General features: G+C 37.7%; 7 protein-coding genes across 7 annotated transcripts; 6 read left to right on the forward strand and 1 right to left on the reverse strand.

Annotated features, from left to right (window-relative positions):
- Nucleotides 1–8,172: 8,172 nt before the first annotated feature.
- On the forward strand, nucleotides 8,173–10,668 carry slc25a5 (solute carrier family 25 member 5). The gene is made up of 4 exons (XM_053506493.1): nucleotides 8,173–8,388; nucleotides 9,458–9,944; nucleotides 10,022–10,162; nucleotides 10,248–10,668. Exons 1-4 carry the CDS (start codon nucleotides 8,278–8,280, stop codon nucleotides 10,403–10,405), a joined length of 897 nt encoding a protein of 298 aa, XP_053362468.1. The 5' UTR covers nucleotides 8,173–8,277; the 3' UTR covers nucleotides 10,406–10,668.
- A 2,557-nt stretch (nucleotides 10,669–13,225) lies between these two features.
- Nucleotides 13,226–28,555, forward strand: si:rp71-46j2.7 (uncharacterized). The gene is made up of 16 exons (XM_053506491.1): nucleotides 13,226–13,494; nucleotides 15,041–15,158; nucleotides 15,370–15,583; nucleotides 17,215–17,357; nucleotides 19,416–19,569; nucleotides 19,663–19,718; nucleotides 19,927–20,099; nucleotides 20,215–20,325; nucleotides 21,354–21,479; nucleotides 21,567–21,665; nucleotides 21,744–21,899; nucleotides 23,510–24,116; nucleotides 26,651–26,714; nucleotides 27,072–27,244; nucleotides 27,418–27,503; nucleotides 27,596–28,555. Exons 1-16 carry the CDS (start codon nucleotides 13,294–13,296, stop codon nucleotides 27,683–27,685), a joined length of 2,571 nt encoding a protein of 856 aa, XP_053362466.1. The 5' UTR covers nucleotides 13,226–13,293; the 3' UTR covers nucleotides 27,686–28,555.
- A 172-nt stretch (nucleotides 28,556–28,727) lies between these two features.
- Nucleotides 28,728–37,411, forward strand: ube2a (ubiquitin-conjugating enzyme E2A (RAD6 homolog)). Its single transcript, XM_053506494.1, has 6 exons — nucleotides 28,728–28,912; nucleotides 29,164–29,244; nucleotides 29,542–29,567; nucleotides 35,412–35,501; nucleotides 35,656–35,744; nucleotides 36,230–37,411. The coding sequence occupies exons 1-6, from the start codon at nucleotides 28,869–28,871 to the stop codon at nucleotides 36,356–36,358; spliced, it is 459 nt and encodes a 152-aa protein (XP_053362469.1). The 5' UTR covers nucleotides 28,728–28,868; the 3' UTR covers nucleotides 36,359–37,411.
- Nucleotides 37,412–37,474: 63 nt separating this feature from the next.
- nkrf (NFKB repressing factor) lies at nucleotides 37,475–46,577 on the reverse strand. Its single transcript, XM_053506492.1, has 3 exons — nucleotides 46,483–46,577; nucleotides 45,199–45,323; nucleotides 37,475–40,314 (listed from the first exon to the last, which is right to left on the reverse strand). The coding sequence occupies exons 2-3, from the start codon at nucleotides 45,305–45,307 to the stop codon at nucleotides 38,105–38,107; spliced, it is 2,319 nt and encodes a 772-aa protein (XP_053362467.1). The 5' UTR covers nucleotides 45,308–45,323; nucleotides 46,483–46,577; the 3' UTR covers nucleotides 37,475–38,104.
- A 16,974-nt stretch (nucleotides 46,578–63,551) lies between these two features.
- On the forward strand, nucleotides 63,552–88,869 carry inppl1b (inositol polyphosphate phosphatase-like 1b). Its single transcript, XM_053506099.1, has 28 exons — nucleotides 63,552–63,680; nucleotides 63,875–64,925; nucleotides 66,004–66,067; nucleotides 68,729–68,867; nucleotides 71,508–71,658; nucleotides 71,882–72,025; nucleotides 72,857–72,944; nucleotides 73,612–73,701; nucleotides 73,817–73,939; nucleotides 74,624–74,738; nucleotides 74,910–75,010; nucleotides 75,580–75,682; nucleotides 76,502–76,698; nucleotides 76,891–77,008; nucleotides 77,384–77,480; nucleotides 77,946–78,084; nucleotides 78,318–78,417; nucleotides 78,892–78,980; nucleotides 80,048–80,129; nucleotides 81,900–81,986; nucleotides 82,430–82,537; nucleotides 82,693–82,781; nucleotides 83,019–83,106; nucleotides 83,214–83,369; nucleotides 83,655–83,736; nucleotides 83,882–84,680; nucleotides 86,208–86,323; nucleotides 88,038–88,869. Exons 2-28 carry the CDS (start codon nucleotides 64,789–64,791, stop codon nucleotides 88,129–88,131), a joined length of 3,696 nt encoding a protein of 1,231 aa, XP_053362074.1. The 5' UTR covers nucleotides 63,552–63,680; nucleotides 63,875–64,788; the 3' UTR covers nucleotides 88,132–88,869.
- Nucleotides 88,870–94,728: 5,859 nt separating this feature from the next.
- On the forward strand, nucleotides 94,729–99,063 carry p2ry4 (pyrimidinergic receptor P2Y4). Its single transcript, XM_053505138.1, has 2 exons — nucleotides 94,729–94,969; nucleotides 96,004–99,063. Exon 2 carries the CDS (start codon nucleotides 96,012–96,014, stop codon nucleotides 97,116–97,118), a length of 1,107 nt encoding a protein of 368 aa, XP_053361113.1. The 5' UTR covers nucleotides 94,729–94,969; nucleotides 96,004–96,011; the 3' UTR covers nucleotides 97,119–99,063.
- A 21,084-nt stretch (nucleotides 99,064–120,147) lies between these two features.
- Nucleotides 120,148–122,237, forward strand: sox3 (SRY-box transcription factor 3). The gene has a single exon (XM_053506577.1). It carries the CDS (start codon nucleotides 120,395–120,397, stop codon nucleotides 121,304–121,306), a length of 912 nt encoding a protein of 303 aa, XP_053362552.1. The 5' UTR covers nucleotides 120,148–120,394; the 3' UTR covers nucleotides 121,307–122,237.
- The last annotated feature ends 15,309 nt before the right edge of the window (nucleotides 122,238–137,546 follow it).

Genomic DNA, 137,546 nt, shown 5'->3' on the forward strand with positions numbered 1-137,546 from the left:
CTTTTTTTGTCAATATTTTCACTTTAAATTTTTTTTAATAATTAATATTTAATAATTATGCATTTTACTTCAATACCGTTCAGGTCATAAGACCTACTGACTCAAAATCTATTCCAAAATGTGTGTCCACCTGTCCTGCAAAGGGCACAACCTTTTTTTTTTGTCCATATTTTCACTTTAAATTTTTATTAATAATTAATATTTAATAATTATGCATTTTACTTCAATACCTTCCAGGTCATGTGACCTATTGACTCAAAATCCATTCTAAAATGTGTGTCCACCTGTCCTGCAGAGGGCACAACCTTTTTTTGTCAATATTATCACTTTAAATTTTTTTTCAATAATTAATATTTAATAATTATGCATTTTACTTCAATACCGTTCAGGTCATAAGACCTACTGACTCAAAATCTATTCCAAAATGTGTGTCCACCTGTCCTGCAAAGGGCACAACCTTTTTTTTTTGTCCATATTTTCACTTTAAATTTTTATTAATAATTAATATTTAATAATTATGCATTTTACTTCAATACCTTCCAGGTCATGTGACCTATTGACTCAAAATCCATTCTAAAATGTGTGTCCACCTGTCCTGCAGAGGGCACAACCTTTTTTTGTCAATATTATCACTTTAAATTTTTTTTAATAATTAATATTTAATAATTATGCATTTTACTTCAATACCGTTCAGGTCATAAGACCTACTGACTCAAAATCTATTCCAAAATGTGTGTCCACCTGTCCTGCAAAGGGCACAACCTTTTTTTTTGTCCATATTTTCACTTTAAATTTTTATTAATAATTAATATTTAATAATTATGCATTTTACTTCAATACCTTCCAGGTCTTTTTGCAGTAGCAGTAGCAGTGATTAACCTTTTCATAGTGATGTGCCCACTCTTTAGGCTATAGCAAATGACATGTAGTCAAGCAGTACTTGCACAACTTCTTCAGTAGCAACCAGGGCTGGTTCATCTGTACGGTATAATGGAACTTGCAGGCATACAAAACTGAAGTACTGATCAGATGGTCGGTAGATCAAGCCACACCTCCACCAAGTTGCCATTGTTGAGCCCTTGAGCTAGGCCCTTAACCCTATCTGCTCCAGGGGTGCCATATCATAGCTGACCCTGCTCTCTGGTATGTGAAATTTTTTTTTGTGCGCAGTAATGTACAGTATGTGACTAATAAAGGCTTAACTTAAGTTAGGGTGTCTCAATGTAATACCCATGTACAGATTATTAGGGCCCAAGCACTATGACATCAGCCCTATTACAGTACATTACAGTGTGTAAAGGGCCATCTTGTTCTTCTAAAGATTGTTATTAGGAACCAAGCATATGAACATCAGCCCTACAGTTTGTCGTCTTAGTGTGTGAAGGGCCCCTTTTTTTTCTTATAGGAATTTTTTTTTATTAGGGCCCAAGCACTATATGTCGTCTGTATGTCGTCATAGTGTGTGAAGGAGTCTTATGTTCTTCTGTTGTCGTTGTTGGTCTTTTGGCTGCTCCCGGCAAGGGGTCGCCACAGCGGAATACCCTGTCCGCACTACAACTTGGCACAGGTTTTACTAGGATTATTATTTTTTAAGAGTCCGAGCACTATGATATCAGCCCTATTACATTATAGTGTATGAAGTTGTTTTTCTAAGGATTTTTTCCAGCCTCCAGGTCTCTTGCTTTTCTAGCACGCCCTGAAAGTCATTAGTAACAGGTTAGAAACTGCTGCCATTAGGATGCAACTCCCAGGGCCCTTACACAAGATTTTGCTGCATAGCTTATGCACACTTGCATGTATACATGGAAAACCCCAAAACTTGATTCCAAAAATGTTGCGACACTGTACAAACTATTAATAAAAACAGAATGCAATGAAGTGGAAGTTTTAAATTTAAATATTTATTCCATAATAGAATATAGATAACATTTCAAATGTTGAAAGTGAGACATTTTTAAATGTCATGCCAAATATTGGCTCATTTTGGATTTTATGAGAGCTACATATTCCAAAAGTTGTGACAGGTAGCAATAAGATGCCGGAAAAGTAAAATGTACATATAAGATTCAGCTGGAGGACCAATTTGCAACTTATTAGGTCAATTGGAAACATGATTGGGTATAAAAAGAACCTCTTAGAGTGGCCGTGTCTCTCAGAAGACAAGATGGGGGGGGGGTCACCAATTCCCTCAATGCTGCAGCGACTTTCTGTGTGACATTATATTAAGTGACATCACATTTAGTGACATTATTGTGTGATGCTTTTCTTCAGCATCCAGAGCTTTTTGAAGGTCTTGACATAAAATTCCCCCCATTCTAAAATCATGTCATTATGTTATTGGTATGTCTCCTTTAAATGCATGTGTCCACTGTGTCCAATGTATTTTTGCACAAGATGATTGGACCTGCTCATTATTGCTTGCAACTGTATTTCAACCTTAGTTATTAATAAATATAAGAATAAGTGACTTAGTGCAACCAGAGGAGGGGGGGGGGGTGCAACCCAGTGTCTTCTTGTGCCAGTCCCAAGTCTGGAATGTAGAGGGTGGTGAACTTTGCAAAGAGGATGGAAATAGCAGTAGTAAATACCGGAAAATAGGGTGACATACAGTATAAGAGTGGAGGCAGAAGCACTCAGGTCAACTACATCTTGTGTCGACGTTGTAATCTGAAAGAGATCATTGACTGCAAAGTGTTGGTAGGGGAGAGTGTAGTCAGACAACACAGAATGGTGGTGTGTAAAATAACCCTGGTGGTGAGGAAGGTAAAGAGGACAAAGGCAGAGCAGAGGACAAAGTGGTGGAAGCTGAGAAAGGAAGAATGTTGTGTAGTCTTCAGGGAGGAGTTGAGACAGGCTATGGGTGGTCAGGAGGTGCTTTTAGTTGACTGGACAACTACAGCCAATATTAGGGAGACAGGTAGGAGGGTACTTGGTGTATCATCAAGTAAGGGAAAAGTGGACAAGGAGACTTGGTGGTGGAATGAGGAAGTCCAGGAGTGTATACAGGGAAAGAGGCTAGCTAAGAAAAAGTGGGACACTGAGAGGACTGAAGAGAGTAGACAGGAGTACAGAGAGATGCAGTGTTGGGTGAAGGTAGAGGTGGCAAAGGCCAAACAAAGAGCATATAAGTACTTGTATGCTAGATTGGATAGTAAGGAGGGTGAGGTGGATCTGTACAGGTTGGCGAGGCAGAGAGATAGAGATGGAAAGGATGTGCAGCAGGTTAGAGTGATTAAAGATAAAGATGGAAATGTACTGACAGATGCCAGGAGGGTGATGGGAAGATGGAAGGATTACTTTGAGGAGTTGAGGAATGAGGAAAACGAAAGAGAACAAAGAGTAGAAGAGGTGACTGTTGTGGAACAGGAAGTAGCAAATATTAGTAAAAGTGAGGTAAGAAGGGCATTGAAGAGGATGAAGAGTGGAAAGGCTGTTGGTCCAGATGACATACCTGTGGAGGTATGGAAGTGCTTAGGAGAGGTGGCAGTAGAGTTTCTGACAAGTTTGTTTAACAAGATCTTGGAGAGTGAGAGGATTTCAGAGGAATGGAGGAGAAGTGTATTGGTGCTGATTTTTAAGAACAAGGGAGATGTGCAAAGCTGTGGCAATTATAGAGGTATAAAGCTAATGAGCCAGACAATGAAGCTGTGGGAAAGAGTAGTGGAAGCTAGGTTAAGGGCAGAGGTGAGCATTTGTGAGCAGCAATATGGTTTTTTGCCTAGAAAGAGTGCATCAGATGCGGTTTTTGTTTTGAGGATGCTGGTGGAGAAGTACAGAGAAGGTAATGAAGAGTTGCATTGTGTCTTTGTAGATTTAGAGAAAGCGTACGACAGGGTGCCGAGAGAGGAGCTGTGGTGTTGTATGAGGAAGTCTGGAGTGGCAGAGAAGTATGAGCAAGACATTTACATTACATTTACATTTAGGCATTTGGCAGACGCTCTTATCCAGAGCGACTTACATTTTTATCTCATTACACATCTGAGCAGTTGAGGGTTAAGGGCCTTGCTCAAGGGCCCAACAGTGGCAACTTGGTGGTTGTGGGGTTTGAACCTGGGATCTTCCGAACCGTAGTCCAATGCCTTAACCACTGAGGTACGGAATACATGTGTGTGAATGAGAGGAATCCAAGAGAAACGGTGAGGCTACAGGGAGCAGAGCTGAAGATGTTGAGGTTCTCTTTGGGAGTGACAAGGATGGATAGGATCAAGAATGAGTTCATCAGAGGGACAAACCATGTTAGATGTTTTGGAGATAAAGTCAGAGAGGGCAGATTGAGGTGGTTTGGACATGTTCAGAGGAGAGATTGTAAATATATCTGTAGAAGGATGCTGAGGTTGGACCTGCCAGGCAGGAGGTCTAGAGAAAGTGTTACGGATGCAGTTAGAGAGGACATGAAGTTAGTTGGTGTAAGAGAAGAGGATGCAGAGGATAGGGTTAGATGGAGGCAGATGATTCGCTGTGGCGACCCCCGAAAGATAAAGAAGAAGTATAAGTGACTTAAATGTAAGTGATAATATTTATAATTTAATGTGTCCACTTGTCCTCTGCAGCTCAGGTGGACACACATTTTAGAATGGATTTTGAGTCAATAGGTCACATGACCTGGAAGGTATTGAAGTAAAATGCAGAATTATTAAATATTAATTATTAATAAAAATGTAAAGTGATAATATTGACAAAAAAAGTTTGTGCCCTCTGTAGGACAGGTGGACACACATTTTAGAATGGATTTTGAGTCAATAGGTCACATGACCTGGAAGGTATTGAAGTAAAATGCAGAATTATTAAATATTAATTATTAATAAAAATTTAAAGTGATAATATTGACAAAAAAAGTTTGTGCCCTCTGCAGGACAGGTGGACACCTCTTATAGAATAGATTTTGAGTCAATAGGTCTTATGACCTGAACGGTATTGAAGTAAAATGCATAATTATTAAATATTAATTATAAAAAAAAAATTAAAGTGATAATATTGACAAAAAAAGGTTGTGCCCTCTGCAGGACAGGTGGACACACATTTTAGAATGGATTTTGAGTCAATAGGTCACATGACCTGGAAGGTATTGAAGTAAAATGCAGAATTATTGAATATTAATTATTAATAAAAATGAAAAGTGATCATATTACCAAAAAAAAAGGTTGTGCCCTTTGCAGGACAGGTGGACACACATTTTAGAATGGATTCTGAGTCAATAGGTCACATGACCTGGAAGGTATTGAAGTAAAATGCAGAATTATTAAATATCAATTATTAATAAAATTTTAAGGTGTTAATATTGACAAAAAAAGTTTGTGCCCTCTGCAGGACAGGTGGACACCTCTTATAGAATAGATTTTGAGTCAATAGGTCTTATGACCTGAACGGTATTGAAGTAAAATGCATAATTATTAAATATTAATTATTAAAAAATTTTAAAGTGATAATATTGACAAAAAAAGGTTGTGCCCTTTGCAGGACAGGTGGACACACATTTTAGAATGGATTTTGAGTCAATAGGTCACATGACCTGGAAAGTATTGAAGTAAAATGCATAATTATTAAATATTAATTATTAAAAAAAAATTTAAAGTGATAATATTGACAAAAAAAGGTTGTGCCCTCTGCAGGACAGGTGGACACCTCTTATATAATAGATTTTGAGGCAATAGGTCTTATGACCTGAACGGTATTGAAGTAAAATGCATAATTATTAAATATTAATTATTAATAAAAATGCAAAGTGATAATATTGACAAAAAATGGTTGTGCCCTTTGCAGGACAGGTGGACACACATTTTGGAATAGATTTTGAGTCAATAGGTCTTATGACCTGAACGGTATTGAAGTAAAATGCAGAATTATTAAATATTAATTATTAATAAAAATGCAAAGTGATAATATTGACAAAAAAAGGTTGTGCCCTTTGCAGGACAGGTGGACACACATTTTGGAATAGATTTTGAGTCAATAGGTCTTATGACCTGAACGGTATTGAAGTAAAATGCATAATTATTAAATATTAATTATTAATAAAAATTTAAAGTGAAAATATTGACAAAAAAAGGTTGTGCCCTTTGCAGGACAGGTGGACACACCTTTTAGAATAGATTTTAAGGCAATAGGTCTTATGACCTGAACGGTATTGAAGTAAAATGCATAATTATTAAATATTAATTATTTAAAAATTTTAAAGTGATAATATTGACAAAAAAAGGTTGTGCCCTTTGCAGGACAGGTGGACACACATTTTAGAATGGATTTTGAGTCAATAGGTCACATGACCTGGAAGGTATTGAAGTAAAATGCATAATTATTAAATATTGATTATTAAAAAAAAATTTAAAGTGATAATATTGACAAAAAAAGGTTGTGCCCTCTGCAGGACAGGTGGACACCTCTTATATAATAGATTTTGAGGCAATAGGTCTTATGACCTGAACGGTATTGAAGTAAAATGCATAATTATTAAATATTAATTATTAATAAAAATGCAAAGTGATAATATTGACAAAAAAAGGTTGTGCCCTTTGCAGGACAGGTGGACACACATTTTGGAATAGATTTTGAGTCAATAGGTCTTATGACCTGAACGGTATTGAAGTAAAATGCAGAATTATTAAATATTAATTATTAATAAAAATTTAAAGTGAAAATATTGACAAAAAAAGGTTGTGCCCTTTGCAGGACAGGTGGACACACATTTTAGAATGGATTTTGAGTCAATAGGTCACATGACCTGGAAGGTATTGAAGTAAAATGCATAATTATTAAATATTAATTATTAAAAAAAAATTTAAAGTGATAATATTGACAAAAAAAGGTTGTGCCCTTTGCAGGACAGGTGGACACACCTTATATAATAGATTTTGAGTCAATAGGTCTTATGACCTGAACGGTATTGAAGTAAAATGCAGAATTATTAAATATTAATTATTAATAAAAATTTAAAGTGAAAATATTGACAAAAAAAGGTTGTGCCCTTTGCAGGACAGGTGGACACACCTTTTAGAATAGATTTTAAGGCAATAGGTCTTATGACCTGAACGGTATTGAAGTAAAATGCATAATTATTAAATATTAATTATTAATAAAAATTTAAAGTGAAAATATTGACAAAAAAAAGGTTGTGCCCTTTGCAGGACAGGTGGACACACATTTTGGAATAGATTTTAAGTCAATAGGTCTTATGACCTGAACAGTATTGAAGTAAAATGCATAATTATTAAATATTAATTATTAAAAAAAAATTAAAGTGATAATATTGACAAAAAAAGGTTGTGCCCTCTGCAGGACAGGTGGACACACATTTTGGAATAAATTTTGAGTCAATAGGTCACATGACCTGGAAGGTATTAAAGTAAAATGCATAATTATTAAATATTAATTATTACTCAATATGAAAAGTGATAATATTGACAAAAAAAGTTTGTGCCCTCTGCAGGACAGGTGGACACACATTTGAGAATAGATTTTGAGTCAATAGGTCACATGACTTGAAAGATATTGAAGTAAAATGCAGAATTATTAAATACTAATTATTAATAAAAATAAAAAGTCATAATATTGCCAAAAAAAAGGTTGTGCCCTCTCCAGAACAAGTGGACACACATTTTAGAATGGATTTTGAGGCAATAGATCATTTATTTATTTTAAATATGTGTATAATATTAATAATATCCGTATTTCAGTCGGACAGTAATTTGCAGACGGTCCCTAACGAGCGCAGTAGGCGAGCTGCTTTCGCCGGCCTCTGTTAGCGAATCCCCGCTACAAATCAGCGAATCTCCGCCACAATTTGGAAATCTGGATGCCGGAGCTCGAATATCCAACGTCCAACGTCAAACCAACTTCACCGCGGTACCAGCATGACTTAGAATCTTTACAGACATTGTATGAACAAGCTAGAGAAATCTGATAAGTGCTAAAGTCTTTTCTTTTATGTGTGTTGATTATAATTTGTTCATGCTATTTTACTTTTAAAAAATGTATGTTCATAGGAAAGTTTAGAATTCGAAAGTAAATAACTATATTTCCATGTTTAAACCACGAACGTTTCATCCTCGTGATTTCCGACTCCACCCGTCCGTACAGACCTTAAACTCCGCCTTGGTTCGAAGTAACCAATCAGAACGCCGTATTCCTGTTCTCGTTTTGTCTCGCGAACACAGCAGTTTAAAGCGTGTTCGCAACTTTGTAGTCGGCCATTTCGACCCAGCCGGCATTCTGTACCAGTCCTGCGCCTGAGCGGGAATTTATCTCTTTGAAACGACACGACCACATTAACATCGCCCAACAATGAGTGAAACCGCCGTTTCTTTCGCTAAGGACTTCTTGGCTGGTGGTATCGCCGCCGCCGTTTCCAAAACAGCTGTTGCTCCGATTGAAAGAGTGAAACTACTGCTTCAGGTAAGAGAATTAATACGTATGTGAGTGATTTAAGTGGGATAAATATTTTAGTAGTTTTAGGAAGTAGCTAGTGACTGGCTAGTAAGCTGTATAGTTTGATTAATTTGTACGAAATATGTTCAGAGTTAATACTAAAACGTAACAGATTTATTAAGTACATAGGGCCGTACTTTTGCCTTTGTATTTAAATTCTATATTCTGTAAATGTAGGTAGCTAGTGAGCGCAGGATGGCTAGTTAAGTGATGCGCGAGTATTTTTGGCTGACGGCACATAAGACGTGTAAATACAAGAATTAAAACCCTTGATTCAGTTTGTGTAGCTTACGGCATTATTGTCGCTCCTTTGAGGGGAGAAACGATGACGTGGATCGCGAGCGAACTGTGGAGTTTAGCTCGTGCGCTCCGTGAACAATTACCCCTGAAGCGCCAGGCCCGAGTCTGTGATGGGAGAGCTAGCGGCAGAGCTAACCGGGCTAACAGTGCTGGGTGGCTAGCGAGGACTAGCCTGAGGTTATTAGTCACCTGGAAGCCCAGATCTCCGTGTCTTCTTGTGCAGCTTGTCCAGCTGTCCGCCATTACACTCTGGGCTTTAATACAACTGAACCAGTTTATTAGAAATGTACTGATTGATAGATTTATCCTAATTAACATTATATAAAAAATAAACGGTTTTTTTGCAGTACAAAAAATGATTTGTAGGATTACTTATTTGAATATTATATATATTTTTAAATCTCGCCTGTTTTCTTATCGCCATTTGTTTTCTCCTGGGCCAAGGTCGTAGCAAGGGGAGACCCGCTCGTGCTACTAAGAAATTAATGGCTTTCCTTTCAGTTCCAGTTATTCTTAAACTACAAGTTCCTGTTTGGAAACAACAGCAGTAATAGTTGGACAGTTTTATTGTCGATCAGTTCTTTTATCCAGGACAGCAAGATGTATTCTTTAGCACGCGAGCTAGAGCACTGACCTTGTGCCCTTTTATAGCCTTTAATATGCTCACTGACACTCTGACCTCATTACTAGATTACTAGTTTGTCTAATTCATGTTGTACCTTGTGTCCCTCTGCAGGTTCAACATGCCAGCAAACAAATCACAGCTGATAAGCACTACAAGGGTATTGTGGACTGTGTTGTCCGTATTCCCAAAGAGCAGGGCTTCCTGTCGTTCTGGAGAGGCAACTTGGCCAACGTCATCAGATATTTCCCCACACAGGCCCTCAACTTTGCTTTCAAGGACAAGTACAAGAAGGTCTTCCTGGACGGTGTAGACAAGCGCACCCAGTTCTGGAGGTACTTTGCCGGTAACTTGGCGTCTGGTGGTGCTGCTGGTGCCACCTCTCTTTGCTTTGTGTACCCTCTCGACTTCGCAAGAACTCGTCTGGCAGCAGATGTTGGCAAAGCCGGGCAGGAGAGAGAGTTCACAGGTTTGGGCAACTGCTTAATGAAAATCTTCAAGTCTGACGGCCTCAAAGGTCTGTACCAGGGCTTCAACGTATCTGTGCAGGGTATCATCATCTACAGAGCAGCTTACTTCGGGATCTACGACACAGCTAAGGGTGAGTCTAGTGGTGATTTTGGGATTATGTTTAAAGTATTGTTTTTGCTTTAATTGATTTAATAACTTCCTCTGTAGGCATGTTGCCGGATCCCAAGAACACCCATATTGTTGTGAGCTGGATGATTGCTCAGACTGTAACAGCTGTTGCTGGCCTTGCATCCTATCCTTTCGACACTGTGCGTCGTCGTATGATGATGCAGTCTGGACGCAAAGGAGGTAGGCATATAACAGGTTATGTTAATTTTTTTTCAGTTTGTTTGCTTCCTTTTTGTGAAGAATAATGTAAATCTTTTGTTTTCAGCTGACATCATGTACAGCGGTACAATTGACTGCTGGAGGAAGATTGCCCGTGACGAGGGCAGCAAGGCTTTCTTCAAGGGAGCTTGGTCCAACGTTCTCCGAGGCATGGGTGGTGCCTTTGTGCTTGTCCTGTACGACGAGTTGAAGAAAGTCATTTAAATGTTTGACCGTTTGTGTTGAGGTGACTAAATGTAAAATAACTTGTACAAGGACTCAAATTCCGCATTATTTATAGGGACCTACTAGTACATCAGTACTAGTTGTACTGTGGGAACAGTAATGTGCTTTTATTTTAGAGCTGTTTTGTTTTTCCCTCACCAATGCCATTCCTGGAACAAGCCATGCCGGGTACTGTAACCTGTCTTCATCCAGTCTGTTTTGAGGCATTTCAATAAAGACCAACTTGACTGAACCTGATCTTACATTTCTGTTGAGCTGTCTGTTTGTTTTTCAGTTATTTTTGCAAGGTTGGTTTAACTGCTTTTAAGTGGAAATTAGTAGTATCTTCACTGTTAGCTTACTGGCTTATGGTTTAGTAGTTTAGTGTTTCAATGGCCTGCTTAATTTGATTCCTCAGTGTACAGTAGTGATGCATCGTTCATGAACGATTTGTTCTTTTTGAACGAGTCTTTAGCTCCCATAGACGTTATGCAGTGCAATCGATTCAAAAGAACGAATGACTGTTCTGTTTATCATATGTCCTTAGCGGCATTGTAATATTTTTATTACTGAAACTAGAGCCAAAATTTGTAGATGTGTTGAAGGTCTGTTTATTGAAAATGTAACATTTAAAAAAAAAAAAATTTATTCGAAGAAGAAAATGAACTAATTGACAAAAAAAAACGTTATTTTTGATCAAGATTCAAAGAACCAGGTCACTAAAATGATTCAAACTTCCCCTCACTAGTGTCACCTGTAGGCAGGCATGTTGTAATACTCAAATTTTAAATTGCTAGGCCGTTTTCCTGTCATTTGTGGGTCTCTGCCAAGAACAGCTGTGACAGACCTAATATCTAGCTGCCTCTTACATTATTAATAGGGCATATCCGGCTTATGACTATTTTTAATCATGATTTATTGTTCCTTATCATGAGTAATCACTTATACTTTATACACACTGCATCATATGGCTGCATGTGCCTTCCAGTATGCTTTGCGTGCCCTGTTTCTTTGGTTTAACAGCACATTCTGAATGTGAGACACAAGTGATTATTATTCGGTTTAGTGGAAGGTTCCAAGGTTTAACTTGATACGTGCTGATATGTTACCTATATAGAGCTGATATGGAATACTCCCTGCATTCCTTGAAATGTAATGCTACATGGACAAAGGACATGTCTACTGATCAAAGGTTGTTTATTTCAAAGCCGGGTGCAAGTATTTTAATCATAAGCTATATTTTTTTTAAACATTTTTATAAATACTGTCTCAGTTGCCAGGGTTGGTTTAAGGTTTTTGCTACAGCTAAAAGATGTTTGGATTTGAAGTTAAGCCAATTTCAGTACAGTTATTTAGTTTTGTTTCTATTCTATGCGTTTTAACCTTAAAACATTGCACCTTTTGTTGGCAGACCATTTAATAGATCCCTTACCTGGCTTCTACTGAAGCTCTTAAATGTTTTGGGGGTTCTCCCACCAGTGTCCTCTGCAGGATATGCATGCCGAGTTAGGTTGCCCAATAAGAATGGTTGCACTTTTTTGTAGTTTGGAGCGAATTTTCATCTGAACTGAAATAATTTTTCTGCTATCATTGAATTATATATTTAATAAAGATTAGTGAGTCTGCTTTAGAAGCAGCCATCGAAGCTAAAGCTGGGCCATCGGTCTCTATGCTTTACTAATAAGCTTGTATGTTTTGGCTCAGGAGCAGGTCCTTTTCTTCTCTACATTTTGACTTACACTTTTGGTAGATATATTTGCTTATCTTTGTATTGATTCTTATTGCTTAGTTGTTTCCATCTTATAGTATAGCCTCTGTGTTTCTGCGCATGAAGTCTTCTTTCAGTGGTGGACTGTTTTACCTTCCCTGCTATCTGATGTCATTAACTGTTGATTTTGGAGTTTTCTACACACATTTTCACAATAATCAACAGCTGTTGTAACAGGGTACAGCTTGACAATAAAAAACACCTGTCAGTCACGTTTAAGTATTTTGATCACTTAAATTGCATGGTTACTTAGATGTATGTATGAGGAAATCACTCATTCGCTATACTACTTATGTACAGGCATGGGGCCTATCCCAGGGGATTTTAGATGGCACTAGGATGGGTACATCCTGGACAGGGTGCCAATCCATTGCAGGGCGCACACATATACACACACATACTATGGGAACACCAATTAGCCTTATCTTAGGACTGTGGGAGGAAACGAGAGTATTCAGGGGAAACCCACCAAGCATGAAGAGAACATGCACACAGAGGCGGGAATCGAACCAGGACCCAGCGAGATGCAAGACGACAGCGCTAATCACTTAGCCACCATGTCACCACTAGGAATTCACTCACTCACTAATCATCTATAGTGCTTTATCCTGTATTAAGGGTTGCGGAAACCTGAAGCCTATCCCAGGGGACTTACAGTAGGGCACAAGGTGGGGTATACCATGGACAGGGTGCCAATCCATCACAGGGCACACATACATAAACACATTTACACACTCATTCACACAACAAAAAATGGCTTTGACCTTCTAATGCTTGTATAAATTTAATTAAAAATGGTCATTAAAGTCTGCTTCAGTATAGCATGAGGTGGTGGAAGGAAGCAATTTGCTAATTTCTGTATACACCTTTCCCCTAATGATGTCTACTTAAGCCAATGGGTTAACAAATGAGTTTCATTGAGAATGTTTGCTTCAGTGTGAGTTTTGATTGCCATCGTGTGGCCATTATCAGAACTGCACTCTCCGCTCAGACCGGCTCGGCTCCTCTTGTGTTTCTGCGGCGCGCTGCGGCGTTTCACTGATCCGGAAGTGTCTTCATGGACAGACTGAATTGGAGCAACCGTGATACTTTAAAGTGAAAGAAAAAAAAAAAGAAAGAAATGTATTTTCGGAGTTGTGTGTTTGCTGTGGTTTTAGGCTTGGTTTTGTATTTTTCAGAGTTTGAGTTTTTTCAGACATATCATCTGGGGTGTTTCTGTGCGCTGGGTTTCTTTTTATTCCGTCCGAGAGAAGAGAGCAGCGAAGTTTGTGAATGTAGCACACAGACCGACTGTACGGACGCGGATGAAACGCTGTCTCGGGTATTTATTATTTCTATTTTATAGTATATTTTTTCATCATGTATATGTATGTTCTTCACATAGCCTATAGATAAGGCTTTATGTTTAAAACAGGTGTGTGTGTGTGTGTGTATACTGTATTAAACGCATCACACGCAAACTCTGTGAGAGTGGACTGCTGATCTGAGAATGAGATGAGGTAAGAAAAAGCAGTCTGACATGAAGATGGGTATTACTGTTAACGAAAGTCCAGTGGTGTTAAAACCACAGGAAGCCAAGTGTAGAGATAAAGAGATGTAAAGCGACTCTCCTACAGCGCGCGCGCGGGCTGGGTTTGAATGATGAACAGTTTGTGAAGCTGAAAAATCTTTAGAAAGAATGTCAGAGATTAGTAGAATTTACAGTAGCAACCTCAAAATTAGTTGTGGCACAACCAGTTGCCATTAGAAAGCAGATTTGAATTGAATGAAAATGACTCCAGATATGTGCAGTGGACGTGTCACGTGGTTTCTGTACAATTGCACCTGGAATTCCCAAGAGTTGTTGGACAACATGCCAAAACAAGTGAAGCTAATAAAACAATTAAACAAGTATTCTGTAAATGTTTTAGTCATAGTTTGGTTATAAAATGATAGGACAACCTATTACAGTTCCTTTCTAGTTATTTAAAAGTCCTAATTTTATAAATGTGTTATATTTGGAATATTTATATTTAAGCTATATTTTAGGGTTCCACATATAAATTGAAGATGCTAAAGTGACTCTTTTAAAATGTAAAATTATTTGTTATTATTTATATAAAAACCTGCCCTTAATTTAAATTTGTGGATACACAAACTATTTTTGGGTTTACCTCCAGATTGACCAAAATAGAGACAGCTTTAGGGTTGTAAACCTCTACATCTCGGCAATTTGCAAGCATTATCTTGTTGTTACTGAAAAGAACCTATCACAGTTTCACAGATATTATTACATTATGCATTAGAGTTGACATTAATAAAAACTTAATAATCGTACCAGTTGTAATTTTGTAATTTTGTAAGGTCTAGCCTTAATGTAAGGCAGGACTGTTCAACACAGTGCAATACGACCAGTGTCCAGCACAGTTTTTTTTTCTTTCTCAAACACAGTTGATTTAACTAATCTGTTATTTTCCAGGTTATTATGTGGGTGTGTTAAGAGGCAAACTGTGGTGACCTCTAGAACTAGATTTGAACAGCCCTGATCTAAGGTTTTAAGTAGTGCCAGTAGCTAGTTGTTGTGTCTCGGCTTATTTGATATCAATTACTTTTTAATCTTCTACTTATGCCATCATTTTCCTTGCACTAGTATATTGCTTATATTTTGTGCCCACCCAAGCAGTTATGTTCTCTGTGTCTATAGATAAAAAAACAGCACACAATGTGGACACACTCATTTTAGGAATTAGTTTAGGATAGAAATCTTATAGCACAGACCTCCTAAGAATCTTATCTTCTCTGTGAATATGATTAAATATGTCCTAATATACTGATTAAAACACTGTCTAATTGTCAGTCCACATCTGTTATAAATAATCTTTTTACAGCAAGAAAGTGAGAATAAGCAGGGAGTTGGCAGTGATGAGCTCGATGCAGCAGTCCAGGCCGTACAAATAGTATCTCACCAGCCACAGTACCCACATATTCAGAGGTCACTTCAGCACAGTAAGTTTTAACTTTCATTTTCTCTTCAGAAAAATATACAAAGCAGTTCTCTAATTCTCTAATGAGTCATAGACACAGTCGCTAATCAATACTTTGATCGTTGTATGACTCTTTGGCCAATAATAGAAAACACAGTTACAGTATAACATGCAGTGCAGTTACAGGTATTCAGTAAGGTAAGTTTTAAAAATCAGTACTGTGTGTCTTGCAGTGTTTAGCTGTGCCTACACTAACCTGGTCATGCCATGGAGCACTGTTCCAGAACTCCGGGAGAGTCAGCCACTATTTATAGCATTACTCACTGAATTCAACCTTGTGATAGATGAGATCATTTGCAAGGCTAAGGACCTGGAACTCTCAGTTACTGGTCTTGGCTGCATTCAGATCTTCACCCAGCATCTTCAGAACACCAAGCAGGCAGAAGGGTAAGCATGCAGTTCAATCACAATTGATGTGGTATGCATTAGCCTCTAACTTTAGCCTCTAACTTTTTTATTAGATTGGCAGTTTCTTTACTTTTGTTGTTTTTTCCGCTTAAATCAGTTGTGTTGATGACTTACTTGTGTTGGTGTCTTAAAAGTGTGCAGACTGTTATTGCCTCACTTTCTTCTCTAATTTGTAAAACTAATGTAGATAATTTAAATCGGATTGCTACTTGAAAATGTCCCTGTATATGTAGTAGGGCTGGGCAATGGAATTCTGGAATAAACAATCTATTTCAAATAGTGCAAGCTATTAGTCTTCTTTCAAAAAAGATTTTTTACCGGTTATAAAAAACATACTTTGCGCTATTTGCTACACAGTACTTTTCAATTGCATTTTTCTTTTCTACATTTTGTCACATTACAACCTTAAACATAAATGTATTTAATTGGGATTTTATGTAACAAATCAACACAAAGTGGCCCATAATTTTTTTAAAAAGTTTTTTTATTATAAATATGGCATACATTTATAGTTAGCCCCCTTTACTCTGATATCCCTAGAAGAAATGGTTTTCTTCTTGACACTCTTCCATAAAGGCCAGATTTATGGGGTGCATGACTAATGGTTGTCCTGTGTGGTGACCCTGTTTACTAATTAGGCTGACTTCTGAAGACAAATGATTTCACTGGACTTTTAGTTAGGGGAATCAGACTAAAGGGAGCTAAATATAAAAGCATGCCACACCTTTCAGATTTATATTTGTAAAAAAATATATATAAAAAACATATGTTTTTTTCCCTACTTTACAATTATGTGCCACTTTGTGTTGGTTTTTCACATAAAATCCCAATAAACTAAATTTAATTTAACTTTATCAACAAAGTCGATGGGTGCCGAGTTTTTGGCACCCATCGACTTTGTTAACATTTGTTAACATAACATAATTATGTTGTTAACATAACATAATGACTGAGAAAACCAAAAACAAAGAAAAGCCAATGCAGCACATCTTGCGGAAAAAGTCAATTCTACCCATAAGAGAAACGCACAAGAACACCTAGAGCACTACAGCCTGCCATGAACACAGGGTTTAGCATTTACCCTAAGGCCTCCGACCTGGTTTCTAATTCTCCACATTCCAATCTGATCAAGCACCCAAGGGATGAACCAGACAAACAGGTCAGATCCACAGATGCCCCACCCCACCACCCCACAGCACCCTAAGGATATATTGCCAAAGTCCTATTGCCACACCCCAGCATGCCCCTCAGATTAGATTATTAAAAAAACACCCAGTCCCAATTTGTAGGAGTACTATGGTATTATATACAGTATATATATATATATATATATATATATATATATATATATACTGTGTATGTAAAGGGATATCCGGGTGCTAACCACCGCTGCACAACTCACTGCAGAATTAAATGTGCACCTCAACTCTCCTGTTTCCACCAAAACTGTTAATCAGGAGCACCACAGGGCCAATGGACAGGGCCGGGCCTTTGGTCACTCGTGCCAATGGCAAGTGTCGGTTACAATGGTGCCAGCAGTGAAAATCTTGGTCTGTGGAAAATATGAAACATATTTTTCTCTGATGAGTCCACTACATTTCCTTGTGCAGGTCACCAGCATTCAGTTCTAAGGCTGAGGAATTTGATTTTATTAGGGACATCTGTAAGGCTCTCATATACAATCTTTTCCCTAAACACCTTTGGGATGCAAATGTCTACAACTATGTTCTTCAAGAAATTCTGGCTATGAAAGGTTAGTGCTATTTCCTTTACTTGTCCACTCTGCATTCCAACACTGTGTTGTTCAGGAGCTGATAGAGCATTACAAAATAAATATTTTATTTATCATAAAGTGATTATGTGTGAAATAAACATACTTGCCAACATGTTTTCACTTACATTGCTTGTGGCTTTCTCAAAAACATTTTCGAAAATGGTCACCAACAAATAAGAAATAACCTGTAATAATAAGGACAAAGTCTAACTTTTACTGCAGCTCATTTCAGGGATTTTTTTCTGGTATACATAGTGCATATATTTTGGCCCAGTACTCTAGCATAATAATGGGATACAATGCATAGTAATTTAAACAATAACATTAAATATAAGTCTTTGTTAGGTTTAAAAAATTTACAGATATTTAACCATTTTGGATTTGGTGTAAAAAAAAAAACTCTTTAGGTACAAGTAATGTTTCAGTGAACAGTCAGCATTTTAGCATGAGTTATTGTAGAAATTATTAATATACAGATGCATCTCAATAAATTAAAATATAATTGAAAATGTGACATATTTACTTTAACTCGTAAATTATATGGATTGATTACAAACAGACAGTACGATATAAAAATAAAAATAAAAAATAAAAACTTGAAATATATCAGTCTGTGTGTAATGCATCTATATGAGTCTAATTTTTTAAATTGAATTACTGAAATAAATAAACTTTTTAATTATATTCTAATTTATGGAGATGCACATATATAGTATATATTGTGAAGACACAAACAACTGCATTGTCTATACATCTTTGTATGATCCTCATATGAGGACTATTGGATAAAATGCTTTTGCCAAACCTCTTTCTGTTTGAAGACATTGTCCCAGAGTCACATGTTATAAAATAACACAAGTCATAGTAAAGTCATTACTTATCTATTCATAGTTATAGTGTATATATATATATATATATATATATATATATATATATATATTACTTTCTATACAGATCTTCTCCAGATCTGTCAGGTTTCGGGGCTGTCACGTAGTTTCTCCCTTCAAAGATTTTCTATTGGATTCAAGTCTGGAGACTGGCTAGGCCACTCCAGAACCTTAATATGCTTCTTAAGGAGCCACTTCTTGGTTTTCCTGGCTGTGTGCTTTGGGTCATTGTCACCCCCAGAGCATGATGCTTCCAGCCCCATGCTTCACTGTAGGTATGGTATTATTGGGATGATACTCATCATTCTTCTTCCTTCAAACACAGCGAATGGAATTAAGACCTAAAAGTTCTACTTTGGTCTCATCTGACCACAGGACTTTCTCCCATGACTCCTCTGGATCATCCAGATTGTCCCTGGAAAACTTCAGATGGGCCTGGACAATGTGCTGACTTAAGCAGGGGAACCTTCTGTGCGATGCAAGATTTTAAACCATGACATCTTAGTGTATTACTGATAGTAACCTTGGAAACGATGGTCCCAGCTCTCTTCACGGCATTGACCAGCTTATTCCGTGTAGTTCTTCACCATTCGTGGGCTGATTTTTCACCATTCTAAGCATCATTGATACCCCACGAGGAGAGATCTTCCGTGGGGCCCCAGTCTGAGGAACATTGACAGTCATCATTAGCCTCTTTCATTTTCTTACAATTCCTCCAACAGTTGTTCTTTTTCACCAAGCTGCTTGGCAATTGCCCCGTAACCCTTTCCAGCTTTGTGAAGGTCTACAATTTTGTCTCTTGTGTCTTTTAACAGCACTTTGGTTTTGCCCATGTTGCTACTTATGCTGATTGTGGGGTGCACAGGTGTCTTTATGACAGCTAACAACCTCAAACAGGTGCTACTAATTTAGAATCATGAGCAGAGTAAAGCTGGACTATTTAAAGGCAAAATAACAGGTCTTTGAGGGTCAGAAATATGGCTAATAAGCAAGTTATCAAATACTTATTTGACACAGAAATTCATAAATAAATTGTTAAAAAAAATCATACAATGTGATTTCCGGATTTTTCTTTTTAGATTGTATGTAAAATTGTAGACCTATATTGTATTTGTGTATATATGCCCACATGTTTTTTTCCCCTTTATAGCACTAGACTTGGTCACATTTCTGTCTGATCCAGACAACTTAAATCAGCTAATTATTTCTCAGCTGAACCAAATGCCTTCAGAAAACCTTACAGAGGAAGTGCCTGACCAAGATAAAGATGTTCCTTCCTCAAAACAGAGTGAGGACATTGATGTGTAAGTTTCATGACCACATCTTGGTACATGCAGAGTAACTTTTGTTTCTGTGTTTATGTCCATTTAATAGTAACAGCTGATTTCTATGTTTAGGCTGCAAGACGAGCCAGAGGAACCCCCGTCTGAAGACGGCAAAGCTAAAACGAAAGGTGCTATAATCATTTTAAGTTACCTTAGGGTCCAAAGACACTTTAGAGTGTCCTGAAATGCCAGAATATAATGTTTGTTAATTTGCCTACACAACAAGTAAACCTGATAATGAAGCAGGTAGTTAATTTCAATATCCCTGGGACAATAAATGCACTGACACTGATTTTGGAAATTGCTGTTCACACTCTTCTATTTGTCATCATGCAGGCAAAAAACTGAAAGAGAAGTTTTCTAGGGTTTTTGGAATTATGAAACCAAAAAAAGGCAAATTAAAAAGAAAGGAGAAAGCAGTAAAAGAGGAGGCAGTGCCATTCCGCAGGCCTGCAGCATCAGAGACTGATGATGCAAGCAGTAACAGTGAGGGCTCCACTTGTGATAGTGTGAGGAAAAGCATAACATTTATCAATAATAATAATAATAATAATAATAATAATAATAATAAAAATAAATTAAGGCTGGTTATAAATCATTGCTTTTAATTGTTTTTGTTCTTAGGTTGACACTGAAGTGGAAAGTCTTTCAGGTTTCCCCCAGGAGGAGATAATGGAATATAAACTTTCCTTTGAAGTGTGGAAGTTTGGAAATTGGGAAGTTTCGGTCACTAATGTAAGTCACATTTTATATGTGCCATCTACCACATATATCAGTAGAAGTGGAGCAGTGTAGATATTGTCTGTCTAGTGACTCATTATTAGCACATGGTGCTGGTCATGTGTAGTACACACAGTGTATATTTACTAGTTACAACTCGAATTCCGAAAAAGTTGGGATGTTTTTCAAATTTTTAAAAATTTAAAACTATGGTGTATCATCTCCTCATTCTTTTCAAAACAATTTGAAGACATCTGGGCATTGAGTTTCTGGGGTTCTGGTGTTGGAATTTGGTCCCATTTCTACCTAATGTTGGTTTTCTTTCTGCTGGAGTGTACACAGTCATCTTTGACATATTTTTTGTTTAATGATGCGCCAAATATTTTCCATAGATGCAGACAGGCCAATTCAGCACCTGGACTTTTCTACTACAAAGCCATGCTGTTGTAATAGCTGCAGTATGTGGTTTTGCATTGTCCTGCTAAAATACACAAGGCCTTCCTTGAAATAGACATCATCTGACACTTTTATATACCTTTTAGCATTTATAGTACCCTCGAAAGCTACTTATACCATATGCACTTATACACACACACAGCATCAGAGATGCTGCGATTTGAACTGACGCTAATAAGACGCTGAAAGGTCTCCAAGGTCCATGCTTTTTAACAGTCAAATTTGAAATGAGCATATTTAAACATTAGTTATGTTTTTTTGTAAATAAAATATTGACTTATTTGATTTGTAACTCTTTTAGCTTCCATTATATTTAAATTTTAAATTCAAATTTTATTTGTCACATACACAGTCATACACAGTACGATATGCAGTGAAATGCTTACCAAAGAGGTAAGCGTGCCAAAAACCGTACCAACTTCTCTCGAATTCGGGTTGTACTCTAGTGTGCAAAGAAAAACACAATACATTTTACAGCTTAATCCACCACCTTAATAAATATCAAAAATCCCCAGCAGAATATGGCTTTTTACTTGGTTAACAGTACTTGGTGGCTTCATGCAAAATAACCACAAAAGTCCTTATAGGTACAAATGGAAGAAAATGAGTTGTGTTTCACTGTTCATTTGGAAGAGAAGAACAACCTTGAGAACTTTCATTGGGATGTGAAAAGGAACCAGTCACACATTATCCAGTTTTATGATCAATTTAAGGTAAGAAAAACATGTTGGTTGTAAAACAACCATGCTATCGCACATTTACCAGTTGGACACATCTCAAAGGATTTAATATCTTTTCAGGAAAAAGGAGAACTGCCCTCCTTATTGGCACTAGTAGAGACACCCAAATCAGAGTGGAATAAGGAGGAAGCAAGAGAAATTTTGGAACATGCCTTAAAAGTAAGCTTTACATTTGGTGGTAGTTTTAGAAGGAAAACATTATGTATTATATAACAATTATTACATCTACTACTTTAGAAACTGTTGACCAATGAAGAACTTGGCAACTCTGAGCTTGTGTTTAAGTTCCTTGGTCCACTTGACTGGATACAACATGAAGAAGGGCATGATGGATGGTTGTGGGATCTGTTGGGTGGAATTGCATCGTTCCTCACTCCCAGTGTTGATGATGAGGTAAATACAGTATGTGAAGCAAATACCAAGACTACAGGCTGTAGCTATGATTTACATTATCTTCATCTGGTGAAATAATATTGTATGGACCCGTGCACCACCAAAACCAGCTGGTAACTAGAACTGCATATACAGTATCTTTGTATTTTTTGACTGTGCACTTAGAGCTTAAAAAACAAATCTACACTACTTATACTGTGAAATGTGAGTTGAATTTAGAGCTGCAAAAAGTGATAAAAGTTTATGTTTTAGTATAACAATACCAATGATGTGAAACTCAATAACAATTTTATTATGGTTCTTTAGGAAATTAATAATTGTGTTTTTAATAAAGAACTAAAACATTAGATTCTCAATGTATACACTCCATGATTTAACTGCACATTGTTGTTTTGTTCTAAATAGGTGATATCATTACTAAGGCTCTAAAAACAAATATTCTATTCAATTAAATTTTATATTTAACTTTAAACAACGGTCATTATCACAAAGCAGCTTTATAGAATCAAAAGAAAATTATGGAAATGTGTATGAAATGCAGCAAAATCTTCAACCAGAATCGGAGCACCAGGGTAGGTTAGAGGGCAGAGGGGGTCTGGATCACTGGCAGCTCAGGAGCGGAATGTATAGCTCAACAGAGATAGACAGGAAGACGTAGAGAGTAAGGAGAGGAGAAGAAGAGATAACAGTTAGGTATGGTCTCAGTCACGTGTATAAGGTGAATGTATATTTAGTGCAAACAGGGACTCCAGGAGAGCAAGAAGGAAACACAGACATGAGGGTTCTCTGGGATGTAAACCAACCAGTCACTCCATTGTAAACAAACCTGAGTGATAAATGAGAGTGGAGAAGTCAGCATCCAAACATACCAGTTCATCATAATACTCTACATGCATGCGTCCCCCAGATCTGCTCCTTTACCTACGGCAAATCTGTTCACAAAAATGCTTGGCCTAATAAATAGTTTTAAAAAGAAGTAGGCGTGGCGGATTGTACAACACTCGCAGCTCACTCGGATACTCCGACGTGAGACCATTTAATGCTTTATAGGTTAAAAGTAATATTTTTAAATCAATGCATAATTTTACTGCGAGCCAACGCAGTGTGGATAAGAATGTGCTCATATCTTCTGATTGTAGTGAGGACCCTCCTTATTGTCTGGATCTAGTTGAAAATCCAGACAATAAGGCGTTACAATAGTCCAAACTAGATGTGATAAAAGCAACTAATTGTTCTGCATCGTTTAGTGACACTATAATCCTTATCTTGGCAATATTTCTGAGATGAAAGAATGCTATCCTGGTAATATTATCTACATGAACTTCAAATGAAATATTGGAATCTATTTTCATACCAATTTCTGTTGTTCTTGATGAAACAGAAAGGCCATCTAGAGTTACTGTGTGATCAAAAAGCTTACTTCTAGCCGCATGTAGTCCTAGTACCAGTAAAAATACGCAGTATTTATTTAAGAGTGTCAACCATATCAAGTTAAGTATAAGGCTTTCCCAAATAACTGGATTTGTCCTGTTTAAAATCATTCTAAAATGTCTTTGCAGATTATCAGTAGCCAAAAAATAAACCAAAGTTTTATGTTTTTTCTTACTTAGCTTAGTAACCACAAAGGGGATGAGAAACAACATGAAGCCATGTATAAATGCAGTGCATCAGAGGCCACACCTCAACATGGACTGGATGCTACCCTGCCAAGGAGTAAACAAACCTTAGAGAGACAAGCCAAAGAAACAGAAGATGACTTGTCGGTAACAGACATTGGTCACTTAAACTCACCTGAGCAGACTTCCACCTCTTCGAGTGAAAAAGACAACGTTGTTCAGTTTTTTGATCACCCAGAAATGTATTCTTTTGGAATTCAAAGTGTTTCTGAAAATATAGCAAAATATGCAACTCAGAAAAGATATATTAAATTTGAAAAAAATCATAGACATCCTGCTTCAGCCATGAGTTCATCTGAAAATGATGAGAATAGTGCACTCCAATGCACAACTGCCAGCAATTATAATGGAGATATAAGCAAGGAAGAAAATCTTCCTTGTAAGGATTCATCGGAACCAGACAAATCTAAAAAGGAGGACGAAGTATCTCATCCTAAAGATGAAACATTGAGCCAGCCATCAGGAAATAAAAAAGACTCCAACTCTTGGGAGCAACCTGAGGCCAATAAAGTGATATTTGAATTACTGAAGGAAATATCTGGTAGGTTTAATATGAATGTCTTTTAACCATTTAGCAATAACACCTTGTCTGTGAGTACTTCCAGACTAACACAAATTTAGAGAATGGTTCAATAAATTTGTGTCATTATAATTTGCCATTTTGTCTATTACAACAAAGTAGAAACTCATTTTTAATAGTGTACCTGAATTTATGTAAGTGCAGATATAGTTCTTAGCACTGGAATAATATGCCAGTGTGAATTGCACTGGTATGAAGGAATTAGGGACACAATTTTATTTTCTCTTCCTGGCCAGTTTATTAGATATTAGTTACCCATCTTGTTGTACAAAAATTACACACCTTTGATCGTTTCACAAAGTTTTTTAAGCCTAAAAGTTGCTCCTAGTGATGAACTTCTAAAAAAAATTCTTAGAATTATGACTTTTTTTTTTTTTTTAAGATTTCCCCTTAAATTTAGGACTAAATCTCAGTAAAAATAAAAATTATTCACAAAACATCTTAGCCCTAAAAAAGCTCCTAAGGTTAAAATTGTTAAGAGTAGACAGAACGACTTAAGAGGTTCTATAGCAGAGGACATAATGGTGGCAAGAAGACATAAACGTAAATCTAAAAGTACACACTGATCTTCTGTCCAATTTGGTTTTCTTATTCTTTTGCCTTCTTTCATCTCTCTTGGATCTTTGGCTACATACCATCCAAAAGTGCAACTTAAATAGACTGTCCTATAATCATGTAAATTGGTAGATGCTAAGCCATTTTGCTCCCATCAATCTGAAATAGATCACAAGTGTTGTTGTTTTTGTACTTTCCTAAAAACAGAGTTGCTCTGAGAAGTTTCCTTAATCACTTTTAGTCTAAGACTTCAAGCTCAAGACTTCGAGCTCTCTGAGAGAATTCTAAGAAGCTTTGTAAATCCTGGTCATTATTTAAGTCCATATGCCAATCCCTTTTGCTTTTTATAGAAAAAACCTTTTAATTCTGGAACTTTTCCCTCACCCATAAAGCATTTTTATAAAAAAAAAAAAAAAGGTATTAGAAAGTTTTTAGATTACGCTGTAATTTAAGACCTACTAGCCTTTTTTAGTTATTAAGGTTTGTATTAAGCCCAAGGGACCAACAGGGTTAATAACTATATATAAGAAATACATAACAAATATATAAAGCTGAAAGACCAACAACGTGTGTGGTGTGCTCAGATAGCACAATGCTAAAGGGACAACGTTGGGCCAACTGCAGTATTTACTAAGTTAGATATATAGTTCTTTCAATGGTATTTATGTACTAGATTGGTAACCAACCCTCATTTGAGCTCCTGATTTAATTGCATCATTGAGAGAGCCTATTGCACTGGCTAAAGCAATATAATTTATTATTTAAATTCCAACCTTACCATTATATACTGAACCAACCCCCATGGGCCAACTTTGAGCCAATGGACAAAATTACGTGGACAACCACTGATTGGCCCAACGTATGCACTGCCATTGGCCCGACGTTGGAGCACTAACAGACTAAAAGTGATTTAGAAATCTTCTCAGAGCAACTCTGAGTAAGGAAAGCACAAAAACCTTTATCTTAGTGAGGAGGTGTGGTTGACCTCGTTGCTAGGATGATGCAGCAATTCAAGGACTGTGATTGGTTGATAAAAATGAACTCTTCGCCAAAGTAGAATATATAATAATAGAATAGACAGTGAAATTATAGTGTTTGTATATAAAGAAATTGTATAATCGTGAATGCAGGTTACTTTATGCAAAGTTTTTGTTATAAGCTAAATATCTTAAAGTTAATTAAAACAGCTAAATGTTGAAAAAGTGTCTACTTTTGAAGCAACCAATTTCCATACAGTAGTCACTATATTTAAGTTCTTACATTTAATTACCATACTGATTTTATTACTTGTATTTCCGAATGGCTCACCTTTTCCAAATGGCTCATCTCTTACCAATTTACATGATTGCAGGACACAGTTACGAGTTGCACTTTTGGATAGTATGTAGCCAACAATCCAAGAGAGATGGATGGGAGTAAATGAACAAGAAAAACAAATTGGACAGAAGAGCAGTATTTAATTTTAGCTTTACGTTCAGTTTTTGGAGAATATTTATGCTTTCTGACATTTTGTCTTCTGTTATAGAAACTCACAAGCCTTTTAAAAGTCCTCCTCTCTACTCTTAACAGTTTTTAGCTTAGGAGCTGTTTTTAGGTCTAAAAAGTTTTGTGAATCATTTTTATCTTAGGGGAAATTCTAAGAAAATGTCATAATTCTAAAGATTTTCTTAGAATTTGATCACTGGGAGCAACTTTTAGGCTTAAGAAGCTTTGTGAATACTGGCCTAGATCACATCTAGTGACAAATTAATGCAGAAAACCATGGAAAGGTTGTTATACTTTTTCTTGCCACTTATATACACACATGTATTTGGTCTCTCGGCTGCTCCACATCCGATTCACAAACTTGGCACATGTTTTATGCTGGATGCCCTTTCTGATGCAACCCTTCCATTTTATCTGGGCACTGAACCAAATTATTGTTTTTTTATTTACTACAGGAAATTCATATACCTTTAAATTCCTCAAGGCGGTTGTAACACCATTCACCCAAATGATAAATAAGTAAGTTCTAAGATATTGAGGTATTTACAGTATATATAAGAGCTTTGATTAAAGTGTTGTAGTTGTGCATTTCTTTTGTGAGTTTTACAATCATGAATTAAATGACACTGTGCCATACATAAATATAGAATTGACAAAAGTGTGTGTTTCAGGTATAAGTAAAAACCAACATATAACCGCATATACTGTACGAACATAGACAAACAAATGATAACCTTGCAGTTACTCAATTGCAGTTACTCAATTGCAGTTACTCAATTGCAGTTACTCAATTACTTCTCAGTTATGCACTTTAAGCACTTTAAGAGTGTTTTTTTGTACCCACATCTTGAACACTTATTAACTTTGGCTTCTCAGGAAAGTAAATACATTTTTGAAAAAGAAGAACCCTTCAGAAGCTCAGATTGCCACCCACATTGATAGCCTTTGTAAAAGCATATGGCCTGACACGCCTGCACCACAGCTTCTACCTCAAAGCAGTGACAAGAATGAGACCAAGCAGAAAGCAATGAAAATCATGACATCCAAGTGTATGTATTGTAAAATCCTATGTATGTACGTGTATGTATTGTAAAATCTCTGCAATATCTAAGTGTATGTATTGTAATATCTCTGCCAAATGCTGTAATTTAAATGTAATATTTTATGCTATAATCTAGACATTTTCTGCTTGAAATTTGATTGCTATCTCATATTTTAATAGTTGCAGGCTTTGCAATCAACAAAAGTAATCTGGAGACCATTTTCAAGAGATTCCAAGATGCAGAAGAAAACAAGAAGCTGGTTTATGTGAGTGATGCTATGCATGCAAAACTACTGTACATCCTCAGTATTTAATTAATTTTTACAGCTCTTTAATTTCTCTAATTTGTGTTTTTTAGATGTTGCTGATGTATCTCTTAAGACAGTTTTTGCCTGGAGAAACTACCTTTAAAGTGATGTCCAAACTGAATGTGAAGCCTAAGATTTGATGTCAATGGACAGTTTTAATAGTACAATTAGATACCATGTTCTATTTTATATCAAATATAAAAATTCAGGGACATTGACTTGCAACTTTTGGTTACTTGTTGAAGAAGGCACTTTTTTGTTTATAAAAAGACATTGCACATTGTTTATTCACCATTCATCTTTAGTAACTGCTTTATCAAGTTCAGTTTGGTGGATCCAGAGTCTATGCCTGGCACATTGGGTGCAAGACAGGAATACTGTTGAGATCCCAGTCCATTTCAGGACACCATGCACGCACATTAAAAGCAAAATATAATTCAAAAAAGAAATTAAGAACATGAAAGTCTACCCAGACAGTAACAACCAGGACTTGACAGGTGACCCAGTATTTGTGAGGAAGCAATGCTTATTCAAGTAGTTTACTGTACAGTCTTTAAATGTTTTTATTTTTAATATCTGTGTAAATGAGCTGCTGCTGAACTTCCCATTTCCACATTGGATCTAACATCTGGGCCTGGCACTGGTTTTGCTACAGTCATTTTATGGAAGTTTTTGCCAGAAAGTTTGAATGGAGAAGCACCATAAATGAAGGCAGAAAATGAAGAATGTGCTAATATTTATGTACCTGACTTTAATATATTTGCATTGTAATTAAAGCATTTTTATTGTTTCAATCAATATATTTCCAATCATATACAGTATGTTGCATTCTGAAATCTACCTTGTCTTGATTTGTCTAAGGATCAGTTTTATTAATACAAATGGAAAATGTAGCTTATGTTCTAGTAGATGGAGAACATAGTAATCACATCGAGTGTAAACGTTACTAAAGCGACTAAGTTCATTCGAATACATAGTATTGTTATATTAACCAACAGACCAACAAATACAATTAGGGATTTTTCCAACCCAGTATAACGGGAAGATTTGTTTAAGCATAATGCAGCATGTTTATCTTGTTCCATTGCTGTGCTTTTTCTTTCTAGCCCGTCTCCCCCTGCACCGCTGGTTTAATGGTACAGCCCGGTCTTAAGCGGCTAGCTTACACAAGTTCAGACAACAGGCAGGGAGGCGCCGCAGGTTAGCAGGCAGCTAAGCGAGTCGGAGCCGCCTGAACGCCGCAAAACTCAACCGTTTATCCGAATTCAACACAACACACGGCGATACCATATGATTAAGTTTTTATTTTTTTAATTAGATAAAATGTCTACCCCAGCACGACGGCGTTTAATGAGGGACTTTAAGCGGTAAGCGTTGTAAGAAAAACAGGGCCTCGGTTGAGGTTAATGTTGTCGCTAGCTTTAGCTCGCTAGCAGTATATTAATCATGGCGGCTTTTTAACGGAATTAAAGATCAAAGTTATTCTGATAATAAACTGTATTGGCACGTCAAAGTTTTCTTCCTGGAAATCCGCTTAAAATGAATCTAATCGCTTGGTTTAGTGTCCTTGGTTTATTTCTTTATTTTTTGTTACAATTTTTGTGAACTTGTTTTTTAGACTGCAGGAGGATCCTCCAGCAGGAGTTAGCGGAGCCCCATCAGAAAATAACATCATGGTCTGGAACGCTGTCATTTTTGGGTAAGCATTAGTGATCAGACTGTAATTAACACGACATTCCGTCAGATGTTCACCTGGCAGATGGTAAATGTTCTTTAAGATATTCTTCTATCCACGTAGAAAGGTTGCCGGCAGGGGAGCTCAGTGGTTCACAGTAGTGAACTGTAATCATCTCATATGTCGTGTCAGTGATGTACTGTATATGATCAGACTTTACCCAGCAATTCTAATCACCGAAGGCTGTTAAATTAAGATTGTTTGTACATGATGGCCGTATATGGGAAACTAACAAATTGTTATAATTCATTTGTCTTTCAGGCCAGAGGGGACGCCTTTTGAAGATGGTAAGTCCTTTCTTTATTCAGTTCGGTTCTGTTTATGTAGTACTTTTAGCACTGGTCATTCTCGTAGAGTGCCTTTACAGAATCAGCTATTAAATTATGGAAGTTAGTTTTAAAAGTGTGAGGAATTGGGTAAAAATCATAATTATCATCTTGCTCCTGGTTAGCAAGTTTAAAGCGATGGAAAACAGTCAAGGAAAAACTCCCTGAGATGACTATAGGAAGAAACCTTAAGAGGAACCAGACTCGACAGGGAGCCCATCCTTTTTTAGGTGATATCAGATAGCAGGGATTAATCTGCAATCATACTGAGTGTTAGGAGGTTTGTTAGGAGTGTTTAAATTAAAATGTTTGTGGGAATTACACTCCTGAACTATGTGTGCAGTCACAAGGCATCAGAGAAATGTTATCATATTCTTAGGGCTGTGCGATTAATCGAAAAGTAATCGAAATCGACAATTAGAACCTATAATCGCAAAAAAAATATTCCCAGGTCGATTATTTCGATTACTTTCCCTTTAAAAACATTAACGCGTGTGGAGTCACGTGACCCCGCTTTGTTACGTTATTTTGCCAACATGGAGAGCTTAAACACAGACAACTGAGCAACAAGAGCAGCTTGTACCAAAAAAAAATGCAGTCTCCGTTATTTGGATACATTTTGGCTTCAGTAAGGATGACACTGAACAAAATGAAGTCAGATGTAGATACTGTAGAAAAACAGTTTCGACACCCAAAGGTAACACTACCAGTTTGTTTCAACACTTTAAGCACAATCACGTGTTATGAGGGCAAAAAAATAAAAAATAAATAATCGTTCATTAATCGTAATCGAGTTAAAATGTTCAATTAATCGAGATTTTGATTTTAGGCCAAATCGCCCAGCCCTACATATTCTAATTATTTATAATATAATTATAATAATTTATAATTGGAATATTATTCATTCCTCGTTTTCCCCTTGTTCTATTACAAAATACAGGATATTTGGAACTGCTATACAACTGGTCACTATAGACTTTTACCAGGGCATGTAAATTATCATTCAAAAATGCTTATGCACTTCAAGCCTGTGCGATTAAATTATATGATAACCACTCTTCTATTAAATAAAATTTTTTAATATATAGCACTTTTAACAATTATCATTGTCACCAAGCAGCTTTACACAATCTGTGTTGCCTAGAAAAGGAAAAGTCTCTAGTTTTAGTGAAATAATGTAACAAAATAAGCACTTATAAAATTGAACTAAGAGCACCATGAGGGCCCATCTTTGAAATTACACAACTAATGATAAGAATAGGTTAGGTGTTCATTAAAAGCAGGATCTTCAGTGCTCAAGGTCAGTGACTAGACCTGTTTAAAGCCATTATTACTTGGTAACAGCTGCTGTTAAACTGTTTACCTTTGGAGGAAAACAATCTGTAAAAACATTATTTACTGTAATGTAGTGGGTTATTAGTAAATGTTTACATTTTAACACACTAACATTATAAAAAAGAGAAGTTAGGATTACTTTATCTTTGCAGAATTTTTGCAGCCATTGTCTGTTATTTGTTACAAACTATATATTCAAGGTGGGGTGAAGTATGCAGCATTTTTTAACAAAATAGGCACTGGTAATCTTATGAATGTTTTAGTAGTTTAAGGTGATATGATGATTGTGAGTGATTGACTTACTTCTATCTTACTTCTGATGTTGATTCTGGGGCAGATAGTAGACTTCAGGGCTGTAGAGTCGAGGACACAGTGGATATCAGTATCCAAGGTCAGGTTAGGATAATTGTGATAGTACAAGCCATGGTCTTTGCACACCAGAGGAGATTTTAAATAGCAGATTTTTGAAAAGCTGTATTTATGTAAATACTTAAGAAGTGGGGTGTTTGAGCTAAAATGTGTGGCTCACATACATCGCCATGTGAAAATACTAACATCAGAAAGCACTGCTGTAAATTCATGAAGCACACAATTATACACTCTTTGTCCCTTGGTGCTAAATACTTTGTCTAAGAAATTGATGGGTTTTATTCATAAAAATTCCTCATAAAACAAGGAAGTGCAAATTCTATAAATCAGTTCTGTCTGACAACAACATATTTTTCTTGGTGTGTAAATTCAAGCACATCTTCGTAGCAATGTAATGAAAGATGTCATTATTTGACCTTGCAATCAGACTACAATAATTAGAGATGTATACTAAAGTAATATCGCACAAAAGTGCGCGTTGGTCCATGGCTATTATGTGGTCGAGTGTTAAAGGCATCATGGCCATGTTGACAATCTGCACAGATTTGTTGTTTATTTAACTAGCTAGTTACTCCACTTCTGGACCAACAGTTTGGCCTTGTTCACACGGGCGTTAAGTTTTTGGATAAACGAACGTGCTCTGAACGTCCTAGACGTTTATGTTGCATTTTGTGGTGGTGCTTGATTGACTTCTACACCTGCGTTCGTTTTTGTCTGTCTAACGTAGTTTGTGTGTTAACCTGTGGGAGCAGTGTCAGGAACTGGATATGAAAGCCCGCCGCTACTGGGTTCACTCTCTGACTGCACAACGTCGGATTAAAGGAAGTTTTTTTTGTGGTATATGAAAAAATGTGAAAATTTCCGCAAAAGTTTTTCAACAATACATTTTTTTTATTTTGCCCTTTTCCGCATTTCCCTATGTATGGCATGTAGGATCATGGGATGTATCTGGTCCTCCGAAGCGGAAAATGAACATGCAGAAAACGCACTAGAAGCGGTTTCCTTGCGTTTGTTGGGTTTTGAACGCCAAGAAAAAGCTGCATGCTTCGTTTTTTTAATGCCGTATAAACGCGCAGCCGGACAAACGCACTTCACCAATGCCTCTTATTGACTTCTATGTGTAGAAAACACTCGCCGCTTGATCCACGCTCACCGGTCGCTACGAACACGAAAAAAAACCCGCTCGATTTTAACGCCCGTGTAAACAAGACTTTAGTGTAATTAACAGGGGTGAAAGGTACTTTAAATTCTTTCAGGTACTTTGTAGCTAAATGGTGAGGAGAATAAATCATAGCAGCAGTAGAAAGCCCTGTGTAACTCATGATAAGCGGTTAGATTGTAATTGTAGCCTTGTTTTTTTTTTTTAGATTGTAGCCTTGTTTTATAAGCTAGTTAGCATAAATTTGTGTAAATAAAATGACGTGGATGGCTTAGAGACATTTCGGAACGACCTAGAATTAGTCATAAGTGAGACAAAGCATTGTTTTAGATGACATAACCTTATCAGTTGTGATTTCTTACTGAAAGTGCTTCTGTGACTGGTTTGAATAGATTTTGGCAGGAAACTTCTCTCTCCTCAGTACTGCAGACCATATCGACTTTGCCAATATTGTGATTGTAAATAATGATTGTAGAACACCTGGCACACCAAGTGATGCATATAGTTAAACATCCCAGTGCTGTTACTGCCTATTATCAGATATCAGAATTTGATTAGCATAATTAGAACTATCTGTTGTAAAGTTAATAATAATGAATTATTCTGGATTCTAAACTGGGTGTTTTTGGATGTGTTATGTAGTTTTGTAGCAGTCAGTGTTTCTGTTCACTCTTGGGATATGTAGTTTTAACATGGTCTTTGGTCTTGGTGTGCATTTCTTTACTTGTATTTAGACTCTGGCTGTCACATTAATTTACATGGTGTATAGAATACATTTAGAATAAATTATAAACACAACTAATTTTCCCGCTTTAGAATAATCATGCACTAAATGCACTCTGCTTCTTAAAATGTTCTCCCTCATCCCAGCACAAATACTACAAAGCCATTTCTTACACAGAAGTACTTTGGTTGGGAAACGAATTTCAATTCGAATAAATTTTTTTGTAGAGTTGAGGGGGGATTGAATTCAGTTATGAATTACGATTCTTTTGTGTGGCGATTCGCATATTTCCACACAGACTCCAAAACCTATTAAAATTATTATAATTTTTTTACATTTATAATAGAGATGAACTAGTCGATTGGCCAGTGACCAGAATTATCTGGTGTTCAGCTTGAATGGCCATGACCAGCAATCGGTCGATCAGATTCAGCTACAACTAGTGCTGTATGCAGAAGCTTCCAAGTGACACAGCGAAAACGCATTTTAATCACACGCCTTAATCTGCCTTTTTCTCCAAACTTTGTAAGCAAATTAGTCTCAGACCCACTCACTACACACACTTGTACCTCTTAAAACCCGCAGGCACAAATTAGGCGAAAATCTTGCAAATTAGAAGCCTCACTTGCCTGTGTGTTCACAGCCACTCGATCCCTGCGCTCGTTGTGCAAGTTCAGTTTTGAGACGGAGATATTTGAGGCATCACCATTTCTTTATTATTGTGGATGCCATAATAATTCTTAATTATGGTGGATGCCATAGATAAGTGCTGCTCAGGTAACTATTAAACTTTAGTAGTTAATTTGTACTATTTAAATGCTGCCTATTTTTTAAGTTTTTAAGATGGTAGAAAACTAATATTATAAGGAATGGGCTATATTAAATTAATAATACTAGACCACTAAACCAATAAGATCAAATAACACCAAGTTCAAAACAGATATAGAACACGTGCAATTGTTATAACAGACTTACTTCGTCACTTTTCAAGAGCTTTCTTTCTAAGAAGTCGAGTTGCTTATTAATGTGACTGGGGTGTGTTGTCTCTAAGTGTCTTCCTAATTTGTTGGGTCACGTGCTGTCTGCTGCCAGCGGTTTAAGACACAAAACACCATCCCTGCAGCATGCCTAATGCACGTTCACGCAGATGAGCAAGGACCCTGGGCATCTTTCTTTGGGTGTTTTTCACAGTGGGTAGAGAAGTCTCTTTAGTGTCCTGTGTTTTTAGAACTGTGACCTTAAATGCCTACTCTCTGTAAGCTGTTGCATGTTAATTAATTGATTATGGGTAATTGAACATGCATGGAAAATATTGTTTAAACCCTTTACAATGAAGATCTGTAAAGTTATTTGGATTTTTACATTATTGTTGAAATACGCAGTCCTGAAAAAGGGACGTTTCTTTTTTTGCTGAGTATATATTGTTTCTCTGCAAGTAACATGCCGACGTTAAATCGTTATTGTTGCACTATGGTTCCACTTTTTCTCTGATGTTATTTCAATTTACTTGTATTAATGATTAATTTTTTTGCGTGTGATTTAGTTTCGAGTGTCCGATCTTTATTGTCAATAAAGAAAATTTATTAAGCGGCCTATTATTTTCCACTAATTCTTTCTTGTTCATTGCGCCCCACCTGTCATGTCTGTATTCCCCGCTAGTGGGGCGCGCCCCCACACTTTGAGAACCACAGACCAAGATTAACAGCTCACCTAGCCGACTCTTCTGAAGGCCAGCAGCCATTTTGTCATTTTCCACCAAGTCTTGTAAATTCAGTAAATGATGGGAAATTCTCTGTTAATGCAATCATTGGAGTTTGCATAAGTACCCTCAGGGGAAGTTTAAAAAGTTCAATATGAAGTTAGCCTCGACAGGAAATGGCAAACTTCCATGAGGCTGTATATAGGACTACAAGATATTGCGTTTTGGTGCATTTGAGAACGTTTATAGACAGAATTTACAAATTCAGGCACCTTTTCTCAGCTTAGTATTTTTCCATACTCAGCTTTTTCCTCTTGTGGATTTTGAATGACTGGTAGGCTGTAAGTGTTTTCCTATGGCTGCTAAACCTACACCATTTGGGGGTGTTTCATGTAAATTGGATGTACAGGAGAGTAATTTATAGCGTATGTCATACATACATTAAAGATTAGAGAATGGGAGATTGTGCCAATGCAGCTGAAGCAGATAAATTTATTTTACTCTCTTTTTCTTTTGCAGGAACTTTCAAACTTACAATAGAATTCACAGAAGAGTATCCAAACAAACCACCCACAGTCAGATTTGTTTCCAAAATGTTTCATCCCAATGGTAAGTTTCATTATGTACAATAATTAAATGTAAGTGACTTTTTTTTTTTTTTTACATGCTTTCTTATACCTTTGCTGCTCAATGGAATGAGTGCACACAAACTAGAGATGTATCTTATGTGCATACAGAAATACAAACATTTTTCTCTGTTCAGTTTATGCAGATGGTAGTATATGTTTGGATATTCTTCAGAACCGCTGGAGTCCAACATATGACGTGTCTTCAATTTTAACATCTATACAGGTATTTATAGACGCAATCATCTTTAACACAAAAGGCCCGAGTTATACTTGCTGTGAATACGCATGTGCAGACACAGTAACGCAAGTGGCCCTGCTTACATACCTGCCTGTGTTCCTGGTGTACAGCATTTAAAGTAAAAAAAAAAAAAAAAAGAATGGTATCCAGGAGTTGGCATGTCGAAATCAAACTGAGACACAATTTAGAAGAACCTGAACATGTGTGTATTTGGTGCTAGTAATATGTAATTTGAGAGATACCAGTCATTCGTTTAGCCTGTTGGGGACATTGTGTCATGTTGCGCAATACTGTCCCTGCTATTTATATTGGTCTTGCCCCACATGCACATTTTTTTACACTTGAACCCTTGAACACAAAACACACGGCAGCAATAGAAAGCAAGTATAAATCCAGCCTAGTGTGACACATTCAAATAATGAAGGTTGCTTTGTATTTAACATTTACATGTACATTTTCTCTCCCTGTAGTCGCTATTGGACGAGCCAAACCCAAACAGTCCTGCCAACAGTCAGGCAGCTCAGCTGTACCAGGAGAACAAACGAGAGTATGAGAAGCGTGTGTCTGCCATTGTGGAACAGAGCTGGCGGGATTGTTGACCCCAAACAGTACACGGTGTATGGACAATAGTTTCTCAGCTATTGAGAGGAAAACCCATCACGTAAAAAAATTTAAGTATATACACATTGTTTTGAATACTCATCTTACCCTGTAGAGATGTCTGCTCTGTAGCTGTTGCAAGGTTAGAGTGCTGTTGTGTCATGGCCTTTCCCTCTTCACACTGAATCCGGATCGTGGACATGGATGTTTATTAATTTAACCGAATGTACCTTGCCATCTCAAGGTCACAAGCTTTTCTTTGATTTTTGTGTGAAAGCCTTGATCTCTGATGCTGTTTAAGTTTGGTTTGATCCTGTACTGTGAGCTGATTGCATTAGATTACTAACTGGATGTAAATGGATGCTCAGGTTGGGTTCCAGTGAATCCAGGTCTTTTCAAGAGCTCTGCTTGCATCGTTTGGTTTCTTTCTGGATTTGTTACAAAGTATGTGTTCTTTAGTCCAGTTTTAACATCAACATGGTGTTTGAGGAAGAAGGATAGTATACAGAATTTTCTGTGTCAATATCTTTATTTTTAAATTTACAGACATCACATAAGCTGAACTGTTTATATTTGAGGCTGATGTGCTATGATCTTTTATTTAATTAAAAAGGGAATTGCTTACTACCTTTTAATTTTAAATAAGTTCTTGTATAAAGCAAGTGTTACTTATTTTTTTAAAAGGCTGACAAGACATTTGTTTGTCCTAATCTAGGAAGTCTTTATCCCCACCGTAGAATCTGAAATAGTGGTGATGTATTGCCAGACTAGTGACTTGGACTTGTTATATTCCTACTGCATGATTATTTGGTGATTTTATTTTTTTTCCTTGAGTTCTAATTTAAGTGCAGTCTTTTTCCCCTATACACCCTGGATCACTTATTTCACTGTCTGGGCATGATGCTGTTTGCTTTTATGCAATATTCATTTGAATTTTTTAGGGTCATCATTGTTCAAATGCACATCAAGTTTGAGTTGGATTTGTACTTGTACTCAATGTAAGAAACTGTACATTTTCTCACTTCTTGTAAATAAACAGTAAATTAATCTCACTGCCTTTCTTAACCTGAAGAATTATAAATAGCAAGAGTGACTTAAAAAAGAAACCAGTGAGGTATTGACCAGATTAAATCCTTTAATATACAACAAGCAGACACAACAGATCTCACAAAAAACTCGTGAGAAAAGCACAACTGCTGTTCAGGCATTGGTCGAGGAAAGGTAGGTGGCTTGGATAACTGGCTTTTGATGGTACCTTAGGTGTTTACAATACCGCTAACAATAGTTACCCGACTGTAATGTACAAATCTGAAACAGTAATTCAGGAGTTCTTAGTTTGTTAAAATGTTTGAGGGTCGGGTACATGAACAGGATGTGCTGTCGATCATGACTTTCATGAAAATGGAATGTTTGATAGCACATGCTGTCATAAAACTCACTACCAACATTTATGTCCATAAAAATGACAGGATACAAGATATGACTAATCTTAGTAAGTAGCTTGTGTACAATATAGTGCCCTGCTCAAATTAACTGTAATCTTCAAACTATGGCAGAACATTTGGGGGGAGGGGACTCTGCCATAAATAAAGATGTTTATTACCAGGAAGGCAGAAGCAACTGATGTTAGTGGACACTTTTTTTTTTGTTTGAAAAATACATTTTAAACTGTTTTTGAAACCAATAAACATAAGTTCATCTTTTCTCCTCAATAATGGTTACATGTAGGGTTCATTGAGGTCTAGTCATTCAGATGCCTGAGGTTTTACCAGCTCATATCGTCCAACCTGACCCTCCTGCAGCAGCTGACCAATCAGTTGATCCTTCTGCACTCTCCTGCTTACCACAAGGAAGCGGTGTCGTCCCTGGCCATAAGATTTGCTCCGCAGACCATATTTTTGGGAGACCTGGTGAATCTGCTTCCGTTCCTCATTATTGAGCTCAGTGGAGAAGCGCAGGTCATCCTGGCGCTCTGAACAAGCATAATTGCGTATGATTTCTTCAATATCGCGCTTCGTCAGATGACCGTGTTTATCCATGTCCATACCAAGTCCTTCCCTACTGAACTGTTCTTTAACCATGATTGGTTCAGCTATGCCTTCTCCCTCTCGACCCAACCCACCACCTGTCCAGCCCATCTTGCGGAGCAACTGGTTACCAATATTGTCCTCGTTTATTTCCTGCCCTGTGGCCTCCTCCCCAGCACGAGCCAGAATTTGATTTCTGGAAATGGCATCTACATTGCCTTCTTTCCTAAGGTTTGACTTTACCACTGCTTGTGTACGTTTCAGTGTGGCAATGGCCTCCTTGGCTGCAATGTGTTTAACAGTCTTTTTGGGACCAAGGCCTTCAGCCACAAACTGACCCTCAATATAAACCTCACACCTCCAGCGATGGTCTGGAAGCACAGTAAATTTGTAGTCGGCAGCCACCTTATTGAACTGTGCTGTATCATTAATGATGCAAATGGCATTGTCAGAGTTTTCTAGAATGACCAGTTCACTGAGATGTTTCTTTCGTCCACCATACTGGCCAACCCCGCCAACTGGTTGATCAGCATTGTAGTGTCCTTGAGAGACCTGCTGCTGTTGGTATTGTTCCTGTTGTTCCTGCTGTTGGCGAACTGCCTGGTTCATTCGTAGCTTTTTTACAGCCTCCTCAGCTGCAGTGTGTTTCGAGTTCTTCTTTGTCCCTCTAGCTTGAGCCAAAAGTTCACCTTGCAAGTATACGCTACACACCCATGCACTGCTATTAGGTATTGGATCAAAGGCATAGTCAATTTTCATGCGGTTGTAAGCAGCAGAATTGTTGAGGATGCAAATGGCATCATGGGCATTTTCCATTATGACAAACTCTGTCCAGTGTTTGCTTTTATCAGGCACATACTGACCCTTGGTACTAGGTGGTGGGCTGTCCTCTGGGTTACGTAGAGGAGGAACTAAGGCTGGGACGGGTGTGTTGAGCTGGCAGACTACCAAGTCATTGACATAATTGCGCTTATATAGGCGTTGCACAACACGGACCTCCACTGGTTTCATGAAAAGTTTTACCGCCTGCTCTGATGCACGGTCCCTGGCACCGTTCTTGCTGCCAGAGTATCCTGTCGCAAGGTACACACCTGAACATCTCAGCTCGCATGCATAGCCCTCACCTGGCACTTTTTTATTCTTGGGAAGGTCAGACAGAGGAATATCTTTTAAATTAACATAAATGTACTCTGGGTTAGTTTTACAGGCTTGAATGCTGCGGCTGAGAATGAAATTGTAGTTTGGACCATCAGGTCCACCCACGAATGCAGGGTCACGAAGTGTTACTGCTACAGCAGATACAACTCTGGTAATTAATCTCTGCTTCTCATCCAGGGCAGCTGGAGGAACTGGAGTTGGCATAGATGGTGTAGGGAGCAGGCCAGGACTGGCTCTGCTTGGGCTATCATAGGCTCGACTCAAACCTTTGCTAGATGATGGTCTGTCCTTATGCCCAAAGCCCAAGCCATGCCTTCCCGAATCCCAGCGTCCAGGCCTTCCCCCTGCATAGTTATCAAACCGGCTTGACTGAGGGGGTGAGTTTGCCTGTCTTGCACTATGTGCCTCATATCTTGCGGTGTATTCCTGCTGCATTTTTCCCATAAAGTTTGAGGAGGGCCCCCTGCCCCCATAACCAAAACCGCTCTTGTTGCCGAAGGACATGTCCTTTCCTCTACGATCAGACCAAGAGTCATAAGCATATGATGATGAAGGAGGACCATAACCATGGCTACTGCTGTGTGGATGGTCTGGCTCCCTCTGCCTTGTGCTATTCACCTCCCCGCTTCTACGCTGTTTCTCGTTTTCTTTTTCATCAGCAAGCCCTAATCCACTGGTGTTGCTGCTGCTGCCACTGACAAAGTGTACTGGCTCGAAACGTGGTCTCGGGCCAAATTTGGACACAGGCATCTTCCTCATTGGTTCCTCACCTGAAATGAACAACAGAGATGGTTTCAGTTCTTATAGGTAAATATAAACTTGCTGTATCATATTAAACCAGTAATGAAGAGGACTCAAAGCTTCACTGGCCATGGGCAATGTGTCATCAGGCCTCAGACAATATGACTACAGAACATGTGCAAATAAACATTATTAAGCAAAGTACTATTCATATTTTAAAACTCTTTAAAATAGCATCCATTAAATTTAAGTTTATACTTACATGAAACGTTTACATTTTTAATTCTGCTATTTGACCAAACTCAAGCCACCTTAGTAAATCTGTACGAATTGATTTTATTTTAACAAATACATCTCACAAATTTATGCATGTGGCCATTTCCCATAACGATATAATCATGAGTTGTTATCAAAAATATATATATTTCTTGCAGTTTTTTTTAACTGTAAATGGAAAAACATACTTGTGCTTCTCCCAAACTGTTTCACAAATTTTGAAACTTCCCAGCTACTCTGAGATTATTATAACAGCAAATTGCAGACTAGCACAATGTGTGTAATGGTCAGGTGTCTACAAACCTTTAAAAATAGTTTATAAATTATTTAAACATTTATGAAGAAAATAAAACCTGGAAAACATGTAAAGTAAGCATTATTTAGGTTTAAGAAATTGGTGCATTATAGAGATAGGTACTGAAATTAGGGCTGAGCGATATGGCTGAAAATTGTATCATGATATCAGTGTTTTATATCGGTCGATATCGATAATTATTGATATTTTTATGACCAATTTAAAATAAGGACCAGGAAAAAAATATATTACATTTAAACATTTTTATTTTAAACTTAACCTTCTTCTGATCATAGTCCCCTCAGTTATTAAGACAGAAATGTTAATAACCATGGAAAACTCAAATAATTAAAATGTAAACATAAGTCTAAAGTCACAATGAACACTTAACAATTATCTCTTAACATTTACAAGTGTAATACAATAAGTGCATTTTCTGCTTTTGAAGAGGAATCCAGCAGACCAGCATGAGACAACGACATGGGGCAACCAAACGTGATACTGTTACATGATTGACGTTAGTGTATCACTCCCTACGTTGCTAGGTTACCAGAGAGCGAGTGCCTTTGTTAATGCAACTGTCACGGGCAACCGGAAGCGGACCAGAAGACTAGCAGTTAGCCCTTGTAGCGTGGACGGTAAATGCAAACGTGAAAATAGCGCGAACAGGCAGGATAACCACGCGAGTCATTGTAAGAACTCTCACGCCAAGAGCAAGAGTTTACACAATTATACCCGCTGTTGCGGGAGAAAGGTTGATTTTACGGCAACTGTACCACAGAAACTATAGCAGCGTACAGTAACAGCACTGGTCAATAACTCATTTAAAAAGACAAACAAAACAAGTCATCCTGCCAGTGTGTTGACTAAAACAGGCTTCAGACATAACACTGCATTGTCTACATGTCATGTAGAACCAAAGTCAGGAGAATTTGGGAATGACATCACAAAAATGTAAGACTCACAAAAACAAACATAATAATAATGTCAAAGGAACATCCTAAAACAATCATAAAAAATAGCTGTAAATCATGTCTTATCAATCTGTGCTATTTATTTTATAATTTTTTTGCTCAGTCATTTGTGTATAGGTAGTTCAGATGAAATAAAATTCAATTTAGTTTAACTTGTTGCCTAGGTTGTGCTGAAAAAAAAAAAAAAAGGATATGTCTTAGGATAACTTTGTATTGCACAATCCTGACCCATAGTAAAGCAAAAAAAAAAAAAGAAAGGCTAAAATGCTCTAAACAGTGCCATCTTTACACACAAAACAGTGTTCTTAATATTTTTACTGTCTTAATCTTTACATATGGGTGGATGGAGGGGAAGGTTTGTATGTTGGATCTCTGAAATGCGAAATTAATAGAAATATCAAATAAAAATAGTGTGTTAAAAGGTCATATGTATTTAATTGGTTGTTGTATGTAGTAGACCACTTTTGTGCTGTCAGGTAATCCACCCCAGCCACTGGCTACCACCACAAGTATATTTCAGACCTGTGGGACACCATGGACCAACATGCATTACAATGAGAAAGTTCAAGGAGCTCAGTGCAGATGTGAGAAAGAGAATGGTTTATGTACCAAGCCACTGCTTAGAAATAGATGCCTTTGCACTTGGTTAAAGTTGCAGCTTATCACATGGACAAAGAAAAGGCTTTCTGGAGGTAAGCTTTAAACAGAGGTATGTTTGGAGGAGTAAAGGTGGGGCATTAAACCCTAAAAGTGTACTAGCTTTAAGGCACACAAGGGGTCAATTCAGGCCTAAATTTCAAATTATAGCATACTTAATCCAGGAGGTACCCCAGGATTCCCCTACTAACAACAGGAAGAAAATGACTGCCTCCTGTGAATGTGTATTTAAAATAAAACTGATGTACATGTATAAAAATGTAAATGATGACAAAATACCGCAGTAGATTAAAGAACTGTTGACAAGCAATATGGAAAGCACGCTGTTGAAATCGCTCTATAAGATCCTTGTTCTGATTGATTCCACAAACAGATAAACCTGTAGGTTTATGTGTACATATGGAAAAGGCCTGGTGGGACTGGAAAGGGGCTCAGCTATGACTGTGATGGAGCTTGTCACAACACAGATCCTAGGGATTGACTACAAACCGTTTTAAATCAGTTCCTCCCTGTTCGTTGACCTCCTGAAACAGAAATTCTGGGCATGTAGGACCCTTCATCCACACAAAATTGGGACTCCTTTACCCTTCAATAAATAAATAACAGAAGACGCTATCCACTGGATTATAGAAGGACTACATGTGATTGTACTGCTTGTACAGTGATGTGCTTCACAATTCACAAGCCCTATGGACAGGAAACTATCCAGAGAAAAATCAGTGATGGAGATAAGAAACAGTGGAGCATGAGGAACAGTGCTGTTCTACCAACCAATCTGATGTGTACATGGCTTTTCATGATTCTCTATATTGGAATTGAACAATTTTTTATTTTTTTTGGGAGACCCTTGTGCGTGAACTAGAAGCGTGAACTAAGGTACTTTGTTGTTAACAGTACCAAAGTTTGGCAGAGGTGTGTACGCTTTCATCAAAAGACACCCAGACGTTGCAAATCCTGCAATGTGTCTAATGTCCTTGCAGGAGTGCTACAAAATTAAATTAAATAATTACTTAAATAACAATGTAATTTACGAACGTATGCTGAAGCCTGCATTTTTTTAATGAATATTTTGGGCTAAATAGCAAAGATAAAAATGCCTGTAAGGGTCTGCTTCTGTCATTAATGACATGTGTATGTAACCTCCAACAGCAACTGTATGCAGTGATGTTTAAAGATGCAACAGTCACATTTTAACCAGCTTAAACAACCATGAAAATGCATTGAAATATACAGTATAGAACATAAAATGGCATAGGTACAAGTGTGTAATATAGAAAACTGCAGTCCAATGTACACTGCATGTTTACACAGGCCTCCTGTCAGTCTTTTTATAGATGCCCCCAATGGGTCTTTGCTTACCCCCATGCCAGCTTGTTCAGAATGGAACCACAGTCAGAAACTTTGACTGTGAGTAAAAAACCACACTATGCATTCAGAAAACACTAGGGAAAGTGCTTTTCTAAGACAGAGTAATTTATTACTAGTTCAGGGGATGATGTTGGATTTGTTGTCGGATTGAACTTTAATGGCCTCCTCCATATAAGAAATCAAGTACACTGGAACCTTGGATTAAGAGCTTAATTCGATCTGGAAGCAGACTTGCATTCCAATACCCTCGTAAATCAAATTAATGTAAAAATAAAACAAATTAACCTGCACTTTACCTTTAAAAAAAAAGGGGGAAAAAAAAAAAACCCAGACAGATAGGCGTTTCCGTTTATGCGCGGAGGCGCTGTGTGTATGTGTGTATAGCTAAAGTAGAAGGAGACTTTTACTTTCAGCCCCTCCCTTTTCCCCCTTTTTTATCTTACAGTCAACCCTTCACCTCTATTTGCATTTCACTTAAACACACAAATTAAGGGAAAGACTGTTTTGTCTGAAATATTAGCAAGGAACATCACTAATGACACTTGCGTGAGCGTATACTAATGGAATCGCTGCTGTAAGGTAAAACAAACAAACCTGCACTTTACCTTTGAAAAGAATCGCGACAGAGCACTGTTTTTGTGTAGAGCATAGTTTTTGTGTGTCTGTGTGTGTGAGAGAGGCTGAGAGGGAGTGGGGTGGTGTAAAGGCGAGAGTGTGTGTGTGAAGAGGCATGGTGTCAAATTAACAGATGTTTATAATACCAAGGGAGAGATGCGCCTAAGACCAAGCAGGGGAGACGATTACCCACAATTCCGCAGTGCAAGTGAGAGGGAAAAAAAAAAAAACATTGTCTCAGTTGTGATCACATGACGCACGGCATCAAAACAATATCAAGTGTATCACATGTGCAATATATGATACTCGTAAACCAAGACTTGTTCGTTTTTTAAGCCAAAATTGATTAAAAATCTTGGCTCGTCACAACATTTGCAAACTGTTGGTCAGAGGATAATATCGACGTGCAAACAGATTTCGGAGGAGACAGATGCTGCTTATGACATAACATTTTAAACAACAGTCTGCGTCCATGCTGAGGAACAATTGGCTTTCATATTTAATTCAAAAGGACTTGAGCACTGTACACTGGCCATGTATATGAAGTGTTCATATTATGCAAACATAAACTTTTGGTTCAAGTGTACCATGATCCATGCTTGGGCTCATAATGTGAAAGCACCTTAAAAAAAAAAATTTTGCATGATCAACACTTTTAACAGCTTCTTGGGCTTATGAACAGATTGCAAATTGGTAAGAGTAACATCAGGGAGACCTTTTAGACTTACTTCCATCAGATGAATTGGGCCTCTTTTTTGCTTCAGCACTTGAGACTAGTTCACATGAGGGCATTTCGCCAACATGAATCCCTTCTGCCATCTCAAGCACTCTCAGCATCAGTTGTGGGCCATAGCTGCCAGACAGAGAGGGGGAAAAAACAAACAAACAAAATATTTATATAAATTAAAGAAATTCAGTTTATAGCTTTAAAACTAAAAATACCAACTGCTGTGTGTAAGTAGGACTCTAACATCGGTGAGCTAGCAAAATGGGTTATTTAACAACTTTCTCTCATCTAGATTTTATTTTAACCCAGGTCGATTCTGTGTCCAACTCCAGCCTGACAAACCAGAGCTAGTAGCTGATCTCTTTCATTTGTGTCATAGTTTGCAATGTTTTGGTTATAAACTGCTTTCTGGCAAACCACTGCTTATCACTTTCGAAGGTTCGCCTAACGTCCGTATTCATCTTGCTATTTTGTCCAAACGCTTGCCATGACAGTTCTGCCAGGTCTGTTTCCGGTATTGCTCAGTAAAGCATTATGGGAAATTGAAATATGGCCCGTGTCTGAAAGCTCAGAGGATGCAGCTCATGCTTGCTGGTGGTGTTAGCTTTGATATACATCAGATAGCTATAAAACAATTAGCTATCACGGCGACATAATCCCCACAAGCAGTCCCTTATTCTAATCGTATTATAACTGTAGTAGTACAACTACAGCTCTGCTTGAGTCCATTATCAAATCAGAACCATATCGCATATATTACACTTCTGCGGCTTATATATACAGACAGACACACGCACACATGTATGTGTGTGTATATTTTATATATATATATATATATATATATATATATACACACACACACACAGGATCACGATAACGCGCGTCTGCAGGCTAGCCCCGGGTAACTAGTAGCTTGCTAGCAAATGTCGGCTAACACCAACAGCTCGATAGCCAACACAGATTACTACCACGCGGTTCATTTCTTTCATAATGGTTTACGGTTATATATCGCAGGTGGCTTAGCTCAACAAACTCAGGCTTAACTCACAATATAGCTTAAGTGTTCATTAAAAAAAATTAATAAATAAATAAATCAACCCGCCTACAGCTGAGCACGTCGTAATGCTTGCTAGTTATGCTAAGCGATTAGCCAATGTGGTTCAATGGGGTGACGCAGTCAAAGCACATAGAATGTCATAATTTCCAACACATTTTAAATAAAATGCTCTTATATGGGGTCTAAATAGCTTAATAACACCAGTACTGAAATCCAATCAAGGGTTACCTTGGTGCTGCTAATTTTCCGTGTGTTTCTGAGCCGCTGAAGATGAAGCCAGTGTACAGTCGCACCGCGTCTCCGGCACGCTATCACAGAGCCACTGAGACACCAGGCTAATGCTAATGTTTAACAGCACAGGGCTAAACTACAGACCGGGTACACAGGCACTCAGTTTAATGACAACACTATTCATGTTATCACTGCTGTCGTTTTACACCTTTTGGTTTCTAAAAAGTTTTATTACTTTACAGTTTGTGAAGATGACTTCATAGTAAAATTATATATTTTTAAAGAAATGCAACAACTAATATCCATAATCACGTCTCATAATAATTCCGTAATCTAGGCCACAGGTTTGAATCGGCCCCTTGTTAAACTAAACTTTTTTTTGTTTTTTTGTTAATTAGTTAATTGGGTGAATTGATTAATTGTTACGTAATCAATTGGGTGATGTGTAGCTTGGTTTTTAGCCATTAGTCCAACTATGACAGTTCACTTTTAAATTTTTTATTTGTAGTTTCATTTAAAATTGTAAATGAATAAAAGATTGCTGTGATAAAGGATATTTGCCTTTAAATACGAGCTTGTGCTGTACAATTATTGGCAATTATTTGTTATCATATAACAAAATAATTTCTTAACACTTACAAGGTTTCACATTTATACTATATCTACAATAACCAGATTTTCTGTTTATTATATTAACAGCCTTAATGATTTTTCTTTGTTAAACACCACTATCACGTTCTTAAAAAATCTGTTTGGTCATAATTTTGGAGAAAACCCATTTGATCTGATGCCGATACAGTGGTGTAGTGTTTAGCACCGTGGCCTCACACCTTCAGGCTCGAGGGTTCATCTCCTGCATTAGGTCTATGTTCTACTGTATCTTGTGCTTTGTGGACATCCTCTGGGTAGTCCTGTTTCCTCTCACAGTCCAAAGACATGCAGAGAATGGATTGCCACCCTGTGCAGGGTGTACCATTATGAAAAAAGCACTTACACTGAGTCCACATATTAATGGCAGATACAACAAAGAAAACAAAAATAGTGACATTCTATTTATCAAGACCTGAGAATCAGAGATGATTTATGAATGTGAGGCCTCTCTGTGCTGTTTACTGTATATAGACTTTTTTTGACAAAACATTTACTTAGCTTTAAAGTTCATTCTAGGGTTTATAAAATAAAGAGTCAGTTAGTTAATTTCATTTATGTTGGTCCTCTTAAAAGATGAGACCTGGGTTTAGAAAACCGCACAGAACACATTGTTCATTTGGGTGATTTTGTGACATAAAAGTGCTTTAAAGAATCAGATGTAATGCAAAAGTTTACAATAACATTGTTTATTTTTACTTGGTGACTCATGTAGAATAAGTTTTCAATGTGGTGTTTTTTATGCTAAGCTTTTAGCAACTCAAGTCCAGTTTACTTCGTTTTACCATGTTATCATAACTAACCTTCCCCACTACACTTTCTAGTACAGAGTTTAAATAAATATTTTATTCTAAGTGAGAAAAACTAAAATTATATAAACTGGGGGAAATACAGTTTGTATCATCATAAATTTAAAAATGTGCTATTTAGTACAGCTGAGACGTAAGATTTTCACTTACACATCTGTTCCAATTGTGAAGATAAAAGTTAAAGAATCACATTAAGAAAAAAGAATATAAAGTATTAGCAAATTATTGATGACCTATACATATAGATAAGTCATGAGCATAATACACACTTTACCTGTATTACATATATAATATAAACCTCACCTGTTGGCACTGGGGACATGATCAGAGGTATTTCAGCAGTAACATAACTAATTAAAAACATAGATACAGAAGGTCAAGGTTTTTATGTGTGTTCCTCTTATTATCGTTTAATATTATAACAACTCAAGATTTCACTGATCAACCATTGCAATTATATTACGGACAGGTGAAGTAGGCAGCAAGTAAATAGTCAGTCCTCAAAGTTGATGTGTTGGAAGCAGGAAAAAAGCATAAGGATTTGAGCCACTTTGAAAAGGGTAAAATTGTGATGCCAAGGCGATTGGGTCAGACCATCTCCAAAAGGGCATGTTCTGATATGCAGTGACTAGTGCCTAATAATGCAAGGGAGGACAACCAGGCAACTAAGGACCAAGGCTTATTGATATATTTGGCAAGCAAAAGTTAGCTCATCTGATCTGATCCCACAAAATATATAGCGCAACTTGGCGAAAAAAGTTAATGCTGGCTATAAAAAAGGTGTCGTAGCAACAACAAAAAAAAAAAACAGTGATTGCAGTGATTTGTTCTGAGCGTGTGCCTGGTCCTGAAACAACTGACGGAAGATCATAAACAGAAGTGTTTGGATATCTGCAAATACATTTTAGAGTATCGGTCCAAATGATACAGATATCCAAACACCTCTCTTTAAGAAACATTAGTGGTGAGAAGATATGGATTAATCACTACAAACCTGAGAGTATGGAATGGGAACATCCGCAATTGCAGACCAAGAAAAAGTTTAAAAGTCAACTATTAGCTGGAAAGTTCATGCTCCAAGGACCAGTATTGGACCATATCAGTAAAAAGTTTCGACAATCAACAGCCCATTACAGTAAGACATTTCCAAGAGTATTGTGTACATCAAGAGTACTGTGATCTCGCAGGGCAATGCATGTCCGGATACTTCTGCTGACACTGTCAACACTCAGCAAAAAAAAATATATTTTCAGACGTTAAAGCATCCCTCCTATAGCAAGGTTTGTGTCTTCATCTTTTAGTCTGCCGTCCAATGCCAGACCATATTTCTTTCTGTTGTTGGCCAGTAGAGGTGTGACTATATATTCTTTTTAAATCTACTTTGGCTATTTACTTGATCCCTGATTTATGAAAATAAAATATAAGCATGACTAATAAGAATGCTTGAAGAACAGTATACATATTTTTGTACATGAAGATAGATGATAAAGGAAGATGTGAATCTGTTAATGGTGACTCTGTTATGCGAAGACATCATGGCATGGGTTCACTGGGTTATTTTGACTGATCATCTTTAATCTATGATAAACATTTTTATCTTGATGGGAATTGAATCTTCCAGGATGAAACTTCACTTATTTATTGTCATTCCTCTATAAAGCTCTTATTGGAACAAGTTTTTCCAGAACAATCAATCAACACATCATACACTCACTGTCTCATTTATCTAAATAGGCCTATTATTCCACCTAGTGAACAAAGGTGGGAACTGTAACAAGCACTACTAGAACCCATTGGTGCTGGAATCATGCTACATCAAGCTCACTCTATAAACATTTTCAGCGGAGGAGGAGCAGCTAACAGGACAGCCAATGACACGGTTGCCAAATTGTGCTACATAACACAATTCAGACTAGAAATTGGGCTAAAATCTAGCCCATGCTGTATTAAGGTACATCTAACATTACTCAAAATGAGCAGCTAGACTGTACACTACTCTGAATGACTATATGTTGTTGACTACCTATACTACCGTTTAAAAGTTTGGGGTCACTTGCAAATTTCTTTGTTTTTGTTTAGTGATTTATTTTCTACATTCTACAACAATAAAACAAAACTATAAAATAACACATATGAAATTAGGTAATTACATAACAACAACAAAAACTATTCTGTAATAGTTCTTGCAAGAACAGTATTGTCAAGTGCATTTGCAAAATCCGTTAAGCACGATAATAAAACTGGCTCTCATGAAGGCCATCCCAGGAAGGCGAGACCAAAACCTACCTCTGCCGCAGACGAGAAGTTCATTTAGAGTTACCAGCCTGAAAAATGACTAATTAACAGCACCTCAGATTAGAGGCATTATGAAGTCTTTACAGAGCATAAGTAGCAGACACATCTCACCATTAACTGTTCAAAGGAGATTAATGCATTTAGCATTCCTTTACAATGTAGAAAGAAATAAAAATCAGGAACGATCATGAAGTTATAAAGTGACCCCAAACTTTGAACAATACTGTACGTATTATACTCTTACACTAAAAAAATGGGAGAGGTCTGTAATTTTTATTATAGGTACGTATACCTCAACTATGAGAGACAAAAAAAAACAACAACATAAAATCACATTGTAGGATTTTTTATAAAATCTTTTGCAAATTATGCTGGAAAATAAGTATTTGGTCAATAACAAAATTTTTATATCAATACTTTGTTATATACCCCTTGTTGGTAATGACAGAGGTCAAACTTTTTCTGTAAGTCTTCACAAGGTTTTTACACACTGTTGCTGGTATTTTGGCCCATTCTTGTTTATGTTTTGGGGCTGTCGCTGGGCAACACGAACTTTCAACTCCCTCCAAAGATTATCTATGGGGTTGAGATCTGGAGACTGGCTAGGCCACTCCAGGACCTTGAAATGCTTCTTAAGAAGCCACTTCTTTGTTGCCAGAGGTGTCAAGTAACGAAGTACAAATAGTTCGTTACTTTACTTAAGTAGAAATTTTGGGTATCTATACTTTACTGGAGTAATTATTTTTCAGCCGACTTTTTACTTTTACTCCTTACATTTTCACGCAATTATCTGTACTTTCTACTCCTTACATTTTAAGGTAACATATTGTTACTAAGCCTGCCCTGGGTACACTAATTTTCTTGTATATTGCTCACAGATTCCTGCAGCTAAGCTTGGGTGTACATGTACATTCCAATAAAGGTTACTGATGACATGCCTCTGAAGTTTGACTTTTTGGACCATTAAAATACTTATGGGCAACTAGTTATCATATCTTCTTCTCCATGAAACATGTTAATGCTCAGTAGTACACATATATGGTTCTTTAATGTATTTGCATTGTACTAAAATGCATTCTTTTTCAACTGACATATACAGTATCCTAAATCATTATGGCCGTTAAAAAAAAACACTTTTTTTTTTTTTTTTTTTGAGGTATACATATTTTTTATGAGTGCAGTATATAGGCACATGGCACAGCCTAAGCTTTTATCCCTAATGCTTTGTTTCCCCTTATGTTACTTTTAATTTTATACTTTAAGTAGTTTTGAAACCAGTACTTTTACAATTTTACTTAAGTAAAAAAGCTTGAGTTACATTTACATTTAGGCATTTGGCATTGAGTTGATACTTCAACTTCTAAAGAAGTCTTTTTAAACCCTAGTATCTATACTTCTACTCAAGGAATAAATGTGAATACTTTTGACACCACTGTTTGTTGCCCGGGCGATGTGTTTGGGATCATTGTCATGCTGAAGATCCAGCCGTTTCATCTTCCCTTGCTGATGGAAGGAGGTTTTCACTCAAAATCTCATGATACATGGTCCCATTCATTCTTTCCTTTACACGGATCAGTCGTCCTGGTCCCTTGGCAAAAAAACAGCCCCAAAGCATGATGTTTCCACCCCCATGCTTCACAGTAGGTATGGTGCTCTTTAGATACAACTCAGCATTCTTTCTCCTCCAAACACATGTTGAGTTTTTACCAAAAAGTTCTATTTTGGTTTCATCTGACCATATGACATTCTCCCAATTCTCTTCTGGATCATCCAAATGTTCTCTAGCAATCTTAAGCTGAGCCTGGACATTACTGGCTTAAGCAGGGGGGACACGTCTGATAACAGATGACATTAATACAGGTAATAAGTGGAGGACAGAGGAGCCTCATAAAGAAGGAATTACAGATCTGGGAGAGTCCGAAATATTTCTTGTTTGTAGGTGACCAAATACTTATTTTCCACCATAATTTGCAAATAAATTCTTTAAAAATCCTACAATGTGATTTTCTGGATTTTTTTTCTTATTTAGTCTCTCATAGTTGAGGTATACCTATGATGAAAATTACAGGCCTCTCTCATCTTTTCAAGTGGGAGAACTTGCACAATTGGTGGCTAAAAAAAAAGCCACCAAGGAGGGGAGGAGAGGAGGAAGGCGTGTTCGAAAGCAGAGAGAGAAGAGGAAAGGCAAGAGTTTAGGAGTGATAGTAGGGACTTTAAATGTTGGGACTATGACAGGGAAGGGAAGAGAGTTAGTTGATATGATGCAGAGAAGGAAGGTGGATATACTGTGTGTCCAGGAGACCAGGTGGAAAGGTAGCAAGGATAGAAGCTTAGGATCAGGGTTTAAATTGTTTTACCATGGTGTGGATAGGAAAAGAAATGGAGTAGGAGTTATTCTGAAAGAGGAGTTTGTAAGGAATGTTCTAGAGGTGAAGAGAGTTTCAGATAGGGTGATGAGTCTGAAGCTGGAAATTGAAGGAATAATGTTCAATGTTGTTAGTGGTTATGCCCCACAGGTAGGATGTGAGTTAAAAGAGAAGGAGAAATTCTGGATTGAGTTAGATGAAGTGATGCAGAGCATCCCCAGAGGTGAAAGAGTGGTGATTGGTGCAAACTTCAATGGACATGTTGAGGAAGGGAACAGAGGTGATGAAAATGTGATGGGCAGGTTTGGTCTTCAGGACAGAAATGTAGAAGGACAGATGGTGGTGGACTTTGCAAAGAGGATGGAAATGGCAATAGTAAATACTTTCTTCCGAAAGTAAAAGGCAGGAACATAGGGTGACATATAAGAGTGGAGGCAGAAGCACTCAGGTCAACTACATCTTGTGTCGACGTTGTAACCTGAAAGAGATCAGTGACTGCAAAGTGTTGGTAGGGGAGAGTGTAGCCAGACAACACAGAATGGTGGTGTGTAAAATAACCCTGGTGGTGAGGAAGGCGAAGAGGACAAAGGCAGAGCAGAGGACAAAGTGGTGGAAGCTGAGAAAGGAAGAATGTTGTGAAGTCTTTAGGGAGGAGTTGAGGCAGGCTATGGGTGGTCAGGAGGGGCTTTCAGTTGACTGGACAACTACAGCCAATGTGATCAGGGAGACAGGTAGGAGGGTACTTGGTGTATCATCAGGTAAGGGGAAAGTGGACAAGGAGACTTGGTGGTGGAATGAGGAAGTCCAGGAGTGTATACAGGGAAAGAGGCTAGCTAAGAAGAAGTGGGACACTGAGAGGACTGAAGAGAGTAGACAGGAGTACAGGAAGATGCAGAGTAAGGTGAAGGTAGAGGTGGCAAAGGCCAAACAAAGAGCATATGAGGACTTGTATGCTAGGCTAGACAGTAAGGAGGGAGAGGTGGATCTGTACAGGTTGTCAAGGCAGAGAGATAGAGATGGGAAGGATGTGCAGCAGGTTAGAGTGATTAAAGATAGAGATGCAAATGTACTGACAGATGCCAGGAGGGTGATGGGAAGATGGAAGGAGTACTTTAAGGAGTTGATGAATGAGGAAAACAAAAAAGAAAAAAGAGTAGAAGAGGTGACTGTTGTGGAACAGGAAGTAACAAATATTAGTAGAAGTGAGGTGAGAAGGGCGTTGAAGAGGATGAAGAGTGGAAAGGCTGTTGGTCCTGATGACATACCTGTGGAGGTATGGAAGTGCTTAGGAGAGGTGGCAGTAGAGTTTCTGACAAGTTTGTTTAACAAGATCTTGGAGAGTGAGAGGATTCCAGAGGAATGGAGGAGAAGTGTATTGGTGCCAATTTTTAAGAACAAGGGAGATGTGCAAAGCTGTGGCAATTATAGAGGTATGAAGCTAATGAGCCAGACAATGAAGCTGTGGGAAAGAGTAGTGGAAGCTAGGTTAAGGGCAGAGGTGAGCATCTGTGAGCAGCAATATGGTTTTATGCCTAGAAAAAGTACATCAGATGCAGTATTTGCTTTGAGGATGCTGGCGGAGAAGTACAGAGAAGGTAACAGGGAGTTGCATTGTGTCTTTTTAGATTTAGAGAAAGCGTATGACAGGGTGCCAAGAGAGGAGCTGTGGTATTGTATGAGAAGGTCTGGAGTGGCAGAGAAGTATGTTAGAGTGGTGCAGGACATGTATGAGAGCTGTAAGACAGTGGTAAGATGTGCTGTAGGTGTGACAGAAGAGTTCAAGGTGGAGGTGGGTCTGCATCAAGGATCGGCTCTAAGCCCCTTTTTGTTTGCTCTGGTGATGGACAGGATGACAGATGAGGTAAGACAGGAGTCCCCAACGGTCCAGAGCAACAGAAAGTGTTCAAAGGAGGTGAAGAGGCGGGTACAGGCAGGTTGGAATGGGTGGAGAAAAGTGTCAGGTGTGTTGTGCGATAAAAGAGTATCAGCGAGAATGAAAGGAAAGGTGTACAGGACAGTGGTGAGACCAGCAATGCTCTACGGCTTAGAGACAGTGGTGCTGAAGAAAAGACAGGAGGCAGAGTTGGAGGTAGCACTTAAAAATGTTGAGGTTCTCTTTGGGAGTGACAAGGATGGATAGGATCAAGAATGAGTTTATCAGAGGGACAACCCATGTTAGATGTTTTGGAGATAAAGTCAGAGAGGCCAGATTGAGGTGGTTTGGACATGTTCAGAGAAGAGATTGTGAGTATATCGGTAGAAGGATGCTGAGGTTGGAACTGCCAGGCAGGAGGTCTTGAGGAAGACCAAAAAGGAGATTTATGGATGCAGTGAGAGAGGACATGAAGTTAGACATGAAATTATTTCTTTCAAACGTTGTTTACAAATCAGTCTAAATGTGTGATAGTGAGCACTTCTGCTTTGCTGAGATAATCCATCCCACCCCACAGGTGTGCCACATCAAGATGCTGATCTGACATCATGAGTAGTGCACAGGTGTACCTTATACTGCCCACAATAAAAGGCCACCCTGGAATGTGTGGCTAGACTGACTTGTGAACAATGTTTGAGAGAAATGGTAATATTGTGTATTTGGAATGAATTTTAGATCTTTAAGTCCATCTCATGAAAAATCGGAGCAGAAACAAAGGTGTTGCGTTTATATTTTTGTTGAGTGTATATATATATATATATATATATATAGTACTAAGACAATTAAAAATATACAGTATGTGTATCTCACAGTATGTGTATCCTTCTGGGAGATAGAGGAGGTGAATGAGGGAGGGGTGCAGTACCTTGCCTTTGTCCCATGTCTGTGGCTGAAATGTTACAGAGCATGGCAGATGTGTTGGAATCTAAGAAAGCAAAACACACATTTTCATGATTTCAAAGCACCTAACACAGTGAAAGACTCTTGTTGTACAAAGATTTGAACAGTTTAGCATACATTTAAAGTGAAGGGGTGTGCTTCCTCTCCTGCTTTCTTCATGAGGACATTCTGCATAGTTGTGCTAACTGGTTTATCTCCAGCAGGTGAAGGATAAATTTGAATGTGTTGGACCTAAATGTCTTTCCCTAACGACAAACTGACCACATCCAAATCTTTCTTCTCATAGTGGAAGAAACAAGCCAGCTGCACAAACACTACAGCAAAGAAGAAATGATTTGTTCACAAACTTAACAGTATTAAGAATTTTTTTTAAATCTCCGGTTTAAAATACACTTTATATACATCTGAAGTATAATCTCATCTGATGCCCCAGAGCTCCAATGTCAAGTTGTGTTAAAGGATGTTCTTTCCCAATATCTGAATCCAGGCAAGTGTTTTAGATACCTTTCTCTCATTTAAGTACTGAACTGTCCACTTCGAGCACTCCATCTGTAAAGAAAAAAATTACATTTTATATACTCGAGTCTTGAAGTATATTTTAATATATGCATTGTTTAAGAAATACTACAAGTACTTACCCACAATATCAACGTGATCCACATGGTCCACAAAGTCTCTTTTCCCTAAGTAAAGACAAATCTAAAATATATATAAAATAAGAGGGCTCAAACATGAAAACCTTTTATTTAAATCTAAAATCATATACATTCTATATGCAATGCGCATGCGTGGAAGCAGCAGATGTCCAGTTGTCCAATAACAAGAAACTTACCGAGTCATTTCTACTGTTTTTCCTATAAACCCTGTTAAAAAGAACAATTAGATATGCCATAAACATATTTCACTTTTATTTAATAGCTTATAGTCTGGCAGTTAATTATTGTTTTTAAAAGAGTAATCATAATTGTATTCACTTTGTATAGCTAAAACCAATTTATTAAAGTGTACCTCCACACCTAGTTTTTCAGCTGTAATTGTACATATCACACTTATATTAGCCTATATAACCCTGACCTCAAGTTATACTATAGTATTAGACTCAATGACTTTTCATTGAACAGCTAGACACATACATTAAGCTTTGCACTCTTACCTTCAATATATAATTACTATAAGAGTGGATCAGTATAAATGAGAGACAAGCATACAGTCCATAGCTATTTGAACATCGACAAAATTACTGTCTTCCATATGAGCTGGAGTTCAAATTTTAGAATAAGTATGAGCATGAAGACCTTCAATTTGAATGCATTTCTACAGTGAAGAAATTACAGCATTTTATATTTTTTAAGGTGAGTCAGCTTATGAACACCAAACGGTTAAAAGGATAAAAGAAACTCCCTTAAAACATTTAAACCATGGTCAGATCAGGTGGTAGACATCACTGTGTCAAGGTTAACAATCTAGACAAAGGTACAAAATTAAAGCAGAGGGTTTCTTCTCCTTTGTCTTTCGGCTAATTCCCTTCAGTGGTCGCCACAGCAAATCATCTGCCTTCACCTAACCCTATCCTCTGCTTCCTCTTCTCTCTCACCCCAACTAACTTCATGTCCTCTCTCACTGCATCCATAAATCTCCTCTTTGGTTTTCCTAAATCTCCTGCCTGGCAGTTCCAACATCAGCATCCTTCTACCAATATGCTCACAATCTCTCCTCTGGACATTACTCTGTCCAAACCACCTCAATCTGGTCACTCCCAAAGAGAACCTCAACATCTTTATCTCTGCTACCTCCAACTCTGCCTCCTGTCTTTTCTTCAGTGCCACTGTCTCTAAGCCGTAGAGCATCGCTGGTCTCACCACTGTCTTGAACACCTTTCCTTTTACTCTCACTGATACTCTTTTGTCACACAACACACCTGACACTTTTCACAACCCATTCCAACCTGCCTATACCCACCTCTTAACCTTCTTTCCACACTCTCCGTTGCTCTGGACCGTTGACCCAAAGTACTTAAAGTCTTGCACCCTCTTTACCTTTGCTCCCTGTAGCCTTACTGCTCCACTTAGGTTCCTCTCATTCACACACGTATTCTGTCTTGCTACGGCTAACCTTCATTCCTCTGCTTTCCAGAGTGTACCTCCATCTCTCTAAATTTTCCTCCTGTTTCTGTTTTCCTGTTCCCTACTCTACAAAGCACAATGTCATCTGCAAAAATCACTGTCCTTAGAGACTCCTGTCTAACCTCATCTGTCATCCATCACCATAGCAAACAAGAAGAGTCTCAGAGCCATTCCTTGATGCAGACCCACCTCCACCTTGAACTCTTCTATCACACCTACTGTACAGCACATCTCACCACTGTCTTGCAGCTCTCATACATGTCCTGTATCACCATTCTAAAATACTTCTCTGTCACTCCAGACTTCCTCATACAATACCACAACTCCTCTCTCGGCACCCTGTCATGCGCTTTCTCTAAATCTACAAAGACACAATGCACCTCCCTGTTACCTTCTCTGTACTTTTCCATCAGCATCCTCAAAGCAAATACTACATCCATTGTACTCTTTCTAGGCAAGAAACCATATTACTGCTCACCTCTGCCCTTCCACTACTCTTTCCCAAAGCTTCATTGTATGACTTATCAACTTCGTTCCTCTGTAGTTGCCACAGCTCTGCACATCCCCCTTGTTTTTAAAGATTGGCACTAATACACTTCTCCTCCATTCCTTTGGGATTCTCTCACTGTCCAAAATCTTTCTAAACAGACTAGTCAGAAACTCTACTGCAACCTCTTCTAAGCACCATACCTCCATAGGTATGTCATCAGGACCAAGTGCCTTTCCACTCTTCATCCTCTTTTTGCTTCTTCCTCCACAGGAACAGTCATGTCTTCTACTCTTCGTAGAGTAGAGTAGAGTAGAATAGAGTTTCATTTTCCTCATTAATCACCCTCATGGCACCTGTCAGTACATTTACATTACTAACGTTAATCACTCTAACATGCTGCACATACTTCCCATCTCTATCTCTTTGCCTTGCAAACCTGTACAGATCCACCTCTCCCTCCTTACTGTCCAACCTAGCATACAAGTCCTCATATGCTCTTTGTTTGGCCTTTGCCACCTCTACCTTTACCTCACGCTGCATCTCCCTGTACTTCTGTCTACTCTCTTCAGTCCTCTCAGTGTCCCATTTCATCTTAGCCAGCCTCTTTCCCTGTATACACTCCTGGACTTCCTCGTTTCACCACCAAGTCTTCTTGTCCACTTTTCCCTTTCCTGATGATACACCAAGTACCCTCCTATTTGTCTCCCTGATCACCTTAGCTGTAGTTGTCCAGTCAACTGGAAGCACTTCCTGACAATCCAGAGTTGTCTTAACTCCACAACTGCACAACATTCTTCCTTTCTCAACTTCCACCACTTTGTCCTCTGCTCTGCCTTTGTTCTCTTTACCTTCCTTACCACCAGGGTCATTTTACACATCACCATCCTGTGTTGTCTGGCTACACTTTCCCCTACCAATACTTTGCACTCACTGATCTACTTCAGATTACAACATCAACACAAGATGGACAGGTAGTCCACCTGAATGCTTCTACCTCCACTCTTGTATGTGACACTATGTTCCTGCCTCTTCTGGAAGAAAGTATTTACTACTCCCCTTTCCATTGACTTTGCGAAGTCCACCACCATCTGTCCTTCTACATTCCTGTCTTGAAGACCAAACCTGCCCATCACATTCTCATCACTTCTGTTCCCTTACCCAACATGTCCATTAAAATCTGCACGAATCACCACTCTCTCAACTTTGGGAATGCTCTGCAACACTTAATCTAACTCACTCCAGAATTTCTTCTTCTCTTCTAACTCACATCCTTCCTGTGGGGCATAACCACTACCAACACTGCACATCACACCATCAGTTTTCAGCTTCAGACTCATCAACCTGTCTTTTCACCTCTAGAACATTCCTTACAAACTCTTCTTTCAGGATAACTCCTACTCCATTTCTACTGTCACTGATCTGGTCTTGATCCAAAAGTCAAAAAAGTCATGAGTCACTGGGATTCCTGGTCTTCCACTCAATTCCAAAACACCACTGGAATACAACACGGATAAAATCACATTTGTAAATCATAGTCAGCTCTATTCGTAGCAATAGTAAGTAAAGAATCCACCACATGTAGCATGTACAACCAAGCCAACCCTAGCTTGTCTGATATGGATTTATTTTGTGTATACTTTTTATGGTTTTTAGGAGAAGTTTACAGCTGTGATTCCTTGATTTTCCTGTGGAGATTTTCTCGGCAGGTAGTCTACAGGTAGTTGCTAGTTCCTGTTCATCTGGCATATAACATTAAGTATAAAATTGGCTTCTCAAATTAAAGATAGATCTTTCAAAAGTTAAAATGAATTTATGATATGATAAGTGGCTTGGGGGTTTTCTGAAAATTCCCTAATGGTGGAGTCCTTTATTAATGCTGTTCACACTGTTCAAGTCCAAACACATATGATTGACTACACTTCATCTTATGTGTCTCCATCCATCCATATGTTCAAATGCTGTACATAGATTTTAGGTCAACATTCAACACTATCATCCCTTAACAACTGGTCGGGAAGCTGAGCCTGTTGGGCCTGAACACCTCCCTCTGTAACTGGATCCTGGACTTTCTGACCGGAATGCCTCAGTCAGTACGGGTTGGGAACTGCACCTCCAATAGGCTGTGTGCTCAGTCCCCTGCTGTTCACACTGCTGACTCACGACTGTCTAGCAACACACAGTTCGAATCACATCATCAAGTTTGCTGATGACACGACCGTGGTGGGTCTCATTAGCAAGAACGACGAGTCAGCGTACAGAGAGGAAGTGCAGAGGCTAACGGACTGGTGTAAAGACAACAACCTGTCTCTAAATGTTGACAAGACAAAGGAGATGGTTGTAAAAAAACAAAATATAGACACAACTTACTTACATATAATTGTTGCAACTGAAGGATCAAACACATCATCAAAAGCAACATGCTGAATGCTATGGTGTACACCATAGGCCCTACTGTCATGAGAAAGCGAGAAACAGGGGAACCAGCTAAAGTAGCTAGCCTAAGGCAAAGAAGCCTGCTCAGGATTGCCACACTTGACATTGGCATCCTCACAGGATGCAGTTGATGGCTGAAATCCTCAAGCAGTGCTACATCGATAATTGCCTGCCTGCAGGAGACTAGATTGGAAGGCCAGAAATCCAGAGACAATAGTGAAGGGTTCAAGTTTACCTACCATGGAAAAACAAATAAAGGAGGCTGTAATCATGAGTGAGGACCTAGACAGTTACGGGCTGCTGTCAGCCGATACTCTGACATCCTGACCCAAAGACTCTGCATGTGACAATTGCTTGATTTCAAGAAGGCAAATGATCTCATCATTTGCAAACGACTTTTTACAAAGCACACCAGCCATCTCATCACCAACACAAACCGTGAATGCACCAGCCAAATTGATTTGACAGTACTAAGGTGATAAGACTTCCCCACCACCACCAATCTATCCGTCTACCTTGCCTCATAACATACAGTAAGTTGCTCGCTGCTGACATAAAGGTCAAGGGTTACAAAAGGAAAAGTGTCACAACATAGCCTAAGAAAATCAGATGGTGGAAACTTAGAGACCATGGGGCAATTATTACAAGCAACATTAACTTCTTACCAATTAATGCCCCTCAATTGACGCCACCTGATCATCACTCTGCAATCACACCATTGCCATGGCTAGTAATACCCTTGGTGCCACAAAACCAGGGCACCATATGAATAGTTCTGCCATAAATGTGCAAGAAAAGAAGCACAAATAGCACAGCAGGATGCTGAAAATTCTTCCAATGATACTGTATGAACAGAGTGCTGGCCAGCCACTAATAATGCAGAACATCGCTTCCATGCAATATAAATGCCCCTGCTGTTGTGGACATTGTGTCTCTCCTTGACCATGTCACCAATGGTATTATTAGATGGCAGTCTGGCAGGACACTATCGGCATTGACGATCACCTGGAAATCATAGGCCAGTGCCCACAAGGATGACCAAAGGAGTGTTGGCAGATTGATTGCAGATGGCAGAAGATTACTAACCTGTGTCCAGAACATGCAGCTAATCGTGCAAACTGGGATTCACAGATCTGAAAAGTGGACCACGCTAGGAAGCAGAACAAGAAATAAAAATTGTTAATTGTGGTATAACAGAAATTAAAACACTTTAGAAACCTGTTCTATTTCAAATATTAAATAAACAATTAACATTGAACATGGTACCAATAACTGTGCTTTGCACTGGGACCTGAGCATTGACCACGAAAGGGACAGAGCGACGTATGGCCAGGAGTCCTCACCTCTAGAGTTCTCATACTGTTACCTCTTACTTCTTGCAGACCTACTGTATAGGACCTTTTTAGGTCGACAATTGTTTTTCTCGTTTGTTTTTAAAATGTTGTCACTATGACTACTACTACTACTACTACTACTACTATTAGTAATAGTAATAAGAATGATAGGCATAGACTTCACACTTAATGACTTACTTTGTAAAGCCTGAAAATAGACTTATCTGTCAGTGCGGTAGTGGTTATAATTTATGGATTAAAATAGATCTCTAGATTTGATGTCCATTTTGTTTCTATTTGTCCAATACCTAAATGCACGTTCAGCTGTGTGTGGTGTGGTCTGTACCACATTCACATATTGGCTTTCATGTAAATGCCCCAACTGTTCTATTTTGAGAGCGTGTTTATTTTTAGGGAAACATCAAGCTGTTGTTTTCAGTCAGTTTTGTTGGAGGACATAATATTTAATGCAGTTAGAATATAACTTAATCTCAATAAGCTGTCTGGCCTGTGAAACTATATGAGTAAAGAACCAACATCATACTGTACTGTTCTGCACATATACATATTGTTTTATTTAAATTCTAAAGATTTCTTCTTATTTAACATCCTTATGGTGGATATGTTTTTTTTTATTAATGCCATTGCATAAAAATGCATAAAAAGCTTTTTTCGTATTGCTTAAATGCATGTTCAAGCTGTCTAAAATATAGCTGCTATTTCCTACAAGAAATCACATGCGAAACTGAATATTTGCATACATGCACCAAAGGTGTACACAACTACACACCACACAAGTTCACCCATATGCAAAAGGGTTAAAAATACACTTACTGAGTAAGAAGAAGCCATTTCGGGGAAAGGACATTCGTTGAAACGCTGGCCACAATGGCCAGGATTGAGGGTCAGGGTTTTGTGTGTGTGTGTGTGTGTGTGTTCATGAGTATTCTACTCACGCACTCACAGTTTCATCATAAGAGAAATACATATGCCCATGGACCTGCTTTTAAACTTAGTTTAGTTTCTTTTGCCCATGTCTAGGTTTAAAGCTTGATTCATGGATTTTCAATCTAAAAACCTAATATATATATATATATATATATATATATATATATATATATAAAATCTGAACATTAGCCAATAAAGACTAATTACATGCATATGCAGCTGCTCAGTGAGGGTGACACATGCACTAAACAAAACAAGGAAAAAAACGCAGAAATGTTTTCTGTAAGTTTCATAAATTGTTCATTACAGTGACGCGTCATGATGTGTGTTTACTGTTTATGACTGCATCACAACAGCAGAGGGTGCTGAAAGGTAAATCCTGATGTGTGTGATCAGTGGATTCTGTTTCTGTGCCTAATAACTTGTAACCTTTTGGTCTTTTTCCCCAATCAAACAGACCAAAAATATGATGATATAGAGTGGAATAAGGTAAGATCTCAAAGGGGCTTATAGCTCACCTCCCTCATCAAACTATTCAAGACTGTGGGGTTGGGCATGAACTTTCAATTATTTGTGTGTGTGTGCATGCAGAGAGAGAGAGAGAGAGAGAGAGAGAGATGTTTTGCTTTTGGTGGGTGAGGGCCAGACATTTTGCTGAGTTAGGGAGAGGCAGAAAAGCCAGGCCGCTGCCAGTGGAGAAAAAAATGGAGAAAGAAAGGAAAAAAAAAAAGAAAAGGGATGAAGGAGGAGCAAGTATGTGGAAGGACAGAGAGGGAATGATCATATCCATATGGAGGAGGAGGCTGCTCCCTTAACTTCCTGAGACTGACTGAAGCAAACAGGGAAAGAGGGAAATGGCACGAGATCAGAGAGATAGAAAGAACTGAGTGTTGTATGCACAAACATTGATTTGCAGGTGAGTCAGACATGGAATACCATCTTGTTGAGTCTGTCAGTGTTCTAAAGAGCATGTAAGAGCAAGCTTTTTCTGTAGAGCTGTTCTTTAAGAGAATGAGACAGTGGGCTGGACTTGGTTTCACACACCAGTGATCAAGTGAAGTTACTCAGACGAATTCTTTCTAAAGTGTTTTTTTTTGTTTTTTTTGTTAGCTCTCTTCCTTTTCTGCCATCTGGAGCAGTGAAACAGTGAAGCACTTCCTTCGTCTGCTCGGTGCTCGTGTGTGCTGTTGGCTGCAACCCCGGCGTCGCTGTGGTAGCAATTTTAGGGTCAGGAAGACATTGTTTTCCTCATGCACATCTCTGCACATGACGTCTAGCCATGTCTGATGTATGGAAACTACTTCGTAATGGACTCCCAGCTACATTTCACTGCACTTCAGTGGAGGTTGCAGATACCAGCTGAACTTCTCTGAGGGGTTCCTCCCCCTTGTTTTCCTTATAAGGCTAAAACGACTGAGTGGAAAATCATTTGAATTTTGTGGTGGCTCTGCTCTGACGTGCGCTTGGATGCCAAACCAGCTTTTTTTTCTTTTCTTTTTTTTTCTTAGCTTTTACTTCCTCTTGTTGGAAGCGATTTTAATACCGGTGATTTGTTTAAGAGACAGTATCAGATGCTTTTGATAGTAGTTACACAAGAGTTGTTTTTCTGACCTTTCAGCATCAGCTGTCCAACTTTGCTCTGGGAGTAACACAGCAAAGAAGGAACCCCTCTGAAGATCATCCTCCATATGAATAAGCGCCAAATATTCCTTCTGAAGGAACTGGTCCTGGAGACACCCTCAAGATTGCATGCAGTTCTGGGAAAACAAACATACTTTTTTGGCAACACAGTATTTGGCATCGGAGATGGTGGATTAGTTTGAAGTTGAAAATACTTTGAAGTTATTTATGTCTTGCAGGGATGAGAGAATTGTATGAGCTGAGGTCTTCTTGTGACCCTCTCCTTGAGCATTTCTCTGCTTGTGTTGGATCATTTTTTTGGGATTGCTTCCACCTATTTGTTTATCGTGGCAGATAGATATAAGGATTCCGACATTATTCGATAGTGGCCTTTTTGGGTCAGAATGACTGCACCAGCATGGTACCACAGGGACATCAGTCGGGTTCAAGCAGAGGAGCTGTTGGCTCGGGCTGGGAAGGACGGCAGTTTCCTGGTGCGGGACAGTGAGTCTGTGCCTGGTGCCTATGCACTTTGTCTACTGTAAGTATCACCCACACCCACATATGCAGTTGATTTACACACACACACCAACTTCAGCCCTCATCCATACTTTCTGGCATGCTGATTATATCAGCAAAAACCTCACCAGATGGAACTCGCACAGGATTTCTGACACTTTCTCTTAGTGTGCAATATGCTCTTAGCAAACCCACATGGTATTTCTTTGAAGTTGTTTATTTCCAAGAATATGAGTGAGTATGAGTCATCACACTCTCTTTTCCTCTAGATGCTGTCCTACATGAGGTCTTTTAAAATGTATACGTTAAACATACCTACATTGGGACCCCTGAGACTGAGGCTAGAAGGGACCGCCTTGTTGAATAACTCCATCATTCAGTAACTTGGAGGAATTTTTAGTTTTTTTTGCATGACCTCTGTCTAGCTTTTCGAAGAATTGTCTGACGTTTATAATCAAATAGAAATTGAAGTTGCTATTGCCAGTTTGAGCCTTCCTGATTCCTGGTCGATCAGAATCGTTTCGAGTAATAAACTCCCCTTTTCTTTACCTGGCCTCTGAAAGGAAAAACTGAGGTCCAGAGACTGTAATGATCCCCTTTTTACAGACATTCCTGAAGCACGATGCCTCCTGCATTTAGTGTTGTTTTTTCTGCTCCCCCATTTTTTTTAATACTATGTCTACCCTTTACCCTTTCATCCTTCTCTTTTTCACTTCCTTTCACTGCCACCTTAGTGTTCTACATGACTCAACTCCTCTTTCTGTCTCTTATCTCTATTCTTCATGTTCTTCCTCATATATACCTTGTACTCAGTGTAGCTTGTTTGTATTTATAAGCCAAAGGCATTTGAATTTGTTTTTGTGACATATTCCTATGATCCAAAAGTGGCTGAATCACAATGTAGCATTATTAATAATAGCTGAAAAGAGACTAATGGCAGATAAACAAACTATATTGGCTGGTAACAGGGTCATTGTGTGGTATAGCATCAATCACTTACAGTTGTAGTTTGTATATTGGTTATTGTGGTCACTTCAACATTTATTGTGCAATTTCTTTTCTTTTACTATGGCTAATAATAATTTTTGTGCTGTCTATAGATTCCAGCGGCATGTTCACACTTACCGTATTCTTCCTGACGCAGATGGGTTACTGGCTGTTCAGGTGAGGGAAACACATTGTTAGCTACTAAAGACAAAATTATTCTATTATGTTTAATGTTTCTAAAATCCTTATTAAATAATTCATTTGGTATCAAATTGTAATATCAAGAAAGTTTCATAGTATTTGCCGTAAAATGCATGGGATTTTGTTACAAGTGAGTGTAACGTTTTCAATTCCTGAAAATATACAAACTCAAGGGGACAAGAGGAACAGTGCAATTCTTGTGCTTCAAGTGGGATTTGGTTTTGTTCCAGCAGTGTTTGTTGTGTGTGTGGCTCCAAGTGACTGCATGTCTGGTGAATGACCTCAGTAGTTATCTGAGTAAATGATGTGTTTCGCACAGATTCCTCCAACACCCACACGTAGTAGCTATCCCATGCAGAATGGCTAAAATGGTCATTTTCTATGAGCTTGTGTGTGTGTTTGTGATTATAATATTAAGATTTATACATATAAAATGTATAAAATAAACATTAAACAGATTTTTGCATCTAATAGTCTTATCTGGGATGTAAATACTTTACCTTAATATTTTTTGTATTCTTACTTATCTTAGTATTGTTGCTGTTCTGTTGTTGTTTTTCAACTAAAGACAGATGGAAATGAACCCAACATTTGCAGAAGTAAAACGCAGCTCTTCTATAATCAATCTAAGACACACACACACACACAAACATTTTGTTTGTCTTATTATCCCTATGAGAAGCTTTTATTTAGTTATTAATTTATGTATTTAATAAAAACTTTTAACCTTTAAAATTATTAATACATTATAATACATAATATATAATACATTACATCCCCTTTTCGTTATAAGGTTCTATCTGACTTTTTTAATTGTCGAAATTCACTTATTTATATTTTCGTGTTCTGTGACAATGCTGTCTCAGACGTGCATTTTTGGACTCTTTTATTTGCAACAAAAAAGGTACTGCACAGTTTTGGTAACTGGGGTGCAAGCATTTAAAGTTAAACAGTCAGATATTCCTATTTTTGTGGGGATGTTTGATCAATACCAATATACAGTATAAGGACATGTCTGCCAACCCGGACTACACTTAGCCTCCTGCCCCCCGCTCCACGAAAAGCCCCAAAACACACACATACTTTTTTGGTTTTCTGTCAGCGCTGCTTTGTGGTTGTTTCTCTCTTTAGAAGTAAGAATAGTTGCTGGTTTCTTGGTTCAGTTTATTTAAGTGGCAGATTTTTCCAGTCCAGTCTCTCCCACTGTCTCTTTCTGTCCTTTTAATCGTTTTACAAGAAGTGCTTTTTCTCCAGTCTGGAGGAAAATGCTGCTGTTTGAAGAATTTTTGGCAATCAGAGTGGATTGGTTGACTGAATATGCCAAAATGGTGTTGTCTACGATTCTAGGAACATACAAAATCCTGGAAGGATAGTGCTGAACTGTCAACTTCATGGGAAAAATATGCTTAAGATATAAATAGATAGAACAGAATGTAGATTGTTTAAATGCTTGGTGAAGTTGCTTTGTTAAAAAAAAAAAACTGACAGTAAAAATCATAGCTGTGTTTTTTTTTTAGTGAGAGCATTTTCACACACAGTGTATTGAGAACTCACAGGATTGGGACTGAACAGATGTGTGGCTATAAGAAATCCACTTGATAGTGAGTCTAGTCATTAAAAAAGATTTGACTTTATATTAGTGGAAAAAGGTCCTGTGGTTTAAGGAGTTCAGACTGACCCTAGTGATGAGTGCATCAGGGTAAGATAAGAAATGCATGAATTGATGCACCTATCATGCATAGTTCACTGTACTGTTCAAACCTCTGGAGTCAGTGGTATGATCTGGGGGTTATTTCAGTTGGTCAGGTCTAGACTCAGCAATGTTATGTGGCATCAGGACCAGGTTGAATGACCAGGTTATCACATCAATGTTTTTTTCCTTTCCTGATATTGCAGACAAATTCCAGGACACCAATTGTAAAAGAGTGATTGTGAACCATATGGAATAATTTTGACATATGAACTGGACACCAAATCATGTGACTTTTTTGGCTGGGCAATGTATTGTACATATTAAATATATCTATGTTTTGTTTGTGGAAATCAGATGGTACAATGATAACCACTTTTCACATTTACCATAAACAGAATAGTTTTAGAAACAGGACCAAAGAAGCCATGTCATTGTCTTGGGGATGTAGGTTACAATGATAACAACCTATACTAACCAAGTCAAAATACCCCATAATCTCAGTGATACCCACATATATACTTGGATGCAGGTATAAAGTATGTGCTTAAAACACATGCAATAGATTTGTATGATTGGTTGTATAGTTCAACTGTTTTCAAACTGATCCGCAGGTTTTTACTGAGAAATCTACAGTATGTTTACATTTTTTATAATAGTGGATAAAAAAAGCTGGGCTTGTGCTTATTTCAGATCTCTATGAACATTGGGCAGTTTCCATAACACTGCTTTGCTTGACATTATAAAAGGGTTGTGAATGCTTTGCAGAGGGGTAAAGGTGCTTTATGCAGTTAAGCATAAAGAGCTGACCATGACCCATTTATAGATGCTTAGGGGTAAGCAGTAAGTTAGCAATATCTGTCTGTTTTACATGTTTATATACAAAAACGAATTCCTTTTTCTTTCTCTGTCTGTGTGTGTATGTGGGTGGAATTGCTTTTTTACAGACAACACAGGGAGTGCAGGTGAATTGTTTTCGGACTCTTGGTGATCTGGTTTTGGGATACCAGCAACCTCATAAAGGCCTGGTGATCCCCTTGCTGTATCCAGTAGTGCGTGAGACAGAACTAGTGGATGAGAGCTCAGGTAAGACACACAAACACACACACACATTTGTCTTAGTGTCCTTGAGAGAATTTTGTGATAATTACTAATGCAGCTGTTTAATGCTGTTTCTATACTTTAACCTTAACCTTTTATCCCCCCAAGTAATTTGGAATATTTTAGCCGGCACAATGGCGTAGTGATACACGATAATAAAGGTTAAGGAAAAAATATAAATAAATAAATAAACAAATATATATATATATATATATATATATATATATATATATATATATATTAACCTTAACCTTTTTAAGTGATCAGAAACTTTTGTGAGGTAGTATACAGTATATACTGTCATTTTTATATTTGACTGTTGTTCTGCTTATTGCACTCCTGGTTAGACCTAAACTGCATTTCGTTGCCTTGGACTTGTACATGTGTAATGACAATACAGTTGAATCTAATCTAATCTAATCTATATATATACTCAGCAAAAAAAGAAACGTCCTCTGACTGTCTTTACTTTCAGTAAACTTAATGTGTAAATATTTGTATGAACACTAAAAGAGTCAACACATAAGACATAAACTAGAAATGTTTCACAATGTGTCCCTAAATGAAGGGAGGCTCAAAATCAAAAGTACCAGTCAGTATCTGGTGTGGCCACCAGCTGCTTGAAGTACTGCAGTGCATCTCCTCCTCATGGACTGCCTATTGTGGACAGTCTGAGCACTGATGGAGGGATTGTGTGTTCCTGGTGTGACTCGGGCAGTTGTTGTGGCCATCCTGTACCTGTCACGCAGGTGTGATATTCGGATGTACCGATCCTGTGCAGGTGCTGTTACACGTGGTCTTCCACTGCGAGGATGATCAGCTGTCCTTCCTGTCTCCCTGTAGCGCTGTCTTAGGCGTCTCACAGTGCGGACATGGCAATTTATTGCACTAGACACATCAGCAGTCCTCATGCCTCCCTGCAGCATGCCTAATGCACGTTCACGCAGATGAGTAGGGACCCTGGGCATCTTTCTTTGGGTGTTTTTCACAGTCGGTAGACAAGTCTTTTTAGTGTCCTGCGTTTTTAGAACAGTGACCTTAAATGCCTACTTTCTGTAAGCTGTTAAGGTCTTAACGACCATTCCACAGGTGCATGTTAATTAATTGATTATGGTTAATTGAACATGCATGGAAAACATTGTTTAAACCGTTTACAATGAAGATCTGTAAAGTTATTTGGATTTTTACAACATTATTGTTGAAATACACAGTCCTGAAAAAGGGACGTTTCTTTTTTTGCTGAGTATATATTCTACCAGTCACATATAAAAATGACAGTATATATACTTCATCTCAAAAGTTTCTGATCACTTGCAAATTTTTGTTTAGTGACTTTATTTTCTACATTCTACAGCAATACTTGGGATTTCAAAACTATCTAATAACACATATGGAATTAAGTAATTATGTAACAATAACAACAACAACAACAGTCTGTTGTTATTTTAAGATATGAAAGTCAGCTGTTCTGGAATAGTTCTTGTGAACAGTATTGTCAAGTGCGTTTGCAAAACCCATCAAGCACCATGATGTACCTTCAGTACTGCTTTACAATGTAGAAAGAACTAAAAAGAAGTAAAAAACAAGAACGACCATAAAGTTAGAATGTGATCCCAAACTTTTAGGCGGTAGTGTATATAAAGAATTTATATATATATATACAGTGGAACCTCGGATTACGAGTAACGTGGTTTACGAGTGTTTTGCAAGACGAGCAACAATTTTTTATAATTCTTTACTTGAAAAACGAGCATTGTCTTAGTTAACGAGCACCGAGTATCATGTTTCATGCATGCGCTTCTTGTTTTAACAACGAGCGTTACGTCATCACAAGTGAGCCAACGGTTTTTCTCTCTCTTGCTGCAGAATTGTAGGTAATCGTCTCTCCTGCTGGGTGAATACACACACGCGATGTGTGTGTGTGTGTGTGAGATGTGCATGTGCGCGCGCGCACACATACACATACACACATTAACGGAGAGACCGTTTTTAAAACCGTTTAAAAATTAGCAAGGAACATCGCTAGTCACACTCGCGTGAGTGCATACTAACGGGATTACTACTGTAAAGTAAAACAACAACAACAACAAAAATTAAACAGCTCCTCACCTTTGAAAAAAGTCGCGACAGAGAAGAGTTTGTGTGTTTGTTTGGCAACCTGAGAGAAAAGGACCGTAAACGCGAGCAAGCCCGCCTTCAGCCCCCCTCCTCTTAGGTTGCCAAATAAACACAATTTAAGTTTCTATTACTGTATTTCCTATGGGAAAATTAAATTTGGTTTACGAGTGTTTTGGAATACGAGCCTACTTCCGGAACGAATTAAGCTCGTAATCCGAGGTTCCACTGTATATATATATATATATATATATATATATATATATATATATATATATATATATATTTGCAGTATACTTGTCACTTAGATATACAAAAACAGGTTGTTCATGCTGGTAAAGACTAAAATTAAAATCTTTACTAGTTTGTCCTCAGTTTGATGGGATATTTCTATTTGGAAAATTTAGCTCATGAAAGTTCATAGAGGGAATATTTTTTAAATGCATAAACAGAACTGTATTCCCGAATCTATCATTGTGGTTTTCATAATGTTATGTGTTCATGTTGTAGACGGGGACGATGAGAAGCCAGGGTCACTGTGGAACCCTGGGGCTTCCTCTTCTGCAGCCCAGGCGCCCTCTACAGCCCAGTCAACTCCTGCAACTCAAACACCACCATCCCAGCTCCTGCTGCATAGACTGCAGGGCATCACCACAACCAGGTGAAAGCCTACAGCTTTTTATATCACACATGCACCTTTCTATATTACATCATTACAGTCTACTGGATTTGAGGGTGACATCCTGTTCAAAACCAAGTACGGTACAGGGAGATACATCTTTGTCAGAAATGAATGGCATGGAATTAAAAATGGTGAATCTTATGTGTTTCTTTGTGTGTGTGTGTGTGTGTGTGTGTGTGTGTGTGTGTGTGTGTGTGTACAGTAATGTGGCTTCTGAGATGGTAGCTCTGCTGGGTGAGTATTTGCGTGGTGATGTGACCCTGGATCTTGAGAGTGTAAAGAAAGGAGACTCAGGACTACACTTTCTCCAGCGAATTCTCTGCACTACATGCCATAAACTGCACAGGTACCACTTCACTCCTTATAGAACAGAAATTTAAAATTCATTATGAATGGTGAAAATAGCAGGTGAAAATGGCATGTACTGTATCTGTGTGCATGTGTGTTTACTCAATATTAATATAGGAAAGTGGCTCTCAAACATTTTGCAGCCAGGGACTGTAAAATAAATTCCACTAAGGATAAATAATTTTTTGGCCTATTATTTAGGCTAATTATTTTAGCCTTATTATGTGAAACTTTTAGCAAATTATTAGAGCTACAGTACAGTGATATTTGTCACTATAGAAGGATAATATGGCCAAAAGTATTTGGACACCCAAACATCATACACCTACTGTAAGGGCCTTTCCCAGACCGTTGCTGTAAAGACAAAGAAATGGATGTTATTATAGGAGGGATTTGGTTATGTAGTTAAAAATGCATTAATAGCCAAACAGACATTTTAGGAGTACCTTTTTTTGAATTATTGAGGTGTGGATCAAATCTTATCTTAAGTCTCCAGGCACATAGTCTGATAACCGAGACATATTAAATATATTCAATTTAATTAAACTGAAGTTATGTAACCATACATTATTACAGCGCAGCTTTAGAGGAATAGAAGTTTTTATATAAATTCTAAAATGTAAGAAATATATATTTTATATTTATACTGTAGCTATATTAAAATGTCCCTAATGAGCAAGCAAAATATAATAGCTTCAGTAATTGTGGTTTCCAACCCTTAAAAAAAACTTTGGCCCCCTGAACTGTTCTAGAAAATACTGCTATAATCTACGATAAAACAGAAGTATATATATATACATATGTCTATCTCTAATTCTGGTCTCTACAGTGAGATTGATCAGACAATGTCCAGTTTGGAGACCCTGGCCAAAGTCTTTGACCATCCAAGCTGTCCTTTGACCTGTCCCAAAATCCAGGTAAATAATATGATCCATAGTTAAAATTTAGATTTATCTTTACACTTGAAACAATGTAAATACTTTAAAATATATATTTGTTTCATTTTGGCACACTCCTTAAAATGCCAAAATTGCATCTTTTTTGTACTTAATATGTACATTTTAATGATCAGACACTGATACCTGAGATCTGATTCTAGATCACCATCACCAAGTCCAGGCCTAACATATTTCAAATAATTTGTTATCTCTTTATTTTAACACATGGAATATAACTTCACTAACACATCTAATTTTTCTATCAAAAGCACACAAAAGACATAAAATCCAAGACAAGGCTTAATCTGTGACAATTTCCTCTTCAGGTATCATGTAAAAAAGTAATTTGGTTTCTGAAAAAAAAAAAAAAAATTCCATACATACATTTTTATCAACTGACAACTGTAACAACAGTAAGTAAAGGTTATTTTCCAAATTAGGTTTTCATTCATATGGCCAGAATTCTCACATAGTTTCCAAACTTAAAGGCCAATGTGTTGTGTGTTGTTACAGAAGTGTTAAGAGACTAAAGTATATATATATATATATATATATATATATATATATAAATTCCATTAAATATAAATTGAAATAACATTACTTTGGCCAAGTCTAATATTTATATGTCCTGTTTTAAATTCTGTAGAATATAGCCAAGTGTCCAGAAGAGAACCTTGATACTCTGCTCTACAAACTAACATCTCTGTGCAACCTGCTATCTTCTCTAGAAAAGAGGGTATACAAAAACATGACTACTTCATCAGTAACGATTCAGACATGATGCATAAGAAATATTTATTTCTTTGTTTCTTTCATTTTGTTATATTTAAACTCTGGCATGACTTTCACAGGTTCTCACTGCCCTCCAAGAAGCTGTGACCAATCACAACCTTTCTGTGCAGCCAGTGTCTGTACCTGAGCCTGTATCACCTGTTAAATCTCCTGCCAAGGTCTTCCCTGTGCACAGCTTCCAGGTAAATTTCTATTTCTCATCCATTAGCATAACCATGCCAGTTATCCAGGGCGCAGCCAGATCTATAACAATGGCTTGCCTAGGTTAGACATAATATCTTTATTGGGGTGATAAGCTAGAGTGGAGTGGAATAATAATCCACTACTGAAAATGACAGTGAGGTTACAGCTAGCTGTATATGGCTCAAGTAGGATCTTCAGACATTATTAAAGGCTTGCCTTACAAATTACACAAAAGTCATAGCTAACATGACATTAAGCTGCACAGTATGCTTGCACAGACAATTAAATAGTATCAACCGATGGTAGCCAATGATCACAAACCAAACAAATGTGGTCAGGAACGGTTTATTACTGTATTAACTAGCTTGTTTGTTCTTGTCTGACATTACGCTCACTTGTGATCCTCTCCATTGGACAGGGACTGAAAAAACATTTACATTTCCCAGTGGTGTTTCTCATGTACAAAGAGATTCATTGTAGGGTTTGTTTATTTTACAAAATAGCTTTTTACAGTAAGATTCTTATGACACTTTTAACCACATTGACTACTACTAGTGCTACTATTACTATTATTATTATTATTATTATTATTATTATTATTAATGTTTCATATCAGCATGAAAAAATCTTTATCTGTTTGCTTTACCCATGATAAATGCAGGTGTGAATTTGTACATATTTAGGTGAAGGTTGTCAGGTATGGAAGGCAGATGGTATCAGTGGACGTGAACAATGGTGTGCTGCTTTTTGACAGGAAGACTGGCACATTTGGAATTGAGACAATCACACACGAAAGGAGTAAGTCTGCCAGCATTACTACAGGACAAAATAACTTGGTTATACTCTAGTATTACTGAATAACTTGTTAACCAAGTTATCTACTAAAACGATCTTAAATTATACAACTAAACTATACAGTTTTTTATAAACTATACTTCCATTTTATTGTTATGTATGTATGAATGTCAGTTGTACAGGTGGTAAAGTTTCAGAGCAGCCCAGCTAAGCTGAAGATGGTTGTGGACAGTCACCACAAGCCTCCAAGGGAGCTTCTGTTTGAGAGCTTTAAGGTCAGTCAAAAAAGAAAAAAAAAAAGAATTATGTAGGGAATAAAACACAACAAGGTGTGTAGTTATTAAAAAAAATGTTAGTGTTCGGAAGTGTAACATTATTAAGTATAACATTATAGTGTTTTATTCCTTTTTTGCCACATAAATTTGCCAGTGCTAATTTTATTCATTAATTAAAGCAGCACGTGTCTTACTCTTTATCATTTTAAAATTGCATTTAGTATTGTGTCATTTTCATTAATAATAAATATAAATGATTTATAGTATCTTACAGTAAAATAAATAATCTCTTACAGTATGTATAAACAGTTGTTCCTTCTGTATCTTCACCACAAAATAAATCCTGTGATAGCTTAAGTTATTATTATTATTATTATTATTATTATTATTATTATATGCTTGTTATGCTGCAGAGAACTCAAGAAGCCCAAAGTTTTATTTTAGTGCTAAAAATAGAGGAGGAAAAAAAAAATCTGAATTAACAATGAAAGTTTTATGTCTAAGAACACAGAATCACAATAAATCTTTTTAAGTGAAATATATTAACATGTCATTGTGTTTCCCTGCAGAAAAGAGAGGCTTTCTGCCAGCTCCTGCGGCTGATGAAGAACAGACACTCTCAACAGATTGAGCCAGATGTCATCTCTGTATTTGTGGGCACATGGAACATGGGTAATGCTGTGAATTATAGTTTAAAATTTACTGCATACTTTATCTATTTTATATAGCGCTTACGAAATTGTGGCTATGTGGTAATCATTATGTACTGGTTTATTTTATGCAGAATTCTGTGAAAGCTTCAATGGTCTTGTTGTGTCTGTATGGCAATTTTGAAGTTTGTTTAAATTTATACAAAGTCAGATGAAGTTATCTACCCTACCCCGACCCATACTTCTAACATTATCTTTTATAATACATTTTTCAAAATTATAATTTTTGCAGATTGTTACAAATTTATACTTTTTATTTACTATTTATTAACTATTAAACTGGCACAGGACTTATTCCTTAGTGGCACCGAAGTGTATGTGGAGTTCCTTAGAAATAATACATCTGGCCAAATGTTAAAGCAGCATATGCGGAAAATGTCTGTGAGAGTCCTAGTCACGTCCAGTTAACTAATATAATGGAGGCATGGTTGAATGACTGCAAAAAAGGGACTATATTCCAGTTTGTTCAGGATTTTAATGGCCTGCAGGTTGAAACTGTTCTTCTGCCTTCTGGTTCTGGCTAGAGTTCGGTGGGCATGATGGGAGCCTGGTAAACAGTCCATGTGGCGCATGATTGTAGTCAGTAGTAATGTTGAGAGCATTAGACATTGTGCATTAAAGATGTCCTGTAAATCTGTGAGCTTGGTGCCAGTAAACCCTTGTAACATGATGTTTGGACGTATTTTCAGGTCAAGTTCACCTCCCCTTATTCATATAAGACAATTCCATAAAGAATTGAAAACAAGTAAGATTAATGTTACTTTACCTTTTTGTACTGTAGGTGGCTCCCCCCCTCCCCCTACTCTACAGTCCTGGGCTACTTGCTGTGGTTTGGGATTGACTCCTGATGACTCCACTGCTTGCCTGCCTCATGACATTTATGCATTTGGCACTCAGGACAATCCTCAAGGAGAAAAGGAGTGGATAGAACATATTAAAGCCACACTAAAAAATGCTACCCATATAGACTTTAAACAGGTTAGAGACTGGCAACATGACTAGAGACAGCACATGTTGACATTATGCATACATACATTAATATAGTAATATATTAATAAGCTTTTATTATTATTATTATTATTATTATTATTATTATTATTATTATTATTATTATTATTATTGACTTCTCCTGTTCATCTGTTTCCTGTGCTGTGCTTAAATGTCCTGTAGGTGGCACTGCAGTCTCTATGGAACATCAGACTGGCTGTGTTTGTAAAACCAGAGCATGAGGGTCGTATTAGCCAAGTAAACACAGCAAGTGTAAAAACAGGACTGGGAAATACACTTGGTAAAAAACTTTGATAAGGGCTGAATCTCTCTCTCTCTCTCTCTCTCTCTCTCTCTCTCTCTCTCTCGCTCTCATCATGGCTTACAGCCAAATGTCGAACAGATAGGAGCAAATCATTAAGCTCAGGTTAATATACACAGACAACCTTCAAGAGAGCAGAATAGCTCAAATATTTCAGAGTTGCTCTCACTTGAAATAGATTGCATACATGTTAACAAAAAAAATGTACGCACCATTATATTATTGTCAGTCCATTAGTATATTATATAGCCTGGTATTTATGTCTGCTGCCTAACAACATTAAAACATGCTATAATATAGCATTTATAACATGTATATCATTAAACAGCAATTTTTTTTTCTGAATGGTTGCAGGAAACAAGGGGGCGGTAGGGATCTCCTTCCTCCTTAATGGCACGTCAATGGGCTTTGTGAACTGTCATTTGACCTCTGGTAGTGAGAAAGCGCTTCGGTATGAACTCACCCACAACCCCACACCCTATAAACGCTTCCCTTCCTGTCATTCGCTTATTTAACAGTCACAAGTTTAGTGATGACAAATTTCACAGATAACTCATTGTGTCATGGTTTCACTGCTGCAACACAACTTTCTAGCCATGTACACTGTATCCTAAATGCACAGGATGTTCATAAGACGAGCAACAAATCAAACCGAACAACAGAACACAGTCATGAGAGTAACTGTAGTACTGTAGGCCCCGAGCCACCTTGGCCGAGAATGTCATCTTCAAAAAGTTTGCACTATTACAGTAAAATGTTTTACCATTCTGTGCATACAGTCTTCTTTAAATGTCAGTTGTTTTTTTATGGCTTCATTCATGAAAAATTTCAGTCCCATTTTGACTTGGAACATTAAGAATGCAAAGAATGGGATATATTTAAGAATGACTACTAATTGTTCTTCACTTCTTTTCAGGAGGAACCAGAATTTTCAAGACATCCTCAGACTGTTATCTCTGGGGGAACGGCAGCTTGCTGCCTTCGACATCAGCCTGCGCTTTACTCATCTCTTCTGGTGTGGGGACCTGAACTATCGCCTGGATCTTGATGTTGAGGTTATCTAGGCTTTACGTGGTCGCCCTTTTTGCATTCGACTCTTAAAAAAAAAAAAATAGAGTATTTGATGTTATTTCTGTGCCATTAAATTTTTTGGGTTATTTTGATGAGAATCTAATTTGCCTAGTCATTGCAATCTTTAATGGATTTTTATTTACTTAAGTTTGTTTTAGCTGTGATTGAGAGATCGAGGCAACTCCTGCCTGATATATGGTTGGTCTTTCTTCTGCAGGACATTTTAAAGCATGTTTCAAAGCGGGAGTTTGATGAACTGATGTATGCAGACCAGCTGACCAGAGAGCGCCATAAGAGAAAAGCCTTTTTTAACTTCAGTAAGGACATACTTGGTTTCATGTCCCATTCTAAAAAACAATTGATTATTTCATGCTTTTTGATAGCAAGTTCTGAGTTTGGAAAAAATCCGATTAATACATCCATAATTCCATGCCACATCTGACAACCAAAACCTTGCTTAATGCTTTACAGCATAATGTCGAGATTGCATAGTATCATTCTAAATTCTATAGACTTGCCAGACTTTATCTTAACACTATTTGCTCAGTATATCTTAATTTCACTGAATAGCAGTAATATGAAAATATGTCTTCATCTTTATTGAAACATTAACGGTGTTAACATTAACATGCAAAAACATAATTTGTGATGGAAAAGGGTAGAAGACTGCAATTTGGTATGCAATCACATTTTAAACCATTACATGTGCAATAGCCATACAGTAAGGTCATATCTGACATTATAAAAGTTTTCTCTAACATTATGTTTTCTTTGTCTTTCTCATTCTCAAGAGGAAGAGAAAATCACATTTCCACCCACCTACCGGTATGAGCGGGGCTCCAGAGAGTGCTACCTATGGCAGAAATACAAGACTAGTGGGGTAGAGCTCACTTTATTACATTTATTTTCAGCTTAATAGTCTACTGAAGTCTTTTAATGGAGTTTGCATCACCAGTTGTTAACAGTTTTATTTTGAAATATATGTTGTACATATGGTGGTGTAGTGGTTAGCACTGTCGCCTTGCACCTCCAGGGGCTGGGTTTGATTCCCGTCTCTGTGTGCGTGGAATTTGCATGTTCTCCCTGTGCTTGGTGGGTTCCTTCCGTGCACCCCGGGTTACTTCCACAGTCTTCACAGTCCTTAACTCCCAAATTACCCGTAGTGTGTGTGTGTGTGTGTGTGTGTGTGTGTATGCGTGTGTGCCCTGAGATGGATTGGCACCCTGTTCAGGGCTTACCCCACCTCATGCCCTAAGTCTCATAGGATAGGCTTCAGGCCACCTGTGACCCTGAATACAGGATAAAGCGGAACAGGATAGGATATAGGATTTTTGCTGTATGCATGCTGGTATACTAACTTATTTTAAAGGTTTAAATGCATCCCAACCCAAATGGAATATTAGGAATAGCATGAATGCCTTTAGATATGACATCATTCGAACTAGGACAGAATATTACAGAGTTCAGCTTACTAACAACTTTTTTTCCTCCCACATGTTTTTCCACTGACTGTGGCCATATGGTAATTGTCTCCCCCATAAGACATCTGCACAATCTACACTGCAGACAGACATTAACCAACATCCTGTATAACTGCTATATCATTCTGCCTTTACTATCATGAAACATCACCAAGATTTAAATAGGAACATATTTGACACTATTTTCATTCCTTGGGACAGAGGGTCATAATTCATTTGACCACTACTGTGTTGAGTAATGTACTGTGATCTGTTCAATGTTAATAACAGATGAAATGCTGTGATATAATGTGAATTACATACAGTTTTATACAATTCGTAAGAGCCTAATCCACAAGGCTCTCACAAATACAATACAAATACAATGTACAATATGCAACACACACACACACACACACACACACACACACACACACACACACACACAAAACACACAAATTAACATTCCAGTTTGGTCTGTCTTCAGGTGCGGGTAAACGGACCTTCATGGTGTGATCGTGTCCTATGGAAATCCTATCCAGAGACTTACAGCACTTGTACTTCATATGGTGTGTTAAGATACTCAAAATGTACATATTTATTATAAATTAATAACAACAACAACAATAATAATAATAATAATAATAATAATATCAGGGCAGTCATTCACACACTATGATGTCATAGGGGTTATGTCATAGTGTTTGTGCAATAATAATAATAACAATAATAATAGTACTTTTTGTCAAGTTGTTTTTATTCCTTATAATTCCTTATTATTCCTTATAATTAATTGGGCTATATATTTTTCTGATAAAAATATACAAATCATCTTCTATTTTTTGGTATTTTCTAAAACATACATGTGAAAATTGCTGTATAATAAACCTAAATAACTTGTTTGACACACTAGATCAAACTATTAAAAATGTGTAAAAATGAATTGTTGAAAAGGTATGAGTTTGATGTTCACCATGCTTTAAACAAAGTCTTGTTGTTGGTCTTTCGGCTGCTCCCGGCAAGGGGTCGCCACAGCGGAATACCCAGTCCGCACTACAACTTGGCACTGGTTTTACGCTGGATGCCCTTCCTGACGCAACCCTCCCATTTTATCCGGCTTGAGACAGTGGCTGGGGTTTGAGCATTGGCTGGGAATTGAACCCTTTAAGCAAAGTCTTATTATAACATTTTGCAGTTACTGGCTTTTTTTTTTTGGACGCCTTCGGTGTCACTAGCATCCAACCGAAGCTGCTAAAATGACATCACAAATAATCACATAATGATGTAATAAACATATAAAAACTTCCCTATTTGTAACAAACCCCAAAACTAAAACTCTCAAAAACTAAACTGCATTCAGTAAAATTTTCAATGATAAGCTAAAAAAGTAAAAAATATTTTCTCAGAACACATTTGCAGACACCACAACACTACTCTATGGTCACCATCAGAGTCATATCCTGTCTGCCTTGCAGTTTAAAAAAACACATCATTTGACCACAATATCATAATCAGTTAACAATAGCAATACAACAAATGACTTGGGGTTAGGCAGTATGACTTAGGCAGCGAATGCAGCGTTAATAAAAATAGATTTCTGAGTTTAGCCAACTTGAATACCTTTGTTCACATGTCTTAACTTTTTATTGTTAGTCAAAAACATTTTGGTCAAACAGGACAATAATTATAAATTTTAGATAACTATTTTGCAGGCAGTACCGCTCAGCTGGGAGTTGAACACATGCTCTTTAGATTGATTGGCCAGTTTAATGGCTTTTATTTGTTAATTTGTCTGTCAGAAAATGGTGAACGTTTTAGTTTTTTTTTTTTATCTGGTCCATTGGTCTCATCACATGTCCGGAGTTATTATCTGGAGATTGTGAGTTTAAATCCCAGTTTATCAGATTGGCTGTACTTTCAGGAAGATAGTCTTATATTGACTGTTGGCCAATCATGTGTGCCTCTGTGTGTGGATGAATAAAGATGTTAACAAAACAATTCTTGTTCTGTTTGCCCAAATAATTTTTGACTGACAAAACTTAAGTAATGTGAACAAAATGTTCATTTGAGTTACTGTACCTGATCAATTAACAACTAGCTTTCCATCTTAAATCTGTACGGTATGTTAGATCGATGACAAGAAAAAAAAAAAAGATTGCATCATGCTTTAATATTTTGCCTTTTTTAAATCGTGCAGTTACAGCTGTCAGGAGCATCTGTAGCATACAGGAGCTAGTCCTGTTTCGGTAGTTTGTGTTGTAAACTTGCCAAATTCAGAAGTGTGTTAATTCATGATATTTTTCATTGTGAATTCTTTTAAGTGTAGTCATTTCTTGCAGGTTGTACTGATGACATCTTTACCAGTGATCACTCTCCTGTTTTTGCAACATTTCATGTCAGTGTGGCCGCACAGTTCCCCAAACCAGGTCAGTAAATGGTGTAAAATGGCTACTTTCTCTTTCATCTGGCGTATTGCAATGACTTATGACTTAAGTTGTGGATTACAAAGCGACGAATTACTGGACCATCCAGCAAAGAAAACATTACACTTACTGGAAATGGGTTAAGAACTGTCCAACTTATTATTAAAACCTGAATGGATTGTGCTGACCAATCAACTTTTTGGAAACAGTGTGGTCAGAAAAAAACCTATGATCCTGAATGCACTGAATAAGCAAATTATTTAATTCATGGATTTTTTCCCCTGATGGTACAGGCATATACCAGTATCTGATTTGTAAAAAGGGTCCATAATTCATAATTTATTTATAATTTACACTCAGATGATTTGAAATTGATTTAAATCATGCTGTGTTTGATTCTTAAGACTCTCTTGTGGAACAAATGTATCTTTTTGCTTTGGTGTTAGACTCAAGTTTGGATCGATCCTGGATTGAACTGGGTACAGTTGAGGCTATAGTGAAAACTGCCAGCAAGGCCAAGTTCTTTATTGAATTTCACTCTCGATGCCTCGAAGGTGCTTTTCTTCATCAGTTTTAAAGGAACCTATTTAATCTATAAATTTGTTTGTATTGCTGTCTTCTACTACAATATATTTCTTATTTCTTAACATATTTCTTAACATACATAAAAGAGTTCCATGTTTTTCTTTTTCTTTACTTTTCTGTTCAGAGACACGACGTTCTGCAGAAAATGACGCACAGAGCTGTGATGTGCCAGGGTTCCTTAAAATGAGCTGGTCTTCCAAACAGCTGCCCAAGGTTCAAAGATACACCAGAAATGTGACTTTTTCTTAAAGTGTTTAGATCTAAAAGATTAAAGAGCATGTAGTGTCTGATGGAGTGACAGAGTAAACTGGATTCCGGCTACATGCAATAGTTCACAAGTTGGGAAATATACCTATAGTATATATCTATCTATGATCAAAACTCCTAGCCTAGGTCTGTATTGCCGATGTAAAAACAGCAATCCGTTGAGTCAATCTTCTCTCTCTCCAGCTCCAGACTCTTGTCTCAGATATGGAGTATATTCGAGACCAACACTTGCTGTTTTCTGTAAAGTCATGTGATGGCTTTGAGTCATATGGTATGTTGCAATCTCCCTCTTTTTCTTTCTTTACCATGGCCTGGTGTGGTAAAGCATAAATGAATGAGTGCGATAATAATTTGCATGTGGCACATGTGTTATTCCAGGTGAATGCTGTGTGGCTTTGCAGCCCATAGTGGCCAATAACTCAGAGACATTTGAAACGTGCTTGACTCACAGGGGTGAAGAGATGGGTTCCATCCGAGGCCAAATCAAAGTCTATATACCACTAAACAAGTACCGATCACAGGAGAGGAGCTATGGTGAGTTTCACCTTAATTCTTTCATCAGGAAGAAATATGAAATTATTCACACATACTTTTTCTACTTACTTTGTAAAGCTTCCTAGGACTTAATCTTGTCATGTGCTATGGCTCTTCTGCTTTTGGTTCCTCTGTTGCTTTTGCTCTTCTTACTTTTTCATCTGTTATGGCTTCCTCTTTTGGCTTCCTGATAACAGAACTCATAGGGCCTTAGGAAGCTAACTGGAACTGTGCCAGTCTTAGGTATTTTCCCAAATAACTATTTTCATTCTTTACCCACCACAGAATGGATCTGCTTTGAGAAAGATGAAAAGGGATTAATTAGGAGCCCCTGGTCTACCCCACCCATCCAAGCATCCCGTAATCCGTAAGTTGCATATGTCTCCTTTGCTGGTAATACAGAGTGAAACTTCACTTTAAGCCTTTTTCAATAACTTGGATGTACTGAGACTTGACAAACTTAAAAGATCAGTTATTTGGGTTTCAGATTATTTTATTTCAATCTTTTTCAGCGTATCATCATCATCATCCTCCCGCCCAGTGGCTCCTAGTAGCTACACGAATCCCGCTTACTTTATTTTTGAGGGCATTCCCATGTTAAGGCAGTTAGAGGAAGACCCCTCACCCAAAGAACCTCATGTAGTGTGGGCTAAAGACTCTGTGATTCAACTTCCTAAAGTAACAGGGGGGCATAGCCATGACTGCAGAGCTGCCCGCAGGTCTGACTTCACAGAAATTGAAATCCCTGGATCCTTGCCACCTTACACACCTCCTTGTGACCGCCCAACTCATATTAGCCCTCAGTCAATTTCCTCATACCAACTTTTCCCTGGACCAGACCTATCAAATCACCCTCAAAACCAGAAAAACAAGCCTTCGAATACTTCATTTAAGTCACAAATTCAAAGGCATAGCGTAACTCAGGAGTCCATATTATCTACCAAAAAAATAGGAAATGCCAGTCTGAGCAATTCAGTCTTCACACAAGATGCTCATGGGATAGTTAAGAAAGACTATTCCAGGATTCACCAGGAGCGACTAATTCCAGTGCGTAATGGACCAAAGTTATACCCATACATGTCCACCAGAGTTCCCCTCTCCAAAGCATCAGTTCCCTGGGTAGTGGATCAGACTCCTGCAGTTTCAGGAGATAACTCACTCACTGCTCTACAGATTGCCAAATCATTAAGCGAGGTGGATTTTCTGCCAGCGTGCAAAAAGTATCCATCAGACCAAAGCTCTCCTCTACCAAGGCAGTATGGGTATGATTATACCTTAGCCCCTGAGACTGGGTACTGTTGGGATAAAGAGGTGAGTTTTTAGATTTTAAAAAGAAAACACTTATAAAAAATACAGACTACATGTTGCAGTTACTTTAAGTGTTATGTTACAGTTTTAAATGCATAAACATGCACTTAAAGTGTATTAAGAACAAGACAAAGTTCAATTTTAAAAACCAAGGCCATATGTATACCTTCTTCCTTTCTCATTTTTAACAATAAAACATTACTTCCCAACATCTGGAATTCATCGTCCTTTCTAAAATCATAGGACCTAGCACCTGGATCTAGGATCTACTGTTTGGAATAGCAGGGCACTGAGGTCCAAACAGTCCTTTTAGGTATCTAACAATAATTACAACTTCATAACATCAAGTAACCCTCTTATCCAAAGATGAGAGTGCCCTTCTATTACTTGGAGTACTACGGAAGTAAATGATGAATGGAAATAAAATGAATATGGTTTATATGAGATAAAGAAAAACATGATAAAATTAACATGTTTAATAAAATAAACTAAATAATAAATTAATTATTTTATAAAATGAACTCACAGAAGTGTGCAGTATCACAAAAATGTGATCCATAATCTATACCACTGTTCCTATGTGGGGTTGCAGGGGAAGTCAGGGTACACCCTTGTTAGGGTAACAAACCACAGCAGGGCAGAAGCATACACACTCACACACCTATTCTACAATTCTGAAAAGCAAATCAATCTACACCCCATGTCTTTGGAATATGTGGAGAAAACACATCATGCATAGAGAGATCATGCAAACCCCATGCATAAAGACTGCAGACAAGACCAACCGTAGAGATGACAGCCACAAAGCCACAGTGCTGCCATCACAAAAATATACTTATACTAAAAATAAAAATTTTGTGTAACATCTAACAAACTCGTTAATGGAAAAATAATATTCAGTATCAGTGGTCAGTTTATATATATATTTTATATTTATATATATATACTGTGTATATATAGTCACCACATTTGTAGGCCATGCTGTGTCTGGGTGTTGAATTATTATTATTATTATTATTATTATTATTGTTGTTGTTGTTGTTATTATTATTATCATTATTATTATTATTATTATTATTACTTTTAACCAAGTGAAAAAGATTATTTATTTCATTCAACACTGACCCCCCACAAATCCCATTAAATCCATCAGATAGCATCACTATTGACTGACAAGTTGAGTTTATGATCTATATGAAATCTCTGTGTCGAACATGTGTGCAAGTGACATTACTTTGGCACACTTTAATATTAAACTAGCAAACATTATGGCGTTATAGGGTTGAAATTGTGACTGAGTGGTTTATGTTGAATGATGAAAAAAACATATTTATATGTGTGGTGCTGTATATCCACAGCTTGCTATAGAGATAACATCATGGTGATGGAGTAGTTCAATTATGGCACATTCAAAAAATTAGTATTCATACTGAGGCCCAGTATTCCTACCAAAACCTCTGCTGAGGTGCACATAAATTTTAATGTATTCTTTACCTGTGTAAACATGTGGTAATGATGTGCTCTATCTAGGTTTCGGTCCTCCATGGAGCTCCAGAGACAGTACAAGAGCTGCTCAGTAGTCTGGGGCTGCAGCGCTATACACTGGGACTCAGTCTCAATGGCTGGAATGATTTGGATTACTTCAGGTGAGATTGTTACTTTGAAAAGAATATTCAAACAAAAAGAACAATCTTTTCATGTCTAATCAATGCAGTTTTCTTCGTATAAAAATAATCCATAAGGCTACAGGGCGATTGCAGCGTTTTTGAAAATGCTGTTTGTGGAACACTTAATAACATTGGATGTGCTAGTTAAAGAGGCACGTAATGCAACATCAATGAGAATTTAGGACTTCATTTACTGTAGGGATGACACACTAAAATCAATGGCAAAATTGTATAGACACAATTACTGGACTGACACATGTCAAATATCTCCAGCTGTTATTGAGGTCTCACAAATGTCGGAAAAGTTTTATAAAAATAAACATTAGTTGTGCATGTCATTGTGACTGTCACATTTACCAACACTGGTTGTTAGTAGTTGCTCTGTGACAGAGCAAAACCTCTCTCCTTCATATATTATGATCAGTATTTTATCTAAGCTTACGTTAGCTAATTATCAAATTATAATGATAATTTTTGTGCATTATTGTGATTATAGATCAGAGCGCAGAAAAAAGCTAATAATGGCAAGATATCTTATCTGATGCTAAAGTGATAGCTAAACCACAAGGAATAGTTAAATGCTTCAGCAACTAACAGTCAGATGTGTGTATAGGCTATGTGTATCTTTGAGGCTGATTCTAATGAACTATCTGGCTCATAGACGGCTGATGTTGGCTCTACTACTGTCAAGCGTGTTGACACATTTTAGTTTATAAAGTAAAGTAAATATCCAGTCGAACTTTTTCTACAGTTTGAACCTGACAGCTTTGACTGTGAAGGATTTTTTTTATTTACAGTAAATACAGAATTATCATAGTATCTCAAAGAAGCTCAGGAACATTCTAATTCAGAGTATTTTTTCTCCCCTTACTCTATACTGCCTGTAAACATAATATAACCATTATTTTAAAAAATCTTTTTATTTTAATTCAATTGAAATAGGCTTGGGTGTATTAATTCATTATTTTTTAATCATTTGTTTGTTTATTAATTTCTATTTTTCTATTCCTGCATTTTTTATTTTGCATTTTTTTGCCGCTGCCATACTGATGGGTCACAAATAAAATGTCACAATCATATCATTGGTTGTTTAATAGATTTACACACATAAAGAATAAATTAAAATGAATTAAGAAAATAAATAACACAGTACACCCATGGCCAAAAGTTTTGAAAATGACAAATATTAATTTTTTGATTTTGTCAGATGTCACTATGTACCACGGCATTTCTCACCCCTCACTCACTCTAAGAGCTTACTAGATAGGTAGCCTCCCTGTCAGGTGTGCAAAGGGGCGGGTCTACTAGTTTGGCCACAGCTGGTTCCAGGATCAACACTGCAAATATTGACTCTTTGCATAAACTTAATGTAATTGTCAATAAAAGCCTTTAATACTTATAAACTGCTTATGATTATACTTCAGTAACATCTAAAAAAAAGATCCACTGAAACAGAAGACTATGTAAAAATTTAAGAAGACTATGTAAAAATTTATATTTGTGTCATTCTCAAAACTTTTGGTCATGGCTGTACATCACAATACATACAACACCATTACATATATTATAGACAATCTAATGGTTTGGATCTGCTCTATAACATGTAGGAGCATGATTTCTGTAAGGGGTTTAATTGTTCATTCTGAACCAAATGTGTATCTAGGCTCAAACATAATCTTTCTCCTCTTTTCAGTGGAATTACTGAGGAGGATCTGCAGGCTTCTGGTGTAACAAACCCATCTCATCGTAGGAGAATCCTAGAGAATTTGCCCAAGATTTGGGACTGAACACTTGGACGTGGATGACTGCTTTCAATTAGAGTATTTTGCACAAAAAAAGGATTCATGCAACTCTTTGCTTGTGTCTTTGCCTTAGAATTAATTTAGTAATGATGTACATTTGCTTTGTTTGCGTCAGAGTTCACCATGGTTTCAGCCACCACCCAAGTCTTAACTTTTATTTTCTGCCATTCCATCTCTGTTATTTACCTTGTACAAAGTAGTTACATAAATTATATCTGTTTGCAGAGGGACCTCTCCAAGTGGATTTGATCATTTGATTATGATTCATCTTTTATGTCAATAAAAGAGTATGAATGTGGTCAAACCCATGATCCTGGTACTGCTCACATTAAAATGGGAGCTTGACTAAATGTAATTGCTACGTAATCACAATTATACCCTGTTTGTCTGTCATGTTCAAAAAACATGGGCAAGCTAGGAAAATAATAAGGCACTACCTGTAAGCATTGTACATTCCAATAAGTAAAGGGTGTATCTGAAATTTGACGTGTCACAGAAGATTTTAAAACCAGATTGTAAACCGTTGTAGTGTTTGCTTTGACTTCCTATAAAACTATAAAACTATGCAGACTAACTGCTTTGTTCTCATTTTTTATGATGTGGTTTTTTTATGGATCATAAGGAATGACGGTTTTCCTCCCTGATTTGACAAAATTGATTAAACCCCCTGTTCTGGATGGTTTCAAGTAAGTAAGATTTTAAAATATTAAATAATATGAGATTTTTGGAATTCGCCTACACATTTTAAGGTAACAGTGTTTAGATTTCAATTAATGTGAACATTTATTATTTTACATTTTAAACCATTACCACACATAAGACCTTGCAAACCTTCTTTTTTCTCCTTAAAGTTGTTTGACTTACATTTATTAAATGGAACCTTCTCAATGTCATGTAGAGAAATACAAAGTCTAATCTTATTTTGAACTCTACAATGTCTGTATTGTGGGTGGGGGAGATGGCAGGAAAAGGAGAGCAGCAGGGAGTGTAATGACTTTTACACACTATTTCATGTTTCAGCATGTCCCTGTGTTATATTTGTTATTGAGAAGCCGATCTAGTCTGCTGTTTGTTGTCATTTACTGGATGCTTCTCTTTCTTATTTACCTCCAAAATATCCTTTACTATCATATGATGTCATTTGTGGTTTAAACTGGAGAAAACAGAAAAACTTTTAGTTTCCCTTTGACTCTGTGTGAACATGCAGCTCCAGTAGCTTACTCCGCACTAGTCTAAACTTAAAGTCTAGTCTCTACTCCTCTCGACTAAATCCATGTAAAATACTGAACACTGTTTTAGCTTTGAATGGACACTATTCCCAGTGCTCCATTCAGGCCTGATGAGATAAGTGAGTATTTGTCCTTCTCCATTTCCCACTCAGCTTGCTGGCATTCACAACATTGATGCACAGTTTGAACTTCCAGTAAGCCATGATAGGCAAGGAAAACTCAATGCCTTAAAGCCAGACGTAATCCCAACAGCTTTACGGGCTGAGTCACTCTTTGTTTTTATATATAAAAAAAACTCTCAAGGTACAAACATACAATAGATCAGCTAATAATAATAATAATAAATTATAACATTCTGCAGAACCACAAGATAATAATGACTTGAATAAAATAACTCAATAAAATATAGAGTTTTAGGGGTGCGTTTAGTTTTTAAATGTTATTATTCTTTAAGAGATTATACAAATTGCCATATAAAGGATTCCGACTGTAATTGGTGGCCAGGATTGTATTGTATTGTCTCTAAAACCGCTTTCTCTTTATTTAACAATGTATTCAGACTATACATACTTGCAATGTTTCAGCTGCTAAACGCTGTGATTAAACTTAAATCAAGCCATTTTTAGCCATAATTCGGAATACACATTTGTGCCCCTATGACTAAACCCCCTACTAGCTGGTGCACTAGTTGAAGTACCAGTCAACAGTTTTATACACCTTATACAGCTGTGGAAAGTCCTTTGTGTAGCCTTTCCGCTTATAGGTTTGAGCTGTCATGGAGGACATAGAAACTCAATTACTCTTTACAGCCATGGTAACCAGAAAAGCATCTCCAAATGCAAAAAGCATTGAAACTTCATATGGATGAGCTACAACAATAGAAGACCATCAGGTTCTACTTCTTTTTGTCAACAACATGAATCTTTGACTATCATGAGCACAGACAGGTTTTCTGTCTTCTGGTCTTTCTTCCAGCCATCCATTGTCCAGTTTCTGCCACTTGTCTGAGTCTGTTTTATCTAAGGAAAATGAACAGAAGTTGTAGAAATCTAATGTCTGTACCTATACATGGATACCACCATGTAGCAGGTAGAACAACTACCTTTGTTAATTATGCCTGATGTGCCAATAAAATGCAAATATTTGTTTAAGCGGTGTCTCATTAACAATAGTAAAATTTTTCTAACACTAATGTAAACTATACAATTCTGTCTAGGTGTGTTTTCAAGTGTCTTATGAGCTAGCATGTGGTCAGTCCATTTTTGCATATTATTTGCAAGTTGAAATCGCTTTGTTATATGCAATGATTTTGACCCTCTGTATTAGAAGGCTGCTATTTATTCTGTAGTGCTCCTGCTAAAGCCATAATGTGCTTCTTTGTTTAAACTGGGACCAGTAGGCCCATGGTTTGATGTGAACGGGGTGGTGATATTGATAGAGGCTGTAGCCCAAAATAAGTAAACAAAATAAACTACACACAGGGGGCACAGTGGGGTAGGACTGTTGCCTTGCACCTCCAGCCTGGTGGTTTAAATCTGGCCCCTATAAGTGGATTTTGCATGTTTTCCATACGCTTTGTGGATTTCCTTCATACACTCTGCTTTTCCCTCACAGTCCAAACATATGCACATATGCCACACAAGCTGTTATATACTGTATAGACTTTTACATAATCTACAGTGTATATTTGGGTGTGTGAGCCTGTGACATGCTGTGGAATGGCACCCCATCCAGGATGTCTCTTGGCTTGTACCTGCATCTTCTTGGGAAAGGCTCCAGCCTGCCATAAGATGCACAGGACACGGGTTTTTAATAAATAAATAAACTATTAATTAAATAAAATAATTAATATAAATGAAAATGTGGCCTTGCACCATCAGGGTCCGGGTTTGATTCCCGGCTAGGTTTGATTCTCGCCCCTGTGTGCATGGAGTTTGCATGTTCTCCCTGTGCTTGGTGAGTTTCTTCCGGGTGCTCCGGTCTCCTTCCACATGCAGTTTGAAGACATGCTGATTAGGCTAATTGGTATTCCCCAAATTGCTCGTAGTGTGAGTGTGTGAGTGAGTGTGTATATGTATGTGCCCTGTGATAGATTGGCACTCTGATCAAGGTGTACCCTGCTTCGTAGTCTCCTGGAATAGGCTCCAGGCTTAAGCAGTATAGACAATGAGTGAGTGAGTGAGTGAATAAGTGAGTAAATTAAACTGTGAATGAATAACCTAGATCCAAACTAAAATTATTTTTTTGTAACTTTCATGTGCCCACACACAGCAACTAGGGAAACACAGAAAGACTTATTGTTTAAAAGTTTCATTTGTTAAAAGTTTATGTATCGGGAGTCATAAAAGAGGATTTTCGAGTCAAGTCTGAAGTCCATTTTTATGCAAATTTAGTGTTAGTTGCTTAAAAACCCATCTATGTCACATAATGTGTATAATACCTGTGGTAGATCTTCGTTCACAGATACTATACAGATACAGATAACTCTTTATGATATTTTGCCCTTATCACTGCAAGGCTTATCTTCCAAAGTTTGCTGATGTTCATGATCGTCCTGTCTAAGTAAAAATTAACCCTTTCCTGCAGACATAAGCATGTATGCAGTTGTAGTTGTGGCTAATGGATATTAAAAACTCATGTGAAAAGGTTATGGCTTTTTGCTGGATTTGTCCCATTCTATTCATGGGACTAAATTATGCTTAGGTCTTGGTCTTTGAGGTACTTGATTTGCATTATCCATGCAAATTGGAAAAAGTAAAATGGAGATTCTCTTCTGGAAATAAAGATTGAAATGCTTTATGTGGTAAATGCCTGCAATGTATGTGCCAAATTTGTGCCAGTTTTTGACAGACACAATCATTTGTTTTATAAGGACATAAACACATTCTTTTCAGTGTAACCTTTCATCTAGTGCAACATTAGCGTGTGCCTCACCCATTATGTTTATTTCTTTATGATTATTACATATGTTGCTAGTCAGGTGGTTTTGTGACTTTTTTGCTGTTGGGACTGTACAGTGCCTGGCCAAAAAACGATGATGTTTGAATTTAAATAAGAGAATAGAGAGCTTTTGTTTGTATAATGTCTGAAGTGATTAATATGTTTTCAGCCAGCAATAATTATTTTAACCATAACTAAAGCGCTGAGCAGCTTCTCAGTGCTTCAACAAACACGGCGAAAAATGTATCCTGTGGTCATGGGAAGAATGTTACTGTGTTTCAAATTATTGGCCTATATCAAACAAAGAATACAACTAAGGAGAAACCTTAGGTGAAAACGACATAGAGTTAAGAACTGTCGCATGCTTATTAAATTTTGGAAGGATAGTGGTGAACTGTCAACTTTATGGAAGAAATGTGGTCAGAAATAAATTATATAAAATGTAATTATATAAAATGATCAGGATTGGAGATCACTCATCTTTACTTATCATGTGCTATAAGTCCATATTAAATTATTCCAGAGTGATGAGTGCATCAGGGTAGGAAGGAAATTGCAAGAAGTGATGCATGAGGTCTAGGTTAAAAAATTTTATACGGCAACAAAATTTAGTCATTTGCTTTTACCTAAATGAACAGAAGGACCAGGTAGTGCCAAAGTGCCAAATTTCTCCGCTAATGCCACAGGCATATTTCTGAACCACAAAGCAAAGATAAATTGTGAGGAATCATTTCACACAGGAATTGGCCACCACACATGACCTTAACTCCATTCAGCGTCTTTAGAATGTGATGAAGAAGTCTTATTTAGAATCATTCTGTAGTATGTAACTGAGGCACAACTAGGGGGTCCAAATGATCCATGACTACTGGATAAGTGTCCTCTTCCAGTAAAATAAGCATTTGGATTAGTTATTTTGGTCACCCAAATCAGCATTTAAATGGTGCGACTGAAACTCAAGAGGTTCTTTCAGGTAACTCAAAGAAGATTGTCCTATCACAGGGATGTCAAATCTTATTTAGGAATGGCTGGTGTGAGTGTAGGTTTTCATTCCAACCAAGCAAAATTCACACATGATAGTCTACTGAAAGCCACAATGAACTATAAGGGACATTTAAGTCAAAGCAGGATTTTTTCATGATGCAGAATAACAGAACACACTTTTGAAAAAAAAAATCATTTACTCCTTTATATAATCTCCTGCTACACTAATGCACCTATTCAAGTGTTTTCTTGGATACCAGCAAAGTAGGAAGTCTTCTCAGTACACTACAACCACGATTGTACTGCTTGCTTCATGTCTGAAATCCTGGCCTCCCAGAAACTCCTTTAATAGGCCCAAACATATGGAAATGGCTTGGGGTGAGGTCAGGACTATACTGTATGGGGGATATAGCAATAACTTCCAGCCAAATTCCTGTAATCTCCTTTTTCCCCCTTCTTATAAGTTCCTGCTTACAGTTCCCACAGACAGTTGTTTTTCTTCCGAAAGTTGGTAACAAGTTATCTTTTTAAGGATTTTCACGGATCAGGCATTCCACTAACTGGCAGGAATGAGCGGGCTCTGAGCCACCTTGGCAAGGTCCCTCATTCATGGATTTAAATGTTTTACTGTGCCTAAGAGTCTCATCAATGTACTGTGTTGAAGGTCTCTGTAAATGTCACTCAATTAGAAGTAGATGCGACTTCTGTTGATTGGAAATCAACATGGCTTTGCAAGACTTTATGAGAAAGTGTTTAAACTATTATACAAAAATGGCTAACTTTAGAGATAAACCAAATGGGCAAACATTTGTAGACATCTGACCATCACATCCATACAGTATGAGTATCACATCCATACTGTTTGCCACAAAGATGAATGTACACGATTATATTTGACGTCTTATATTACTGTGGTGAAAGTAAATAGCCTAAACCTGTTTGAATATGCCAGTGCTTCTCTGTGCAAAAAAAATAAATAAAATAGCCATGAAAATATGGGTTTGGGTCGAAGAACTCTGACCTCGACTCCAGACCTTGGGGATGATCTGTTCCCAGATCACACCTCTGACATCAGTGCTTGACTTCAGCGATGCTCAGTAAAGCTAAATGCTTACAAATCCTCACAGCCATGTGCCCAAAATCAGGTGGAAAGACTTCCCAGAAGAGTGGAGGTTATTATAACAGCAAATGGGAAAATAAATCATTTATGCAGTGTTAAAAAAAAAAAAAAAAAAAAGCTCATATGGTCAGGCTTCCACCCACAGCTGACTGTGCCTGTGGAACAATTTTACGAGTTAGCTGTAATGTAATAAATTGCTTTGTTTGTAGGGAAGTGTGGTTTTGTTAATGTTATACTGAAATGATATGTGTGCCCACAAAAGAGGAAGAATAGAAACAAGGAAAACAGAACGGTGTTCTGGCACGCTTTCGTTGTGTTTAACTGCTTTTTTAGCATTTTTTTTTTGGTCTTGCGATATTTTTGAGGTATTTTGAGTAACACGCTCTTTATGCGCCTTTTTCCAGAGTGGGCGGGGCCTCGAAAACCACACACACACACGAACCACGCGCGTTGCCGATACGGTCACTTCTTTCGCTTTACACACACACACATATATACACACACACCCTGAATGGAGACGTTTACAATTGAAGAGGACTAAAAAAAAAAGGTTTGGAGAATTTTCCTTTATGTTTATGTTTAGATTCGGTTGTTATATTATCATTCTCAGTGTTTTTTAGAACAGGTAGGCTTTAATGAAGAAGGTAATATTTGTCTGCCGACTGTTAAGCCTCATGTAGTTCAGTTAGCTGCCGCGGAAACTAGATATAGCCAATAGTTTCTTCACTTTAATAATGTTTAAGACTAAATACGTTCCTTTGTTCCGTAATTGAGTAAACCTGATCTCATGACATTATTTTATGTCGAGCGAAACTTTTTGCTTAAACTCGATTCTTTTTCGTGTCACACAAAACAATAAAACAATAAATTATTTTTCCTCATGACTTAATTCTTTCATCATTCACATTTACAATGAAACTTATTGGGAAATGTTGTGCTGTATTGCCAGAGTAACACAGCGTACTGGTGGGAGCTGATGCGCCTTACACTCTTACAGGCTTAGGTTTAAAATGTACACTCAGTAATTTTACTGTAGCAAAGCTGTTATCTAAGGTGAAGGTGAGGAATCAAGTAAAAGTGTTACTCCTTTAAACACAATAATTACAGATGACAAAAAATCCCATACAGTGGCTCGTGATCCACTAAAATGATAGACATCTCAGTCTCTGAGGAACATTTCCTGTACTATACACTAAGAATCTCAAGAAGAAAGGTTTAATATAGCATAGATCATAAGATCACATGTCTTCATTATTTTTTTCGGTTGTTTCTTTGGCCCCCCTCCCAAAAAAAAAAAAAAAAAAAAAAAAATATATATATATATATATATATATATATATATATATATATATATATATATGCTTTGGAGAATCTACATATTTTCAATGTCATTCCCAGTTTCCAGTAGTGGTAAAATTTACACATTGTAAAAGTAATTGCTTTGTTGCTGGCACAGATCTGTGCCACTTGAGTTTTTATTATCTTGGATAGTCTACTTCAAAAAAGTGCCACTGATTTTGTGTTTTTACCTATATATCTATTATTTTATTTGCTATTTAATTATTTTTTTGCTGTTGTTTTCAGCTACCCTGATGCACCCATCACTCAAGATGAGCACGACACGTTCCGTCGTAATAAACATTTCCAGCCCTTTCCCTGGATTTGTATCATCAGATTCAGAGGATGGCAACACTAGCTGCCGCTTTGATGAAGAGTTTAAATACATCCTGCTGCCTGTATCATATACAATCGTGTGTGTGCTGGGTCTGTTGCTCAACTCCGTAGCCCTATGGATGTTCCTGACTAAGATGCGTCCCTGGAACGCAAGCACGGTGTATATGTTCCATTTGGCACTCTCAGACATGCTCTACGTGCTGTCTCTTCCAACGCTCATTTACTATTATGCCAACCGCAACAACTGGCCCTTTGGTGAAGCCCTGTGCAAAATAGTGCGCTTCCTGTTCTATGCCAATCTGTACTGCAGCATCCTCTTCCTCACATGTATCAGTGTGCACCGCTACCTGGGCATCTGCCACCCAATTCGCTCGCTACAACTGGCCAAGCCGCGCAACGCGCAGTTGGTTTGTGGTCTAGTGTGGGCAGCTGTGACTGTGTGCTTGATTCCCAACCTTATATTTGTCACCACTTCACAGCGAGATAATGATACGTTGTGTCATGACACAAGTAAGCCTTCTGATTTTGAAAATTATGTCCACTACAGCACAGCAGTGATGACACTGCTCTTTGGTGTCCCATTCATTATCATCATGGTGTGTTATTGCCTGATGGCACGGGCGCTCTGTCGCCCCAGACAGATTTCTGCCAATAAGAAGAGCAAGTCGAGGCGGAAGTCCATTAAACTCATCATTGTAGTGTTGGTTGTGTTTGCTGTAAGCTTTGTCCCTTTCCACATCACACGGACACTCTACTATACATACCGTGTTTTGGATGCAGACTGCTGGATCCTCAACATTGTCAACCTCGCATACAAAATCACTCGGCCACTGGCCTGCTCCAACAGCTGCCTGGACCCAATCCTCTACTTCCTGGCAGGGGATCATTATCGCTCCAGACTTTTGCGAACATTTGCCAAGAAGCGTGGGGCTGACAACGTGAAGGCCCCACCAGAAAAAAAATATGGACTTGCTATGGTTTGCAAAAGCCCAGCTGTGCAAGCAAGTAGTGATTCTTCAAGCTAGAACTTTACGCGCACCGTCCAAAAGCAATGCAGTTTCATTTCAAAGCAACATAATTCCATTATCTCATTTAGACTTACAGTCAGAGTTACAGTCAGGGTGAGGGATGGTTGTGTTTCCATCTGCAAAATATTCAATTTATTTCAATTCAAATTTATTTGTATAGCGCTTTTAACAATTGACATTGTCGCAAAGCGGCTTTAGACAATCAAAATAATTATTTAATTTTGTATGAGATGTAAAAGTGTATGAATCAAAATGATAAGACTGTCTCAGATGAGCAAGCCGAGGACAACAGCGACTGTGGCAAGGAAAAACTCCCTGAAATGGTAATAGGAAGAAACCTTGAGAGGATCCAGACTCAACAGGGAACCCATCCTCATTTGGGTGAAACGAATAGCAGGAATTGAAAATATTACCGGTATAGCACAGCCTATATGCACACAAAGGAGCAAGTTCTGTGACCGGTGCTGTGAGACTGCACGTGTTTGCCAACTTCTGAAGACAAACACATTAGTGCTACTCACAAGATGTAAACATTTACCTAATTGTGTTGTTTAAAGTCATTTATTTTTGAAAACACTCCATACCTATTTTCCTTCTAAGCTCATGAAGGTTGATATTCAAGTACAGGGTTACTTCACTAAGTCATTATTCTAGCTTTCTTCACTGCTTAATTTTTTTTGCCTGGTCGTCATTGTTGTTAAAACTACAGTTATAAAACAATACTGCACTGCAATATAATACACACAGTTAGGTGTACAAGTTGAACTGTAGTCCCCTGGTATTACCTCTAAGGAATGCAGACCAATACAATGGTCCTGCATGAACTATTGCTCTCAAAAAGACATAAAGGGTTTGAGTTTCTTTTAACTCTGTCACGCAGATGTTTTTGTCATTCAGTCTGGGAGTTGCGTGTTTGTGTGTGTGTGTGTGTGTGTGAGAGAGAAATATATATATAAAGCTATATAAAAAGCTGACAACTGTGAGTAATTTTTTGTTATGTTAAAAAAAACTAGCTCAGAATTAGAGCTAGATGTAAGTAGGGTTTTATCTAACTCTTTTGGCTCTAAGCTGCAACCTACTTGGGTGGCTCAGAGGCATATCACTGCTATACACATACGTATAGCATATGTACAATTAGAAATGACCCAGGAGATATATTAGGCACTGGAAGTTTATAGCAAAAGAACAAAATATATACAATGTCCAGTGCACATGGACACTTGGTAATAACCGTATCAAAATGCATTTGTAATATTTTAATACAGACAAAGAAACGTAACACATGCACAAAGAAATAAAGGTAATTCATGTACCTCGTTTTTGCAGGTACTTCTAGCCTGAAGCATATGCCTTCTAGATCAATTGTATGCATCTCTCTGGAAATGTGAATATAGTATAGCTTTAGATTTAGGGCTGTAGGTTAACATGAATTTACAGTACTTAACTTTACAGACAACTGAAGTTACTTTAAAGCTCTATTCTAAAAACTAATTTAAGTTACACAACATGCACCTTCGCATACTGAAAGTACAAAATGTGTGTTCTCGTATGTGTAAAATGTGACGAATTTCCTCATTGGATATTTCTGTGATTATTTTTTTGTATATAATGTGGCCAGTCATTGTTTTTTTTTTTATTTTTATAAATGTTATAAAAAGCACCCAAAATAATGCCAAGTGTGGTATCATCACTTATTGTGAGTTTCCCATTTGATATTAAAGATTTAATCATTTCTTTTGGTAATTGCTCTACTGTCATTTCAGTCAATGCCTTTAGCACATGCAGTTTGTTGTGTGTTTGCTAATAACAATAATGTGTTAAAAACTTGTGGGAGGAACATGTGTTTGTGTGTGGAAATCATTAGCTTGGCTATATTTCATAGCTCTGCTATAGGAGGAATAAAAAGGGGTTATGAGATTGGACTTCTGAAATTCTGATTAAATTGTCTTTCCTGTTCATAACATATTAATGACTCAGAAATATTATTATTTTTTATTATGTTCCGATTTTTAAAAAAGAGCTCAATGAATTCCACCCTAATTCCTTAAATGCAAATGCAAAATGTCATCAGGAATATTTAAAAGAAATAATAATATAAAATAATAATAAAATAAATACACATTATGGTTTTTACACATTATGGGTAACTACATAATTTCACATGCTACTGAAGAGTGATTTTTTTGAGTGTACATTAATGATTTAGTCGTATGTGCTCAACATTTCTTTCTGGATTATGCAGAAAGTAAAAATTTTAAACAAAAACATGCAAATAGTCCCTCTGTTACAAATTTCACTTAAATCTAGTTTGAACAACTAGACATTCTTTATAATTAATTAACACATCTTTGCTAAGCATTTTGTACCCATCAGGGTTGCAGTGGATCTGCAGCATGGAACACTGGGCATGCGGACAAAAGACTGCAGGGGATGTCAACGTCATATATATTTTTGTTATGTTTATTTATAGTTATAGTTTAAAAACATTACAAATACAGTAAATAATTGTAGTCATTATTTTGTTTTAAAATACATAATTGTTTAACAATTTTTTTTTTTACCTGCTATTATTTAGAATTGTTTGTTGTATTTTAATGATTGGTGATTGTGAGTTTCTGTGCAAGTGCTCAATCCCCCTATTAGCCAGTAGATGGCCTTATTGGCATCTTTAAATTAAACCCACATTAACCAAATTAATCTGAAGACCCTAAGCTCTTTGCTTGATGACTGTGACTATGATAAATAGACCTGTTGACTGATGCTTTTGTATTACAGGAGAAAAGAGGGGTTTTGAGGTCATAAAGGTCGATGAAATACTGTTGGGCAAATTCATGCTCATTCAATCCTTCCATTTTCCTCTAGTGAGAGTCCATATGTAATGAGAAAATGGGAACAAATTTTAGCTATACAGCTACAACAGTGAGAACACCATCAGCTTTAGAAACAACAACATTAATAAATTATATCAAATAATATATAGACCAACTAAAAAAACTAAATATTTTATAGTTTTTTTAATACTTTAATTAAAAAAGTGAAACCATCATATATCCCAGATTCATTTCAGATAAAGTAAAATATTTTCTTTTATTGTTTTGACTTTGCTGATTAAAAATTACATCTTATAAAAATTAAAATGTCTCAAAATATTAGAATATTCCCAACGATCAACCCAAAAAAAAGCCTTTACAATAATAAAAAAAAAAAGTCTAATTATGTATATTATGCACTCAATACTTGGTCAGGGATCCTTTAACAAAAAATAAAATCATTATACTCATAATCACATCAATAGCAGCATTATCAGTCTGTGGCACTTCTGAGGCATTATTAAAGATCAGGTTGCTTTGATAGGTGTCTATCTCGTCTCTGTTGTTGGGTTGTGTGTGTGTCCTACATTCTCTACATGGGTTGGGTCACACTTCTTGGCTGGCCAATCAAGTGCAGAATAGCACAGACAGTGTTACAGTAGTTCTACCACTGTGGTCAGGTCCTAGGTCCTGGAAACGAAATCATTATTTCCCCTAAGGTTGGCAGCTGATGGAAGCATGAAATTCTTTAAAATCTCTTGATATTCAGCTGCATGAACTTGATAAAACAAAGTGGACCAACGTCAACAGATGAAATGGCACCCCAAAATCGTCATTGACTTTGGAAACTTCACACTGGACTTCAAGCTACTTGTATTTGGTGCCTCTTCACCCTGTCTCCCAGACTCTGGGACTTTGATTTCCAAATCATTCATTCATTCATTCATTCTGCTGATTTTGATTTCTCATATCCCAGGAAATTTGGGGTGGAATACACTCTGTACAGGGTGGCAGTTCTTCCCAGGGTAAACATGCACACACACTCATTCACACACTACGGACTATGGACCCACTAAGCATGGGGAGAACATGCAAACCCTACTCACACAGACACGGAGCAGGATCCGAACTCTTGACCTTAGCCCAGGTAAGAGACTGATCAGAAGTGCAACAGTTGTAGCCCATTTCCTGAAGACATCTGCATGGTGTCTCACTGACTCCAGCCTCACTCCACTCCTTATGAAGCTCTCCCCAGTTTTTGAATTAATACGGTTATCCCTGTTGCCTGTGCAACTTTTTCTAATAAACCTCTTACTTTCTTTTTATGAATATATTTCAATACAACACTCTTCAAACATCCAGCCCTTCCAGTGATGACCTTCTGTGACTTGACGATTATCTTCTGGACAAATGTCAAGTAGGCCGTTCTCCCCATGAACGTGGTTGTGTCTGCTGAACTAGGCTGAGAGATACACTTTATTTATGCTGCATAAATAGCAAAATAAAATAAAATAAAAACATTTTAGGATAAATAAATAAATAAATAAATTCATTTTACATAAAGCACATATTTCATATTTCAAAATTACTGTGATCCAAATAAAAATGTATATGGTCACCACCCACTTGTCTTGTGAGTTTAACTGTCTACCATAGTGTATTGGAGATTACATCAAACAACAAATGTATTCATATTCAAACCTAGAGTGTGTGACATGTAACTGAATGAGATTAAGAGGTTAAAAGTAATTAAACAATATAAACATTATAAAGATAAATTTCTTGTCATTTTACTGCTTTCATGTAAATTAACTGCAGACAATGGATTTCTGAACTCTGGGTTTTGTCCCTGGTCATGCTTACTGTTTTGGGTCATTGTTAATTTGCGCTATGAAGTGCTGTCAAGGTACTCGCTGGATCTGAGCAAATAATATAGTCCTGTACACTTCTGAATGACTTTCTGCTACTTTTGTCAGTCACATCTTCAATAAATAGCAGTTTCACTGGCAGCCGTACAGGACCTTACCATATGATGTGATGGTATGCTTCAGATCAGGAGAATTTGTTTCTCTTTTTTATGATCTTATCTTCTCTTCTGGGACATGTTGATCTGTGTCTCATCTGTCCATAGGACATTGTTCCAGAAGTATACAGGCTTTACAATTTACATATTTCTGCAAATTTATGTTTACTACATTCATCTTTATAGTCTTGATTGACATAAACACGCTTACCATTAGGGGTAAGCGTATTTTATCTGGCCAAATGAGGTTTACTTTACCAGGCAAAGAATTATTTGAATTATTATAATTAAATTATCTATACCGCTTTATCCTGTATACAGGGCCTATCCCAGGAGGCAGGGTGCCAATCCATCGCAGGGCACACACACACACACCCATTCACACACTACGGGCAATTTGGGAACATCAATTAACCTTGCCTACATGTCTTTGGAATGTGAGAGGAAACCAGAGTACCTGGAGGAAACCCACCAAGCACGGGGAGAAAATGCAAACTCCATGCACACCGAGACGGGAATTGAGCCTAACTTAGACTGGTTATAAAGGCAATAATGCCATAACTACCTGAATATACTCAATGCGAAATTTGTGATCGCAATACATGGAATACATAACCTTTCCTCTCCTCATTTATTGAAGCATACTGATTAGTGAAAAATAGACCTGTTACATAACTAAACCATTTTTTAATCATGGTATAATAAATAAAACCCCTATGTGTAGGATTAGACAAGAGACCTGTTGGTTATTACGACTATGATTTATTTATTTATTTTTTTACAATTATTTATCTTTGTTTTTAATGTAGTCTTGAGGAACAGTTCTCCAGTCTTCCTCAAGGACTTTTTTTAGGTTAAATTTTTGGCAAGTTTTGCATTTGTTCATTAAGAACCACATTTGTTCACAGTGACCTTTGAACCATTCAAATATTAAAATATAAATGAATAAAATCTAAGGCATGAACCAGTGAGAAATGTGCAGATGATGACAGATTATCGGACCGATGATTAGTATGCTGGTGATGCTAAATGCTATGTGCTTGAAACAGAGAGAATAAGGTTGCTGCTGAGGTTTTCAAATAAACAACCAAATACAAATTGTATTTTAGGCACTATACAGCCTGTCACAGTAAACTGTCTGTTCCCATTTCTTAAATCTAATCTACATCATTAACTTTCAAAATTTTTGTACAGTGATGTACATACAGGACTTTTAATATTAAATAATTTCTTTCCTTGCTATAATTATATGATGGTAAAAGTAAAAAAAAAAAAATTTATAACCTGCAGCGAGTAAAGTTTTATTTATTTACATTTAGTTTGTTATTTACATAATTGGTAATTACATTTTATGCTGTAATTCCTTAATATTTTCATTGAGCTTATAATATCTCAATTAAAAACTCACTGACTTCTAAAAGAATGCTATTTTTTTTTGCATTTTTATATTATTCATCACAACTTGAGCAAAAAGTAGAATCTTTTAAATATTTAATTTCTTTATTTTTTTATTTATAGTATTTGGGATTTGGACTACATAAGTTTGAACAAAACCCTATGATCAATTTTAGATCTAACATATTAAGGTGTTGTCTGAACACACACTTTAATAGAAGACATTATTCATAAGGAAATCTGAACTTTATATACAAGACAGGTAACATGGTCAATATCACAAATTAGCATAATATTAAATAGAGACCTATAAATAAAGCATAAACTATGAAATGTTCAGAATAATGAACATTTGTATTTGGATATTGTATATTTTGGATTTTAGGATTGAATTAGGATGTTGAGTACTGAATTTCAGGATAGCATAGATTTGGTTTAATAAACTGTGTACAAATATGATAAAAAATTACAATAAAAAATCTGTAACACTAGGTAATATCTAGATAAAATAGTATATACTGTAGCTTGTTTGCTTAAATTTATGTATGGCTGATATAAGCAGGAGTTGATGAATGATTTCAAGGATGCACAGACTTTATTGTGAGAAGCTGTGAGTGGAGTGGACGAGTGACATAAAGAGGAAAGAAGTTCATTATCTGACTGAAAAGGAAACCAATGGCTTTCACCGTTGCCATGGAAACAAGGAGCTTTCTCTCCCTGACGAACCTGTGATAAGGTACTTTGCCGCCCCGAGCACCATTATTGCAAGGTAAAATGGGAAATATTCCTTTTTGATGCTAATAGATGGTAAATATTGATTTGCATGGAGTTGAATTGCACCATAAATGTTTTATGTGTTCCTCTCCTACTGCTTTGGGAGACTTTTTAAAGTCTGTTCTCCATCCTAATCTTTTAAGTCATCTTTCTTTTCCATGTTGCTATCATGGCACATAATGTTGCCTGGCATGTGCCATGCTGACGGATTTGCACTAATTTGTAAGGCAGTTTTAGATTTGTTTGTAGAAGTGACCAGTCAGAAATGTAAAGTTTGTGATGTTACAGTGTGGTGACAAGTCAAAATGTCATACATTTTTACACTTATCAGAATTATGATTTACAGAGCTTTTGTTGAGACCTCTTTTCATAATGGGAACAGAAACACTTTAAAGTATTTCTAAAATGAGAAAATACTAATATATTTGTATATCATCAATTAAAATGTGACAATACATTTGTAAAGTACTTGTGTATATTAAAAGACTATAAACATTAATTAGGTATCAGGTAAGATAGATTTTTACTTTTCTGCTGCACTGGCATGAATGATGCCAGACATTTAAGGGCAGTTCGTGAATCAGGCAAGCTGGTGACCACAATCTGTAACTGTACACAAGCTATGCTAAGGATTAACCCAGCGTTGCTCCCCTCTTATCAACCCCCCTACAGCCACTCATTAATATTCCAGACATATGGCTGCTTGCTGTGTATCATTGTCTATTAATGGGATGGATAATCGCTCATTTAATTATGAGACAGTCAGCCAGAGGCCACCTTGTGTCTCAGCCAGTGGCCAGGCCAGAACAGAGGAGCTGGTGTGAAGGTGAGGGTGATAGTGGGGATTACACCATATTAGTGACTCTAATAACATAGACAAACACATTTATATGAGAAACCTTGATTATCTCACTTAAGGATTATGATTACTTTTTTGCTCACTTCTTTACATACACAGATAGTGTTCGTTGCAAATTAGTTTATTGTAAAAAAAAAAAAAGACTTACTCTTTCATATTTGTAAGATTCTAATATTCCAGAGTGACATAACATAAGTAAAAACACTCAACCTTTTATTCATACATTTATTATTATGATTATCTTATTTGACACAATGTTGTGGCAAATAAAATCACAGCAATGATCACAGCAGTGATTTCGAAAGTCCAGTTACATCCGTCACACTAAATACAGAACACTGTACAATAAAATATGTGGACTAGGAAGATTTAAAGCAAATGAGATTTTATACAGGATATTTTTGTACACCAACAGGAAGATGTATATCAATGTTTCCAACTCACTGACACAGTGAATGATGAACCCAGATTGTCAATAATAAAGAGTCAAAGGTTGTGTCTGTCCTACTTAGCCAATAGCTGTTAGAGAGAAAACGGCTTCCGCAAGTGAAAACTCATAAAACAAGCTGTAAATAATCCAAGAAGGTTAACCATTTATATTTATCGTCAAGTTTTATGACACATACTGTTGATGTTGATTAAAGCATTATGAGATTCTCATAGTCTGGCAGTTTTTTTTTTAATAGACACCAGAAATTACCTGAAAACCTGTTTGCAAATTTAAACTTTTTAAAATTGTTATTAAACACATTTTTTTTTTAAGTTCTGGCCTGTTCTTAGCCAACTCTTAAACCATTTTCAGTGAGAGTGATTTTTCTTTCACAGGATGACCCTGACCTCTATTGGCCAAACACTGCAAAAAGATCAAGTGCATCATTCATCACTCAGGTTCCCATTCCTAGCAGGACCCGGAGTACCCTCTCTGTTGTGCCATATGTTTCCCCTGCTCTAACACACTCACTTCAGTTCAGGAAGAGTCAGTAATTGGGTGATTAGAGGTAGTTTTATGAGCAGGGAAAACACGTGAAATTTGTATAGCACATGGGGACTAGAGTTGGGAAGTTGTGTTTTGAAGGAACCACGGCCTGAGATTGGTGCATTGAGGTTTTGTCTCATTGTAGAAGTTTAATACACATAAACATGCATATACATACAAAGTTGAAAGTTGTGTAAAAGGTAAAAAAAAAAAAAAACTCTCACTTTTCTCGCTAAGAAAACTTCTTGTAAAAAGAGCGCAGGTTTGCTCTTGAGTAAGGAGGCAGTTCGGGCTGAGGAAGATATGAGGTGCAATGCTAACAAAATTACAGAAAATCCCGAGGTCGATAAATTCCTGCATTGTAAATGAACGGCTGCGGTGGGCTTTTGTTGGGAGCCCATTTTGTCGGTGCAAGGCGGCACTGGCAGGGTCAGAGAAGTTACGAAAGTAATTAAAGAGGCTTGATTCGCCGCCTGCTGCAGAGAAAAAGAAAGCAAGCTGTCATTCTGATTGAGAAAAAAAATAAATTACAATTTTAATAATGGGGCGTAGGATGGGGTGCGGCGATGTGTGGGAGCTCGGGTGGGTGCTGGATGGATGGATGGATGGAAAGTGGAGGTGTGTGCGCGCGCGCACGGTGGCGCAGGGGTGGGTGTAAAGGCTGGGGGATTGCTGGCTGCCTACTTATCAATAGTTGCAATTTTTTTGAAACCACATCGGTAATACATTGCACAAGCACAAGTGCCCTTAAAAAAAAGAAAACTCTGGGACATTAACATACTGATTTCATGCGCGTGGCAAAGGGTCTGTGCCAATATCAGAGAGGACTCAGCACTCCTATTGTCTGCCGGGACTCTGCTCTCCTCTGATATGAAAATTCAATTATATTATAACTAGATCTCGGCGTGCGTTTCTGACAGTCGACGCTAGCCCCGCGCCTTCCGCATCGCTGTGGCGGCACCACGGGCTCCTGATAGCGCTGAAGCAGCCTTTCAGCCATTGACATGTTTTTTTCGCGGATAGGAGAACAAGATTACCCACATGTGTCGCGTTTAAAGGGACGGAAGTTAATCTGCAATGCAACGCTATTATCTGGCGCACAGGTAATTTCAGCACCACCCCCAAATTTATGTTTACGCATGCGCACACGCTCTCGCACTCTTCCGCCCCTAGTCCACTTTCTCCAATCAGATCCTTCGCGCGCACAAAAACCTGTCTGCCATAAACAAGGAAAATGTTATGGCCAATTGCTTTTTTTTTTCTTTTTTTTTTTAAGACGTAGCAGGCGGTTTTAAATGATAATGTCCAGGCTTGCTGGGAACTTGCAAATATGCTGATATACAAGTTTAAATTGGTTGCATTTTTGTTGTTGGAGTGCAGCAGAGATTTTACAAAAAGGTTTAAAACAAGCGCAGTGATTTATTTTTTATTTTTTTTGCAAGCTACACAGTATTACATTCTGTCACTTTAATGATCAGATGGTTTTGAACTGCATGCCTTGAAGATTGGTTGTGCTTGTTTGGTTCGATCTTCTACACTGACGCTGAGCATTTGGTTATTGCTTGAGGTGAGGGTTGTTATAACAAAAGATAAGATGAAAGATGATGTACATTATTCATGTATGTCCTTACACTGTGTGTGCAGTATGTTCAGTAAAAGGCCAAGTGAAAGGCCAAGGCACAGGAAACACCCCCCCCCTTTCCACGAGCGCACACACACACACACACTTTAGCCCACTGTTCAGAAGCCTGAGTGCAGATACCCTATTAACCCAGAGCAGGGTGCATACATACCTGCCTCTCCTCATTAGGCTGTGTTGAAGTACATGCTCGGCCAAATAGAGAAAGGGAGACCTAATTAGTATTCTCTGCAGGGCCACAACCATTAGCACTTAATTAGCACAAAAAGTACCCTTCATTCTGGGTGGAAGGGGTTCGTCTTAAGAACAGCATGCCTGTGTGGCCACTGCAAGAGGTCCTGAAAAAGTGCCCTTTGTTTGTGCATGTGTGTTTGTGTATTTGTACTTGTAGAGAAAATAGGGTCCTGATTCATTATTTCCTTCCTGTTTTGTTTGATTCTTAAGTTTGATCAACTTATAGTTATTTTGCCACATGCTGGCATATATTTGGCCAGAAAAACAGTCTGATTAAGATTAGTTGGGGAAATTATTAACTTATCTTTTTAAAGAGTATTTTTCCCATCTGTAGTACAGGAATGTTTCAGTCACTCAGCACAATGCTTAATGTCTGATGTGTTTTTTATGCATGTTGTTGTATCTCCTTTTTATAGCAATAAAATTAGACCAAAAGATGAACATGTAAGTTAGCAGTGCAAAGTATTAGCTGACTGGAAGCTAGGGTCATGTTTTAGGTCTTATTTTGTTTTTAGCTAGGTCTTCAGTTTGGTCTTATTTTTGTGTGAAAGAGAAATATTGAATATTTGGCTTATTGGAGCTCATCAGAGACTGCTGTTTACATTACGTGACCTGATGGGAGGTCTTAAAGATGCTATAACAATTCAATTAATTTTGTATCCCATTTTATATTTTGCTAAATTTTAAAGGTAATTTAGCTTTCCCCCTGGTATACATCGTAAAAAATTTTTGGTAAATATATTTTAATATTTGGCAAAGTGTGCTTGAAAATTTGGTTTGAAATTTGCCAGTTTGTAAAATTTGTCAGTTTTCCAACATGTCAGTAATTCCCTAACAGATTTTCCAGCATTTTTTTAATTACTTACAACTATAATGGGCAAATAATCTGTATAAGAGCAAAATTTCTGTAATGCATTTAAATTACTTTCTGTTTCATAAAATTTTATTTCCATATACAAGATTATTTACTAAATTCCTAAAACTATTTAAAATCCCTGCATATTTTCTGAAGTGCATCTGTATTTTAAATTTTGGAATTTCAAACCCTTATGTATTTTGCCTGGTATATTCATTCAATTGTCAATATTTATGAGGTTTATTATTAGTTTTTCATATAGAACCTGCTCCAAAACTCTACTAATACCAGAGGACCATGTCCCAGAGAGTTATTGTATACAAACTGACCACATACTGTATAATAGCTATTATGCCAAACCAAAGCTGGTGATCTGATACTGATGTAAAATATATTGTAATTTTTTATAGGTACAATTTTTCCTAATCTTACCACTAATAAAACAAACATCTATTATTACTGTCCTTACTCATTCTTTCATCTTTAACTGGAGCTGTTTTTGTTTGCCAGAAGAGTTACAAATTTGATGTTAATATCCGAGCACTGACTGGGAACTCTATTCCATTGCTCTCTCAACTGTTGCTCTTGGGGACTTAAGCAGACACTGGCTCTTTGTGACATTTTAGCCTAATTGAGAATAGAGTCTAAGCGGCTTCATTTAGCATGGACAAGGACATCCTATTGAAGCAGTACAGAGAAGACAGCCTCTTTCCTTTTCCCTCTTTACCTCCACTTCATACACACAGAGTGGACATGTGGAAGGAAGTTTGCGAAGGTTGTCCTTTTTCGGCCCTGTCGTCTTGTGAGTCTCTGTTCGGCTTAGACCCGGTAGCTGGTGGCACCTTTCACTTCCCGAAACCTGAGAGGCGGAGAGCTGTCATTTGCCAATTTGGCCTGAATGGGGCAGCCGGCAGATTGAATGTCGTTTTCCCACCAGGCTTCCCCATTGCTGCTCAGTGAGGAGGGGCTGGACTAAGGGGGGCAGGGTGGTAAAGATCTACGGTAATGCTAGAGTAAAATGAGTGCTTTGATGGCAGGTAATAGTTTGAGATGGGTGCTACTGACGTGGATTTCCAGAAAGAACACCACAGGGTCTCTCTCTCTCTCCAGACTTTTCTTTCTTTCTCACTCTCAGTCTTGCTGGCCGACCGAGTAGTGACACACCTGTAAGATTATACTTGGCTAACCTCTGCTGTCAGCACTGTAATTTCTTTGCTGATCAATGTAATTATGAAGCTCCAGTGCCCTCCTTCATTCTGAATAGCCAGCTTGGCCATTGCCCTTGCTCTGGCTAAGTAATCCTGTATTAAATTATATTTTTGTTTGCAGCAGAAGGAGTTAACAGATGACTTGACAAGTAAACATAATGCTGCGAATTTATGGTCTTTTATATTAGGGGAGTTGTTCATTTACACTGATAGCTTAAAAACAGAAGGTGGCTCTGTTTTTTCTAAAGTAATACTGTGTCCAGGGGCTTGTGTGTTGGCTAGAGGTGTGGTAGTAAATGTAGTAATATCAAACTAACAAAGGACTCATAGGTGGGGTCAGAGGTAGCAGCAGTGGTGTCTGTTGCAAAGCAGCAATCTCTAATGTTTCAATGCCTTTTGTCTTTATGTCATGAAACCTCATAAAATATCAAATAGGGACGTAACACATATTCTTGCACATATAATTCTTTTCTCATTACAAGTATATTAAGAAGAAAAGATTCTTGCCTTTTCACTCTCTGAGGTCCTCTTAGAACATATACTGACTGATGAGAGTTTAAAGGCTTGTTAAATGTCTGTATTAATCTGAAGCTGTCACTTTAACAAAGACAGGAGCAGGACACTGTTAGCTGTCAGGAGTCATCAAGGTACCGGAACAATAATTAAAGGTTAAAATGGATGAACCTCATAAAGATCAAGGTAGAGAAAAAGAAGCTGAACTGCTAGTTGGTTATTATAAATGTGAGCTAATATTTGTCTCATACAGCACTGTGCAAAAGTCTTGAGCCTCATTTCTTCATATACAGTATTGCTTTCAAAGAGCCAGACTTTTTTTAAGATAGTTCTCCAGGCTTTCTCAAGGACTTTTTTGGCTTGATTTTGCTTCTGAGTTTGTAACATAAACCAATTTCATATAACTAATTTTTAAATTGTATCTTCATGTCTCATTTCTTAATTTCTTAATTTAATCTACTTAACTTAATTTGATATGAAGAATTAAGGGGTGGCTCAAGACTTTTGCACAGTCCTGTATGTGTTTTATAGTGATCTGATTCTCAGCAGTGTAACACAGCATCCAGAGTCCCCTGTCTCAGGAAAAGACAGGCAGCTTTTGTGTCCATCTTCACATTCTCCCTCTCTCTTTTAGAGCTCCAGGTCAGTTTCCCTCGCCAAGTTTTGCAGGCCACCATGTTATCCATTCTGTTCAGCTATTTAGAAAATGTTGAATATCAACAATGGCTTTCACTGCGGCATTGTTGGCTTTTGTATGAAGCAATCTTGGCTGAATGTGATGGCTCGGCATGCAGGGAGGGCTCACTGCCGAATGAGAATCTTCCTGCCTCTCTCTTTCCTCTGGGCTCTGAGCTGCACAACTGCAGGGTCTCATGGGCTTCTCATCGCTGCTCACACGATATCTCCAAGCCCCCCTGAAGATGCGGAGAGAGGGATGAAGAGGGACGAGAGAAGGCGGTGAGTGTCTTTCTGAACACTGCTGTTGGGAGACTCAAGTGCTGAGGCAGCGATCAGCGGGGAGGAGGGGAAAGCAGGGAGGACTGTTTGTAGCTCTGGACCATACACGTGAACTACATTCACTGGCATTACAGACTAGAGACTGGGGGAAATGACCAGTTTGAACAAACAGGAGGGTTAATTCATTTTGAGTCCCTAATAAGGTCATGCCAAATCATACTCAGTCATATCTTGGAGCGCGAGTGTTGTGTTTTGTAATAATGATAAGCTTAAATACAAAAGAGATTAAAGCTTTAATAATTCTAAAATTAGAACATTGTTAATCTTTGGAAGGAGACTAATCATATAACCAGTATGAAGGTTATAGATTAATTAGATCATAGATTGATTAAAACATTTAACTAACTGCATAATGATCTTATGATGCGTGTTTGTGTGTGTGTGTAAGGGGTGGACAAAGCAAGATGAAGGAAATGTCTTTGTCAAGCTGTCACAGTTACGGAGGTGTTTCCCTTCTATTGCTCCACCAACAGCATATACTGTATCTTCTATTGATATATAATTCTCTAAAGTTTTTTATTCTTTAAACTCACCTTACTTCTGCAGTGTGGGTGTCTGTGTGTATGTGCTGGTGTTGGGATCTAGAATGCAAAGTCTCTTCAGTTATTACAGCAGTTATGCGTTTTGAGGTTTTTTCCCTTTTGTCATTAGTGGCACCACATGGCTTGTCAATTAAAATATTGTTGAGCTTTTAACACTTTGTAACCATTTTACATTGTTAGTGCTTACATACAGAACCAGTCAAATGTTTGGACACAACTTTGGATTTTTTTTTTTTCAAAACTATAAAATACGCATGACATTAGGTAATTAATTAACAACAATGGTAAGTTGTTATTTAACGACATAAAGGTCAGCTGTTTTAGAATAGTTCTTGCAAGTACAGTATGGTCAAGTGCATTTAAAAAACCCATCCAGCAACATGATGAAACTGGCTTTCATTAAAAGCAAGACCAAAACCAAGACATGCTTATTTGGAGTTACCAGCCTCAAAAATTTACTCATTTACAGCACCTCAGATTAGAGCTGTTATGAAGGCTTTACAAAGCATAAATTGCAGACACATCACAATATCAACTGTTCAAATTAGATGATTGCATATTATGAATGCCTTCAGCATTTTTTTTTAACAATGTAAAAATAAATAAAAATCAGGAAAGACAATGGAGATAAAATGTGTGTCCAAACTTTTGCTTGGTAGTGTAGCTCTTAAATTAATTCACAATAATGGAATGATAGTTTTGTACAGTATGTAGTGTATCCTACTCTACTTTATACAAAAATGTATAAATGTGTAACAAGTCATGAAAAGAAAACCCCCTTACCTAATATAACCATTTAAAAATTCATTGTATGAAATAGTTTGTGGAAATGTTTTTATTGTGCATTCATGAGCATGTGATGCTTGTGTCACACACATGCCTGTGTCCCTCTCCAACTAACAGAAATTTACATCAAATAGAACTATGTCAAACATTTTGCTGTGAACAGAAATGCAAGTTTTAGCTATTTGACCTGTTCCTTCTTTCTCATTTATAGATTGATGTTTAATTTGATGCTGATTTACAATAGTCTGGAAGGTAATGGATTATATGGCCTATAGGGCTTCATGGCCACCCTTGAAGGTCTGATCTAGTGTAATGCCTCCTTTACGTTACCTCTGGCAAGGTGACCATCGTCTTCTCCAGCCCCACAATCCATTATCTTGTCAGCAGCACCAGGTTCCCACCACTGTTTCGCAGCACTCTAACAACACTGACCATAATGAATTCATCAGTAATCCCCCGCACTCAACTCATCACACCCAAGGTAATTAATACATTTGGAGGGCGATTGATAACTCTTAATTAAATTACGCCTCTTTTAATGAGGCTTTTTTGCAGAATAAATTTATGACCAGTATCTCCATTATCAAGTGCTTGGCAGGCAACAGAGATTTGTCTTTTTCACCCCAAATCATTCCTGGATTAGACGTAATGGAGCCCATGATTAATATATCAATTTATACTTGTTTGTTTTGATCTCTGTGATTTAATAAATTGCCTTCCATAATTACTTCAGGTGGCTTTTGCTGCTGCTGAAGCCTCACTTTCCACAATTAATGCACAGCGTATTATCTTTAGATATTAATTTTAATATAATTTACTGATAACAACTTTGTTTCATTAATCATGTTACAAAATTTGTCGCATTTAATTAATTAAAGATGTGCCTTGCAAATTAATTGCACTGGTCCATAATATTATCTTTAACTAATGAGACTTTTACAAAGCGGCTGTTTCATTTTTAAAGCGGGCCCAGATTAGTGGGATCTCAATTATGTTTAAAACAAAAGCCAACTGCTTTGCCCAGCTTTGTGCAAAGTAAAATCAGACTACTCAGCATTCTCTGCTAAACAAAAAAGAGGAAAGTTTCCATTGTTTTGGAGAAACTGTAGTACATGCCAATGATTCTAAAGATACATGGGATATAATGAGGTTTGTAATTAGCCATGCAGACAGTAATGCTGTTAAAATTTTGATCCTGCCTTATGAGATTTAACTGACAAAGGACAAGAGTTAAGCCTTCCCATGTATTCATTTAAACCCTAAATAAATAGCCCCAGAACGGGACATAAAATACACATCTATAAGCATAACTTTTATACAGTCTGAACGTTATTAGCAGTAATCCTGTTACAGACGGAAGTGGATTATTACGGCAATTTATCTGTATTTCTGCATACTGTAAATGTGGCCTGATGATGTCACCAGGGCAAGCCATGTCTCAATTTGACCACAATGTGTTGCAATACTGACAGCTCACTGGCTCAAGAAAACTATATTTATACTAATTTTCTGCTTAATTTAACCAGTGATTTAATTGAAATTAGCTTTCAGCCTGTAAAAATAAATGTAGTTTTGGAACTATTTTCATTTAACGCATCATGTACCAAATATGCTGGTACTAATATTAAGCTGAAAATTCTCCACTGTAGGTTTGAGATATTTAAGAAATATGTTGCCACTAAGCAACAAAAAGCGATTCAGGCCATGTGTGTTAATGTGTGCACATTAGCCTTTTAATGACTTGGAACAGAAATTATATTTATCCTTTACAGTCTGTTTTGTGGTGTCTCATTGTCTTTTAGCTCTATATTCACAGACAGTGTGGCAAGTCAGGATTAAGATTTTATTGTCAGCCTATTTATATCAGCTACACATTCAGTTCCATTTTATTTAATAAAGCTTTTTTTTTTAACAATAAAGCTTTACCCAAATCTGAATGTAGAATTAGATCCAGAGAATTAGATAATAAGCGGTCCAGAGGAGACAGAGGCAAGGCTTGAGGAAGAAACCTTGCAACCAGGAACAAGACTCACAAGGGAACCCATCATTGTCTGTGTGGCACCCACATAGTGGGAATAGAAATTAATTCTTCTATGCAAATGTATATTATAAAGGCAAACCGTACTAAGTATGTTAAAAGAAAACATGTTCAAGTGTGGACATATTGTGATAGTTCTGCACATACACCAATTAGGAAGATTTAAATATTGCTTATATTGAATTAGTCAGACAATAAATAACCTCTGCCCCCAAAAGTGCACAAGGTTTGGAAGGGTAAAAATAGAATAATACATAATGGGTAACTATCGGGTAAATTAACAAAAGGAGCATATCATCAGTGTAAACTTAAAGATGTGATAGACATATGATACAGACCTGCAGTAGTATTATCAACATCATATAAAGAATATATGTTTAAACATGCCTATTTTCTTTTTATTGTCAAGTATTCGTAGATTCATTTCTGAGATAGTGTTGAGAAAGTATTGGTATTTTATAGAGTACATTTTCATAAGTGATGTTCACATTTAGTGCTTGGGAGAGATCCTAGTCATGCTTCATTTGGTGGATTAGAAAGATTACAGCAAAGCGCCCTCAGCCGTTGTCAGACTTCTGCTAGTTTTGTAAAATAATGAACAAAGACATGCTTGGATTGCCAAGAAAAAGAGATGTCAGGGTCACGCACCTTTCATGTTCCCAATTGAATCTTTCGTGTTCAGTTGTGGAGTGTTGTGACAGGCGGTGTAGTGGATCCTTTAACTGCTTGTTGTAAAGCAGCCAAGTGCAGGATTTTTTAATGCACATGTATGGGAATTATTGGTAAACAAGTATATATGTATATATTTTAGGCCCATATTGAAGCATGAGCCATTCTTCATAACTCTGCTGTGAAATTTTATTTTCAAAAATTTCACCATTATCTATCTATCTATCTATCTATCTATCTATCTATCTATCTATCTATCTATCATTTTCTTTTATTCTCTTTTTTGGCGATGATGACTGATATTTACGTCATATAAACATGCGCGCACACAAAATTGGTGAGTAGGATTTTTTGGGGGAATTAAGTTCTGCTGAGATCCATGTGTGTTAATTTATACAATTATTCTGTCGCATGACGTCAGTGACATCGTTCCTTCTAAAATGTTTTATCAATTGTATCACTGAATAGATTATAGAAATTGTCATGTAAACATATAATGCATTTACTAGTTTACAAAAGTTTAAGAAATAGACATTTTAAAGGGAATTATATGATTTCTTAATAACGGATAATAGTTTACTGACTGTAGGCTATGAATGAGAAAGAGAACACGCTTACTTCCTTTTAAAATGTAGGGTGGTTCTTAAACACAAGAAAGTTCAAAGGAACATCGAATCTAAGATAAACGGTATTTAACCACAGTGACACATCTGTACAGATATTCTCACATCAGCAGTGTTCACACAGTGTGGCGTAAGTCGTTTAGTGATTTATCCTGAAACCGAACAGTTTATTATATCCAGACGTACCACTTTTATTGTAAATTAACTTCCGTTCAATAAAGCATGGAAGACCATATGCCATAGGTCGCCCCTTCATTCATGTGCGGCTCAAGCAGGCTTTCTGTATTAATAGACAAACCGAATGGATCCCCAAAGGGATTTGCACCGACGACGATATTTAAAATGAACCTTAATGTACATAATTATGTCCTATTAGGGAGATTGTGAAACCTCTTTCTAAACAAATTACGACTGATGCATTAGAGAAGCATTTACACGAGGACTGCCTGAGTGCTATTTACATACACTCTTTTTAACAGCTTGTTTATTTGTCACCTGACATCCTTCCTTCAGAACGATTACCTCATAAAATTCAGCTGAATATTATTCACAAGTGGGCGTGCTTTTTACCCCTCTATTTCAGGATTTGCTAATTGTCAATTAATTTATTTATGCGTTGCATTTAGTCGACAATCGTTGATGGTATTTATAACACTATATTATTATATTGTACAGATTTTAAAAGTCTTTTTATTTGTTATTACACATGGTGAAACGTTAAAAAGAAATAATATCTATTTTTTTGCATGTTTATGGTTTATAAATGAGCACATATTAACAGGCCAGGAATAATTGCGCATGAGATAATGCGAATGGAAGAAGCTCAGGGAAGTGAATAGAATAGGGAATATGATATTACCTGTCTAAAAGCCACGAGACGCCAGCGCATACCGACTTGCATCACATTTTCACTTGCATGACAGTCCAGGGGCAAAAAATCCTCAAAACAAAACACATAATGATAGCCTCGATTTCCATGGTACAATGGCTGGGATTAATTTGATTTCATTGTTAATTGTTTTTTTAGAAAGATCTTGTTTCAGGCGTAAACTAAATAAGTAGCACTTAACTCCATATAGTGCAGGGAGTAGGCTGTTGTTCTTTGGATGCATTTTTTTTTATTATCCAGAAATAGGAATTTTGTTAATGCTATGTCGGGATTTCACACATTTGTGTCTGCATTGCTCATTAGTAATTGAAAATTCCAGTAGATTTATATGACTTTTTTATCGAAAAAATCATCGAGCTAAGGTGCTAATTTAAAAACACAGTTATTGACAGATGACAGGTTAAGGACAGGCAAAAAATTAGGTTTTATTTTACACATTGCGGTGCAAACCAAAACATATTTTTTGCACAGCAAATTTTAGTAGCTGTGATGTCTTTATTAAAAGCAGTTTGATTATGTACAGTTATAATTTTCGATGGTATATTTTCATTTAAACACATTTTATTTGAAATATTTGTAGTTATTGTAGAAAACTCTATTGCTTGGCCTCCATGACCGTGAAAGGAGTTGCTCCCCGATCCTCTGTGCCAGGGCTTCTCTGTTTGGTGGCTTTCGTTAATTAAGAAATTTGGGCGAGCGCAGGTCCTCATTACAAGCCCGTGGTTACCGCGGAGTTTTCCTTCTCCCGCTGTCTTCTCCATTTCCATAAGCAGATTACAAGAGGATGTGTTCCTGAGAGCAATCCGAGAAATCAGCGGTGTGCTGAACTGAGTTGGGTTCAACCCGGCGCGCGCTAATTAGACATTTGGGGAGCGGCCTCCGGGTCCGACTGTCTACATTCACATTCATGCAGTCTGATCGCACTCGAACAAATCGCCTAGTTAGATTTGAATCGATGCTGAAAACCGATGACATTATGACAAGACTTGATATTGCTGACAGTAATGATCAGGGTCCTGTGTTGTAAAAGCATTTCACTGCATATCATACGGTGTGTGACTGTGTATGTGACAAATAAAATAGATTTTTTTTTTATCAACCAACCCTTTTGTCCGCATATAATCAAATCTAATTGGGCTTTTATACATTATATTGTAATTGGATTTTTATTATTGACCTGCACTGAACACATCAGTAGGATGACTTGTGAACGTCACTAAAATGATAAAGAAAAGTGTTATTACTGTTAACCTTGGATCCACTCCTTGTTTGTTTTAGTACTTTAGTACTTATTTATTTTTAAATTACTATGCTTGTCTATAAAGAGCAGTAACATTTATACTACGCAATGAAGTGACAGAAAAGAGTGGACTGTTTCCCCGCAAAAATAACTAATGGAGTTTTTAGTTTGATTGAGCACAGACAGTCCAGTGATTGTCGCACGGAGACTACGGTGAAACTTGCAGGCGCTTAAGTCTACATGCTCATTAGTGTGCGGTGTTAAAAGCCCATTCTGAATATTCAGCACTTTAATCGTTCACACTCCGTGGGGTGAATCTTACAGTCACTACGTGTGTTAACTGACGCCGTTCTCGATGGGTGCTTGTAATCATTTGCAGGTGTAAAGTTTGCCCGGGGCGAGAGAGTCGCGCAAAATCCCCCTGAGCTTGATGAAACACACACACACACACACGCGCGCGCGCTGTAATTCTGGCGCAACATAAGACACTCGCAACGCAAAAAAAAGACACGTCTTACAGACAGGCCATGGTAATACTGATGTGTGTGAAACGAGATGTATTAAAACTTAAATCATAAGAAAGATCTTTAAAGAGACAACCGAGACTCTACATTTTCTCCCACTAGGGGGCGATAATGCATCATTATTTCAGTTTTTATCTCTGACAGTCTCACATTTAATAGCTGGAGCTTTTCGAGGGCGATCGTCCTTCATTTCACACATGCAAATTTTTGCTTTAATTGTGGCAGTGCTTACTGACAGCTACTGTAGACAAATACATCGCACGAAATTAGTTGAGTCCACTACAATAATGCATTTTGCATAGCAGCTTGTCAACCTACATATATACAGTAGACTACTTAGGATTATGTAAGATATGAAAATAATTTCTTTTTGACTCTTCATTTGTCGAAACTGTGTGCTGTAAAATGTACATATACTTACAGTTGCGGGTATTTTAATGCCAAATGTAAAACTGTGAATGTTTAAACGTTGTGGAGAATAACTTCTAATAGTAATAATAGTGTATAGTAATAGTTTTACTATATCGTTCATTATTATTATTATTATTATTATTATTATTATTGCTGTTGTTGTTATCAAATGTTTTATTTTAAATATGTTATTATATTAAAACTGTAATCTAATTTCTAATTGTCTAATTTGTTTGTTTTTTTTGCTTAGTTGTTTATTTTTTAGTTTATGTGTGTGAGAGAGAGTTCATACATGTCAAAATATTAGAACAATGTGTTAATCAAATGTTCAGCCAGTGATAGGTCTGAATAGCGTCCCCCCCCCGCCCCCCGTTCGAAACGCTCGAAACGCTTATAAAGCTGTAGTGTATCACTGGTTAAGTTAAATTTTAATAACCGGCACATATTAAATAAATCTTCGTATTAAATTTATATTATTTAATTTTACTTCTTACACTGAATTTATACTGACCTGACATGGAGAAAGTCTAAAGGGAAGTTCAAGTGATGTAAGGCTCCAAATGTGGATTGTTTTTCTGTTTTGTTTTGTTTAACCACCTTAATATTTCGATTTGTTTAAAAAAATGTTTCTCGATTAATTCTTGATAAGATCAAGTAATCGTAATTTGAAACCAACATATGTTTTTCGTTTATATTTAATAAGTGTGAAACATGTACAAAAATGCTTGATTTAATGTCACATTCTTCCTTCCTGTTAAAGCTAAAGGCTGTGTTTGATTAAATAAGAAAAATTATTTTCCCCAAAATCATTAACTCGGGTGAAAACTGAAGCCCGACACTGAGCACAGGGGAGGCTCGCTGTTGGGACGGCAGAGCGCGAGCTGCGCTGTGATTGGTCAGCTCCGAAGCTTATTGTTATGCTGTCAGTCCACATCACATGGTCGAGCCTCTATTAACAGCTGAGCTTGGCGCCCAAGTTTGCAGAGTTCTGTGGCACAGCAGAGCAACGCGCAAGGGGCTGTAGAGAAGAGAATCGCAGCAACCCGGTAGACTTCTATATAAAAGTAACAAGTTTTCGTTTTTAACACGCAAAGTTTTTTCGTTTGACTTCTGGGTAGCTTTTAGTTGACAAAGGTTTATTCCTTGTTTTAGATTTAAGTAAACTTTTCGCGCGCTTGGTTCCTACTTTTGTAGAAGAAGACTTAACTTTTTTACTCGTGATAGACGATTTATAAAAAGTCGGTTGAATGTATAGCATGATGGAAACCGAGCTGAAAAGTCCCCTGCCGCAGTCCAACGCGGGTTCGGGGCCGGGCGGGAAGAGCGGTGGCGGGAGCGACCAGGACCGGGTGAAGCGGCCGATGAACGCGTTCATGGTGTGGTCGCGCGGCCAGCGCAGGAAGATGGCTCAGGAGAACCCCAAGATGCACAACTCCGAGATTAGCAAGCGCCTGGGTGCAGACTGGAAGCTGCTCACCGACGCTGAAAAGCGGCCGTTTATCGACGAGGCAAAGCGCCTCCGTGCCATGCACATGAAGGAGCACCCGGATTACAAATACCGGCCGCGGCGCAAGACCAAGACCCTGCTGAAGAAAGACAAGTACTCACTACCCGGCGGGCTCCTGGCTCCTGGCGCGGGCGCAGTAAACAGCGCTGTGTCCATGGGGCACCAGCGCATGGACGGCTACGCACACGTGGCCAACGGTTGGACGAACGGCGCGTACTCGCTGGTTCAGGAACAGCTGGCCTACCCGCAGCACCACGGTATGAGTAGCCCACCACCTCTACAACAAATGCACCGCTACGACATGACGGCGGGTCTACAGTACCCGATGATGTCCACAGCGCAGACGTACATGAGCGCGGCGTCCACTTACAGCGGCGTCTCGTACGCGCAACAGAGCCCGGGCGCCGTGGGCCTCGGCTCAGTGGCCTCAGTGTGCAAGACAGAGCCGAGCTCACCACCACCTGCCATCGCCTCCCACTCACAGCGCGCTTGCCTCGGAGACCTGAGGGACATGATCAGCATGTACCTGCCACCCGGAGGAGACAGCGCCGATCACAACACACTGCAGAGCAGCCGCTTACACAGCGTCCATCCACACTACCAGAGCGCGGGCACCGGGGTGAACGGAACGCTACCCCTAACCCACATTTAACAGACTCACGCGTGTTTTAGGGGTAGTACATGGAGCCGAAAGAGTGAAGGAGACACTGTCCCTGAGATGCATCGAAAAGACTTGTGTTTTAGGGGTAGTAGAGTTGAGATGCTGAATGGAGCATTACCCCTAACCCACTTTCAAAATACAGACTCATGATTTTTGGGGGGGTTTGAGGAAAGGGGTGGGGGGTAAAAGGACTAAGTACTTCGGATACTTGAACATTTATAATTTGAAAAAGAAGAAAAAAAACACAGTTCAGTTTTTTAAAGAACGAAACTATTTTAATCTCAATGAGTTTGAAATCCGTTTAAAAGTTAATGACATATCATGAACTGGGTTCTGTATGTTGCTCTCAGTTTAGACCTGCATTGCAAAGAAGCTTTTTTATTATAAGCTAACGCAATCAACGTGTGTGCAGGAAAATCGGACTTCTGACTCGAAATGCTGTCAGATTTTCTCTCTATGAAAAATAAATAAGCACATGGCTTCACGATGAGGCTGTTGTAATTTCAGAAAGTAAAAAAAAAAAGAAACCTGGAGTAAGAGTATGTTTGCTCATTTGAATGTTTACACTTAATTTGTAGAATGTCAGTTTTGTTGGCTGTGTCCAAACCTGTGTAGTTTTTATTTCTGGGTTGTTTTTTTCCTGCATTAGTTTTACACTGAAATGAAATAACTGTGCTGGTCGCGAGCGCAAAGTTTGTTTTATTTTATTTATAGTACTTTTTAAGTTTGTGAACCATAGCCTTTATGTCTCGTTCACTTTTCGTTTCAGTTTGTGTGTGTGAAGCTTGTTTCCTGTGATGTTTTTACAGTATCTGTTTAACCCCATTTTTGTGGGACAGAGAGTTTTATTTAAACTGGCGTTTCTGCTTATTTGAAGACCATCCTTTATTCTCAAATGCTGAATAAATTTGTACAAAAGCAACACTCATGTCTACACAGATTTATTTTCACGTGGGGTTTGGGGGGCCACTGGTTGATCTAAGGAAAAAAAAGCCTCAGGCTTTTCGCAGTTTGCAGACTAAAACTACAGCAATCCTGAAAAAAAAATGGTTTTATAAAACTAAAACGCACATAAGTGATGTGTTAAATGAACTGTAAGTCAAACACACCCTTCCAGTGAGCAGTTGCTTTAACTGAAAATGATGCTGAAGTCTAAAGCAGGCTTAACCACATTCTGTCTTAGCCTTTTTTTTCAAGTTTTCTTTCAATTAAAATATAAAAGAGTGAATGTCAATCATAAAAAATAATTTCTTTAAAAAAATAAACTAGAGCATAACATAAAAATAGATTTCAAACATATTTAAATTGTTCTTAATTTTTATGTTTACATACAAGTCATATTTAAATAGGTTCAATATTCACATATGAATAGAATAATAGATAAAATATTAAATTCCCCTTTAAAAATCCAAATAAGTTGACACCTGTTGACATGGCAATATTATTATTATTATTTAAAATTCTGCTTCTTTACATTTTTGTAATTGTTCAGACAAAGTTGCTTCACACAACAAAATTCCCAGTGTTGAATCAACACCGTAGTGTTAATAGGTTCATTTGGTCCAAAAGTGGAGATTTTAACGTGCATGAGTCTCAAGTCTCTGTTTAATGTTTACTTATTTTTTAAAATAATAATTTATACACACAAACACACTATAACTATAAAAAAAAGTTCATGCTTTAGCAGGTGTCTGTATCAATTTTTTCTCCTCTGTGTTAATAAATGAGCTCCTTTAGTAAAGTAGTGAGTTAAATTGCACTTAATATGCAAACTGTCTACATCATACAGCACACAGATTAAATTATTTCTCTTTCATATAGTTGCTTTAGTTATGAAAAGCAAGCTTTATTATCTTTGCAAATGCCAAATGTTTATATCTTTGCTAATATTTTCAGTGTTTAATATTTAATGTGAAAGTTAACCAAGTCACTAAGGTCATTGAAAATAACACCTTGAATTACTTCCTTCTCTTAAAGAGTACTGTAGATATTAGCACTACTTTAGAGTTATACACATTGTACAGGACCTCAGTTTTGTTACACAGTTCTGCTCTGAGTTAGTGTAAGTTGGACTAACTGAGACTTCTGCAAATAATGCAAGATGTAAAAAAAATTCTTTACAGCAAATTAAAAAAAATAATTAAAAGAGTAAATTTAAGTAGATCTTTGTGCATAGATTTACTAATTAAATAAGCTTAATTAATTAAAATCAATTTATGCCAGCCTATGATAATTCAAAGATTGCTTCTTATAGACAGGGATTTACAGACCTGCGGTTGATTACACTTAGATCTTATCTTTTACCTTTTTACAAGGCTGTGACTTTTGCCAAATTAGAGTGACAGCTCTCTGTCTACTGTGCTATAGTAGCCTAATGCTTTTGCTGCACCTGACACCTTCACAGCAAGACCCCCTGCTGCACTTTCTCTGTGCCACTGAGCGGACTCTGCTGAGACTGACGGCCTTCCCACACACAAACTGCTGGGGTTTGATCTGTAGCCTCAATGCGCTCCTGGGATTAGTCCACTCACTGCACCTCTATGGATGACAGGAGATTAGATTAGGACCTCCCTGCATTCCCTCGCTTGGTCTTAACTCATTCTAGTGCAGTAGTGGCTGCCTGTCAGCTAATCACACACTTCAGATCTTTTTTTTTTTTTTTTTTTTTAATTTAAGCTGCTTTGGTTGCATGACTTGTGGCAGACTGCGCAGGGTTGGGGACAGGGAATAAGTAATTCAAAGACATTTGGGTTGGGTGGATTTAGCCATTGCCCTGTTTTATTATATACCTCAGTGGCTCTAAGTTAGCTTAGACACCAAATATCCTATAGAGTATCCTATAGAGTGTTTTAAGCAGAAAAGAAAATATATTAGTTTTAAAATATATAGTATGAAACCATTTAATTATTAGAATGATAAAAATCTATACATTTTCATACTGTATGTCCACATTTTAGTAAAAATATTTTTACTGTTAAAGGTCACAAATTTTAAAGGTTAAAAATCATATGTGCTTTAATTTACCTAATGCTTAAAAAATATTATTTTGTAGGTAAACTAATTGTTATTGAGTAAATATATTTAATAACTTGAAATTAGAATCCACAACTGCAACAGTTTAAATGCATAATAGCTTAATAAAAGTGGTGTGATGTATACGTGCAAAAACATTAACTCTATGTAAAAGTGTGGATAAGCCAATGCTTTAAAAGCATTTTTTGTTTGTTTATTTTGTTTGCTCATTATCTATGAAACACATTTAAGAGGTAATCTGTGTGCAGAAGAAGTAGTGCAGTAGTTAACCTCTGAGTTACATTAGTAAAAATCTGTGAAAAGCAAGAGCCACCCTAACTTGCAAAAGAGGCCTCTTTTACAAACTCGCACAAAATAACTCCACAGTTAGATAAAGCATAGCTGTGCCCACTCAGCAAGTGCGGGCACATCCTCTCTTCCATCTGCCTATGACCTTACTGGGGTTGTTTGTTTAACCTCCTCTCCAAACCATCCTAATTACTCCTCACTGCAATTCGGCAAAATTCAGACAGCACTAAACTAGTGGGATATTTTCCCTCATGCTTTACATCCATTATTGGAACGCGACATTCCCTATACTATTTCTTTTTATTTCCTGTATAGAGGCACCGACCTGGTTGAAGGATTATTTAATAACAAACATAACCTTTTCTTTTGGTTATGCCTGACCTACAGGTTGGACGGGGAATGCCTCGCCTGAAATCATTATGTTGTGTGTGTTAATCAGAAGTTGCATATAATATGTTAGAGCTTGAAAGTCAAAACATTAACTGTGTGTAAATAACCAACAATCTAAACTGGTTATGTGCTCTTCCAAGAGTGTCATACAGTGCTTGCAGCTGTAAATCAGGGACGGCCTATTGATCTGTTACAGCATTAAGGGGGAGCAGGCTTGCTGTAGGCAGAGCTGTCAGGCTTGTCCACTGGACAGAGGCTGCCGTTGGCTGCGGGACTGACAGTCTAGTGGAGTGAAGTGGAGAATAGGGGGTGCAAAAGCTTGAGGGCTGGGTTAATCCCCCCTGAACTGGGGCAGATGTTGTTAATGAGACCCTCTCAGATCAGCTCCCGCCGTGGGAAAATAGCATCCAATCCTTATGGGGTCAGGGCTTTGAGCTGACCCTCACTGACTCATCCGCACTTTGCAAAGTTGGCTATTCTATTGCACTTTATTTAGGTGTAGGTTCCACCTCTCTGGCCTATGGTTGTTATCCCTGTGCTCACTTACACCTATCCTTCACTAACAAGAATGGTAAATAAACCCACTGGGCATCTGCTATATATTTCTTGTCTTATAATATGAAAAAAAAAGAAAATATGATATAAATATATATTTTTACCTAAATCACTGTACTGCACGCAGTTTGGCACTACTTTTAAAAACACTCTCCCCCCCAAAAAGGAAGCAATTTTTTCTTTTTTTTTTCAGTTATAATACCTCCTGGCAGTTGGACTTAATCTCAGCCTTGACATGGGCGGATGTGTGCCAGCTTGCTTGTCCCGTTTCTCTGATGTCTGCTGTTAACAATATCTGCGGTTGGAGCTCCATCGTATAGCAACCGCAAAGAATGCAGGGTGGGTGGAATAAAGGTTAGCTGCTGCTCCTTGTCAGGTTCAGCGAGGGAGCACAGGTGAAAAAGTTGAGCTGACATTAGCGGCCATTGAGTTTCCGTCAATGGTGTATAGATATAATCAGAAAACTTTGTCAAGAAGACCAGAAAAGGCGTAAAAAATTTAAACGTAATTCAGATAAATGAAAAACATAAGGAATGTCTCAAAAGAAAATTTTACTTTGCTTTTTATCCCAGGTGACAGTGCAACATGCACTATAGTCTAGGTGTGTTTTGATCATGATAATTATTCTTTGATTTATCATTAATTATTTGTCTAAATATACATCAATGTCACCACATTTAATATGTTCTTTAAATACTTTTTTGTGTTATCATTTTAAGTGCTTGTAAGCATTTTGATTATACTCAAGCACAAAAAAAAGTTGTTAATTGCAGCAGCTAAGCCTACACTCTATACAAACATATTTAATGACTTCCCAGTCAGAGACTTTGTTTTTTCTTCATCCCATTATGGTATCTGTAATTGTTTATTTAGTAAATGTTTGATTTAAAGCTCTTCGTGTGAGTAAAGCAAACCTCAGGATATCATACTAAGCAGAAAGTGACTAATATTATGGATTGTGGAATGAAGGCTTAAAGAAAGTCAAGTTGTTTGAGGAACTTTGTTATTCTTTTTTTCTTCTTCTTTTTTTTCTGCCCTGGTTATGTACAGTGGAGTGAGAATGTGATGAGAGGTAAAAGGCAAACCAAACGTTGTAATTGTCACTGTAGCCAGCATACAAATAAACATATTATACAATTTGTCAAGCCATACATTCACTACTGTCTATACAGTGTGGCTTTTGTGTTTTAATCTTCATGAAGTAAATACAGTGGAGAAAGTGGCTGAAGTAAGACACATACACCCAGTGACAGTGGAACAAATTTGGTACTGTAAAGTGACAATGCAGACAGAACAAAGGTTAAGGAGCTGCAGGGTACGGCATGATGGTGTGTGATTATGGCTCCCATCTAGGCCACAAATATTGATTATTGTGGACCAGGGACCTTGAGATGAGACTGAGATTGACAGATGAACAAAGGACATTTCATGTCTTACTTCATCGTGACAAATTCTTATCATATCTGTACTGTCAGGAGGATGTAGAGGTACATTAGATCCATTCAACGTGAATGTTCTAGAGCCTACCAGTCTTGCTTTTTTTTTAAATCCAGAACAAAGGCTGTATTTTAGAAAAAATTCATATATAAATTTTTCCTGAAAAGCCTTTTAAATTACACGTGCATGACAATTTTAAATTATATGAAATGATACTGGAAACAGTTAACGAGATGTTCCTAATGGGAACAATTAACTTTTAGTTATTGATTGCTTGTGTAAATTGAGTAATATGTCTGAGGATTAGTGTGTGTTTATAATGTGTATGTTAAAAAATTAGAGCTACTCAGATTTTACATTTGAGTCCATAGCTCCTTATTTCAAATGTAAAATTTCCCATCTTTAAATGTTTCTATGTGTAATATATGGGAATGATGAATTATAGGTCAATAACCTTCACATTTTCCTATTAAAATACTGTATATAAATAAGGAAATGAGGATGCTTGAATTCAAATGTTGTGCTTAGTGGCGATAAGTAATGAGCTGTAGTGTAAAGTCCAGTGGTCTGTCAGGGTCTGTTTCATGTCATTTAATTAGAAACATTAAGCACTTTTAACTGATAATGGCTGTCACTAAACAAGAATCATTTTCAATTAACTAAACTCTGTATGTATATTTGCATGAGACCAACACAACACCTTTCCTGTGAAATAATCTGAAAATAAATAATATTCTAAATAATGTATGTCTGAAATTAAAGTAAATGACAGTTGACATGGTTTCACCAATCTGAGACACATTAAAAATGCAACTTACATGTTTTTGTTCCTAAGACATTTTTCTGTTATCCTGTTCATCCTCAGGACCTGTTTAATGCTGTTCTGTAATTATTTCATCCAGTATGTTTTAGCACAAGATCAAATTATGTTTTTTTTTGGATTTGCTCCTTCATTGCTAGTTCTATGGCATTCTCCTGGGGAAAATTAAGGGTACTGCGAAACTTTTGGTGGAGGTGGAACGGTACAGCATAATAAAGAGTAAAGCCAGACAGGACTCGAGTGCTTTGAGGTCCCTTTCTCTACTCCTCGTCTGCCTTTCATCTCATCAAGTGTCATGTGTAGTGATGCAAGTTTTACCTTGAGGCACCGCTTGTCAAAATGGTATTAGGTGCATTTTAAAGCTCACTAAAGCACCATTTGAAGTTTCTTTTTCCCAGTCACTTGTTAGTCCCATAGCACTGGTTCTCTGTACTGGTTTATCACATGATTTCTTACAAGATAAGGAAAGAAAAATACGGCTAGATATGTCCTATCTGCTGCGGTATAACTGCACCTAATATTTGAGTATACTATAACTCACCATACAAATACACACAATACATATTAATTTCAGGGTGCATTATCATATTAATGTTTGGGGCATTGTAAATTATGTTATAATGTAGAGCAATGCAAATCTTCAGAATAAATAGGTTTTTAAGTGAACCCTTTTCATGAACGGGCTGACCAAGTGGTTAGGCATATATTTTTTTATTACCAAGTGGTAAAATTTTTTTTGATGTTTTTTTTTTTTTTTTTAAAGTTCTGTATTGGATTCTGGGCTCAAGAGGCTGCATTAACAAATCTTTGTTCTTCAGAAATATGCGCGTTTCACTTAAAAAAATTCGCCCCCAAACTTGAGAGAACTTTGTGCACCCTCCCTGTTCCTCCACCCCTGGCAAATATCACACCTTGGATGCATAAACATGCCTGAGCTCCACACATCAACCCACCCAGGGGGCCTGGTCAGCTATAGAGCCGCGCTGTGACACCAATCAGGGACGATGGCGGCCTCTTTTGTTATGCTAACAGGAATCGCCTCTTCTCTTATTCAAATTCTCCCCTACTCTTTCTCCTTTCCCTCACTCTTTCCCTTCATCCTCTCTCATTCTTCCTCCCCTCCTCAAGGCCAAGTAAATCCACACTGAGTAAGGGAGCTGGAGAGAGAAGGGAAGGAGTTTGTGTGTGAGAGAGAGAGAGAGAGAGAGAGAGAGCCCCCTGTCCTCGAGCTGCTGATCGGTGGGCCCCTCGCTTGGGGGTCAGTATGGCTCTCGCCTTGCCAGGCTGTTTCCATGCCCTGCCGAGGCCATTTCATATTCAAATGCTCCAATCAGCCCTGTGACCTGCAGGGGGCTTTTTTACAGCCTGGGCCCTGGGTCAGCGGGTCAAGATGGTGATTTAATAGCCGAGGCGATGGGAGGAAAAAAAGTGGGAAAGAAGCGATTTAGAGCTTGAATGAGTCATAAAAAAGCATTTCTCTTAAGTTGTCATGTAAATGTGAACAACCCTTATGACTTTTTTTCTTTTCCTATTTATAGCTCTTATTGACCTAGTGCCTGTACTTGTGAACTTTGTTTATCAAATACTATGCACATGTACTAGGTGTAACACAACGCATTCATCCGGAAAAGCGATATTCCCACATAACCTATTGGTGCCATCTTGTCTAATGAAACATTTCTTCTCGAGCATCTTGTTATTCCTGTCCCTAAAGGTGTGTTAACAGAACAGGTATGAGTGTGTGGGCTGGCTGACGTGAAAATATCTTGTCTCTTATAATGCAACCTATAAGTAGTGGGTAAAGTTTAAGAAGTTCTCATGAAGCACACCTAGACAATGTTGTATGTTTATGTTCCTATTTAAGTCACTGTCCCTTGTGCTTATGTGTAATGCGATTGCCATGACGTACTGGATAGGCTTTATATAGGCTTTGTATGAAACACATCATACTGTTGCCTAATTTAGCATCCTGCATTAAAAGATAAATTTCTGACACTTTTTTCGGAGACGATCAAATACAATAAAAAAAATAAAATAAATAATAATAATAATAATTAAAAAATTATAAAATTACACCTGTTTCAGTCTCCAAACTCAAAACAAACCCATCTAATCAAAATATTTATACCACAATTTTTCTAAGACTCGCACATGTGCTGCGGCCTTCATTCTGTTCGCCTACTTAGCCGTCTCTTGACAGGTAGTCATTAGTATTTCAGCTTAAGCCTGTTGAGATGTAAAAAAGGGCTTTAGTTGGGTGCATTCTCCTGCTTATGGAGAAAAACACAGTGACAGCAACTTCACTGACTGACACAAAGGTCAAAGTTGGAGATTTAAGGTAACTAAGGGATTTGTATGTCGCCTAGTGACTAGTCCATCTTTACATTAATTCTGAGACGTTTGGAAGTGCTAATGTGTGTGTGTGAGAGAGAGATTCTGTGTACATGTGCATATCTGAAAACAAAACAAAAAAACTTTAGCATAGTCTTCACTGAACACAGCTGCGTCAGTGGCTCAGTGTGGCGGTGTCTTAACCTTTCATCATTATTACTCCTCCACTGCTTTTAAAGAATAAACTCCAGCAGCTCAGCCCACCTACACCAACACCCCCAGCCCTGTGTGTGACTGCACGTGTGTACGTGTGTGGGGGGATATGGGGTAGATGTCCAGCTAGAGACAGCACCCTGCTATGTTCACTTTCTTCTGTGCCGTCACTGACAAGTAAAGATTTTTTTTTTTCTTTCCCTTTTCTGCTCCCCTAAATTATTTTCAATTTGATCACAAATGCAAGTGTAACACACTCAAGTAAGAGGAAACAGGCTTGAGTGTTGGACAGCCATACCTCATTATTAAAGAATATTTCTGTCCTAATCCCGATTAATACTGTTCTTTCATTGACTGTACTAATACATTAAAGGAAAAACAGACACTTATATAATTATGCTCCCTGTACCGTATACATATAATAAAGCAGGACAAGGCTTGAGGAAATGTTCCACCTGCTATTTACCTTACAGCCTTAAAGTCATAACCGTTTGTATTGGCCCCTCTAATTATTTCAACGGCAACCCAAAGCCAAGTGAATTATTGCAAGTTGTGAGCTTTACAAAGGTGGCAGTTTTGTGTTTTTATCCTGCCTACTGCTTTCACCGGAATGCAAGTTATTTTTAAATACTTAAACCCAGACAAAATTGATAATCTTCCTCCGACTAAAATGACACAAGGCAGTTAAAGATATGAATCCTTTGCAAATTATCACTGTATGGGGCACTATTTTGAGTCTGGAATGCTTTCAGTGCCTGTCAGAATGCAGCCATCGTACTAACTGAGTGTAATGCTATGTTCTGTCACACAATGCTTTTTGCACGTCGCATGCCAGACCTCCCGCACTATAGTACAGAACAGAGTTTTCTCATGGCAAAGCATGCTCTGAAAAGCCCATAAACTATGAGAAAATGACTCTAAATAGCCTTAATTCTGTCATTAGGTGAGAGAATGTGACGCCAGGATTGGTTGGCTGTCTGTTTCATATTCAGCAGCTCTGGATGAGGCAGTGGGCCTGCTGGGAAAATGGTGTCGTAATCAGGAGCCGATCGCTCTGCCTGATCAGGTATGAAGTCTTTCTCTGCCTTCCTCAGGACGCTTCATCCTCATCCTCCTCTCCTTGCTCTGTTAGCAATTTCCACTGATCCTCTATTCATCCTGTTGCTCTCTCCAGCTAGGGGCAAGTTAATGGGAGCAGGGATGATATTGTTGATTTGGGGAGGGGATTACAGCGTTTGAGATGTAGTGGAGTAAGCAGGGAGGGGCTTTTTTTTCTTTTTCGTTCCCACATTTAATTATTCAGTATAGATGAACTAAATTCTAACCCCATAAAATTCGGATGCCCTTTGGGGGGTCATTTGCATATAATTCAGCCCCCCTTCTGTCCCTTTCCAACTCCTTTGGTTTCCCTCCGAATGCCAAAGAGAGGGAGAAGCAGTCAGGCCTGCCTGGTCTTAAAGATGTCACTGTGGTGTGAAATATAGGCGAATAAGCGAGCTTTGAAAGTCTGACTCCAAACTCTTCTCTAATCTCTCACATACACACCACACACTGGCTCTCTTGTAAATGCACAAACACTCATGGGATTAACTTAGCATGACATAGCATGTATGCGGCATCTGTGTGCACCTCTGGCACAAATGTTTATGATAGAATAGTGAGGAATCGCCTATAGTGACATCAAATGCCTTTTGTATACAACAAAAAGATTTGGAACATTTAATGGTTTGCATTTTTTTTTTATTTTATGTTAGTTGAGACATATTATGACCTCTTTATGAATATTACAGTCTTTTAGAAATTTTATTCACAGAGATAAGTTTAAAAACTTTTGTTGATGCGTTAGAAAAGTCTCAGAGTTGTTCTTACTCAGATGGCACTTGCATTGTGTGGTCCATATGTGTGTGCACGGTTTTGATCTGGGATTGAGACCAGACTGCTTCAAAAAACGGCATTTAGTCATATGATGTACGCCTCTACTGACCCCCTGTAGGTCAGTGGGCCCTCTTCACCAGCTTCCTCCCTAGTGCGCAGTCAGAATGCAGCGTCAGGAGGCCGAGCATGGAGCACCCATTGTGTGTGCTAAGCAAAGCGGAATGACTGGGTGACAGAAGAGGGAGGATCTCAGTGCAGGACCCAGAAAACTTGGGGGAGGGGAGGAGTGAGATGGTGAGGCGGGCGGGGGGGGGGGGGGGGGGGGGGGGTATGGGGTTGTTAGGATTGCATAGAGATGAAGGGGACACTCTGTTCCTAAATAGACCCAATCATCCCACCAAAATCCCACTATAACCCCCATTCCAACTGAACAATCCATTCTGAGAGCTGTCCTCATCTGAAACATTTCTCCGGGGATATGGGTACCATGTCTATCACAGCAGGAGCAAAACAAGAACTTAAAAACCTGAGGCTTGTTTGAATTTAAAATACTTTCTACGAGTCAGTAAAAGGGATTAAATGCCATGATTTATACAGCCTAATGGAAATAACTTCACATCACACTGTTCTGAGTAGATCACATTGAAATTTCAAAGATTTTTATTTTTTAATCCATTTATACAGGATACGCCCTCGCACAAGAAATAACATCAACTGAAAAGTTTAGCTTGGCACTTTGCACTTTACCAGCAAACCACCAGTGATGTTGTACTGAGATTTACGTCCGAATTGCCTGCAGTCATTGAGACCTTTTCTTTCACTGATGCATTACCATCCAACAAAGCCATCAGATGACTTGGATAGGGTTCCTTCCTCCTTGTTCTGCCCTTCCTTTGCCCCCAGAGACCCAAGTTGAACTCAAAACATCAAAGTGCTTCTGCATTCAAACATCGACGTAGGCCTCCTCCCACACACATGCACATACACACTGGCCCTCACATATTTACCATTTGAAAAAACTTACCTTTCCCACCTATTCTATGAGCTGCAGCAAGTGTGCCTGCCCACTGTTTGTTCTCTGTGCCATAGGAAGCAGCCTGCTAGGCCACTTTCCCTTACCTTTTGTGATGAGGGAAACAAAATGGGGTAATATAAATAAATCTGCCATATTCACCTGGGGCTACTCCTCTGTTGCTTGAGAGCAGATATTGAAAACCTAGAGAGAGAGAGAGGGAGCTATAGGTGAATGATCTGCACCAGTGTGTAAGCTGTTAATAGTCTCAGATATTTCTTTTTCTTTCTTTCTTTCTTCTTTTTTTGCCCCTCAGAATCTCTGCGCACTCATGTCAGACCATGGCCTGCTGAGTCATTATCCCGTGAGGTAAATCACCTCGCAATCAGTGTGTCTGAAGCCCCCTGCTCTCCAGATGATTCCTCTGCTGATTGGCCTAACTGGACTCCTGTTTATGAAGCCATTACCCGGCATTGTTTTCTCTATGGCACACAGATTGTGGCACTGAGAGCAGTCGCATGCAGAAGGCAGTATCTGTGTGGCCTTGCTCGGTGCACTGGGTTTGATTCATTGCTGACATATCAAACTCCAGTCTTTTCATTTCAGATGAGCAGCAGGCAGAGGAAATACGCCTGTGTGTTAATGACGTGATGTTAGCAATCATAAACCAGTCAAACTCCAGGCTTCACTCCTTAAAGACAAATTAACTTCACTCTGGTTCTTAATTGAGACTAATTACGTTATTACATGTAATTAATGTCAGATATATTTTCCACTGATAGAAATGAACTTAGAGGGAATGAGGAACTATAGTCAGTTAAATCGCCATGTGAGTTGTGCACATACACGTATGCGCTTCAGTTGGATGTCAGACAGTAGTAAATTTGATGATGACACAATAATATTTTAATTATTAGTCAATCAGTCTGCTATATTAATAACATTGGCATCGAATATCATTAGACAGTTCTACTAAAAATCATTACAATGATAGAAATCTCCTTGTTCTTCTTTTGAGCTTAGTGTACCTAGCAGGCTTTAAAACAACCTTGAGAAAAATGTACTATTCTGATTGGCTAACCTTTTTTTTCTAATCATGGTAGCTTGTACCCAAAAAAAATAATCATTTAAGCTACTGAATGGTGCATTCCGTTCTACATTTGGTGGCGTCGAATTTGAAATTGCAACGATGACTCCTGTAACGATACTTCCTGTATTGTTATTTGACCCTCAATAAGAGTTTTGTTGAGTAATTGTATGCAACAATCAGCCAAAACATTATGACCACTTCCGTGTGAACTGAACAACACTGATCCCGACCAAAGACCAGCCCGTGTGATTTGATTGGACAGAAAAACCAGTGCAGCACAAAAATCGCCAGAAATAGTCAAACCTGGTGCCCAGCAAAAGCACTAGGACACTGACCCGGATTCCAAATTCCACAGATACCAATCTGATTGAGCACTCATGGTATGCACCAGACAAACAATTCTGATCAAAGGAGGCACCATCACGCAACCCCTGGCACCCACAGGTTTCGCTGCCAATGTCCTGGTACAGCCACCACAGCACACCCCCAGAGGCCCTGTGAAGCTACGCCAAGGGGTCAGAGCTGCCTGTTGGCACATGAGGAGCCCAAAATCTAGATCGTTTTGATGTTAATGTTGTTAATGTAAGGCTGATTTTTGTAAAGATTATTTCATGTTGTAATTCAACGTTGCTGTCTCTTGCGTGATGCATTTGTGCCCCTGTTTCCCTGGTATAATTGTACTTTTAGAGAATGATAAAGCAAAGAATAGGCAAATAACTAAGTAAGGGAACACAGAAAAATCTAGTGTATGCAACTTCTATAAGGCATATTCCGTTCTGTTGCTTACTCTTCACATATCCCTCACTTCATGGATGAGTTACTGTTATGCTGGGCGACAGGCATTGTCTGGGGCCCACTATGACATCATCATTGTTCATGTAGGGCTGCTTTGAGAGCTTAGCACTGGTTTGTGTCCCAGTAGAGTCCAACATGTGTATGTGAATGTGTGTGTTTGTGTGAGAGAGAAATGCTCTGTTAAGATGTCCATTACCAATTCCACAAAAGGTGAAATCATAGGTGTACCTTTTGGAAACTAGGAATGAAGTGTAGTAAGTGAAGTCGTGAATTTCAGGATATTATTACAAGTTCATACAGCTAAGCAGATGTGTTCCTTTTGTGATCCCCAAGCCTGTTTGCCCTAAATTCAGCAATGCATCTGGATTCATACTACCACTCTTGTCAATGCCGATTGTTATAATTATGTCGAGGCATGATTTAGTGCCTGAGGTGCACAGGCGAACATTACTGAGCCATAAACCTTAAAAGAAAAAAAGAATAAAGAATATGCAAATGCTTGTATGATAACTGCTATGTTTGCTTGACGGCATGTCCTTTGTATGTTTTGAAGTCTTCATGTACAACACAAGTTAAGTGTTCTTAAAACCATCTGCATCAGTGCATGAGTATTTGTCTCAGCTGCTAGAATAATGAAATTTGGGTTGGGTGTGCATGGCTGTGTGTGTGTGTGTGTGTGTGTGTATTAGAGAGGGCAGAAACCCGAGGCCAGCTCGAGGCTGCAGAGACAAAGGTTGGGCCACGTGAAGAGCAGGCATTTGCTGTCTCAGGTTGCCTGTTTACCTGCGCTTCCTCCCTGCTGAACTTTTGGCCTCTGAAGTACAACCTGCAGCCTCCTGTCTCTCCACACCTTCTCTTTATCCTCGCTCTGTCTTCGTTGCTTCACTTCCCCTCTCACTTCTTATCCCACTAATACTCCTTCTCATTACTTCACCTATTGACCAGAACTTCCATTCATTTGCACAGATTCACTCCCTGAAGGCAAGCCTCAGACCTCCACTGTTTGTTTCCCTTTCTTTAATCTCTTTTCTACATGTGTCTCTGTTAGTTATCCTTTCGAAAAAATGACGAGCGTCTCTTTTCTCCACGGTGAAAATGTTTGATGTCTCGTTTCTCGAGACTAGGTCAGATCCCACCACCCATAACATTTAACCTAACCCACAGTGGACAAACCTGACTTTCAAGTCCCACTCCTGCGTGATATAACCACAATTTGGTGTGTGTGTGTGTGTGTGTGTGTGCGTGTGTGATAGAGCGACAGACAGACTGGAATACAGAAAGGAAAACAAACATGAAGAGGATCTGCAAGGTTCTGGTGTCTGGGTGGGGCTTGAATGCCACCCAGCTGAGCAAACCTGGGGCTGCCACAACAACATTTTCTCGCTTTTCACCTGCTCTCCCTTTCTTTCTCTTGCCTGTTTTCTCTTCTAATCCGCAGTCTCTCAAAACCCTGCCTCAGCGCAGGAAATAGGAGGGGAAATTCAGTGAACAGTCTACAGTAAGAAAAAGGCCTAGGAGCGTAGGTGGATTACTTGCTTTGTTTGCTATAAAGTTGAAAAGGAAAAAACAGAGTACAGAATGGTATTCTTGGTGTGGTTTGGCAGTAATGTATCTTTTTCAGGTCTAAAGAAGACCAGTTAAGGATGCGGCATGGGCGTTGCAGAGCGAACAAAAGAGAGGAACTTTGATGTGGGGTCGGTCTTTAGTGGCATTGCGCTCTAAGAGCTAACCTTTTCAAGTTTTCTGATGGACCCCTTATTTAATGCTATCTAAGAATCAAAATTATATTTCTCTCTTAGTCACTCTCTCTTTCTCTTTTTCTCACTGGGTGTAGGTTGTTTCCACTTCTTTACAGGTTGAGGCCTGACAGACGTGCCAGACCTGCTACCATGTGGACTCCTCCACCTCAGCCTGCAGTCATGGCTCTCTCTCTCTCTCTCTCTCTCTCTCTCTCTCACACACACACACACACACACACACACAGTTTATGCACTCATTCATATATCCACCTTTTTCATCGAGAGGGTGATAAAGTTATGCCACAGTTCTACAAAAGGGTAGAATGCTTCCTCTTTTAAGACAAATCTGCATTCTAGGAAATTCTTTCTAGCAACAAACACTATAATATACACACATGCAGTTTATCTACATAACTATAACTCACAAGTATGTCCATTGTTTTGTCATTTGCCTATCATATGCATCTCTGCAACACTTCATTGAGTTTCACACACTCACAAACACATATAGGAAAAGATGACGACAGTTATGTCAGCTATAAATCTTTATTTTTGCCATTTAAGTTTTTTTTCTTCCACCCCCATACTTAATGACATAGAATGTGCGTGCAGAAAGCTGGCGTGGTTACTGTGCGTTACATACCTGTTGAGGG

This window comes from Clarias gariepinus, chromosome 10 (genome assembly GCF_024256425.1).
Source record: "Clarias gariepinus isolate MV-2021 ecotype Netherlands chromosome 10, CGAR_prim_01v2, whole genome shotgun sequence".
Lineage (NCBI taxonomy): Eukaryota > Metazoa > Chordata > Actinopteri > Siluriformes > Clariidae > Clarias > Clarias gariepinus.

Coding starts and splice junctions, on each gene's coding strand:
- slc25a5 (XM_053506493.1), top strand. CDS start 8,278: ATGAGTGAAACCGCCGTTTCTTTCGCTAAGGACTTCTTGGCTGGTGGT. Junction 9,945..10,021: donor GATCTACGACACAGCTAAGG/GTGAGTCTAGTG, acceptor CTTCCTCTGTAG/GCATGTTGCCGGATCCCAAG. Junction 10,163..10,247: donor GCAGTCTGGACGCAAAGGAG/GTAGGCATATAA, acceptor TTTTGTTTTCAG/CTGACATCATGTACAGCGGT.
- si:rp71-46j2.7 (XM_053506491.1), top strand. CDS start 13,294: ATGTATTTTCGGAGTTGTGTGTTTGCTGTGGTTTTAGGCTTGGTTTTG. Junction 19,570..19,662: donor CAGAGTGAGGACATTGATGT/GTAAGTTTCATG, acceptor TTCTATGTTTAG/GCTGCAAGACGAGCCAGAGG. Junction 27,504..27,595: donor AAAACAAGAAGCTGGTTTAT/GTGAGTGATGCT, acceptor TGTGTTTTTTAG/ATGTTGCTGATGTATCTCTT.
- ube2a (XM_053506494.1), top strand. CDS start 28,869: ATGTCTACCCCAGCACGACGGCGTTTAATGAGGGACTTTAAGCG. Junction 28,913..29,163: donor TTAATGAGGGACTTTAAGCG/GTAAGCGTTGTA, acceptor CTTGTTTTTTAG/ACTGCAGGAGGATCCTCCAG. Junction 29,245..29,541: donor TGGAACGCTGTCATTTTTGG/GTAAGCATTAGT, acceptor TTTGTCTTTCAG/GCCAGAGGGGACGCCTTTTG.
- nkrf (XM_053506492.1), bottom strand. CDS start 45,307: ATGCTGAGAGTGCTTGAGATGGCAGAAGGGATTCATGTTGGCGAAATG. Junction 40,315..45,198: donor GCCCAATTCATCTGATGGAA/GTAAGTCTAAAA, acceptor TGTTCATTTCAG/GTGAGGAACCAATGAGGAAG.
- inppl1b (XM_053506099.1), top strand. CDS start 64,789: ATGACTGCACCAGCATGGTACCACAGGGACATCAGTCGGGTTCAAGCA. Junction 66,068..68,728: donor ATGGGTTACTGGCTGTTCAG/GTGAGGGAAACA, acceptor GCTTTTTTACAG/ACAACACAGGGAGTGCAGGT. Junction 73,702..73,816: donor TATCTTCTCTAGAAAAGAGG/GTATACAAAAAC, acceptor TGACTTTCACAG/GTTCTCACTGCCCTCCAAGA.
- p2ry4 (XM_053505138.1), top strand. CDS start 96,012: ATGCACCCATCACTCAAGATGAGCACGACACGTTCCGTCGTAATAAAC.
- sox3 (XM_053506577.1), top strand. CDS start 120,395: ATGTATAGCATGATGGAAACCGAGCTGAAAAGTCCCCTGCCGCAGTCC.